General features: G+C 31.1%; 9 protein-coding genes and 5 long non-coding RNA genes across 22 annotated transcripts; 9 read left to right on the top strand and 5 right to left on the bottom strand.

The window, feature by feature from the left end:
* Positions 1-481: 481 nt before the first annotated feature.
* On the bottom strand, positions 482-2,550 carry LOC149493038 (uncharacterized). The gene is made up of 2 exons (XR_016322843.1): positions 2,479-2,550; positions 482-761 (listed from the first exon to the last, which is right to left on the bottom strand). It is a non-coding gene; the product is annotated as an uncharacterized LOC149493038 (long non-coding RNA).
* A 4,030-nt stretch (positions 2,551-6,580) lies between these two features.
* On the bottom strand, positions 6,581-8,490 carry APRR6 (pseudo-response regulator 6). Its single transcript, XM_037641444.1, has 5 exons — positions 8,361-8,490; positions 7,774-8,115; positions 7,603-7,679; positions 7,382-7,517; positions 6,581-7,237 (listed from the first exon to the last, which is right to left on the bottom strand). The coding sequence occupies exons 1-5, from the start codon at positions 8,473-8,475 to the stop codon at positions 6,762-6,764; spliced, it is 1,146 nt and encodes a 381-aa protein (XP_037497372.1). The 5' UTR covers positions 8,476-8,490; the 3' UTR covers positions 6,581-6,761.
* A 2,650-nt stretch (positions 8,491-11,140) lies between these two features.
* On the top strand, positions 11,141-14,448 carry LOC105636919 (Ubiquitin-like superfamily protein). 3 transcript variants are annotated; one of them, XM_012220321.4, is made up of 7 exons: positions 11,141-11,299; positions 11,383-11,458; positions 11,722-11,795; positions 11,895-12,031; positions 12,149-12,344; positions 13,373-13,545; positions 14,031-14,448. In XM_012220321.4, the coding sequence occupies exons 1-6, from the start codon at positions 11,297-11,299 to the stop codon at positions 13,538-13,540; spliced, it is 654 nt and encodes a 217-aa protein (XP_012075711.1). In that variant the 5' UTR covers positions 11,141-11,296; the 3' UTR covers positions 13,541-13,545; positions 14,031-14,448. The 3 variants fall into 3 exon arrangements, with proteins under 3 accessions (XP_012075711.1, XP_012075712.1, XP_020536098.1); XM_012220322.4 differs by having other exon boundaries at positions 14,221-14,448; XM_020680439.3 differs by lacking the exon at positions 14,031-14,448 and adding an exon at positions 13,655-14,024.
* Positions 14,449-15,951: 1,503 nt separating this feature from the next.
* Positions 15,952-21,995, top strand: BBX27 (B-box zinc finger family protein). Of its 2 annotated transcripts, XM_012220319.4 has the most exons (6): positions 15,960-16,410; positions 17,200-17,826; positions 18,131-18,487; positions 18,804-19,025; positions 20,064-20,377; positions 21,679-21,995. In XM_012220319.4, the coding sequence occupies exons 2-6, from the start codon at positions 17,371-17,373 to the stop codon at positions 21,734-21,736; spliced, it is 1,407 nt and encodes a 468-aa protein (XP_012075709.1). In that variant the 5' UTR covers positions 15,960-16,410; positions 17,200-17,370; the 3' UTR covers positions 21,737-21,995. The 2 variants fall into 2 exon arrangements, with proteins under 2 accessions (XP_089571604.1, XP_012075709.1); XM_089715478.1 differs by lacking the exon at positions 21,679-21,995 and having other exon boundaries at positions 15,952-16,410; positions 20,064-20,382.
* A 4,242-nt stretch (positions 21,996-26,237) lies between these two features.
* On the top strand, positions 26,238-29,681 carry LOC105636917 (Zinc finger C-x8-C-x5-C-x3-H type family protein). Of its 3 annotated transcripts, none has more exons than XM_020680376.3 (3): positions 26,238-26,417; positions 26,953-27,569; positions 28,648-29,681. In XM_020680376.3, exons 2-3 carry the CDS (start codon positions 26,979-26,981, stop codon positions 28,972-28,974), a joined length of 918 nt encoding a protein of 305 aa, XP_020536035.1. In that variant the 5' UTR covers positions 26,238-26,417; positions 26,953-26,978; the 3' UTR covers positions 28,975-29,681. The 3 variants fall into 3 exon arrangements, with proteins under 3 accessions (XP_020536035.1, XP_012075708.1, XP_020536036.1); XM_012220318.4 differs by having other exon boundaries at positions 26,958-27,569; XM_020680377.3 differs by having other exon boundaries at positions 26,239-26,417; positions 28,651-29,681.
* A 3,716-nt stretch (positions 29,682-33,397) lies between these two features.
* On the top strand, positions 33,398-35,576 carry LOC110009816 (uncharacterized). The gene is made up of 2 exons (XR_002284694.3): positions 33,398-33,944; positions 35,304-35,576. It is a non-coding gene; the product is annotated as an uncharacterized LOC110009816 (long non-coding RNA).
* Positions 35,577-46,629: 11,053 nt separating this feature from the next.
* On the bottom strand, positions 46,630-49,263 carry LOC105636916 (LEAF RUST 10 DISEASE-RESISTANCE LOCUS RECEPTOR-LIKE PROTEIN KINASE-like 2.7). The gene is made up of 3 exons (XM_012220317.4): positions 48,409-49,263; positions 48,013-48,072; positions 46,630-47,889 (listed from the first exon to the last, which is right to left on the bottom strand). The coding sequence occupies exons 1-3, from the start codon at positions 49,121-49,123 to the stop codon at positions 46,772-46,774; spliced, it is 1,893 nt and encodes a 630-aa protein (XP_012075707.1). The 5' UTR covers positions 49,124-49,263; the 3' UTR covers positions 46,630-46,771.
* A 3,108-nt stretch (positions 49,264-52,371) lies between these two features.
* Positions 52,372-53,351, bottom strand: RHA2A (RING-H2 finger A2A). Its single transcript, XM_012220316.4, has one exon. The coding sequence runs from the start codon at positions 53,205-53,207 to the stop codon at positions 52,701-52,703; it is 507 nt and encodes a 168-aa protein (XP_012075706.1). The 5' UTR covers positions 53,208-53,351; the 3' UTR covers positions 52,372-52,700.
* Positions 53,352-64,865: 11,514 nt separating this feature from the next.
* Positions 64,866-70,371, bottom strand: LOC105636914 (2-oxoglutarate and iron-dependent oxygenase domain-containing protein CP2). Its single transcript, XM_012220315.4, has 9 exons — positions 69,917-70,371; positions 68,858-68,905; positions 67,521-67,697; positions 67,274-67,424; positions 67,091-67,177; positions 66,501-66,625; positions 65,971-66,089; positions 65,285-65,396; positions 64,866-65,189 (listed from the first exon to the last, which is right to left on the bottom strand). The coding sequence occupies exons 1-9, from the start codon at positions 70,181-70,183 to the stop codon at positions 65,154-65,156; spliced, it is 1,122 nt and encodes a 373-aa protein (XP_012075705.1). The 5' UTR covers positions 70,184-70,371; the 3' UTR covers positions 64,866-65,153.
* Positions 66,832-68,281, top strand: LOC119371409 (uncharacterized). Of its 2 annotated transcripts, none has more exons than XR_005179032.2 (2): positions 66,832-66,948; positions 67,052-68,281. It is a non-coding gene; the product is annotated as an uncharacterized LOC119371409 (long non-coding RNA). The 2 variants fall into 2 exon arrangements; XR_005179031.2 differs by having other exon boundaries at positions 66,838-66,948; positions 67,039-68,281.
* A 5,544-nt stretch (positions 70,372-75,915) lies between the features above and the next one.
* On the top strand, positions 75,916-79,470 carry PDE345 (Aldolase superfamily protein). Its single transcript, XM_012220313.3, has 6 exons — positions 75,916-76,273; positions 76,680-76,949; positions 77,063-77,172; positions 77,274-77,364; positions 78,167-78,436; positions 78,894-79,470. The coding sequence occupies exons 1-6, from the start codon at positions 76,109-76,111 to the stop codon at positions 79,170-79,172; spliced, it is 1,185 nt and encodes a 394-aa protein (XP_012075703.1). The 5' UTR covers positions 75,916-76,108; the 3' UTR covers positions 79,173-79,470.
* A 568-nt stretch (positions 79,471-80,038) lies between these two features.
* On the top strand, positions 80,039-96,150 carry LOC105636912 (DEA(D/H)-box RNA helicase family protein). Of its 3 annotated transcripts, none has more exons than XM_012220311.4 (19): positions 80,039-80,649; positions 83,426-83,580; positions 83,662-83,749; positions 84,081-84,326; positions 85,065-85,160; positions 87,793-87,981; positions 88,086-88,245; positions 88,407-88,537; positions 89,393-89,560; positions 89,653-89,925; positions 90,238-90,432; positions 92,017-92,220; positions 92,420-92,489; positions 92,576-92,724; positions 93,865-94,170; positions 94,351-94,410; positions 94,530-94,682; positions 94,772-94,882; positions 95,039-96,150. In XM_012220311.4, exons 1-19 carry the CDS (start codon positions 80,176-80,178, stop codon positions 95,498-95,500), a joined length of 3,690 nt encoding a protein of 1,229 aa, XP_012075701.1. In that variant the 5' UTR covers positions 80,039-80,175; the 3' UTR covers positions 95,501-96,150. The 3 variants fall into 3 exon arrangements, with proteins under 3 accessions (XP_012075701.1, XP_012075702.1, XP_037497389.1); XM_012220312.4 differs by having other exon boundaries at positions 80,512-80,649; positions 83,442-83,580; XM_037641461.2 differs by having other exon boundaries at positions 80,526-80,666.
* An 11,210-nt stretch (positions 96,151-107,360) lies between these two features.
* LOC149493039 (uncharacterized) lies at positions 107,361-109,388 on the top strand. The gene is made up of 3 exons (XR_016318517.1): positions 107,361-107,660; positions 108,330-108,414; positions 109,217-109,388. It is a non-coding gene; the product is annotated as an uncharacterized LOC149493039 (long non-coding RNA).
* A 4,101-nt stretch (positions 109,389-113,489) lies between these two features.
* Positions 113,490-115,558, top strand: LOC149493040 (uncharacterized). Its single transcript, XR_016322891.1, has 3 exons — positions 113,490-113,814; positions 114,500-114,584; positions 115,387-115,558. It is a non-coding gene; the product is annotated as an uncharacterized LOC149493040 (long non-coding RNA).
* The last annotated feature ends 8,905 nt before the right edge of the window (positions 115,559-124,463 follow it).

Here is a 124,463-nt window from a genome sequence, read left to right on the forward strand (position 1 = left end):
AATTAAAGTAATAATTATTGATCACATACAAAGGGTAAACACGAAAAAAAAAAAAAGATTTATTACTCCTTAAAACTACAAATGTGAAAAATATTTTGGAAAAAACTATTTTCTCAAATGTAACAAGTATTTAGAAATAAATATAATAATAAAGTTAAATTAACGAACTTTTATTATAATCTAAAGAAATTAATTATTTTCTTAATCATCATGCAAAAATTTTAAATAACTTATATTTGTAACCAAAAAGAGTATTAATTGACATATGGCATATGAAAGGTATAACACATCAATAGTTGAACTAAATCATTATGTAATAATTATTACCATACATAATTAAAAGCCTTATTGTCACGACCCGATTCCATGGGCCGGACCGGCACTAGGGCCCAGGTAAGCTTAAGGCCCCCGAGGCCCGTAGTCAACCTGAAACACTAGAATCCAATATCTCGGTATAAATTTCAACATTCAGCCCATATGATTATGAACAATAAACCTCAATATTTTATTATTTCTCGGCCCAAGTTTATCTCCTATAGCATTCTAAAGTTCGGGCCCAATTTACAATACATCACATTCTAATATGGACTTACAGGATTAATTTGTCTATGTTAATACACAACTAAATATATGTAAATTTTTACAACTGCGGAGTCACTAACTGTTTGGTATACATGGCTTTTTTATACACATAATTACATAGTAAAATAATTATGGCACTATAAAAATTTCTCTATTGCCCTGCGCCGAAGACACATAGCCTAAATCGGATTAAAGAAAAACTTACTTCCTGAAAATTCAAATAAGACATGTGAGTTTTCTAAGGAGTAATAATTATTGCACAACACACGCAGTCACACAAATATGTAAACATTTCAATCTAGTCATTCGACTAGTTATATGCTCACGCAGCCAGTCACACAAATGGCACATACCAGCACTCACACGTAATGTCACCTTCAAGTAATCAAGCAAGTGGTAATTAGTCAGTGGCACCACCTGAAACCCCAACGAGCCGTCCTCACACATGGCTCGCCCTCTCGTACATGTGCACCAGGGAGCCGATCCCCCATACGGCCAACTGGTCTAATCCTCACTGACCAGTCCTCTCATTGTTTTTCTACTCTCTCGTTTCTTTTCCATATCAACAGGAGGCAACCCGGTGGTCTCCATCCAATCTAGATCATCAAGTGCTCACAATAGGAGGCCACCCTGCGGGCTACAATCAAATCTAGATTATCAGGTGCGCAACAACAAGTAGCCATCCTGTAAATCCCCATATAATCTATATCATCAGGTGCACAAGGGGGCGCCGATCTCCCATTTTCCCGGCCGACGGTCAAGTATCATATCGTATTCAGGATCCATATCACAGACCGTCCTCACAAACCCATGGTGGTCCACTTCATCCCAATTCCACACAAACAAAGCACAGCATTTTCACAACACAATTAATCAAACATTGCAATCAAATGCAGACATATTGATCAGTTGGACATCGTAATGCAATGCACAATTGGACATTCATTCTCAAATGCAATTAAATAGCTAAATAATTACCATTAACAATAAACAACAACAATAAAATCAATGATAAGAATAAACAGTAACAATGAAAATAATTAAATACTTAAATAATTAAATGAATAATAAGGAAAATAAATAAATAATTAGAGCACTCTGTTTATTATGCATTAGGTTATAGAATTAATCTAAATAAACTTTTTAATTATGTTATTAATTAAAACTAGTTCAAGTTCTAACGAAATTTCGGCAGCACCTCCCCTATAATTTGGACTATCCACCTGTTTAGATAACACAGTATTATTATATATTTATCAATCAGTACACACAGCCCATCCATCGGGCAATCAATCAATTTAAGACCCCATCCTCCTCCCAAAACCACGATATCAACGCTCAACCATTAGTTCACAACAATTATGTTTCAATGATAATGACAATCATTATTTACATCATATAATTATAACTAGCTAGTATAGCTAATTACCAAACAAATGAAAGCTTTAATACATATATAATCAAATAAAACTTATATCAGTAAGTTAATTTCAATTACTTTCATTTCTTCGTTCTTGCTTAAAGCTAATACGTCACATTTTTTTTTTTTTTTTATACCTTGGTTAAATTTTATACTAGCCAATAAGAACAAATGCTTCAATTAATTATAATTCAATTAATTTTTATCCAATTAATTATATATATAATTATAATTAATTATAAGTAGCTCGACTCGCCCTTATATATATACTAATATATATATATATCAATTCTTATAACTAGTTTATCTAAATGTTCTCAATTATTCAAATTAGTTGTTGTTCATCAAAATAGGTCATTCTCAACCTAGCTCGTATATGATTTATGAATCAATTCATTCAAATTTTCAATTTAATTGACTAATGATCACTAAGTTTAGAATTTATACCAAAATAGGAAATTGGTCTTAGAGCATACCAATTGAAATTCAAGCGACGATTCCACGATCCTTGCGAAGAGAGGAACATTCTGTCCCTGGTGCCTCGCCGGACCGCCGCCGTCGCCGCCGTCCACGGTGGCCGGAAAAGTTGGGGCCACCCAGAATTGACCCTTCTTCACGCCACCCCACTCAAATTTCATCGAGGAGTCCGTTTTTGATGTCGGTTGTGCGAGGTTGGCCCTCCATTTGGCTGAATTAGTCCGACAGTAGCTTGGTGCCGCCATTAATGGTGATTTCGCCATTTCAAGCTTTGTAGCCGGAATTAATGGAGGAGAAACACTCACAAGGTGGAGGTGACTCGATCGACGCCTGCCTTTCGTGTTGACGTCGCCGGAATTGCTCGATCTCGTCGGAGATCGAAGAAGGAGAACTGTCGATGGAGACAGTCCCGCTTCGCGTCACTGGAGACTCTGCCAGTGTGGAAGGAGGTCGGAAAACGGACCAGGAGCTCTAGCGGAGACGATCGCCATCTCGCTCTCGTCGAGCGGTGGCCGGAAACGGAGGGAGAGGGTGGAGGGAGGCTGTCGCGCGCCTGAAGAAGGAGAGGAGAAAGAAAGAAAGGAAAAAAAAAGGAAGGCGGTTTCTAGCAAACTCTAGGCCATTCCGGTTCGATTCAAACCGGTTTGGTCCGATTTAGTGGTTTGGTCTCATTTCGCTTGATTTTCAAGTTTTTCCCTCGGTTCTCGGATTATTTGGGTGGTTCTCGACAAATTAAACTGATTTTCGGGCCTGATTCAATTTATTTTAACCGTTTAATTCGGTTTCGTAATATTTTCTCCATTTACTCAATAATTATAAAATTATTTATAGTAACAATATTTGATTTTAGGATAATGATTTTATATATATTCATAATAGATTAAATTACGGGGTTTCGTATTATTCTCAAAAATTTTAACCGTTTACGATTCAAAATTTCTTTTCGATATTTTATTTGGGCTTGGGCCTGACTCGTAAAATTTTGGGCTCGAATTGAGATTGTTTGGTATATATATAGCCCATTAGTTGAAAATCGAGATTTTTGATTTATTAAAAATTCGAAAGTTTTCGAAAATAAAAATTCGGGTGTCTCACTTATACTAGTATTTGACAACCAAACTAATAATAATAAAACGATAGTGATAGTTTTAATTTATGAAATAAAAAAAATATAAAAAAACAATTGTGCATTTTGGTAGCATCCATAAAACAATTGTGAATTAAACGGATAATTGTTGGGTAATGATTTATCTGAATTTCAAAACTTTTACGATATTATAAGACAGACACTTGACTGAAAGAAGCACTTGAAGATGATGGATATGAAAATGGAAAAGTCAGGAGTCTGGCATGAGAAAAATACAGAAGGCGGTAGAGCCAAGGATTCTTGCCACGAAAAACTACCTTTTGCTCGTCCAAACAAGAAACAATATTAATGCGCGGCAAGTCATCCTTGGCTCAACCCCGCTCTGTATCTCTTCATGCAAGACAACTAGACAAGAATTGTATACTCTTCTTCTATACATAGCTAGCTTGTGAAACTTGAACAATTTCTCTCCTATTTATAGTGGGAGACTGCCAATTAAGGCAAAAGGGAGTAGTATTGTTTACTTTTTCCTTGTTCCTCTTTTTTCTTTTTTTTTATTTTTTTTTGAGATAAAAAAGTTGGTATTAATATAAGAATTAAAGCAATGCATAAGAATTTATTTTCTATGAGTATTAGTTTTAATAAAAATCATATTAAATTATTGCTACATTCAATATTTTTTTAATAGTCAATCATGGTTGCATTAGAATGTAGTTAGTGATTGAATATTATGCATTTATAGTAACTTTTTAGTAAGAAATACTTTTGCTATGCTAATTTCTTAATTATAAAGTATTAATAAAATTTATGTACTTTATGAAGCACTGCATTTTTTTTCTTAAAAATAGTAAATTTAATAGTATTAGTTTAATATTTATTTTAAAAATATATTTATATGCCACTATATATATCTTTTGTATTGTCCAATACTACTAAATATTTATTATAATTTTAATGAAAAAACTTGGTTATACTTTTTTTATATATATATTTTGATTTGTATTTTAATTAAGCTAAATAGCTCCATATATACTCCTTGAAAAAACCAATTTTAGTCAATGAAAGTTGCTAGAGTGCCACTTAATTATTGAGTTGCTACAATAAGCATTTTGGTAACTAATTGAGTTTCCAAAACTTAAAAATTTCATAGAGACATCAAAGATGCCATCTGCGGATGAGATGCCATTTGTAAGGTGGATTATTTGTCAAGTAGCTGAACAAAAGCTTCCACATTCTACATCATCCATTGCAGCTTTAGGTATGGCATAGAATGGAGGGAAAGTATATAGATATAGATTTGTGTGTCTGTGGTCCTACATTCCATTACATGTCCTTATGGAGTAAAAAAAAGTAAATTATTTGGTCTGAATTTGGAATAATAGAATCAAGAAAATTTTTGGAGTGGTCATTCTTGGAAATGAATTTTGAATGTTGAATATATATATGTCAACCAGAATTTGTTCTTGTAATTTTGCTTTTAAGATTTGTAAGTCATTGTAGACACAGCCACAACGAGAGGCCATAAAAAGAATGTCAAAATGAATTGACGCGTCGAATTGATACCAATTCGCCTATCACATGTTACGATTAGGTTTAATATGAACATAACCCGTTCAATAATCATATTAAATATTTAAACATAAATACAATATGAAAATTAAATGAGTGACATGAACACGATAAGTACAACATGTTTAATGAAATGAGTTATTGATGAATTCAAGAATTCAATCAAATTTAATTAAATGGGTCATATACAGGTCAGAACACAACATGTATAACCTACATAATCCACTTAATATATATATATATATATATATATATATATATATATATATATATATATGAACTTACATTTTTATTCTTAAATAAACAGGTTAGACGGATTAAATAAATCAACTTATCACAAGACTCGTTTAAACTCGTGTCATATACGAGTCATCCGTTTATGACAATTTTTTGATCTTATCATGTGGATATTTGGGGACAATTTTTTGCTCCGTCTGTTTATAATTATAGATTTTTCCCTACTCTTGCTGATGATTTTAGTGTACGTACTTGGATATTGTTGATTGAACATAAGTCTTTGACAAGGGAAATACTTTAATCTTTTTTTTTTTTTTTTAACTTAGTTAAACCGCAATTTGTTGCTAAGATCAAAATCCTTGGAAGTGATAATGAAATTGAATTTAGAGTGCCAGTTTTCTATGTAGCAAAGGGAACTATTCACCAAACTTGTTCTATTAAAACACTTGAACCAAAATGGCCTTCTTGAGAGGAGTAGTATCGTATTCTATTGTCATGATCCATTTTGACACCTCTATTCTCTAAATATATATACACACATTATGCAATGGTCAACCTCGCTGCTTGATTTGATGGTGAGTGTGATATTCTGTTCTACACACTACTTGAAGCAGTTCAAGAATCTGCTCTTTTTTCTTTTCTTTAACTCTTCATTTTCAATGTCTTTCTTTGCTTTGAAGTTTTTCAATACATTCTAAAGATTGAGATTATATATAAATATCAATTTTAAGAATATCCATGGATAATTAATTGTATAATGTTATGCAATCATTCTGATTTTGATCATTTAGATTTTGATTAGGATGTCAATTTAAAAGTTTAAAGATAATCACTGGATAATTAGATTAACTAGCAAGTAACATATCCTGATACACGATGTTTATAATATATTCTGATACATAATAGTAGAAATATTAATGATTATTCACAGTTGGAATCTTGAACAAACCTTCCTAAACTTCTTATTATATTAATTAAACTTCAAAAAGATTTCTTATTTGTATTGAAATTCTCTTGTTTTTAAATTGTAATTCCAATTATATATAGAGAGAATCGTTTACATGATGGAATTACTCAAAAAAGAATTGAAATAACTCATATTTCTTTAATTTTTATATACAAAAATTGTTTTCTGGTTAAACCGTGAAGGCATATTCTGAAAATTAAATAGAAAATGCTTTAGCTTGTTTGGTATTTGTTCTTGTAACTGTACTAAAAAACACAATTTTGAATATATTGATTATTTGATACCATAAAATTATTAGACGGGACCGTAACCCTAAACATATAAAATTCCAATATTTTATCCATAAAACTTTGAAAACGACAAAACTAGACCGGGCATAAGCAAGCGTTTTTCATGCCTTTATTATCATAATTTTTCTCTACCTAGGAAATTAGCCACTCACAGTAGCGATCCACGTCACTTGGATTTGGTTCTCCGGTGGCCGGTTCTTCCTCCATTATATTCAATAGATCATCAGCAAACTTTAGCAGAGAAGGTTGGTCTTCATTCACTGTACTCGCAGGAGGAGATGAAATATTTCTTGGAGCCTCCATATTATTTGAAGCATCATCTGAACTTGTCAAAATCTTGTCTAATTCAGGAACTTCCATCGAAGGATCTAAAATTGGCATCATCTCCAATTCTCGACTCCATTCATCGAAGTTTGGTAGAGAATTATTGGCATAAGGTTGATCAATGGCTGTTTTAGCATTAGAAACTTCTACAGAAGCCAGCTTCTCGATCCCATCCATGGAGACTGCTTTAGGAACTTTGAATTCATTGGTCTCTTTGCCTGAAGGAATGGTCATGCACTGTCCTTTCAAATAATTAAGCTCCGGTGTCTTTCCACTGGGTATCCCTAAAATAAAGATTAATAAAATAAGCAAAAAGAAAAAAAAAAATCCCTAGATGTACTGAAATAATTCAAGTTAAGAGTCGTTCTTCGGAGGCGAAGCCAGGATTTTATATTAAGGGCAGTGGCGGAGCCAGGATTGAAACTTACTGAATCCGCAGTTAGGAGTAGTCTTGTTGTCAAGTTTTTCTAGAATTCTGGCATAGAAATTATTATATGGTTTACTCAATGCTGGTAAATTAGCGGTGCCAGCTTCACAAATACGCTGCACTTGAGATTTATATTTCTGAAAATGAAAATTATTAGTAAATTAATTATGGTTATTAAAATTTAATCAAAACACTAATAGATAAATTAATATAGAACATCACCTGGAGATGGCTGGCAACTTGGCGCTGTGTCAAATTGGGCACTTTCATAATCTCTAATATTGGTTTTGGACGAGCTTCTGCATTAAGCAAACAATTAATCTAAAGATATAGACTTAATTACAATTTAATTAAAAGAAATTTGATGAGAAATTATTAATAATATAAAATTACTCTTATCGCCTAATTCGCTAATAGCTGCTGTAAATTTCATGTGAAGCTCTGGAGTCCAAAGAATTCTTGACTTCTTTTCAGTTGAATTATTATTGTTCTTGTTTTCTTTATTTTCTTTCTCTTCTGTTGCTATCTTTTTATTTTCTTCCATGATTTGTTTATCAGTAGATTTCTGAGCATCACCCTGATCTTGTTGACTGTCTGTTGGAGTTTTTTTCTTCCTATATGCATGTTGCCAAACATATTTCAGATCATCAAAGAAAATTGGTTTCTGGAGATAAAAAGTTGCCCCTTCAGCTATCGACTTTATAACAACACTTATACTTCTTTCGGACGACATTACTGCATCACAAAAACTAAATTAAGCTCGTCGCGATATTAATTTCTTGATAAAAAAGTGATCCAACGCAGGAAACCTCCCATATTTACTGGTTCTAAGGAGGATTGATGTACACAACATCCCTCGATGTTTTACCGACAGGCGGTCTCCATGGCTAAAATCCTTAACCTCCAGGTCAAAAGTTGACTAAAACTAATAAACAATGAATCGAAAAATAATTAAGCGAAAATATAAGTTGAAAGCTTACAAATGACAGGAATATTGTACTCGTTCAGTACATGAAGAAATGCAATAGTGTCCATATCAGGCAGGTTCGTAGCAGCCATGGCAAGTTTGAATCTGGTCTTTTGTTCTTTAACCATTGATAGGGCAATTGATGCTTGTTCAGTGGTGGTGACTGAAAAAGGAAAAAGATGCATATATGGTAATTTAGTTCTTTCCATTAGAAAATGATAAAATGACGTTCAAAAATAAATAAACGAACATGAATAAGTAATTTGTTATATAATTATTAAGAAAAGAATCAACTATAAAACAGAACTACTTCGCCCTCTAATATAATCTTTAAAAAAAATTATGAAATTTCGAATACCACGGTTCTTGTCTCCAATCACCTTAATATATATATATTCAATTTTATGAATTTTTCATTAATTAAATCAAAAATATATGAAATATCAAAATATATATTAATGATATTAGTAGTTGATAAATATCAAAATCTGGTATGTCATGACAGAAGAAATTATGCAAAATATAATAAATCAGTTCTTTTTAAGAAGAAAAAATAGGATTGAAGAGTTGATTAAAAAAAAAAAAAGCTTATTATCATACATGAATCAAGAAAAATTAATAACAAACTGCTAAATTTTCTAGGGGAAAAAGAAAAAAAATGCTAACTTTACCATTATATGTATATTGTTCAAGCAATGAAGCTAGGTACATGAGAGATGGTGTATCATTATCCACCAACAGAATTCTAAGGCCTCGAGCAAAGCTAGGAATGCAAATAATTGGTACTTGCTTTCCAACTTCCATTTTGAAAAACAAAGAAAAAAAAATGATGGAAAAGAAAAAAACACCAAGATAAGTCACTTGGTTGAGTCAAAGAAAGTCAGATCCTGATATTTTTTTTAAAAATCGTTGATGTTTTTAAAAATAAATAATTCCTTATGGATAAGATGCGATGACAGAGATTCATTCTTCCTCTAAATACTTAGAATAGGCAATGCGAATCCAGATAATTAAAAAACAAAACAAATAGACGAAGAAAGATGAAATAAAAGACAAGAGTCAGAGATGAAAAAGAAATAATGAAGTCATTCTAATCCAAAGAGATAGGCACACAAGTATAATGTTGGCAGACATATACTGAGCTATAAATAAAGAGGGAGGATTAGGCGAAGTAAAATAATGGTAACAGTTACATTTATAGTGGGGTTCACTACCTGGACCAATAGCTATATTACACGTGTCCTTCTATATGAAGGCAACGAAGTCCACCATCGGTGACTGTGAGACTGTCAATTGTTGACTACGGTTACCACATCATCTGCTACATGGCATACCATCTTTGAATATTTTTTTTCTCTCTTTCTATTTGTGATTTTTTTTTTTTTTTTACCTTTCCTTCTTTAATAATGTACAATAAAAATTCAGATAAGAAATTCAACTTTATTTTCTATATTTAAACAATCAAAAAAACTGAAAAGGTAATGACTTACAACTCATTTTGTTTATTTTCATAAGGAAAGTAAATGAAACTTTCAAATTTTAAATTAAATTAATACTTTTTTATTTTTAAAAATATTCTCGTTTATTTTACATATGAGACTAATTTTTTTTTTAAAAGTTTATAACTTTGTCTTTGCATATATGTTTTCTAAATATAATTTTTTTTAAGAATTTAAAATTTGGAGTATTATACCATATGTATTCTAATAAAATATGGAGAATTTAGTTACTCTGCAGTATCAGTATCTAAAAGACTTATAATTAAATATGCATAAACTTAATTTTTTTTTATTAAAATAACTAATAGTATGTTATTAATTAATAGTCAAACACTTGTCTCATATAAGGAATAAAGTCCATTTACCTTTCAACTTATTCAATTCGCCCAAAAATTAATTTTTTGCTTTTAAAGTTGAACTGAAACGACAAAATGCCTATTTTTTTTAAAAAAATAGCTTTAATATTTTTAGCTAATAAAAATTGTTTAAAATTAGGAAAGAAAAAGTCATTTATAAATATAATTACAGTGTCTTGTCTTTGATTCAAAAAAATAATTAAATAAAATATTTATTTTAAAAATCATAGAATTAGAAAATATTTAATTGAAAATTGAATTTCTAGTTTGAAAAATATTTATTTTTTTAATTATAATTACAGTGTCTTGTTTTTAATTCAAATATTAATAATTATTTTTTCATTATATTTGCTTATTTCAATATTTATTTTTTAAAAATTGGGTGTTTATTCTTTTGGTATAAATTCAAAAGGTAGATTGTATAAAAAAAATTGATTTTTAATCAAATTGCATATTGTTCATAAGTTCAAGTGGCAAATTTAACCTTATATCATTATAAAATTGAATATCATAAATTGTAACCACTGTTGACGGGGCTCAACTCTAGACTCAGGCCCAGTTTTGACCCATTGGGGCTCCACTTCAACTCTAAATTGGTAATACAAAAGGGGAGGAAGCTGAAGTCGCTGATAGGGCACAACCCACCCAACCAAGGACAAGGAGAAAGAGTTTGTTCATGGTAGAAGCCATTAAGAACACCTTGACGTAACCATTATAGGGTTTTGTAGCCTGACTAGAGATCATACTAACTAATCACAAATTAAAAGCTCCATCCATAACAAGTAATCACAAATTATTTTTTAGTTAGTCGGCCTAAATAGTAGCTAGTGAAGTAATAAACGGGCCTACCCAATTTAGTAGAAAAACAATCTCAACAAGTCAAGCCCGTTAGAAAAAAAGCCCAATTCTAACGAACCCGCCAAACCAAAATGGTTATTCGCTTATAATCGAATCCCTGCAATTCAAACTGCATCTCTTCATCATTCAATCTTTGAAATAAATCAAATCAAATTGCTCAAATATTATTATTGGGTACTTGGGCGGGACATAGGCGAACTCGAATAGGCTCAGATTTTGAAATTCGCTACTCGCTAATGGTAAGCCTCTTCTTCGAAATTTCATCTTTACAAACCTAATAGAGCTTTCCCAGCTGTATTACTATTAGTTGTTGAATTTGCAGGCAGATTCCACCGAAGAACTCGAACCCTTGTTTGATTATAGACGCGTCCAGCCTCATAATTTCGTTTGTATCGATGGTGAGTTTTTGATATTCTTTTTATTTCTATTCTCTGGTGTTTTTTATTTTGCTGATGAATTGAAAGAAAGTTCAGTTTTTCTTTTCCTTTTTTTTCTGGGGAATTTCTTGTTTGGATTCCGAGAAAGATTGATGGGTTCTTTTATGAGATATGGAAAAGTTGGAAGCTTTATAAATGTTTTCTTTGGGGTGTTTTTTTTTCCTTATATAAATTTTTGCGGTTGTAAATCAAATGTGCAACATTGGCTTTGGTTTCTTTGATAGATGATGATGGTTCTGATACTTCCTCGGTTAACTCTCCAAAACGAAGGAAGATTTGTCAGAATCCAAAATCCATCGTACGATTTATTTTTTATCTCTTTAATATTTAGTAGAGGTGATGTTCTTGTCAATTGATTTTTATGCCTTCTTTCTTATTGAATTACTTTGGGGATTAGGTTAAAGAGGTTGATGATGATGTACAAGTGTTAGAAATTGTGAATGGTAAAGAAAAGGATGAGGAGGATTGGCTCCCTCCTCCGCCCAAGGTTCTCCAAAACCAGCTTGGTGAGAACTCCACTATTAAGGAGTTGAGGTACCATCGTGCATTAGATATGTATTGGAGATTTTTCTTTCGTAAAGGGGTTAATGGTGTTCCCATAATATGAATACCTGCTTGTACTTTTCCAAATTGTGTGAGCTGCGAATGCAGGTTGAAAAAACAGGAGCTAGAGTCACTTGCTAAATCAGGTGTGGCTGTGTTGCGAGCTGTGGAAGAGTCTGTGAAAAGAGAACTTAGTAGTTCACTGAATGTCTCTGAGAAACTAGCAAAGCCTCCTTGTGAAAGAGCTAAAATCATAATTACGATTCAAGACAAGAAGGAAGGAAAACAGTTTCGAGTGTATAAGGTATTTTATGAATTTCATTGGTTATTTGCTTGGTATGTTTCACAGGTTTAGCTTTCTTCTGTTTGCAGTTGATTGTTTGAAGAATTTCCAATTCTATACTGCACTAACGTTATCCATGAAATTAAAGTCTGACTAAAATGGAAAATTTTGTATGTTGAATAAATACTATTGTGATTTGTGACCATGAAACTAGGGAATGAGAATAATACAAGTACAGTAATTGGAGATTATTTTGTTCAATAACCCATGATCATTTTTTCATTAAAGCGTGGGCTGTTTCATCCACAGCTTCTATCATATGTTGTGTTTGGATAATGTGACTGTGTTAGTTATACGACACTACAGTTCTTTACAAGTTCACGGTTACTGTCCCTGCATTTTGGCCTTGTTCTTCTTGGATTGGTGCATTTCAAATATCATGATTGATAATTCCCTCAAAATGAATTGCTATGGTAGCCTAGTAAATTTTCTTTTTTACTTTAGCTCTCACTTTTTGCACATTTGAGCATCTCATTGAAAAACAGAAGTAAAACTGGAAATTTTTTAAACCAAAAATAAAATGTAGCTTTTTTTTTTTTCAAAGATACACGTTGGTTATTGTAATTTTTTTAAATGTAAAAAATTATGCATAAAGTTCATCTTACACTTTGATAATATTGTTCACCCTCTCCTTTGTAGCTTGATGACTATTTCAAAAAATTGTTTTTCTTTTCTTCTGAAGAGCAATCTTATGAAAATATCCAATTCAATTGATGGATTCTCTGCATTTTCAAATATTTGGGTCATTCGAATATTTCCACATGGAATTTATTTAATTTAATTAGTTAGCTCCTTTCTGTTTGTTACAGTTTGAAAGATGAAATTTTTATGATGCATGTGCCTATGGATCAAAGAATATCTCACCCTGAATATTTAAATATGTATTTCTTATTATGTACTAATTGACTTCCTCTTGTATATTATACTTCTCATAATAATGTTTTCGACAATTACAATTCTGTGAATTAGAATCCTTCCATTTTTAATAGGATGACAAGTTTGAGCGGCTGTTCAAGATGTATGCGGATAAAGTTAAGCTTAATATTCAAAGCTTAGTGTTTTCCTTTGATGGGGACAAAGTCAGTCCAACAGCAACCCCTGATAGCCTTGGCATGGAGGATGATGACATTATTGAAGTGGATGTAAAGAAAAGCTAAATGAGGTAAGGTATCAATGAACTTTACGACTCTCTCACAAGACATTATGAAATTCGTTAGATAGCCATATATTTTGGCAAGAAGGTTTCATATTGCTTGGCTTGTGTCATGCAGATAAATCTCAATAGAAATATCATTTTCAGGGTACATCTACAAAATGATCAAATTTTAAAGAGGCATTGAAAGCATTGTTCAAGAGTTGTATAACTGTTATAAAACTTTTGTTAATTAAAGCATCAAAGCTATCCTGTCTATATCTAGAATTAAAAAATCAGGGCCACCGGTGCTCTTACCAGTCATTCATGCATTTGCCTCTGTTCTTGCCTTTCTCAAGATCCTGTTCATATCATCATATGGTGCTTGCTACTCTGCTGCATATTCTTATTGCTGGTTGGTTATGTAAGAGCTTCTTACTGCTGGTTGGTTATGTAAGAGCTTCTTATTGCTGGTTGGTTATGTAAGACCGTCTTATTGCTTGTCTTTATTGCAGGTACATCACTTTCTAGCAGTTAAGCTGTTAAAAATTCTACAGCTTTTTTATCAAATTTTTGATTTGACTAAAGTGCTAAAATGTGACTTAATGTTACTTGTGAGAGCTAGACTTGCCTGCATGTTTAACCTCTCAAGAGTTTTTGAGCTTTGACTGATAGCTTTTTCACTTTTGGGCCTTAAATGTACAGTGTATTGCAAAATTTGAAGTTGTTTTCAGGCTCTTGTGCGTCTAAGTAAGCTTAGGAACAGTTTAATCATGGAAATTGTTAATGGAGGACAAGAGGCAAACCCACATGTAGATGTGATTTCTTGTACCTAATTTGGAAAAGGACCATTAGCTAAATGCTTTCTTTGCAATATGGACATTTGCATTAATTATTTTTGGAGATGAGATTATATATTTGCATATTTGAGTCCCCAAGGCTTTGCTTGTTTAAGCATTTCATTTTGAATATTCAATCTTAGGTAAATGGGAAACAGAAATTTCATATTATATATATTTGCCGACTTCTAAATTTGTTAGTTAAATTTGTTGTGATTGAGATGATTTGAGTTCAAAATTATTGTTGAAATGATTCAAATTCGGGCATTTTCACTGGTACAAGTGAAAAGACTAATCATATAGTATAAATTAGTTTTAAAAATGGAGTGTTTATTTTTATATTGTACAAAGCTAGGTACTCAAATTTCACAATTTTTTTTTTTTTAATTTTTTATATTAAAAGTAGAAAAAAACTAATAATAATAATAATAATAATGATTTTATTTAATTTTTTTTATGGGGAAAATGACTATATAGTGGAATGGTGACCGATAAACAGGTGGCTAACTTTGTTAAGTATTGGCCAACGTGGCGGTGAAGATACAATTAACAGTAAAGGAATAAAACAATCTTAATCACTTCATTTTATATAATATAAACCCTAAATAACAATTTTTTAATCAAATAATATAATGAAGTTTTTAGATTTGTTTTGTGAACATTAATGACCCATGTAATCAAATATATTTATGTTTTATTTACCGTTTATGAAATTTAAATTCAATTAAGTGTAATTTGATTAATCTACGGGAGAAGTTTAATTTGAATCCTTTCCATTAAAAAAATATGACTAATTTAGGAAATGTTACTTTAAAAGAGAGCACGACCAAATAAATTTATGGACTAAATTATTTAGTTATTAGGTCTAGATATTACTTTTGGAAACTTAGGTTCCATTTATCTTTGTAGAATAATTTTTCATAATTTTTCGAGGCGGTCAAGTAAATAAGTCAAAGAAAACATTTTCCTAATAAAAAAAAAAATATAAGCCATTTTTAAGGAAAATAACTTCTCACTTGTAATAGAAGAAAATATTTTCCGAACATTAACAAATTTATTGTAGCCTTATTAATGCATATTTTTTTAGTTTATTACTCATTGGTGGCCATTGTCACCAGTAACTATTCATCACTAGCTGCCACCACCAATCATTGGCAATTTTCATAATTTAGTTTTTTTTTTTTTTTTTGCATTTTTATATTTAATAATAAAATTTTTTTAAGTACAAAATTTCCATTATTGTTAATAATTAATATTTTTATAGTTTCATGACTTAAAGATTTTACTCTCTCTTTTCCAAAAAAGATGGTTGATCTTTCATTTTCATTTTTTGTGTTTTCCAAAATATAGTCTACTTTTTTAATCCTTAAATTGTCCATTATATCCTTATTGAATTTTACTTTATTTTCAATAATATTCATTAATTTTTAGTTATTATTTTATATAATAATTACTCATATTTTATTTAAGATGGACGTAATAAAAAAATAATATAAATAAAATTATACTTTAATTATATTTTTTAATATATAAAAATAGAAAATGAAGAATGTAATATTTTTTAAATAATTTTAACTATTACAATCAAATAATGAAAAATAAATCATTTAAAACTATTGTATAAAAGTAAATCTGTGACACGAATTAGCGCAGTTGGGCGGTATGTATATAATGAATAAAGTACCCATCTGAAAAACACGCACAGCGCTGACAACACCGCCGTCAAGAACCATCGTGGCAACCATCCGGTAAACTTTTGGGATACGTGGAAGCCTCCTATTGGGCAGAGCAGGTAAACTTGTGGATCACATGACGACGATAGTAGTAAGTTGGAGTTCACATGCACATGGATAACGTCCATTGGGTCCCACAAAAGAACCACGTATTCACTTCCATGTCAGATAAAGTTCACGCTTTTTACTCGCACGTCAGCCCAAAAAGGCAATGATGGATAGACAGAGAAGCGCACAAGAAGAAGAGCAGTGATATAAAAAGGATTATTCATTGTTATTATTCAATTGCAGAAGAAGAAGAAGAAGAAGAAGAGAAACCAAAGGTACTTATAATTTCTTTTTTATATGTATATATTTTTCATTTTTTGTTAATCTTTGAATTAGATAGATCTTTATTCTAAAGCTTTGATTTAATTGAGCTGGTCTTGTGATTGACGAGTTGCAGATTGATTTTTGGTTACTCTAGATTATGGATTTCAATTGAATTATGGTAATTTATTTATTTAGGTTTTTTGCAATTATCTATGAGAATTTTGTTTGGTTCTTGTAAATTTTTTATGATTAATTTAAGTGTTTGAATGAATTTAGAGCATATCTTTTTGATCCTTCTCTTCAGTTAAGATATTCTCCCATTTAGTTCAGCCTTTTTTTGTTAATGAATTTTGTCCGTTATTATTATTCTTTTTCTGGTAGAAAGCTCTTTTCAATAAATTCTGTTCTTGTTAAAAGGCTCTTTCTTCAACTTTTTTGTTTTTTAAATTTGTTCTCCAAATCTTTAATAATACCAAACCTTTGGCTCTGAAAAAGGCACATCGATAGATGATTGTTTCTGAATTATTTGGAGTCTGATAATAATATTTAATTTAACTTGCTTCATTTTCATGAGTTTTGTCTTCAGAATGCAATTTATATTATACAAGTTCACTGCTTAACATTTTGCTGATATTCATTTAGTTAATTGCCATTTAATGTTTATTATAAGAACAAACTTAATCGTCTTTTAGTTGGTTTTGAACATCTTAAGTTGCAGCAAAGTGTAAGCACGGAAAAGAGCTTCAGCTGTTTGACATATGATGACTAATTTCTTTGCATTTTCCTTCTTTTTTATGCAGAAATCTTGTTTTGGATCTTGAAAATTTGTGCAGCTGCAATTGTGATTTTAGGTTTCTGGTGGTCATGATATGATTGGTGGTGTCAATATTCAAATTTAAATTCAATAATGTGAAAATATAACTCACGAGGGCTGGGAATTGTGGGGCTATTGATGATCTGGAAATAATAAAATGGAGAAAATTTGTGAATTCTGCACAGCATTGAGACCAGTAGTTTACTGTAAAGCTGATGGAGCATATCTTTGCCTTTCCTGTGATGCAAAAGTCCATTCAGCTAATGCAGTCTCCAATAAACATCTCCGTACTCTTTTGTGTGATTCTTGCAGAAATCACCCAGCATATGCTCGGTGTTTGGATCACCAGATGTTCTTGTGTCGTGGCTGTGACCAGAACATTCATGGAGTCTCTTCCCAGCATCAGAAACGGCTTGTTAGTAGCTTCATGGGATGCCCTTCTGCTAAAGATTTTGCAGGGTTGTGGGGTTTTAAATTGGATGAGGTAGATAAAAACGCTTTTCGAGATCAGTTATTTTCCACTCCACGTGCTTCTGTGCAACCTAATGCAGCAACAATTGCCATCCACAAAGAGTCTTGCAGACAAATTGGAAGCTCTTCAAGAACATCTAAGGTAAATTATTCAACTTTGATATCTAGCGCAAAATCTAAAGTGGGATTGAGTAGAAGACAAATTTAGGTTGGCAAAATTTAAAGATTTTCAAGTTCTAGAACGATAAGCGTTACATTATGAATTTGAAATTAATATTCATGTAACTCAATATACGAAAGGTAGTATGCTTCAGTTAAGTTCATAATCACATCCACTAAGCAGGATTAGTTACATGCATTCTACATGTGTTACGAGATTTATTTTGGATCTTGTGATTCAATGAAACTCTTTTTAGCAGTTCTTAATCTTGTGATTCATCCTGCAGATATCATTGAAAGGTCAAGGACAGCAAAACAATGGCTTTATTCTGCTACAGATTCTTGATCTGAAAAAGCTTCAGCTGACTGAGATTGATAACAGTTCACCTCTAACATGTGGTCTTGAAGAAACTGATGTATCTTCTTCAATATTTGAAAGCATGGAGAAATTTAATGACAGTGTTGACCTTTTTCAAAATTCTCAAGATCCAGGTAAGGGTGACTGTCCACTTCAAGAGCTAAATGCGGACGCTTTGCCTTCGTCATTTTCTCAACCAGAGCATTTACCCTTGTCTTCAACTGCTGCAAATCCTTTGCTTGGAGAATCCTTTTGGCAATGCAAAAGCCCTGTTCAAAGTAACCAGGTCTGTTCAAACACTTTGAATGATTAACTTGGATAACCAGTAATAGCTTTTTTGCCCTCAGCATGTGCAAAATTATTCTTACAGTGTATCAAGGAATATCAAATAAATTGTGTCCTATTCTTATTGAGTAGCATGCCCAAATTCTTTAGAAATTCAAAAAAAATGGAAAATGCTTGGAAGAAAAAAGAATATCTGACGTTTCTATGAATATTTATTAGAAAGGGAATTTGAGTCCAGTAGACTTTCACTTCCAATATGTGTAAATATATGCCAAAGCTTATCCTAAACTTGCTCATTGAAATGAACCTGTATGCAGTTATGGTCTCAAAATATGCAAGACCTTGGAGTCTGCGAACACATTGTTTGTCATGATGATATTAACATACCCGATGTTGATTTAACATTTCGGAACTTCGAAGAACTGTTTGGAGGTGAACAAGACCCTGTTAGGGCACCGCTTGATGATAAAGATGCATCGTGCTCCTCTCTGGAGAAGGATATGTCCCTTGATACATTGCATAACAGAAATGCGAGAAAGGTAATGATCCTACCACTTCTTTTATAACAAATATTCTTCAATCAGATCCATTTTCTCACCAAGGTACTCGGAAAAATTGGAAACAGGTTTATGCAATATGTATAAAAGGGTGATCCGTTGCACGAGCAATATGAATATATAAGATATATCTTTGAGTTTCAGAAAATGTTAAGCAAGCATGTAAGTGAATCAGGTAATGTGAAAGGACAAACGATGACATTGTAAATCAAGGATTATCACAAGAAATTTAGGTATTATTTGAAGAAAAAGTCAGTTGCATTTAGAACACAATGTTGTATCTCCAAGAACTTACATCCAAATCATTAGCCTGCAAACTCTGATAGTAGCAGCTGCAATAGTACTTTTCTTTTACTTTTATCATTTCTGCCATTACTCAGCAGGTTATAGTTGTGCTCAGTGGTACTTCAATCTGCATAGTTTCAAGAAAACTCTACACAAAGATATTGTTGACCATTAGCGTCTTTATGTTGATCACGCAAGTCACTATAGGCCAATCTTGTGGTCTAGGAAAGGAAGCTTGTGCCATGTCTGATTGTCCAAATGATCGTCAAAGTGGGGCTTTAGTTCATTTCACGTTTTTAAAAAGCTCTTATGCTATTTGTTGTCTAAATCATAAGCATGCACAGATTGAGCATGTAAATTGGCCTGTTACAACATGGATAAAATGTAAGATAAATAGTAAATGACCTAAATCGTGTACAAATAAACCTGAAAGTGTGTGTGGGAAGCTCTAAATTGGGACATGAAGGGGATTGTATTTAACAGAGCTTTCAATCCTGGATGGAACTTTATGGATAATTTTTAAGGAACTGAATGGTATGCTGCAAAACTGCAAACAGGGGCAGCAGCCCTACTTCAAGCAGGGTTCCCCTTTGATAAATAGTAAATAGACAACAGATTAAAAAGTCTTTTCTTAGACCTTTAGGAAGATTTTAAAACTAACTTACTGATGATGGTTTTTCTTCAGTTTCTTTTGCTTCTACTTCCTTCTTCTGTTCTGAAATTTAGTTTCTGCAGGGGACTTCTATTGCATCATCTGCTTACATTAGTCGGCCTGTTCACATGGACAAAGATAAAGGTCCTTCTACCCAAGTTTACACCTTACCTGGAAGTCTGCATGCTCCTCGGACAATTCAGCCATCTTATTCGGCAATGTCATTCTCTGTTTCAAGGCTTAGTGCTGAAAGCAGTGCCACCGAATATATCGATAGTGGATTTTCGCCATATATCATAGGGGCTGAAGTTTCATGTCGTTCTCCTGAAAAGGGCGCACATTCAGGAGATAAAGAAAATGCAATAATGAGACACAAAGAAAAGAAAATGGCCCGGATGTAAGTATTACCTTTGACTCTTCTGTTGGGTTCTGAAATCAGAATCATGAATTTTATTTGTCATATTTGTCAAAATTGTCATTTGTTGGCATTGAAGACTTAATCAACCTAAGAGCTCAAGTTTGTAGATATGGCCTGAGAATATTAGCATGTTCTCACCGGTGAAAGCTCTGTGGGCTTGAGCGCATGGTCAAGCTATGCCTTCCATAACCTCTTGCTGAATATTGAACCATAAGAAATGACATTGCCGGGGATTTAATACTAGATGTACAGGACCATATTAAATAACCATTTGACCTAAAACTTCAAGATTGCATGAGAGCCAAATAATTTTATTTTTATGCTTAACACTTGCTTCTTATTTTTCTCCAATCAGACACCACTTACTTTCTCAGCAATTATATCATGTGTTTTGACATTAATGTCTGAATTCGCATCTTCTGGAGTTGGAGTTTGAGTATAAATTATTGCTCAACTTAAGTCATATGATTCCTGTAGTGACTCTTCTTTGGTTTCCTACATTGATTATGGGCATGGATGAAATGAAAAGTGCTCAAATCACACCTGTGTATGCTTTATGTTGGTTTATCTTTTAGGCTGCATCTATAAAAAGTTAAAATTTGTTTTCTGTTTTAACTGTGGACATTTTGCATGAATTTCCAATAAAGATGAAGACTTTGTTGTCTATCATCTACACGATTCTCCAAGTGAGCCATCAAGGAGAAAATTTGCTGCATTTGGAACATACCACAAATAAACTAATAAAGGGTTTGAGATAAACACTTTTTAGCCGAATTCTTTCAGAATTCACTTAATGAGTTACCTAGAGGAGTTTGTGCCAATTGCCTCTTCAGCTTCCTATAAAAGTTCCCTGTTTCTAGTGGATGCCAAAAATTTTGTCACATAAATTGCACCGCATATTTATAAGGTATAGTGAGAAAATGCATTATTTGTTTGCATGGCAAATTTTATATGTAGATGTTCATATTTTTTTTAACCCTTATTTGTTTATGCCTGCTGGACTCAAATTTTTTTGTTATGTTTACATGTTTTAAACTCTGTTTGTGAAGTATTTAAAGCCCTATTTGCAGTGGTGCATTGACACATTAAACAGTTAGTTTACATATTGATCTAAATTCCAAGTATTTTAATCTTGTTGGTTCTGTAAAATCAAAATATATTTCTATACCTGCATTCAACATTTTTTTATGACTATGGAAACGCGAGCAAATGCAAAAGCAGCATTTATAAGATCATCACCCGAATGAAAAATATATATCTAACAAATTATCCTTTTGCAGGCAAGAAAATCAAATTCGTTATGGACCTAAGAAGACAAGAAGTGATGTATGGAAGTGAGTAAAAGGTCAAGTAGTAAACACAGAAGACACTATTGATGTAACAAGAAGCTATTGACTGGAATATTTATTACCATGGTTTTGTACATAAAACCAAAGTGGTTCAACTGTATGTTAATGTTATACTTATTTCAATTCAACCAATTCTTTCAGTCCCATAAGTCTGTATATAGCCCTATAGTAGGAGAGATTTGGCTCCCCTTTTTCATGAAATATAGAGGAATCAGGTGATTATGCCCTTGATTGATCCTTTGGAAATATACTTGCTGCAGTAAATTTGGAATAAAGCCAGAACAAGCAACATTGACCATAATTAAGTTTAAGTTTCATTTTCAAGTTGGTTATTGGAGAAGGAATTAGAAGAACATATGTCAAAATCTCGTACCATAAATAGCTTTAGAATGGAATTATAGATGAATATCACAGCTGTCTCGGCTATCGGGCTAAATATAATTTTGTTCACCCTGTGTCAGGCTCATAAGGGGAAAAGTGCTCCCGACGGAGATTTCTATATATTATTACTAGACGGAGATTTTTATATATTATTACTAGATTTTGATAGAATTTAATCAAATTGTTTTTAACAAATAAGCAACGTTTGGTTAAATTTGTCTAAAATGGTGATAATCAGATTACTAGTAATATTGTTGAAACAATTAAAATTTAGTGACTATAATAAAATTTATTATTGAATTTCAATGATATTACAAAAGAGATGCACTTTTGATGATGAAAATGGTGTGATCATTTAGGCTTTAATTAATAATTATTGTTCATTCACCAACCATAATTAGATATATAGCAAACATGAGATTTTGGTGGTGGAACAACTGGACAAAAAATGAGGTAGTTATAGTTGTGAGAAAGAAGCAAACTAACAACAAAAGAAACATGATGAGAGGCTCTTTTTCCAATGTTCATGTAATTGCATAATATGTCTTAATCCATGTTTTTGACTTGAGAATTGAAACCCCTTAAATATCACCAACACCACCAACACCCATTTTCTTTCAATTAACTTCAAAATTAAGCGATTATACAATCAAATGCTTCTCTAACCGCCAAGGTACCTTCCATTTCCATGTGTTTTGTTAGCTGTTTCACCATCCTATGTTTATTGTATTCTAATCAAACTTTTTTCGATTCAATTCTGTTTGATTTTTATTGTATAAAACTAAGTTAAATTTAAGTTTAAAAATAGTCAAATCAAATTGAGGATCTCCGCTAAGCATTTATGGCTAAATGGTTAAACACCATCTCATAATTTGCGAATTCATAAATTCAATTCCTACTAAATACATGTCAACGGAACCATCGAATTGAATTGATTTGATTCATATATTAATTGATTAATTCAATTTTAATTTTTAAAAAATTAGTTTATTTAACTTAAACATTCAATTTGGTTTTCACCCAACTGACCATTTATACACTCTAGCTAAAAGATGTGAAAAAAAAATAGTGAAAACCCTATAAGCAATCTTATTATTAAATGAGCATCATATACTATACCCCATTCCATATTAAGTGTGCGTTTTGAAAGTTACTCTAGTGTTAAGGAAATTATGAAAAACCATTAATGTGGCTAATATTTTACTAAACTGCCCTTTTTAAGAAAAAGATAAAAAATTAATTGCATTGACTTTATAATGATAAAGGTATATTTAGAAATAGTTGTATAATGTTATTTTAGTTTTATCAAAGCAATTTAAATTGGAAAAAAATTTGCTAAATGGATATTTAATATAGAATGGAAAGAAATAATACCTCCGTCCCAAAAAAATAGTCCACTTTCTATTTTCACACAGATTAAGAAATATGATCAAATGACAATTTTATTCATATAACTTTCTATTATACCCATCTTAAATAACACATGAGTATGAATAACAAATAATTAATGAGGGTTATTGAAAATAAAATAAAATAAGGGTATAGTAGACAATTCAAGGATTAATCATATAACTTTCTATTATACCCATCTTAAATAACACATGAGTATGAATAACAAATAATTAATGAGGGTTATTGAAAATAAAATAAAATAAGGGTATAGTAGACAATTCAAGGATTAATTATAATGCACAAAAAGAAAGTAGACAATATTTTAAGACAAACAAAAAAAAAATGGACCATTTTTTTGGTACAGATTAAGTAATTTATATCTCGAAAGTTGACACTTTTTTGAATAAATAAAATACTAAAAGTTAAAGGTGTCTGAAATTTTTTTGAGTGCCATTCACCTTTTTTTACGACCATAAACTTAATAATATTCATCTTCCATAATAGTTGTCACATTTGAAATTTTACATTTTTTAAAAAAACTATTAAATTTGTCAAAGTTATAATAAATTATTGAATAAATTAACTATATTACCCTTAATTTAATACTAATTATCTAAAAAAACCTTTAAATTGAAATAATAATTATTGCTCATATATAAAGGATAAACATGGAGAAAAATATTTATTACTCTTTGAAACCACAAATGTGACAACTATTTTAGAATAAACTATTTTCGCAAGTGTGACAAGTATTATGGAATGGAGGTAGTATATATTTCTTGGAAAAGATATATCTTGAATGTAAATAATAAAAAACTAAGATTTTTTTTTTATTCATCCGCAGGCTCAACATGAATTTTTTTGGGAGTGCCATCCCTTTTTTTTATAATGATAAACCTAATATATACTTTTTGAAAAAGATATATCTTTCATGTAAATAATAAAAAATTAGTATATTCATCGGGAGGCTTAATATGTCAGAATATAATATTATGAACTATACAATAAAGATAATCATCCTCAATTTCACTAATTAGTGAAATTTCTTATAATCAACAAATTAACCAAACTTGATTGGTTTTTTAAATTTAAATATTTATTGTGTTACAACTACTCTAACAATATTTTGTTAACACTTCCTCTTAAAAATTAAAGTAAAAGAAACATTTCCTTAGTCATGATAATTGATGGGTAGTAGCTAAGAGGTAATGGTTAATAATTATACATCTCATGAATGTTAGTTGTTTTATAAAATATAATAACAATTATTATTGAAATGTAAAATAATTATATATATAATATTTCATTTTTAAAAAATGAATATATTAATTATTTTCTACTTTAATGTGTTATATAAATGTAGAATATTAACAAAAAAAAAAAGAATTACATTGATGTTTAACTATTAGTTATTATTTTTAAATAATCATAATATAGTGAGCATATAAAGTCTTAGCTTGAAAAAATAATTTTATTAATATTATTTTTATATAATTAATATAGTATAAATATAACATAAATCTAAATTAGTTATCAAGTATAGAATTTTTAATAACTAGCTGCTAATATTTTTTTAATTTCCCCAAATGAGCTATCATTTAGCACTCATTAACTAAACTAGCTAAACTAAACAACCCATTAAAACTGTTTATTTTACTATTTTGCCAATATGGCCCACTCATTTTTTCCATGCCATTGCCGGCTGATCCTTCATTTACATATCAAATGTTTGAAAACTTGAAATTTATTTCATTTAAAAATAAATTTTATTTAAGATAATATATTATTTACATATAAATCTTACACTTTAATTTACATGAAATATAAAATTTATTTCTAATGTAACTCTTTTACACACGCGTATCTCTATGCTCAAAACGAGATTGGTATTTAAATAAAATTCTTCAAATAATCGCAACTCTAAATTTGAAATGTAAATATAAATTGATATTTATTGATCTATTATTGATAAATAGGACTCAATTTAAATAATAATAAATTATATACAACTAAAAATTTGAAATTTCAAAGGAATTTTCATTTATATGGACAAATCAAATGTGAATTTATAAATATATTTTTAAAATTTCTTAAAATTGATTTATATCAAAGGAGTTCTTAGAAAATATGATGCATTAATGAATTATATCCAACTGACCATATATATATATATATATATATATATATTTCATTTTTTTTTCTATCTTGATTTATAAAAATGAGGAGGAGAAGGAAAAAACTCATCTAGAGTGCAATTTTGTAAATATCCTCCAAATCCGAGGTATGTTAAATATAAAAGATTCCACGTTCTGTTGCTACCTAACTGTATTGATGCATGACTATGAACGAATTTTACACCCAAACAACGTGAGGAGACACTGACTCTCTATCTCTCCCGTTCTCTCCGGTAAATATTCATTGACTAGTAAAAACTTATAAAAATCGCCCATATTACAAAATATGATAATACTGTACCGATGGTTTCTGATCAGAATCGACGTCCCAGATTACTCTAACAGGTAGGGTAGGGCCCAAAAAGATCTTACAATGCTGCACAAGTGAACTTACTTCAGTTGAAATAACTGCAATGCCCTTAAGAGAATGAAAGAAGTTGCTAGTCTGAAGGGCATAATAGTAAAAAAGGAGGACTAAGAACTGGAAATTCTGTTAGAAATGTTTGTTTTTAGTTTTTGAAACAGTTATTAAATACCAGTAGATTTTTTTTTCGTTTCTCAATGTCCCCTGCCACCAAACATGCTTCTTCTCTTTCCCTCCAATTTTCTCTCTCTATAAATCCCTCCTTTTCTCTCATTTTCTGCCCCCCCATAAAACCGCCTTACTCTCTCTGAGCTGAAGTTTCAGAGAGAAGCTTTCTTCTCTGTTCTTTACCGGTTCAGGTATCTTCCTTTTCGATTTTTCATTGTGTAATCTTCGCCGATGATTTTTTACTTGTTTAATCACAGTTCGATGTAACATATCAAGTTCTGCTATTTTATGTGTGTATGTGTGTGTGTGTGTGTGTGTTCTCGTGAATTTTTCTATTATGATGATCATAAGTAACTTTTCAATTCGATGCTTGTTTCAGTGAAGAACTCGTATATATCTGCAAGTAAAATTATCCAAAGATCATGTTTCTTTGTTTGTTTTTAATTTTTGTTCTGTTTAATCTAATTTCTTTCTATACTAATTAATCAAACTTGTTTTGCAAATTACATTGTTATAATTTAAGTATGACTTTATGATTCCTTTCTGCTTTATTTAATCTATATGAAATCTCTGTTTTCAAACTTTAGATCTATGGCGGTTATCTTTTTGTTATCTGTAATTGTAATTTAGAAGGTTTCATTTATGGATTTTATCTTTTATGGAGTGTTCTTGATAGGAAAATAATTCGTTATGTTTTTTACTTTATTTTGGTTCATTTTCCGAAAGAAAAGCATAGTCAAGTATCAGCAGAAATGGAAAGCGACTTCTCCTCCACCGGTAACGATGAGTTCGTCGTCAGTACCAAATCTGAATACTACAGCCCAAACGACGTCGATTTCACCTCCATCTTCCTTCCCAAAGCTTCTCAATCTATAACTCCATCAATGGATTCTCGCTTTGTGATGCAACATCAGGACCTGATTAATCGCATCGCACTTTGCCTAACGCGCCTCCGCGAGGCGGCCAGAGAAGTGGAATCCCTGCGCCTGGAGAACACTGCTCTCCGATCTGTGAACAGCGAGCTCAACAACCACCTGAGTTTACTCATCCAAGCTTCGGTTCAGGAACACTGCCTTCCCTCTGACTACAACACGACTCCATTAGAGGTCTTCAATGATTTTCGCAATTTGCGATTCACAGGCGGTGATGAAGGAGAAGAACTGCGCGAAGACGAGAGTCCTACGAGCGTTATGGAGGTGCAGCCTGCGGACACGTCGGAGAGAACAACGTTGCCTAAGAGTATTTCTGTGAGGTCTAATGGCTACTTGAAGACGATTCAGGCTGGTGCGACTAAGACTCGGGGGGTGACTCGGCCTAAAACCGAAAGTCCGCTCAATGCAACAGTAATTTCTTTACTTTTTCTTGTTTTTTTTTATTATTTTTGTCCCATGTTCTTTATTTTCTCAATTTTATTTCTAACTCGTTTGAGTTTGAGTTTTTTTTTTTTCTTTTCTTTTTTTTTTTTTTTTGGAACACTTTGTTTGAGAATTTAGAGTAAAAATATTGATAGAATCTGGTGTAGAAGGTTTTGGTATGTCTAAACACGTGGCTAGTAGTGTTAAGAACATCACAGTACGGTTTGTTACAAAACTGACTTGATGGGGTTCAATTACCAGTCTATTATGATAGCACTTGTGAGTTGCACGAGTGCTTGCTCTCTCGATGGAGCAATTGAGGCTGACTGACTGACTGCTCTTGGTTTTGTCCATTTTAATACTTTCCTTTTCCATTTTTTTTAAGTTTTAATTTTTAATTTTTAATTTACTGTACGATTCTGCAATTAAATGGAGGAAATTAATCATTGTTAGACATTGGGCCTGTTTGGCTCTGTAAATCCTTAGTGAAGAATGGAATTCATGATCAAATTGGCTGAAGTGGCCCAGGAATTTGGAAGGTCCAGATGAGCAACGGTGAAATAACCATGGTGAGAAGCGATAGAGATTGAGAGCTATACATCTTTATATCACAGCACTATAGAACCTAAGTAGAAATTATACGAGATTGTCTCCTCTCTCTGTTTTTTTTTTTATCTTATTGAATATCCGAGTTGTCTCTTTGTATGTTCTAAGCTGTGTTATGTACAGATCATGGGACTAGAAACCATTAATGATGTAATCAATGTGGGATGTGTTGTGCAATTTAGACAAATAAGAATGCCTAGTAGTGTACATATATGATATATTAGTGCAAACCAAGTGTAGATCATTTATCTTTCATCATTTGCTATTTTTAATGAGAAAAGTGTTAAAGCACTCCTAGTATTTGAGTAAAAGCTTCTATCACTTTGTAGACTTGGCAAGGAAATATCTACTATTTGTTCGGATGTGACGCATTATTTATGCTTAAATGGAACTTGCTACAATTGCACGCTGTTCTTAATTTCTTGGCCGTCTTTTAATTTGAGGATGATGTTAAATGCAGCAGAAGGTTTATGTGCGTGGAGGGAAGAAGGAAGAGGAGCCTCTTGAGCTTGAAGTGTACAACCAAGGAATGTTCAAGACTGAATTGTGCAACAAATGGCAGGAGACTGGTACTTGCCCATACGGTGATCATTGCCAATTTGCTCATGGCCTTGAAGAGCTCCGCCCAGTAATCCGCCACCCTCGCTACAAGACTGAGGTTTGCAGAATGGTCCTTGCTGGTGATATCTGTCCTTATGGCCACCGCTGCCACTTCCGCCATGTCCTTACTGAGCAGGAAAGGTTTATGGGAGACATCAAGTCAAGATCAATCAAGCTCGAGAGGTAAAAATAATGGGGCTAATGTAAAGAAATGTTTATAATTTTCCTCGTGAGAACGGTAAATAGTGATGAATGATACACTTTAATCTAGTAAAATATAAATATATGCGAATGGTGGACATATATAATATATAATCTAAGAAATGATTAGAAAATATGATGACTTAAAGAAAAAAAAAATTGGAACAGAAGGTGGAGATTGGAAAAAGGGCCTTAGACAGATTATTAGATCTTTTGTATTGTTTGGCGTTCCACTTTAATTTCTTTTATTATATATATCACATAGATATGGAGTAAAGTTTGGTAATTTGAAGCCAAGCAACCAAAAAGAAGAAAGAAACTCACTGTAATAATGTTTTTCGATCTGCCAAAGCAAGCAAAGATTTTTTTTTTTTTTTTTTTTTATGTAGTTATCATTTATTGCTGCTCTCATTCTCACTGCTTGTCGTACTCTTCTTCTGTAGTGACAACTTTGGAAATTTTCATCATATTTCTGATTTTAATGATGTTTCTATATCGTTTTACTGTATTATTCATTATATCTGTTTCTGTATTTACATTTTGTTTTTTTTTTTTTTTTGGCTTTTATCTATGCCCTGCAAGATAATTTTTGTGGGAAGAAAAACAGTTCTTTAATAGTTTTATTGTTCTAGGTACTCATGGTAGATTAATGAAATTATTGGTATATTTGAAGTTAATCCAGTTAAAATGATGTTTTATTTTTCCAAAATTTTAACCAGTCCAATAGTTAAAATGGATGACCCATGAAATTAAATTGATTAATATTTTTTAACCAATAAAATTGATTTTTAATTTACTTAAAGGTAAATTTATATTTTTCATTTATTTATCAAATTAATCTCTTGTTTAAGGAATATAAATCTTTTCCACTCAGATCAATTTCCATTGCCATGGGTAATAAGTTCCCGAATAAAATTTTGACTAAGTGGTCATTTGTTAGGGCTAAGTTTTGAATGTTGAATTTGAATTCACTATGTTATTGAGTTAATTTTTTTTTTAAACTATTAGTATCCGGATCCTATTATCAGGAACCGGCTAAATCCGGCTCGGGGCTCTTCGCTCCTCCGTGCAAGTGCGTTTAGTGGGCATCGAACCCAAGAGTTTTTCTCACATGTCCAGCCTGCCTTGCCAATTGAGCCACAACTCGTAGGTATTGAGTCAAATAAGTTGGAGGTGATATTAAAAGTTGATCGTGGAATAATTAAAAATAGTGTATTTTATAATTACATGTACAATTTTATCTTTTCATTCAATAAATTATATAGTTTATTAAATAAGCTCTAAAAAAAATTCATTCATTGAGATAAATTTTGACTTGCAAAATTTAAATTAATTGATATTAAAATGAAATAGCAAAAATAATACTTTGGATTTAAAATATTTTTTTAAAGTGTTGTAACAAATAGCCCAAGTTATAAGGTATATTTGACTTTAGTTAACTATCTCTGTTAGGTTAAGAGGTTGATTCATGGAAAAATAATTATGGGAAGGAACAACAAAATAGAGAGATCAAAGATTAATCAAGTCATAAATTAGGGATTTTATAGTTAGTTTTACCTTAAAATCTTGTATAGGCCAATTTTCACTTTTTCACAATCAATTAACAGTGAAAAGAGGCTATTTTGTACAAAATGACCAAAATAGTAATAGATTAATAATTTAGGGACATCATAAATAGTTTTTAACTTGACTATCAATTAAAAAAACAATTTACAAATTTTCCCATAACAATTTATATTACACAATGTTTTTATTTTTTTAATAAATACACCTAAAATGAAACTCAGAAATCAATTGCACTATATGATTTAAATAGAATGCAATTACAACATAATACAAAGTTTAGAATATTTTTTCACTCTGAAATGATTATATATATTGGTGGATATTGAAATAAAAAAAGCAATAAATACTTATAGATTATATATATGAATAAAAATAAAGGTGATTGTTGATTGATATAGCAATTAGTTTATTGCAAAATCACGAATAATCTAATATAATCAAATTTTAGTTCAAATAACGAAATTATATTGTGGAAATTGAAATATTTAAATCAAATAAATACTTGTGGATGCCATTAAAAATAAAGATAATTATGGGTTGATTTTAGTAATTAGTTTGTTTCAAAATTGAAAATAATCAATAAAAATTCAATGTTTTCCAAGCAAAATATCAGTAATTTTAATCTCTCCAAATAATTATTAACTAAAATTATAAAAATGAAACGAAATTTAATTCCTGAAAATTTATAATATAATAGTTAAAAATAATTATTTTCAAAAATAATAATTTCTAATGAGGTATTTAGGAAAAAATTATGAGTTTATTATTATTTTAGGGAATAAAAATACTTTAAAAACTTTACATATTGTTGCAATTAGTAATTACACTTTATTTTAATCATAAGGCACAATTAAATATTTTAATTATAAAATTACTATGAACTTTAAATGTTGTTGCAATTGTACATTTCTTTTAATAGGGTGTAGTCAATACCTAATTAATCTTTAAAATATAAATAAAAATTGAAATAGGATTATATGCTTGATAAGCACGTGCCAAAAGCTGACAGCTGTTTCTTTTTCTTAACATATACGTAGGTCCCCAGGTCAAGGCTTATCTCCAGAGTAATTGAAGGGGAGAGAGAGAGAGAGAGAGAGAGAGAGAGAAGAGGAAAAGAGATGGAATGGAGGAAGTTTTTGGACATGGGAGGATTTGCAAGAAAGATATTCTAAATCTTATTTCTGTTCTTGCCAATCCCTCCCATGCCAATGATTTCCTCTCTTCTCTATCCCTTTCCCTTCCTTCTCTAATTTATTGTTCATCTGCAATTCCAATCTGGCGTGCTTTCTATTTCTTCATCTTGTTCTTATTCTTTTTTTTTTTTTTTTCTCCTCTTTTCTTTTCTGTTCTTTAATTAGTTTGGGTAATTTTGAGGAAGCTGGCTATGGATTGGAATTTAATTTATAATTTGTGGAGTTTTAATTAGGGTTTGATTTCTAACATGGCCAAATCATAATTTTATTGGTATTTTTCAAACACCAATCTTCAATTCTGAATCTCAGCGGGGGAATAATTACTGGAAGCTGATCTTTGTTGCTTATGTCCAGAATTGTAAGATTGGATGTTCTGGTTCTAACTTAAACTCTTACCCCTTGTTTGGGAATAAATGAATCCGATAAAATTTTGTAGGAATCCATATTTTTTGGTTTGGAATGAAGAAAATTGTATATTTCAATTTCAAGAATTCAATTCTATGGAATTGAATATATCTATATCAAATTCCATGAAAATAGTTAGAATTTTCAAATGAATTTCACAAAAACTAACAATATCAATATGATCTGAGTTTTAATAAATAGACGCTATAGATAATAACAACGTGGCAGGACGTGTATTTTTAGACGTTAGATTTTTAAAAATAATTTTTTTAACAGATACAGAAGAAATCAGTTTCAGCGAAAAAAAATTTAAATTCAAATAAAGGAAAATAAATTTTTTTAAATATAAATAAAAGAAAAGACATAAAGAAAAATAAAAAATAAAAAATAAATGGTAAAAAAGGAATAAAGAGCCGAGTCACGCTGTTTAATAGAGCGTAATAGATAATATTTCTTTTATTTTTTGACATATCAAATTTACAGACTAAATAAATAATAGCGCCGGAGAAAATTTTTATTTTTTACTTTCAAATTTTTAAATTTTGAGACGTAGTAAATAAATTAACACAATTAACAACTGCATAGAAGATGCTCGAAGCACTCCAACTTTTTTGTGAAAATTACCCTTCTCCTTTATAGATAAATAGGGAAGGAACGAGAATTGAAAAGAAAAGGAATGAAGAAAATACGAAAAGGATGAAAATAAATATGAAAAAAATATTTTTATTCAATAAAAAATGGAGAATTTATAATCTTATTTTTTAAAATAATTTGTTTTCTTATTTTCCTCTCAATTATTCGAACATGAAAAAATTTATTTTCTCAAACATAAAAATTATTATTTTTATTTATTTTCTGTCAATTTTTTTTTCTTTGTTCAATCAAACACAAGTTATTATTTAAATACGTTTTATATTAAAAGTCAACAATTTTATTTCTGAAAAAAAAAAAAGATTAAACAATTGAAATGGATTTGAAGCTGTCCCATTCAGTGGTTTTGTTCAATTCAATCAAAATTCCGAATTAATTTTGATTTGAATTTTTTCCAAGCTAATTTTTTTTAATCCAAACCGATGGCTTTACACATTTAGAATATATTTAGGGTTGATATTCAGTTAACCTGATTCAAATCAAATTGAACCGGTACAAATAAAATAAATTGAATTTTTATATAAAAAAACGATTTTTTATAGTAAAAAAAAATAGAAGTTATCTGATTTGATTCAATTTCACAATTTTATATAAAAAAATAAGAATTGAAAATTACTTTTATTCAAATTTTCTATAAAAACGAAAGTTAAACCTAATAATTTTAAAATCAAACCGATCTGAACCGATTGATTTGATTAAACTTGAGTTTGACCCAAATCATATCCAGCCGTATTTATATCATCATGTTATACAGTAGCCCATCCGGTGCCATTGACCGTCAAAAACTGGAAGAGAGAAAGGGAGGGTTAAAGGAAATACATGGAGATGGGTAGATAGGTAAGAAGAAGAAGAAGAAAAAACTTGTGGTCTCTTCTTGCTTACTCTACCTATTCCATCCATTTCCTTCAATTTCTCTCTTTCTCAGGCTTTCAGATCAGATCCACTAGAGAAAGTGAGTGAAAGGGTGAGAGGGAAAGGGAGAATGTTGGTGGGAGTCATGGGTATGGGAGGACTGGGCAAACTTGCTTTGTTTTTAATTAGCAAAGATGATTTTTCCCAAGACCTCCCATACCATTGATTTCCAGCTATTTTCTTCTTTTCCCTTAGCTTGTCCTTCTTTAGCTATGATTCCATCAACTCTGTAAGTATCATCTGCCTTATTTGTTTATTTTCTTTTCTTGTTTTTAGCTTAAATTGTTAAAACTGGGTTCAGAGATTTAAGAAGCTTGGATCTATTCATGTATGTATAGATCTGTAGGTTGTGAAGAAATTATTGGACATGTAAATGAGGGTTTAAGGATAGTTTATATAAATCTATGGAATAAAACTTATTGGGTTGAAGTGGATATAAACAACAAACAAACAACTAAGCCTTGGCTTAATCCCTAACTATAAGGCTTTGCTCCTAATTAGCTGGTGCTAAACCAGACATGTCAAGATATGCACAACTGAAACGTTGAATTCCGACAAAGTATGGTGGAAGATTGTGGTTTATGAAATCTTTTGGGATGGTTCAGGTTTTCTATTAGCAAGGAAGGTCTTCAAATTTTAGAATACATCAGAACCACACAGTAGTTGAGCACTTGCTCTGTTATGGTGAGAGTTTTAATCGAATTAAATTTATCGAACAATTAATTTAAAATAGGGAAAATAATTATTTCCATGTTTTATTAAATTAATCAATTTGAATATTAAGTATTTAGTACTCACTTTTAAAGAAAATATTTCTTTTTTGTCATCTCATTAAGGGTAGTATTGTCATTTTAAAATATTTATCTCTCCTCTCTTTTGCTTTTTACTCTCATATTGATATACCGGAAAAAATATCTTATTTTGTAAGGAATGATTATTTATTAAGATGGAATCCAACCTCAAGAATATAATATCTATTAAAAATGCGGAATAAGTTAATTAATTTTATAAAATGTGAGGATAATTTCATCTAATGCGGAATATAATATCTTCTTATGCACTTTTGAGCTGGGCTTTCAAACTGTTGTAATTGCTTCCAATGCTATATAGTATACAAAATGAAATGTTAAGATATCGGAAATAAAAAATGCTGTGTTTGTCTGACTTTTGTGTCGTGGAAGATCCATTCAAGGAGATTAGGTAAAGCATTAGATGGATGAGGTAGTACTTTCTTCCTACTGGCCAAAGATTGTATATATTAAATTAGACTGACCCAACTTATGAACATAATTTATTAAATTAATGAATTTTTTGGGATATAAAAGAGCTAAACAGCAATAGAAATTCAAACTGCAAGCAATTCGTGTATAATGGCCTTCCATTTCCATTCAGTTCTAGTGTTCTTTGTCATGGTCATTTGCTTATTGCAGCTGCTCTTTGTGGATGCAGGTTGGTTTATATATATATATAGTATTTTCTTTTTGTTCTGAAAGAAGAAAATTCAACTATATATATACATAAGGTCTAGTATTCTTAATTTCTTTTTAGCAGAGTAAAATTTTACATTGAATTGTACGTGATATTGCAGAGAACAATGCAAGGAAGCTTGGAAGCAGATATAACAACATGAAGCCTCCTCCGCCACCGCAACAAGGCAAAATGCGGCACATGTTCCCACCGGAGATCGGGATCGGGCTGCCCCTGGCGCCGCCTCCGCCTTAGATGAATGCCTGAAATGAATTACTTGTATTAAGTAATGATTAAGTTTATAATAATATGTCTCTCTATATATAGATTAGGCAATTGATAAACTTACATGTAATGTTGACTTTCCAAATAAAAACAACATATGTTTCCATCATTTTTTGGAAAAAAAAAAAATTGTATGCGAAGTAGATATAATGCTAAATAAATAATTATAAATTTAAAATGTTTACTTGTTAGAAAAGTTGTGGCTGTTCTTTTAATCATCGGTATCTAAGGTCCATTGATCCAATTAAATTCGATTTGGGTGGTCCATTGATCCAATTAAATTCGATTTGGGTTGGGCAAGTGTAGAAGGATTCTTCTCTGAGTGTTTAAAAAGCATTTTGCTCAAAGCTTCTCTGAGTGTTTAAAAAGCATTTTGCTCAAAGCTCAAATTTGAAACTTCTGGTTAAGGGAGAAGAAATCTCTGTCATTTCATCTCACTCCTCGAGGGATTTGGCTATTCTTTAAACAATTTAATCGTAGATAAAAAATTCTCATTCCGAAAAAAAAAAAAAAAATTAGAGAAGCTAAATTAAAGCGGATTAGCTTGCAAGCTTTACTTCTACTACTGGTTTGGGTATTCATATCTTCAATCTCCCTCCAGATGATGATCTCCTTGACTTGCGCATGAAGACTTCCGAATATAAAGAGTAAGGTTTTCTCTACGACAGCTGATAACTAGACGATGCTACGTATTGAGGTGCTGCAGGGCGAGTACGGAATGGTGCTCCAAGGGGTGTACCCCAAATTCAGGTGACATTTGATTTAGACTATGAGGTGATCACTGTTTCTGCTAAGGACAAATCCACTGGAAACCAACAACAAATCACCATCCGTCCAATTCTGGATTTCACAAAGTACAAGTTGTCTAAACAGGAAGCTCAGGAACATCGTCGAAGCATAGTAAAGGCCAACTTATTTCTTGTTGAATTGTGTACTAAGCCTATTAAGACTATTTTGAATGCTTGTGAGGATAGTTTGATCGAGGTCAAGTATGCAATTGCAGAATTGTGGGCAGAGTTGAGGTGATGAAATGGACAACAAATTAGGTGATATGGATCTTGATGTTGCATTCAAAGTTGTCTTAAAGAGTAGAATGCATGCAAATCGTCCTTTGAGAAGTATTATTGGGACAGTACAATTCAACTTGTCCTATATTAGAGAGGTCATTTCAGAAATAGAGTTCCTTTCTCCTGAGGAAACCGAGGAAGAACGTTTGGAGTTGAAACAACGTGTGCATACTCTAGTAGCTTTTCATTTACTGTTGTTCAGACCCAGACGCCACATCTAGACTCCTGAGGCTTCTCAGGGCAGCCAAACTCATGCAATTCAGGCTTCTCAGGGTAGTGTTTATAATCAACATTCTACTCTCACTATTTTTTGTCTTTACAAACTTTCTGTATATTCAAGAGAAAAAAATGAAAAAAAAAAAAAAAAAAACGGTCATTTAGGTTTGGATATACATTTTTTCTTTTCTGATAGATTTGAATCTACATTTGACTCTCACAATTAAGTGTGCAATCTGTAGATTTGAGTTTGGATGGAATTAAACTAATAAAATTAAAAATCAAATTATATTTTTTTCAAAGTGAACGGAAATCAAACTATTTACAAAATCGAACTGAACAAGTCTGATTCACTTAATTCGATTTAATTTTTAGATGAATTTAACTTATTTTATATATTTGAAATTGAATTACCAATTAAATAAATAATTGAATGAAAAAGTAAACTACGTTTGAATTTTCTATTTTTTGGTTTTTTTTCTATTGTTTTGTGCTGACCTCTACTCACTGAAATTCCGCTGCTTAATATTAAAAGTAAAAATGAATAAATAACGCAAAAGAAAATAACCTGCTGCTATTTCATATGTGCAGATTTGTTTTATTTTATTTCTTTCTAGTATATTATCCTTTTAATTTCAAATTTCAGTATTTTGAATTTGAACCAAAGTGGTAAACTCAAAATCCATTTGCGCAGCGATCCAATTACATATTTGGGCCAGCCCAGAGAAAAATTATGGAACAAAAACATTAATATTTTTATAATTTTCCCATTAAGATTAGAATTTTTTAAATACTTTACATTTAATATTTATGCCATTTTAAATATCAACATTCTGATTGAATTTTAAAAAAAAAATCAATTTCAAAACATTGACCATTGTGAATATTATATTATTAATAAAAATTCAAATTTCTAAATAATTAATATTATAATTAAAATTAATTTTTTTATAAATTAAGAATAAAATAAAATAACTACTAAAATAAATAATTTGTAATAAACACCTGTTAATTTGATCTAATAATCCACTGAAAAGTCTTAGTTAGGTGATAACAGAGAGTTCGAGTCACAAATCTAATTATATAATAGACATCGAGATATTTTATTTTTAAACTTTGTTAATGCAGTAATTGAGCACGAGCTAAATTCCAGCTTGACTCGTTATTTCTTCCAATGAGCCCGAATGTGTTTTTATCTAATTGAGCCTCAAGCAGCTGCTTTTTACATCCCCAAATTTTTAGTTATTTGATTGTAAAGGAATCATGTCCACTCCGGATAAATATAAGCAAGAAAGTCGAAAGCACAGTAAAAAGTTAAAAAAGTAAAAAAAAAAAAAAAAAAAATCCTGAACGGGATCCAATGCTGAATAGTTGTGACGCGTGAGGCATGCGTATTGACTCGGTAATTTCCCTTTTTGTTCATAAAATTTTCTCTTTCGTTTAAAAAACTAAAAATTTTCAAGGCCCTTGAAACGGCTAAAAATGGGACCCTAAGCTACACCGCTGTTGGACGAGACACGCTTTCCGGGCCTCAAGCGCCGCTCTCTGTCCACCAAATACTAGACAGTGAATGTACACGTGGCACATTGAGCTGTTGAGTATGAAATGATTGACCGTCTTTTACTATTTCAGGCCGGTGCTTGATGACGTGTCTTTCTGACTTCAAAATTTGTGCTTCATGATTTAATATTTTTTTTAACCATGCTCTATAATTAGAGTAAAAATGCAATAGTAATCTTAAAATTTCGTAGTTTTTATTAAGGCAGACAGAATCATAACTTGATATGTTATATTAAATTTTTTATTTTTTATTTGTTTAATTATTTAACACCATAACTATTTTTTTAAGAACTAATATAAAATATTTTTAAAAGTGATCGTCTAATTGAAATTCCTTAACATAAAACTTCTATATTACTACTTAAAAATAATATTAATATAACTTATAATTTGAAATAATATTTTAATATTAACTAATTAAAAATGAAAAGAAAAAGAAAAAAATTTATTATCGTATTTATTTGTTTTCAACTCTTTTGTACTGCTTGTTTCACAAGTAAAATGACGCATAAGCAGCATCATGATGACGTAAACACAGTGTTCCCGCATACTAATCAAAATCACAGGAACCATCATTTTAATTGACGGCTAAGATTTACTTCACACAGTATTGGTGAGTTGTGTGATTTCTTCATTATTGTCCCATCATTGAATGTGAAAATTACAAAAAAACATAAGTCAACTTTTAACGTATAAATCTCTTTTCTCCTTAGTGTATGGCAAATAATGGTGTCACGTCATTCTTGCGAACATTTGATCAAAGATAGATCAACGGCTGTACAATATCGCAAGAAGGCCCACCAAGTTATAAAAAGATTGATGTTGCATTTGCATGCACATTATCCGGTAATTATTTAAGGAAAATAAATCTGGTATATGTATATTTTCATTAACATACAATGCGGAGCTAAAAATATTTTTTAATGAGGTCATTTATTTAATTTAAATTTCATTAAATTAAAATTTTTAAATTTGTTTACTCAATACATACTTTTATAATTTTTTAATCAATTTAATCATATTTTATAAATATAAATATTTCTTTAAAAGTTGAGTAGCGGCAATTGACCCCATTATATACGCTATGGTATCACTCATGCTCGCATATCAAAGTATAGTTTAATGGTAAATATACGTATCCAAATCATGGAGGACAAATAGTTAGGGATGACCAATTTTGATTAAAAATCGAACTTAATTAATTCGATTGTTTTTTTCATTTAATCGTATTTTTATGGATTTGCTCGATTTTATACATAATTTAATTTTAGTTCACTATGCCAAAAAAAAAAAAAGTAAATTGAATCAAACTGATCAACCGCGTGAACTTATAAATAGTTAAAGGTAATAAGAAAATCTTAAGTTCAGCTCACATTATTCTTCAATTTAGGTGAACTTATTTATAAATATAGACGCATTGTTTTGTAAATACTTGCTATCGAATGAACAATTTTCAGACATTTCAAAATTTCTATAATTTTTAAAAATAGATTTATTAGCTCAAAAGAAAAGTTGTTTTTGAAAAGAAGTTAAATAGGATAGAAAAGAAAAGAAAATGTTTAAACAGAAACTCTCACCCGCTGACTTATGTTGTAAGCTTTATGGGAGTGGTTTGATCATGTAGAGGACAAATCCATGGTAAAGTGATTTGATTAGCTTCTTCCTCTTTCACACCTAAAAGTGTGTCCCCATTTCACAATTATTTCTTCAAAATCCAATGAATTGCATGCCCCACCCCATTTTGACAAAGTGTTACATTTTTACCTTTTTCTCTTTTTCTTTATTTTGCAATATCTTAACAACAAAAGTCTTTCTCAACCCATCATATATATAATTGAAAATTTGATAATAATAATAATAAATAACAACCACGGTAATAGTAATCATTTTAATTACATTATTATAAATTTTTTAAAATTTTGGGAGAAATCCAACTGGAATGAATCTCGAATATATAATAACGATCATGTTGAGATATATACTTCACACTCGTTATTATATCAATTTAAATTAGACTCATTAATTTTAATTCAATGATATTAGAATCATTTCTTGTTTCCAAAAATCTTATATTTAAATCCTAATTAAATCAATGCTCCGTTTGTTTTCATAAGAGAACTTACAGAAAAATATTTTCTACAATTTTTCATTTTTTGGGGCACTCAGGAAAATAAGTCAATAGAAAATATTTTTCTTGTCAAAGGAAAATAAAGTCATTTTTTAATGAAAACAATTTTTCATTTTCGAGAAAGTAAAATATTTTCTGAATATTGACAAATCTTATAAATCTATATTTTTTAATTTATTAATTATCATACTCACTACCACCAGTCACTATTTACCACCGATCACCACCAGCGGCTTTCATAATTTTTTTTTTTTGCATTCTTTTCATATTTAAAAATAAAATTTTTAAATTATAAAATTTCTATTATTATTAATATTTTTATGGTCTTATAAGATAAAAAATTTAATATTTTAAACTAATTTTCAATATTACAACCAAACAACGGAAATTATGTTATTTGAAAAATATTTTTCAAGAAAAATGTTTTCCATGAAAGTATTTTTCAGCAAGTTATTTTCCTGCAAATTATTTTATGGAAACAAACAGAGTGCAAATAAAAGAAAAAAGATTTCCAATTGAAAATGAAGAAAAATTAAATTGATGCAATAATTCTTGTAGTTATGGAATGCATTGATATAGCTAGGTGAGTAACTAACATATATATTATCAAAACCCTACTCCATAATAATGCTTAATAGTATTTTCTTTTTTTTATTTTTAAGTTTTCAAAATAAAAAAGAGTGAGCACTCAAAAACCAAGAAAAACAAAAGGCAACATACCCAATAAAGAAGATGTAATTAGATATCATACGATCACTTATCTCTCATATCATATTCATATCCCAACAAAAACAGAAACATTTAGCAATTAGTGGGGAACAACTTTTGAAAATTAAACTTAATTACTTGCATATATAGTCTAAAGTTGCATGCAATTGCAATCTAATTTTTTGTTGGGTTATTCATTTTCTATGGGATAAACACATGATAGCCACTTAACATCCATATTCTTTGTGTCCCACCAAAAAGAATAATTGCAAATCAAGCCAAATTAAGCAAGTCGACATTAAACACTCCATCTATATATATAGGTCCATTTTCTCATCAATTGTGTTTATTGAACATATAGCACACATAAGTCCCATCTCATCCTTTTTATCTTTAGCTCAACACTAATAGGATATGCTTTACATATTCTGTTCGGTAAAATTAGTTGTTTTAGTAGTGTTTAACTGTTAGTTGTTTGAGTAATTTTTTATAAAATGCTAAAAATTAAATGTTACATGAGCTTACTTTTATAAAATGTTACATGAGCTTACTTTTATAAAATGTTATCTTAATATCTAAAAACTAATTTAAATGCTATATTACCGAATACTTTAAAAAGTAATGCGTTTTGACTGGAAGCTAATTAAAAAGCTATTGTAGAATCCAGCGTAAATCCTTTTTCTGTATGATCTTAAGTGTGCATTTTCTTACATCCACTTGATGCATTCAAAATTAATTTTTAAATAATTTCAAATTCAAATTGATGACGAGGAGGAGCACTCAGCTTTATCAACTGAACTAATCCTATCAAATAAATTTCTTAAATAGTTGAGATCATATATAGTAATACGGATAAGTTTATATTAAAAATTAGTAACTTTTCTTTAAATGTTTAAAATAATAAATTTGGATAAGTTATTGAGTTTAAAATTAGTAACTTACAATTTAATGGTATTACAAAAGGATTTTGTGCAAGACGGAAAAATATTCAAGAAAGCATGCGTGCATGAGCTTTTCACAAAGGTTGTTTGTCAATGTCACGGTCAAGGTTGATCCTATATAAGCAAAATCCTATTAGCGGCCTTATGACTCCTAAAATTCTAATTAAGCTTTTGACTAATAATAATTAAGTTCAATTTGACATGAATTTGATCAAACATTAATAGGAAAAATCATGGCTCAACCTCAATGACGTAATTACATTTCCAAATAGGTGAATCAAACCAAACAATTTGGAATTGAAACTTGAAAGTCAACAATCAACCTACTTAACACCTAATACCACTCCCATGATTATAGGTTTAAACTTAAGACTTCCTACGTGTGAATATCATGTTAAAAAAAACGAAAAAGAAATAATTATTTTAATTTTTAATTATTTTTATTTATTGGGAGGTCGCAACGCTTAAAAAACATTATGGGTTACACAACAAGGACAATCCTCTCATTTATTCACCAAATTAGTGAAAACTGTTATAATCGAGAGGTCTCAAATTGAAAATCTTTCACTCTCTATAAAATTGAGAAGAATAACATTACCGCACTTGGTTGGCTTAATTATTGTTGTTTAATTAGTAACATCAACAAATTCATAGTCCCTTTGTTCTAAAATATAAGTCATTTTGAGGTGATTGTTTTGTTCTTAAATATAAGCCTTTTTTAGTATTTTAAACAGTAATATTTTTTTTTTCAATATTACCTTTATTTATATTAGATACAATATAATAATGTGAGAGATGATTAATAATGTGAGATAAAAGATAATTTGATGAAATTATTTTTATTTTTGTTATAATATAAGAGAATTATTTTTTTTAAAAATTTATAAGCAAAAAAACTTAAACGACTTATAGTTTGAGACACCAAAAGTATATGTTTACTTGAATAGTTGATTGCCCGTTAATCATATTCATAATTTTCTAGTATATACTACTTCTGTTCTATAATATTTGTCACGTCTCTTAAACAAACTATTAAATTTGTCTAAATTATAATAAATTATTGAGTAAATTGACCATATTATCTTTAATTTCATATTAATTCTCTAAAAAAATTATTAAAAATTAAAGTAATAATTATTGATCATATACAAAAAATAAATATGAAAAAAAATAATTTATTACTCGTTAAAACCAAAAAATAATTAATTTTTGAAAATAAATTATTTTTTAAACATGACGAATATTAAATTAATTTGTTTTTGAGCGAATTGTGTGCTTCAAATATCCGTGCACATCGTTCTAAGCAAAAACTAATTATCTAAAGCTGGCCATGAAAAATAGCCATCCCATCACCACATCTCTCAATAATAAGCTAATTAAAACTAAAAAGTTCAATTTTTTTTTTTCTTTTCTTGAGCTAAGTGATTCTCTTTTGTATAAATTTTGCACTCAACAAAGCCAAAGCCAAAGCCACGTTCACATACACAGACAAATAAACCCCATCAACGCCCACTTTTCCTTCTCCGTTTTTCAGAATAATATGAAAACTCCAACGCCCTTGAAAATCGAGTTAGTGGAGTTTTTTCCATTCCCCACAAACATGCCCTTAACCATCTTAGACCAACAATTTCAACATCACCTTTAATTTCTTTTTCCTTTTATAACATTAAACTAAAGAAAAACATCTAGTGTAAAAATATTACTTATGTGTCTTATAATTATTTTTTAAAAAAATTATAATTATATATTTATTCTCGTATTAAAAATTCAATTCCAACATCGTTTTAATTATTATATAAAAATAATAGAATTATTGAAAAATAAAATTATATTTAATATAAAATAAAATCCCACTTAAATTGAAGAAAAAGCTAATAATCTTGCCTTTATATATTGGCCCATCATGTCCCCTTATGCCCTATAGCTACTACTAACTACTATGAGCTAGTTTTTTCTCTTAGCAATACTTAGCTAAGAGCATTTAGTTTTTGCTTCACTTGGTTTGTATCATTGAAGATGATTAGCAGCCGCCGCCGTGGCTCCGCCAACTATGGCAGTGGTTACAAAGGAAGTGGTGGCACGCCAAAGGAGGGTGGTCTCTTTGTAAATATGGGTGAAAAGTGAAAAAAAAAACCAAAAAAAACAAAGCTTTGCAATTGCACTCTCCTGAGTTTCTTGCCTTGAAGGGTAGAATTGGGAGAGTGATATTATTGCATTGCGGGGAATTGAGGGTAGCGGTCCGATTTACCTTAACGTTAGGTGTTTTAATTTTCTTTTATTCCTTGTTTAACCTCACGTCTTTCTGCTTATTTACAGCTTTGCCCTTAGCTATTGGGTTGGTTTTTTTTTTTATTATTATTATTATCCTGTTCTGGCTTATGTTATAAAACATGGGATGTAAGAGATGCATACGAGGTAGCTTAAAATTAGGGTTAATGGTGAGTTCTTGATAGAAGGTTGAGTTTTGGGTTATGGAAAATGTTAGTTTGTAATGCTACCGGGCATGCATCGCTTACACCTATCCTTTTATTTCCTTTGTTATGATTTGAAGATCAAAGAAAATGACTTCTATTTCTCTTTTTCTTTTTCTTTTTCTATATGTCGAAAATTTTACCTATAGAGTATCAAAGTTCGATCTTTGAATTTATTATTATAAGGCAAATACTCGATTATTAAACTGATAATTCTTCTTCTTTTATGCATGCTTTTTGTTAATTTACATTAGCCAAAGCTAGGTAGAAGTTGATAGGATGCAGATTCCGCTTTGGATATCTCTTTATTTTTTCTCTTTTTTTTTTTTTTTTTTTTTTTTTAATTTTGTTCTCATCACTTTAATTGGTAAAAGATAGTGTATAAAAAGAATATGTGAGAATTGTCCTTTTCAACTTCAAAATTGGTGAGCTCTATGATACTTTAAATTTCAATGATTTTGAAAATTGTGGGTTAAAACTTAAAAGCAGAGAGATTGCATATGGCTAGCTTGGTTAATTAATGTTTTACTTAATTACTTAAACTAACTAATTTCGCAAAAGGTTGTTAAATTGTGAATGGACTCAATTTGATTTCACTTTGGTGCATTGGCATACTCTTAAATAATTAAGGTATGATTTTACAGAGTAATTGCAATATAGAATCTCACTAAGTAAGGTTAATGTGATAAAATAATATTACGAGTTACCTTTCTAGAACATGTACTATGTTTAATAAAATGTACTAAGCTTAATTCACTTCTGCAAATGAAGTTCAAGGAGAGGAAGGTTGCATGATTGCTGGCTGCCATTATCCTCCCTACTGAAACACAAACACACAGAGTCTCCATTTATTATTAGCTCATGATGACCAAATGATAGATGCAGTTAAGCATTGCAAAATTATTCAAGAAAAGTATTATTGCATTGTAATTATCTAAATTCCTTTGATTTAAAAAAATAATGCAATAATTGCTAAAAGAAAGGCATCTCCTTCTGGGAAATATAAATTAGGATTAGAAGGGTTTTCTTTGGATGAGAAAAAGAGAAAGAAAAGGGCTCATCTTTCTGCTATTTGCTAATATTTCTGTGTTTTTCAAATCTGTTTTTCTCTTTCTCTGGTCAGATTTTGCAACTTTGTGAAAGAAATATAGATAATAAATGCTAAAGGGCCCCTGTAAAAAAGTTAAAAAAAATTATAGGACCACAAGAATCTGCAGAATTTTCTACGAATATGCTTAATCTGCAGAAGTATAGACTATGGGTACACAGAATTGGCAACTGTAAATGCTAGTAAATAGTAGTAATTAATTTTAATGTAATGGTAGTTTTGTCATTACAACCTCATATAGATAAGGCTACTAAATTCTTATAATGCCTTGCCTTCTGCTAATCAAGGATCATACATAGTTTTACATGAAGAAAAAAGAACACCCACTAAATCAAGAAATCTAAGATGAATGAAAAACCAAAATCTTCAGAATGACGAGAACTGCCACTTTTGCCTGCAAATGAAGGACATTCTTTATACAGACTTTTATCCTATGATTACCTAAAGTATTTATTTCAAATATATAACTTTATCTTAATATTAATCTGAGTCAAGCTCAAGAATGAAGATTTAAAGCTTGATCAAACTCGAGTTGAATTTTAAGCCTTTGAGTTCCAGTTCTCCAGTGGAGCCAAGAGTACTATAACATTACCGTCTCAGGCTCAAACATAACAAAAAATCTGGCGAATCAATAAAGATTGCCTGGTCTGTGCTGGAGATCAAAATTGCACAGTTCATGGAAGACAACCATTGTGGCAATTCAGGAATACTTGGTAAAAAAGCAATGGGAGTACAATTATAAACACAGGATACTAGACGCAGCATAAAATGGATATGTATATGTAAACAGCCTATTGTATCAGCAAAATAAGGCAATTTGCATTGACATTACAGAATTGAGCAAAAACACAGAAACATTTGTTGCTGATAAGCAACGGACATTTACTTTAACAGTGAATTCTGAAAACTTCACGGACAATACTATTTAAGCAGTAACATACAGGAAATTGCAGGCGGAGCTAAAGGATGTGGACCTTTTCCATTTCAGAAATCTGTAGGAGAAAAGCCCTCATTAAGTCGAATATTATATAACTATTATTTCTCGTTTCCCAACTTTCCTTTTACTTTTCCTTCTCATTATGTTTTCTGTTAAGCATCTGTCATTCTACAAGCTTTGTTCCACTGTCTCAGATATTAGCAGTTCTGTTGAAGAATCGGATTGAGCTTCTTCTGTAGCAATATAATCAGGGTAAGCCAAAGGATTACGAGGCAATTGCAGATCATCGACTCTTCCTTGTAACATTTCCACCACCTTGGTCATTAATGGACGATCTGATGCATTCTTTTGAATGCACCACAACCCAACTATACATAATTTTTTTGCTATTGCAGCCTCAACTTTACTAACATTCTCTAGCTCTAAATCTCCTCCCTCATTTATATGGTCATAAACCCATGAAGGAAAATAGTCTTTGCCTGAACTGTCCGCATCTCCTTTCACATCAATGTTCCTTTTTCCTCGAACCATTTCCAACAATAACATCCCAAAACTATAAACATCTGATTTGCAAGAAACAGCTCTAACGTTCTTGGAAATCAATTCAGGAGCAATATATCCTATAGTTCCTCTTGTAGTACTAACTGACACAAAATCATACTCTTTTGGGTAAAATTTTGCCAGACCAAAATCCGAAACTTTGGGGATGAAATTTTGGTCAAGCAGGACATTATGAGGCTTGATATCAAAATGAAGAATACATACATCACATCCAATATGTAAGTGCTCGATCCCTCGAGCAGTCCCTAAAGCAATTTCAAGGAGTCTCTCCCAACTTAATGGCAGAAGTTCCATTTCTCTTGAAAATATATATTTATCAAGAGATTTATTAGCCATATACTCGAAAAGAAGGATGCGATGAGATCCCTCAGAACAAAATCCCACTAACCGTACTACATTGACATGATGAATTTTACCAATTGTTGAGACTTCATTAATGAAGTCCTCATCACTGAACTTAGAGCTACCAAGGATTTTAACAGCAACTAAACCATTTCGAATTTGTCCTTTGTACACTGTCCCAAAGCAACCTTGGCCTAATTTATCTTTGAAATTACTTGTTATTGCAACAACATCGGAGTAGGAGTACCTTTTGGGCACAAGGGATTGTTGATTGGGTAGAAATTTCTCCTTGTCATCTTCTGTCTTCTTTGTTCTATATTTGTGGATTAGGAATGCCACTATAACTATTGGAGCGAGAATGAATCTTGCAATTAGATTTATTGCTGAAACAGGAAAAAGAAAAAAAAGAGAGAGAGAGAGAGAGAGAGAAATTTATTAATTTTGATACAAAATGCTCAACTGTAACTGTTGAAGCAAGTATGGTAGCTCAAATTTGGAAATTTTACCTAACAGAATGTCCCAAATGACGCCAACGATGAATCCAACCAAAATGGGCACATTAAAGTCTGCACAAGCACAGAAGCAATGAAGAATTAAGCCTAATATGGTACCACTGGAACAATTCAAGAAACGAAAGCAGGAAACTTATTTCAGTTCTTAATTTTTATTGTCCTACACTAAAAATTTTTGCATCTTGGAAGACAGGTTTGCTGAAACAAGGAAAAATAAATTCTTCTGATTTTCCATTGCAATAGAAACCTGTTTAATAATAGGATTCTCTTTGCAACTCAGAAAAACAAAAACCAAAAACCAAATACAACAACCATATCAATCAGCCTAAATCAATAAACGAAATATCCACACCATTAGAGCAGCAAATGAAGAAAGATAAACAAACTAACCTGAAAAATGGCATTCATAGATATTTGAGGTACCCAATGAGCTCAAAGAGCAAGAACCACCAGAAACAATGCAATCCCGGCACTCAACAGACCATTCAAGGTCAAACCCTAAAGCCATCAATTTCAAGATACTTTCATAGGAAGGGTACAAAACATTCTGGTAAATTGTAGGTACCCTTGAAATGAAAGAACAAGATCCTTGAAGATCAGATATTATATATTTATCATAACTAACATAAACATTAGACCCATTTCTACTCGAGCAAGGAACTTCCCTGTAGCCTTGATCATTAATTTCACTAGAACAATTAACAAAACTAGTGAAAGTACTGGACACCAATCCTCTATAACGCCTATCTCCCCTTACTTCATCTACCGAAATTGACATGTAAGGGAGGCTACAGCTACCATTTGCTAAATTAATATCAACTAAGCGAATTCTAAGCCTATCATAAGAAATTTGGTAAACAAGATACTTTCCTAAATGAAACTCCAAAATGGGTTTGTTGTCCTCGCAAGAGATTTCATAATCAGAATCGCCACAGAAGGTTGGATCAGTGGTTAGGCGAAATGGGTAACTGATGTTCTTGAGATACCCACAAGAAGAAGAGCATTTTTCTTGGAGGTTTCTTGATTCAACTTTACATTTGAATAGAAAGATTAATAGAGAAAACAGAAGAAGATGTGAGATTGCTGAAGATTCTTGAGTTTTCATGCTTTTTTATGGATGCAGATAGCTATGGACAAGAAATTTAGAGAAGAAGATTGTACTTCATCAATACAGAAAAGAAGGAATTGGATTCTTGGTGAATTAGCGGATTTAATTAGTGTTTGCGGTCTGGTGTAACAAGTGAACTCGTTAGTCGTAGTATGAACTTTAATAGAAATTTTTAGTATAAATTATTTTATTGTATGAACGGACAAAAGCCCACGCCTAATGACCAAGACCGAGACCAAGACCATGAGTCCATATGCCATGTAATATTTTGGTTAGAGTTGAGCATATTTTAGTTAAATCAACAAACTCAAATCAGTATGATTCAGATTTAATTTTCATTTCATATGATTTGATTTCAGTTTTTATAGAAAAAATTTAAATTTTTGTGTTAGATTTGTCATAAAACCCAAAAGACAAGCTTTGAACCATAAAAAAAAGGCTAAAAACCAATAAAACCGATCAAAATGAACCAATTCGATTCGATTTTTATATACTATTTGGTTTTGGTTGCTTTTGGCATGTCAAACCTGTTGCCATTGTGAATTTTTGCTTGCTAGCTCTCTTTCATCATTCCTCTTCACAAGAAATGGTTTAGATGTTTAGTAGAACTATAAAATTATTGCACTTGCTGTTTTGGTTTATAATTTTATGGAATATTAGTTAAATATTTTTTGTTTTCCGTTGTATTTATTTTTGGTAAGTATTGATATTTTGACCAGAGCCTTAGAGGGGTGGCTTGTAGCTAGAGAAAAGACAAGATTTAGCCACCCAAATTTGCTAGTTTTGGCAAAGATATTTGCAACCATGCCATTTTTAAGCAGACTTCCAAATTACACTCCTAAATCTGAAGCTTTTTAAAGGATCTGCCTTAGCCATTTGACTATGTGTTCAGTCGCATCAACATTCACACGTTCTATTCTATATAACACATCAACTGCAGTTTACATTAGAGATAAATATTTAAAATTCAATGTCTATAAATAAACATTCAATCGCATCAACACTCACACATTCTATTCCATACGACACATCAGTGATAATTCACTATCCCCATTAATATGGGAGATGCTATAATATGACTGCAAGTTTATGGTGGAAATTGTATTTAACAATTTGGACAACTAGGATTGAAAAAGAGAGCAAGACAGGCCTCTTTCTGCTGGGTCCCCAATCACAATCACATTTATTATCATGAAAATCCAAACACAAAACGATTCAATTCAAGTTGGAATCCAGCCCATCAAATTGCCGTACTGCTTCTTCAGATGTTTGGGCCCATTAGCCACCCAATTTATCAATTTGTACCCGAAAATATCCAAAGTACACATTAGAAATTGTATAACTAAAACTAATAATATAATAATAAACTATAATCTTTTCATAATTATCATTTTTAATCAATAATTTATTTCCATATGAATTTGTTTAAACAAAATAAACTAGCTTTTTATCATACTTATGGATTAAGATTTTTCTAAAATACTTTATTTGTATTTATATGTTTATTTTCTCCATCTATTCAAATGTATTGAGAACCATTATTCAGCATTTGGCTTCCAATGACTTATTAATATTATTTAACTTTGCATAATTAAAAATTTTAATTATTAATTAGTAAATAACTTTCTAATATTTGATTATCAATTGACTATGAATAATTATAGTGACTAATTTAACATACGCCTTAAAATATAAACATTGTTGTCTCTAAAATTGATTTAACATTGATTTTGAATATAACAAGGTTTAATAGTATTAGTTATAATAATTTATCATCACACTAAATAGAATATTAATTATAGACATCAATTCATAAGTTATGTTCAATTCAAACAATTTTGGATTTTAATGGATTTTTAACGGTTGAATCCCGTCTTTACCGTTTATATTTTTTAATCAAAATCAAATCAAATCAAATCAAATTAGCGATTGATTTGCAATTTAACGAGTAGAATTCTGAAAACGCACATGGCTATTTAATTGGCTTGAAATAATAGAATTTTTTTTTTCTTTTCTTTATCCACATTTTCTTGGTTCCTTCTGTTTCTTGTTGTTTTCCGGCCTCGAGCGAATCTTTGAAAGAAATGCAATTTATTATCGCGGTCCCCATACGTAAATCATCTCTCTGAAAACGGGAATTTCACTTGCCTAATGTAGTAATTACCGATTAATATTTGGAAAAGTTTCATTTTGCTGCTTGAATTTGAGCCAAAGGTTCAAAATGCCCATTTTTTAATTTTTTTTGGCAAAAAACACCTCAACTTAGTGAAAATGGTTCGGAAGCCCTTGTATCACACTAGAGTTATTCGTGCAGCACACGTGGTCAAAGAAAAAATTTTAATTTTAATTTTTTTGTTAATTCTTAACAGTCATTGAATAAAAATAGAAAAATATCTTAAAAGCTAAAATCCCCAGTTTGTTACTGAAATTACTTTTCTGGGAGAAATATATTTTCCATAAATACATTTACAAAAAATTATTTTTAGAAAGATATAATTTAAATGTATTTAGTATACAAAATAAATTTTTGATAAATAAATTGCTCTTAAATTATGTATTTAGATAAAAGGATAAATTGATAAATTCATTACAATTAAAAAAATGCAATTTTTTTAATTATATCTAAAGAATTTACTTTTTTACATGAGATAAGCATATGATCTACTTTCCTAGTCACTTATCCTAACCGCACATCATCTACAGATCAATAAGTTAAAAAGAAGGGAAAAGTTACTAATTGGTCCTTATAGTTTGTTGAAATCGATTACTTAGTTTATTGCTTTTTTTAAAAATATTATTTAGTCATGTAGTTTGCAACTATTACATTAATAAGTCCTTTCATCTAAACTTTAAACTTTCATCCATTAAATGAGTAACGAAAAAATAAAAGTACCCTTATTTTAAAATCAGCCTTTTTTTTTTTGAATTTTTTTTAATTTTGATGCAATTTTTTTGTGATTATGAATTTTAGAGAGAGATTTGTAATAAGATTTGACCTATATTTATTTTTTATGATTTTCATATAAGATAGGGAAAGAAACAACATATTAAAATTAAGAATATTTTAGTTTTTCAGTAATCATTTAATAGATAATAGAAAAAAGTAGAAATTTTTGGATGAAATGACTTATTCGTCCAGTGATTTCAAAAGATAGGATATATATTCAATTTCAGCAAAACCACATAGACTAAATAGTAATTTTACCCAAGTAATAATCATTTTCAGAATTAATTGTGAGACTATATCCAAAAATCCTGCTAAGCACCAGATCAGATATATTGTAGCTCTAACTCGCAAGTTACTAAAATTTACAGCAGATATATATTATAGCCCTAAAATTTACAGCGGTACAAAAAAAAAAAAAAAAAAGGGGCAAAAGCAAAAAGAACCTGAAGGGCGCTCAAAAGAAAAGAGAAAATAAAGAAATTTAAAAAAAACAAGTGGCAAAAATTTTTAAATGAAAATGAAGAGGAGAAATCCATTTTCAAAAATAATAATAGTAATAAAAAATCCCTCCGCCACCGCCACCACCACCACCGTCCTCAGCAGTCAGCACCGCATCAGGCAAAAGCATCACCTCATAGAGAACCAATCCACTACATCGCCACCAACGCGCCTCCGCGTGAAATCGACGCGCTCATCGGAAACAAGAGGCGATCGGCAAAGAGGGCAGTTGAAATTAAGATGATCAAGCCACCCATCAAAGCAGTCTTTGTGAAACACGTGACAGCAATCAAGTTTTCTGACCTGGTCACCATCTCTTAGCGTGCACAAGCACACTACACAAACCGATCCTCCTTTATTCGTTAAATCATCACCGCCACAACAGTACCTGTAAGAGAAAACGCGATTAAGGTTGACCTGCTCGGAGAAGAGGATGAGACCGGCGAGACCAGAGCCCATTGAGGACAAAAAGCCATCGTCGACGGCGCGAGAAGGGTTGAATCTAGAAAAACCGACAGAGTGAAAGAGACTGAAAAAGAAACAACGAAGATGATCGACGCATTTGGCGATGAGTGCTAACAACAACAAGGGGATGGAATCAGATGAGACGTCGTTTAGATGGTTCTGTAACCCCATCGTCTTTCTTATCCTCCTCCCTTGTATATGGACTACGGTTCTTTATGTATCTTTTCATACAAAGAGATGTTTCTGTGTAAATGTATATTTATAAGGAGACTGGAGAGAGAGAGAGAGAGAGAGAGGGAGGGGCACATCTGGTGTTTTTCGTATTTTGGTATTGAAGAGGGGGCATATATTGGGTCTCATCAAATGCCATGTGTGGTGGGCCCTATAGGAAATTGTCTTTTTTATTCGTCTCAACTATTTTATTTATTGCAAGAATAGGTTAGGGGTTAGGATTAGTTTAATTAAATCGAACCAAATCGAATAAGCTAGATTTCGGCTATTCAAATATATTTTTATAAAATTTGAATGTGCAGAAATCAAAATGATTTGGTTATTTGAAATCAATTAGTTAAGTTGGACTTAAGAATAAATTTAATTAATTACATATGATAATTTAATCAATATCAAAAATTAAATTATTTTCTATATCTAATCTGATTAATATTGAATTTTTAAAACATCTATCTAAATTTAGTCCAAATAAATTGATTTGGTTTAATTTTCTAAAAAACCGAATATTACTTGCACCTAATTATAGGATTGATTTGATAACTCATTGTGAAAGATGTTAGCACTTGGTGATTAGCTATTATCGATATATGTTAATTGGCCAATCTTCGTTGCTTCATAAAATTCAAAATGATTACATATTTATTTTAATTTATTTTTAGTTTTTTTTTAATTGGTTTCAATTGGGAAGCCGACAGCAGCCTCTCTTTTCTGAAATGCTTTTAATGCAACTAAACTTTAACTTATTTATTATTTTTTAAACATATCAAACATTATATTACTAGACTTTATGACATTTGAATATGCAATTTTATATATATATATATATATATATATATATATATATATATATATATATATATATATATATATATATATATATTCCATTCTATCCGAATTTATATCAAGCTTGAATTTACTTTTTAAAATAGCTCCAACTTAGCTTATTTCAACTCAAACATAGAGTTTATTAGCAAAATTAACTGTTTTAGACTGTATTTCGCATCCGCTTCTTAAGTAGTTAGTTAAAATGTTAAATATTATTTTTATATTGTTAGATAATATAGCGTTTGGATTAATTTTTAGAGGTTAAGGTAGCATTTTATGAAAAGTTAACTCATATAACGTTTAGCTTTTAGCGTTTCATGAAAAACTACTAAAACAGCTAATAGCTACTAAACCAGCTAATTTTGCTGAACAGATCTCTTAATAGTTGTTAGAGCGTTTAACTGTTAGCTATTTGAGCAACTTTATATAAAATGCAAAAATTAAAATTAACTTTTATAAAACTTTACCTTAACCTTTAAAATTTAATTCAAACGTTATGTTATCGAACACTATAAAAAAGAATAATTAAGGTTAGTCAAAATTTTAAAATTACTTAAAAAGTTATTGTAAAATGTTAAAGATGACTGTGAGGCTTAAAATTTTTAAATTTTTAATTATAACTTCAAATTAAGTTTAAATAAATTATTTTTAATTAAATTAAAATATTAAGAAAATACATTAATATTTGAGTCAAGCCCCAAGTTTAGAATTTTTCACTAGATTGAATTTAGACAAAAAAAAAAAATCAGATTCATGTAATTAAATCGAATGAAACTATTTAGACAAATTATTGTTTTTTCTGTTTTTTAAGAAGAGGACAAATTACTCGAATTAGAAATGTAAACATCATCCAGACGTGTAAAAAATGTAAATGTGCCAATTTACATTACATGGAAATCAAATCATCATCTTCTTCTTCCTCTAAATGTCACTGCCAAAGAAAAGGAAATGAAAGACAAAAAGACAAAAAGAACAAAAGTATAAAATGAGAGAGAGAGAACAAGATCCACCGTTTGATCAATCTCAATCACCTGCAGCCAACAAATTAATAGTTACTAGTTGTAGAATTTATTGTGTTGGAGCACAATTGGTCAAATACCAATATCAGTATAAAAATAATTAGACGGCACTGGTAATACAGTCGAGATAATGATAGTTATAAAATAAAAAATAATATAAAATCTAACAATTAATTACGTGCAAGTTTGAATATGAGTCATCATTTACTGTTTAATGAGCTCTTAATAATTGATTTGTAGTAGCAATAAACTTGATGATACATAATAAAATTAATTTTTAATTGTTAAAATTATAAATAAATTACTGAAAATTGAGATTTTTCAGTGTTAATTCTTTTTTTTCTTTTTTTTTTTTTGTGTTCGTGGACAACTATTTTTACTCGTACAATTTGAGTTAACGAACACAGAGAATTCACAGCTATTTTACTAAACAATTTGTCGGAAAATCTCAAATATGTTTAAATTAGAAAGATAAAATAAAATAAAATTTAGTACCTTATTTGAAAATAATAAAAAATTTAAAATTTATTATATGCGTGTTATTTACTCATGCCCGTCCATTTCTACGTGTCAGCATACGTAGGTAATCAATTAATTGATACTGATTTCTCCCCTGTCATGTATGCTTATCTTCAACTGATTGTTACTTTTTTGTTGATTAGTAAATTAATTTTGTAATTTCTGCCCAACTTTATCTAGATTAGGGTTTCAAAATATTACTAAATTTTAAAATTGATGATAGAATTAAAAAATGATTTTCTTTTTTGTTTTTTTTTTTTGAAGATAAAATTCACGATTTCTCTTTTTGTATTTGAGCCATAAAAAAATTGATTTTCACTCATGGGGGAGGCCTGGTTGCTAGAATCTCAAGGGAAACTGGATTCAGAAAGTTGAAGAAAATTAAATTTCTGAGAATGTAGCCGTTATTCCTATATATAGTACTTTCCTGAAATTCTATTTTGCTAGAAAAGTAACGTTTCGGAGGAAAATTGGATTCCGGTGATTAAACACCAATTATATATTCAAAGGAAAAAAAACAGTAAAATGTCATTCTTTTAACAATCAATCCTATGATTTGATTAAATAGTTAATTAGCATTGGAGGCTAAAATTGATATAAGGTGTGTTTAGTAAAATTAGTTATTTTGGTGTTGTTAATTATTTTATTAGCGTTTATCTGTTAGCTATTTTAGTAATTTTTTATAAAACGCTAAAAGCTAAACGATACATGAGTTTACTTTTTACAAAATGCTACTTTAATCTCTAAAAGCTAGTTCAAACGCTATGTTATCAATACTATAAAAATTAGCATTTAGCATTTTGACCAGTTAAAATACTAAAAGCTATTTAAAACTGTTGTCAAACATTGCCACTAAGGTTTTTGAGAGATCCATTAGATCTCTGAAATTACAATTTTATTATAAATAAATACATTAAACTATACGATGAGTTTCTAAAAATTATATCCATTAATTTCGAAGTACGAAATTTTTATTAAAAATTATAAACTAATGGACATTGATGAGTCTCTCAAAAATTTTGGAATGCCACGTGAATAAAATTCTAAATTTCAAGAGTAATTTTATATTTATCAAATTCATAATAATTAAATGTTAAGTAATGAAACATTTTAATCATGCACTATATATCTTGTTTTAATAAAAGAAGAAATAAGGGAATTAAAAGGGACCACAACCATGTGGTGAGAAGTAGTAAGAGGGTGATGTTAAAGAAGAAGAATCCATTTTCTTCTTGTTAGAGCAACTCTCAATGTCATTAGGGACCACAACCTTCTTAGTCCTCTTTTCTTTGGTTCAATGCTTAGGGCATATCCCATTTAGGGCATTCTTTTTTTTTTTTTTTTTTTAATTTTTAGGGCGAGATAATAATAATCGATAAGACCGACTAAATCAAGTTAAATGGATTTATTTGCATCATTTTAGATTTTATTCAACTTTTCTTTGATTTTTGAGATTTTTAAATCAAATTGATTTAATAAAAAATAAGTTATAATTGAAAAATTGAATGGAATTGAAGTGATTTAATTTTCTAATTTTAATTATATCCGTCATATTAAAATTCAAATAAGATTGTAGCATTTCAATGTGTGCACTTCGAAATTAAAAATAAGTTGTAATTTTTAAAAATAACAACACATATACTCATAAAAATTCAAATTTTGAATGATATTTTTGTATTACAATAATACAAAGTTTTGTTAAGATGACGTATCATTTCAAACATACATCTTACTATTACCACCAAGCCAAAATTAAAAAAAAAAAAAAGTTATTGAGACATAGGCTTGAGTACTTCTTACTTATGTGAAGAGTAAGAGGTTTCAGATTTGATACTTTTCGGCTATAATACTTTCAGTCCGTTGCTACTTTCAATAAATAAAAAAAAATATAAAAAATATTGTTTTTTTTTATTTAAACATATCTATATTTATTGTCCATTTAATTTCAAAAGAAACCAAACATACTACCATAAACACATATATAATTGAATTCTTATAATATAATCACATGATGCTCACTGAAATTAATTGGAGAACTGAATAAAAATAATTGGAGAACACACATAGAATATAGATTGAACCTTTTAGAAAAGGCATATATATATATATATATATATATATATATATATATATATATATAATGCTGACAATTTTATTAATATATTCCGTGACAATTAACTTCCAAATTTTTTGTAAACCCACTTGGTATTTTTATTATTAAACTTATAAAAAGCCCATGTTTCTTCTCTCTTGGAGATGCTACATTGTAGGTGGTAATGAATATAAAATCCCCAGGGCTCATGCTACACACAATATAGAAAACTAAAAAGCAAAAAATGAAGAAAAAAAAACCATAACTTTAATTATTATTTCTTTTCCTGATTTTGATATGGGCCTACTTATCTTCTCTTTTTTTTTTTTTAATGCTTGCATGAGATATTCAGTTTAATGTCTGTTTTGACGATCCACAAATCTAATTAATTTCCGCTCGCTTACGAATGCAAAGGAGCTTGTTTGGGAGGGGTTTGCATTGCAAAGAATTAAATTCATGACCTAAGTCATGATGATCAATCCCACATATGTTTTTTGCCACTAAACTACCCTATTTGAGTTCTTATCCATCCTCTTTATTTAGACTTTATCCAAAAAAAAAAAATAAAAAATCATAAGGTCTGTTTAATTGGAATATTAAGTTTGCCCTTATTATTCGGTTTAATTAAAATTCTTGAATAGTGTGTAGTGTGGGCTTAAACACTATTAATGTATAATAAGTTGTTTTTAAAGTTTTATTTATTATTGTATTAGCCATAATTTAAAGTAAAAAATTTTACACCATAGTAATTAATTATTGATAACTCACCTATCAGATAGTAATGTGAAAGAAGCTTAATTAAAAAGCAAAACAACAAGATCTAATGATCGATATTGGAGATAATATTAATTAATTAATTAAAATACAGTTTGGTTCTCTTAATCAGTTTGGAGTTAATAAATAATTGTCATCGTAATGTTCAACAAGCAGATGCGATTTAGGTAAAAGAAGGTTTGGGCGGTGGGGATTAAGACACGGGCAAACTCTGACCGAGAGAGATTTTGCTTGATCTCCGTTCACTAATTATTATTATTTAATTATAATTATTAATATTTGTATTACTAGCATTTAGCAAGTGGCTAAACACAATAATAAGACTTGCAGGAATCGATCTCCACCGTCCACTAAGATATCCGTATCCACCGTCCACACTTGAAATGGTTAATTAGTCTTATTATTATTATTATAAAAATCGAACGTACCCAACTGGTGATTGAGGTAATTAATAGTACATGCAGCAGCTAACTTTTAAGATATTATATATTTGCTTCGTTCTATAATATTTATTACATTTGAAAAATAATTTATTTTAAAATATTTATTATATTTGTGATTTCAATTAGTAATAAATATTTTTTATATGTTTATCATTTTTATATGATCAATAATTATTATTTTAATTTAATAATTTTTTCAAATAATTAGTATTAAATTAAAAATAATATAGTCATTTACTTAATAATTTATTGTGACTTAGACAAATTTAATGATTTTTTTAAGAGACGTGAAATTTCAAATGTGGCAAATATTTAGAAACGGAAGTAGTATAAATCTCAATCAACTTTCATCAGATGTATTTTTTAGCTTTTTATTACAAGCTGGGCTAGTTTATTCGTATTAATAATATATTTAGACTCTCTTAATCGTATAAAAATAATACTCTCTCCGCTCCACTTTAATAGTAACAAATGTGCATTTTATTTTGTTCCAATATAAGTATTTATTTTGGATTTTGAGGGTGTGTATTAATTTTTTTTCCAATTTTATCATATTTATTAGGTGTTTTGTAGCAAAATTAATAGGGAGTTTTTAATTTTAAGAATGACAATTTAGACATTCTATACTGTATTTGTAGAAAATCAATGTATTTTAATCATTTTTTTATTTTTTGTAAAAAAATAAATGTTGCTACTAAAGTGCAACGGAGTGAGTAATTAATAAAATTATTTTTTTAAATTAATATTTTTATATAATCATTTTATTTATAATTATTAAGTACTATTATGAAATTTTAATTATATTTTTTTATTCATATAATAAAATTTAAAATAAAAATATATATATATATATATATAACATAATTATACGTTAACAATCATTTTAGATTTCAACAGCAACAATATTGGAATTTTACTAAACAACCAATAATCAGTAGTTACCATATGCTACTACCTACCAATTATACTCTAAGAGATAGATAAATATCAACTTGGAAGGAAATAATTTTATTAGTTATTATTTTTATAAAATTTATATCGTTTAAATTTAATATAAATACAAATCAGATTGCAACCAATAAAAAAAAAAAAATTCAATCATCCATGATATAAATACACCTATATAACAATTGATTTTGACTTCTATCAATTTTACTAAACTCATTAGGCTATCTGCCGAGAGTTAGTTGCATGAGATGGTTAAACCAAATGTTCCCATGAAAGCTTCAACTTTTAAAATTTTAAATATTTAAATTAATCTTTTTTATTTAAGATTTTTGCATTTTTATTTTTTAATAATACAATTTTGAAGCAAAGCCAATCCATATATGTACCAAAGTTGAAATAAAGAGAAACTTCAATGGCGTTCTTTTTGTTCAGTATTCTATTTTTCTTTTTTTAGAAAATTTTAAATTTTTTTAATTGGCCAATTTAACTTATTTTTAATTAATGATACCTTTTGAATCTAATATATAGATAACTATATATAGATAATTATAGATTTACAAATATTCAATTTTTTTCTTATCCATATCTATAAACCTATATATATATATATATATTCAAACGTACAACTAGATTTTCACGAGTTCTTCATATTTTGATTTGACGACGAGATACTTACTCTGTTTTATATTTTGCTTTTGCAACTCAATATTTTATTATCTTCTGCTTTTGCATTTTAATATTTTTATTTTCATGAGTTCTTTATTTTATTATCTTCTGCTTTTACAATTTAATATTTTTAATTTATTATTATTTGTTGCTTTTTCGATTTTGATTTCATTCATTGATCATAAATCTTGGTCCTCATAATTTGGTTATCTCGAGACATCAAGACAAGAAGAAAGGAGACAATTAAAGTTGCTCAAGATAAAGTCATGTATAGTATAAAAACTTACAGTAAACAATCAACAAACATTAAGGCAATGAGGAAAACGAAGATAAAGAAGACAATAAACTTAGTAGTTGCATCTTTACGCAATTTATTTTAATATATATTCCTGCACTGTATAATCATTTTTTATATCAAATATATATATATATATATATATATATATATATGTTAATTAAAATTTAATTCTCCATTTATTTATTTTTTTAATTGATAAATGCAAGTGAACAGTACAGGAGAATCTCTATTATTTAAAATCAATTTTGAGTATCTAAATATCTTTAATAAGGAAATTTACCAAGTCTTTCTCAAATCATCTTTGGCAAATTTCAATATATGGTACTTCTTTCACTATGGGGTTATTTTTATAAAGAAATTAGATTACAATATTATAGATTTATGATATTATATTATTACTGGTGAACCCCAGGGGAGTTACTTAAAAGGGGTGAACAAACTATGTCATCCTTTTATTATAAATCATTTTGAATCATTATTAATTATTTCAAGTACAGATTTTTAATTATTCTGCCTAATAATTTGATAATGCATAATAGTTTATCAAAAATAATAATATCATCAATTATAATAATTACTCAAATAGTATTTAAATACCACGCATGGAGCGCGGGTTTCGACTACTTAAGTAATAATGCAAAAACTAATTTTTTACTCCTACTCCAAAAGCAAATTACAAATATATCAAAGATACTAAGAGTTTCTTCGGAAAAAAAAAAAAAAAAGTTAATTTGGCTGGCAAGAAATTTTATTGTCTATATTTTTGTATTGTACTGACAAGTGAATTTACTTTTTTTTTTATTTCTAATTACTACCTCTGTCTTAAAAAAACTATTAAATTTGTTTAAGTTACAATAAATTATTGAGTAAATTAAATATATTACTCTTTATTTAATGCTAATTCTCTAAAAAAATCATTAAATTGAAATAATAATTATTGGTTACATATAAAAGTTAAACATGGAAAAAACGCATTTATTACTCCTTGAAACCATAATTGTGATAAGTATTTTAGAACAAACTATTTTTTCAAATGTCATACGTATTAGATCTAAAAATTTTATTTTTAATTATGAATCACTCAATTTTAATTTGAATAATTTTTTTAATTAATCAATAAATGAATTTTACATAATATAAAGTTCAATTCATAACACCACTAGTCAAAATCAAGAACAAATGAGAGTGAGGTAGACATTAATATTAAGAAGTTTCTTGAAGAATAAGCAAGTGTCCATGCAGTTAATTAACCTCTGCTTGGATTTAAGTCCGTCAATGCTCCTGATCATAATTTCTATATAAATTGAAGATTTGCCCGATCTATATAGAAGGGCATTTTTATAGATTCGAAGTGAAAAGCAGGAACTATATATGTCCGCTAATCAGTCCTAAACCTATACACCACTCCACTATAAAAAAAAAAAAAAAAGATAAAAAAAAGGAAGTCTAAAAGGAAAAGCTAACTCTCAATGTAGAAAGGAAAAAGATAATGCAATGAACAAATAATTAAATTAAAGAGTGGTCCAATTCCTTTCTCTCTCACATGGCATTTGTCACAATCTTTAATTGTGTTGGATGTGAAGAAACCAATAATACAAGGTAACAAATTGTCTATAAGTTCTTAGAAGAGTCCAGATAGATTTTGACTGATTAAAATGGGTAATAGTGAAACTGATAATGACATAAAGGTCTTTTTTTTTTATATTATCATTATTGTTAATTATTGGGCTCAAAGAAAAATTAATTGATTAATTAATAAATTATGAGGATAACCACAAGTTTAAATCATTTAAAATTTTTTTGATTTAGTCTAGAAGATTCTTAGATAATTAGGTATTTGAGACATAGACATAACCAAAATTAAATTTTAAATTGAAATTGAATCAAACTAATCGAAGATAAAATCAAACCGTAATTAATTATAATTAAAAGACATGTTCGGTAAAATTAATTATTTGAGTAGCTTTTTATGCAAAGCTAAACATTAAACGTTACTTGTTTTAACCTTTATAAAATACTAGATTAACTTTTAACTAGTTTAAATGCTATGTTATTGAACACTATAAAAATAATGTTTAACGTCTAGCTAAGAAAAGCCATTTTAAAAGCTGTTGTCGAAACCTACCCATATGTTTATTAAATGGTTTTAATTTCTCATATATTTAATTAAATGGTGTATTATTTATTAAATAAACTCATTTAGTTCTTCTAATATCATTACTTGATTATTATTTTATTATTTTTTATTATACAATAAAATAAAATAAAATAAAAAAATCTAATTTCAACATTAAACTGAAACCGAATTAAAATCGGTAATTCAGGAACAAATAGTGATATCTATTAAAATACTTAATCGGTATTTTATACAATAAAATAAAAATACCGTTCACTGTACCTCCTGTGAGAACTATTATTATTTTTTCTTTAAAAAACACTCATTAGTTAGTACCTAAAAGGTGAGTTTTAAAATTAATGTCGTTCGTTTGGATATTAGAAAGGAAATAAAAAAGAATTACTTTTACTATTTCTCAAAAAAAAAAAAAAGAATTATTTTTACTGTACAATTGATTTGATATTTTTGAGTACACAAAATAAAAGAAACAAAGTTAACAAGTAAAATTGAAAATAATAATAATAATAATAACAACAACGTTGATGATTAATAACTTATAATGGAGTAATTAGATTTTGTTAGTTGTTGTGTTAATATATTAAACGGGTAATTTATTTATTTATTTTTTATATCATGAATATTAGAATTTATAACTGAATTTTATATCTCAAATTAATTCATACATAACAAGAAATCAAACATACTGATGCTTCCATATGTTATTCTTCTTTTTCTTATTTGGATACATTACACATGCAATACATTTTTTTTATTAGAAATGAGCTAATTATTGATAAGTTTTAATGAGAATTTGAAAGCATGGAGTCATAATATTGATTGCTTCAATAATTTCTGTGTGTTTGGTTTATCTGTGAGTATTGCTTTGTGTTGTGATGTTTGAGTATGAAAAGTACAGAGATGTAATTGACAGGTTCATGCATTTAGACATTAGAGTCTCAATTCTAAACCCGTGGGACAAGCCTCTTCGTATTATGTAAGTTAGGGATTTGTTGATTATGCCTTTCTTAGGATATTTTCCTTCTAATTTCCCTTTTTTTTTTTTTTTCAAAAATGATTAAAGTATTGTTGTTAAATCGAATCTGAGCCGATCCAATACTGTTCAATATTAAGTTAATTGAATCTTTTGCAAAATCTTATAGCTAAATATGGGACGCACAAAAAAAAAAGGTATTGGTGTTCTTACAGACAGACATGACATCCTTTAAATCTGTTCACCTATTAATTTTATGTAGAACCTAATTTTCTATACGAAGTATAGACAAGAGTTTTCCTCAAATGTTAGGGCAAAAACACTAATGACAAGCAAAAGTAGGATTGTAAGATTCTAAGCACATAGACAATTTCTTTCATGTTTAAGAACAAGCCAAATACACAAAAAAACAGGCTCCTACCCATTAAATAATACAAGAACTGATCAATTTTGCTCAGCAACTATTATGGACCCTGTTCGACAATTTTAACGGTTCTAGAAGTGCTAGTTGTAGTAGCTGTCAGCTATTTTACTAGCTTTTAGTGATTAAATATTAAGTTATATTAGGCTGTTAGTGGTTAATTGTTTATATAGCTATTCAAAATAGAAGTATTCGATAAAAATAAGTGTTTGATTAGCTATTTAATATAAAAAGACAAAAAAAATATAAATAGAAAACAAGGCAAAGACGAAGCGATGCGCATATGTGTCATAAAAAATTTATAAAATGATAAACGTTAATAAAAATTTATAAAATGATAAACGTTAATGAGGATAACGTTTCATGAAACACTACCTCAAACTCTAAACTCTAAATCTTAGGATAAGTGTGACATTATCAAACACAATAATTAATTAAAATAATGTTTTAACTCACTCAAAACACTAAACACTACTCCAAACACTCTTGTCAAACAGAGCCTATATTAACCATTAGCTAAAATTACATTATAGCTAAAATTACATTCTCATCCTCATCAAGTTGGACTACATATAGAACATTGCACTTGAAAGAGGTGCATATACAAACAAATGAAGTGATGCACAAATATTGACAGATCTACACCGAGCACCCTAGAGATATATTTCCACTCAAAGCCCAGGAAAAATGTATTACAAATTAACATTGCCTGTGTGGATGAGGATGAGAATTCTCCTTATATTGCAGTTACCCAAAGCTTCTGGTGGAAACAAATCAAGATGCAGATATTCCATCCCTTTTTAGCAATTCCTAGAAAAAGAAGACGTCAAAGAGTTTAGTTCCTAACCATCATTGCATATTACTGCAATTTTTTTTTCACATCTTCACTTTGAAATATAACGTACCAGTTTAGTTGCAGTAATTGACAGGCGCTGCCTGTCTTTTTTCTCATGCAAGCACTCTCCGCACCAGTTCGAAAAATCCTTCTGATATTTTTTCAGCTCGCGGAAGACTGAACTGAAATCGGGAAATTCTTGTAATCAATAATATTTATTTATAACTATGAAAATAGAAGTGAACTGAAATAGGGAAATTCTTGCAATCAATAATATTTATTGATAACGATGAAAATAGAAGTGACCAAACTCATCGAACACTTGTTGCCTATTAACAAGCAAGCATTAGAAAGAAAAGAATCCAAATTACTTGACGCCTTCTGCATTTTATGGAGCAGCCATGATAAGTAATATGTTCTTCCTTCATTTGCTACTTGTCTAGAAGACAAACAAATTGTCAACACCCAAAATCCCAATCAGTAGATTGTCAACTTCTATAGTATCTATTAATTATCAGAATCCTGGGAACTTAAAAATAAGTTAGTATTACAACTTCAGTCGGTCCAGAAACATCATTAGGAGAAAAAAAAAAAAAAAGAAGTCACCATAGTTAAACCCCCAATATAATCTGAGTGATTAACTAGATTAAATTTCCACACTAACATTAAAACCCAACATGTTGGCTCAAAGTAGATTCCTTCCGAGAAAAGGTAGGATGTCAAATCTCATTTACAGGGGAGCAGAGAGAAAGATACCTTCTGCACCACAAAATTAAGTTGCACCGATGCCCAGAAGTTGTAGCTCTAGCACCATGCCGATGGCGACCACGATGAAATACAGCCCGCCCGGGGACATGGACATAATCAAAAATTTCCTATAGACATCATCAATAAACACCAAGCAGACAAGTCTTTAGTTGCTTCAAATAACAGTTTCCTTATCACAAAAACTAACGCCAAAAATAGTTTACATTATAGTTCACCCTATCATTTCATTAAGTTTGCATTTAGAAACCTCAGCCTTTCCGATAGCAATCATAGTTATATCTTAGCCTTTTTGTTTGAATGGAAAAGCATCATTGACCATCTTGATGCACTTTTATAGTTTGAGAGGTTTTAAAAGAATTTCAGTATAATATGTAACACAATTCACTTAAGAACCAAGCAATTATAAAAAGTTTTAAGTTATTCAATATACGACTTCACCAGCATGAATAAACTATAATAAACTCATGGCATCAGTCAACCTGCAGCATTCTGAGAATTAATCTTCAAATTTAGCATACCTCAGGTTGGGTTTCAGTATTCACATGTTTATCACACCGTACACCACGAAAGAACAATTCTCCACCATAAAATTGCTTACCCAAGCAAACATTCAAGGTGACTTCTGAGTCATCCACATGGAAACCTATAAAGAAAAGTCTACTAAGATATTGCAAAAGCTTATGAAGAGAAAGATGTAAAAGCTGGGGTGGAAGGTGGACAAACAGACAAGGAAGAAATTACACTTTACACTGTCAATAAAAAGGGAAACATAAAAAAAAAAAAAAAAGCAGTTTGCAATTCTAAATCTACAAAATGAAATTTGTCATCAGCAAATAAATAACAGCACCATCCATTCGAAAAACCAAGAGCCATTTGATTCTTGATATAAAACCTAGACGTCTAATATAGTCATAGAAAGATCTGATTTCATGCAGTACTTTCAGAATAGAAAAGCTGAAATTATTAGTAAGTTAATTGAGAAACTTCAGCAACTTCTTTAAGTTTCCACTCATTGGGATATGATTAAAAATTGATCATACATAATACTATGTGAAGTTATAATTTGCAGATAAATGGCATTAGAAAGAAGATTCAAGGAAGCACCTACCAAGCTCAACATCTCTATCTACTCCATATTCAACAACAAAACCATGATGTGAATCTAGAGTTGATCCGCCAACCTCAGGGAAGAAAACTACAAGGAAAATCCACTGTAAGCAATGAGTTCTTTTACATAATATGAAAATCATTTTGTTCTTTTCTTATTTCTAACTGAATAGAGATATATTACTTCTAGACATTGGGCGTATATATTCATCCATCAACTTCTGAAGCATTGTTTGTAGGCCAAAGTCATCAAGAACAGCACCATACTTGTTCATTGTGTTTGGGCGCATTATTCTGAATTTTGTGTCATGAACCCATCTTTCAAAGTTTTCTACCTAAGCAATCAGAACTTGATAAGAAAGTTTGCAAACTAAAATACAAGCAAAATGGTACTATTGACATAATAAATGACAAGAAGAACAAGACGATACCTCAGACATCAACATTTCGCAGAAATGTGGCTGAAGCATTTCAAATACATATATTCCTGGTCTGGGTTCAGCCAATATATTTCTAAAACTCTGTTCTGTATTTTCGTTGACTGCTTTGAGAAATGAGGGCACAAAGAAGTTTTCAGCATGCATTGAATACAACTCCCTATGTAGAGGCTGCAAAAAGGAGGAAACAATCACAAAAGAAAACAGCATAAAGAAACAAAGGAATTTAAGGGCTGTACCCAAGCTGCTGGGCTCGGTTTGAAGTTGAGCTCAACTCATTTACAATTCATAGTTAAAAGTAAAAAACCATAGCTCTTTTACAAGCTCAAGCTCGGCTCATCTATTAAACAAGCTCAAAAAGTATACTCTGAGATCGGCTTTTTAAGCTTATCAAACGAGCTTTTTCCAAACCGAGTCTCAAGTAGCTCACAAGTGGCTTAGCTCATTTACAGCCCAATGCTATGACTTATAAGCATAATATGAATATCCAAATATTTTATATACCGCAATTCATGATTTAGTCTCATATTAACAGAATGTAATTCTCACTTTTCACCATTTTAGCTATAATAATATACATCCATTAAAGGAAATGACAGTCATTGGGAATATCAACAATATGAGTTCAATCAAGACTTTCAAAGTATAGAGGTAAAAATATGTATAAACAGTAAGCTGATAAGCAGAAAGAAGAGGTATATCTAAAAATTTGTCCTAGTGGGAGCAATAAATAGAAAAACAAAAACTTTAAATGATATTGATGCTTTAATATTTTATATTTTTTTTATAATTTTCTCATATGTTATCATCAGATAACGGCCACGCAACCTTCATTTCCCATATAAAATTGATCATTTAAGTCCATAATACAGAGAGTTCTTTTTGTTGATGTGATTGAGAGGGAGGAGTATGAGACTTGAAGAAGTATAATTAAAAGAATAAATGGGCCAAATCTTTTTTTATTATTATTATTATTATTATTATATTCTGTAGTAGCATCCCAATTACCGAAACACAGAACTGTATTTTAGCCCAAGTTAGCGGATTGTGTGTGCAATGTGTTAAAACTTGGACATTTTGGGGAGGGAAAAATTGAAAATGGACTAATAATACAAAGAATTCCTAAGAGTGCAGTGGGGCCACTTATGCCACACTCGAGTCTTCCTAACAGCAAAATACCTACGCAACCAATAGAAAACAAGTCTTTCTGAGCCATGTATGACAAACATCAGAAAACTAGTCTGATTTTCAAACTACAATCATGAGAAAAATCTAAAAGACTAATTCTGAGCGTGAGACATCCTATATCAAACATTCACCATTGTATTTACCTGATAGTTTGATATAATCTTCTGCCTGTATTCTTTATGTTTTAGTACCTGCCAGTTTAAAACGGTGAAAAACAATGAGCAACGCAATTGACCAATTAGAAAAGGGAGCAAGAAAAGCAACACATAGAATTGATAGATAACATAATTGTAACATAAAAAGTTGAGTAAAAACTTAAGGATAACTTATTGATCCCCAAAACAAATTAGGAATGCAGAGATGTCATTAGGAAACCGTTATTAGCATTTAATATTAGAAGATACACTAGAACTAGTTGAGAAGAAGCCAAAACTTTCATATCAATGAATAAAATATTGGGGCAATTTTGTGTTTCAAGTGAAAAATCATAAAAAAAATCAACATAATGTCAAATTCAAATAGTCAATCATTCCAAATGGCTATTTATCAAAATGGACCCAAAAGGAAATCACCAGGAATTACAACAAAATATGACTCAGGGTACAGACAACAAATGTCAAACAAAATGGGTCAAATGTAGCAAATATTCAAGCCACTTTAACAAAATTCACATTGATAGCACTATATAAGTTCTCTTATTATCAGAAAAGGGAACTGATAATAACAAGTTCTTCGAAACTTATTTCAGAAAAGAAAATAACAAGTTAAAGCCTGAGGTCTAAAAGAAGAGTATATGCATGCCTGAATTTGAATCCACATTTGAAAAAGAGTATCTTGAAGGGGTGAATTTCGCTGTTCCCATAAACAAAGAGCAGTAATAATCCAATATCCTCTAAACAACAGAAGATAGCCAAAACAGAGTTTGGGAGGGAGCCGGAATTTCATAAAATTCCTACTCAAACCCGTCTGAGGTGTATATATATGAAATTGAATCTCTCCCAATTACCAAATTCTCAGAAATTTGCATTTCTCTTCCATCCAATCGCTCTCAATTATGCAAATTATAGTACAGCATAAACACAAGGAAAGCATACATAACTATACGCAATACTATATTACATGCATACATATTATGCGTCCTAGATGATGTATGTGCATACGTATAGAAATACTTGTGCAAAGATATTAAAGCCAATGCATACACGAGCACGTTCACCCTCAGGTGAATAGCGAACGAGAATGTCCTTCAGGAACTGGATTTTAGCGTCGCGTGACAAATTGAGCATGGAAGGAGGCAAGTACCGCTCCAGCGAGCTGAAGAGGAGAGGACTGAAGTCTGATTGAAGATCTTCATAGCTGTCCGGCTTGTGATCGGTGCTAGGGTTCAACCTCAGCCTGTGCGTCGGTAATACGACTCCGTTTCCATTTCCATTGGATTTCTTATGCGCATCGACTGACATTGGCAGCATATATCTTATAGCTTGAGTTTGACAATTATCATAGAGATTTCTATGTGTCCGTTAGTTTTGTAATTGCAATTGGTGGAAGAATATGGAATTAGGGTTTGTAGAAAGAAGAAGAAGAAGATGGTGAGTTTGTTTGTGTTGCAGGTTAGGGTTTGTTGTTTGTGGGTTGATTGGAGTCGGACTGGTTCGGGCGGGACCCACAGGTACCTGCCAGTGAGCCAAAGCCAGGTGGAGTTAATGCGTGCGTTTGGTACATGCAACGCAAGTTTTTGTTGGTTATAGTTTATTGTTAATTAATGTTTTTAGGAATGATTGAATCATTTTAATTCTGGAAAAAGGAAGAATAATTAATTAAAATATTTTTTAATTAATACTTATTTAATTAGATTAAATTTTACAAATATTTTGATAGAGGTAAAGTCGAATAAAATACTCCTTACCTTCCAAAAAAATAGTTTATCTTTCCTTTTTGGTTTATCTCAAAATATAGTCTACTTTTCCTTTTTGCATTCTAGTTAATCATTAATGTTCTATTATACCCTTATTAAATTATATCTTATTTTCAATAATCCTCATTAAATTATTACTTATTATTCAAATATAATAATTTTTTAGCTCATGTGTTATTTTAGATGAGCATAATATGAAATATATATGAGCATAATATGAAATATATATGAATAAAAATTATCTTTTTACTATATTTATTAATCTGTGTGAAAATAGAAAGTAGACTATCTTTTTTAATAACGTTTTGGGCTATGACGTGATTCTAGCTTAGGAACAAATCCGTGGAATAAATTCATACAAGGCTATGAGGTGGCTCTAGCCGAGGAACAACTTGTGCAAGGCTACATGACATGGTTCTAACCTAGGAACAAATCTGTACAGGGCAGTATGACGAGGTTCCAACCCATAAACAAATTCGTGCAGGCTGGTCAGATGTTACAAATTTTGTATCAGAGCCAAGTCTTGACCCTCTAACTGGTGGTGGGGCAAATCTCAGCGAGGGCTGAACTCCGAAGAGGCTGGGTCCCCAAGGAGATGGGTGTGAGGACAAGCTTACATTGGCAGTTTTATCCCAGGAACAAATCTGTGGAGGCTGGGCCCAAAGCAGGCAATATCTTATTAGGCTTGAGATATTACACAGCCCACATGGATTTGTTCCTGAGCTTGAACCACCTTATAGCCCAAAACGTGTCTTTCTGGTCTAAGGACTGCCCTTCTTTATATACATTACTTCCACCTTGTGCTTAGCCCGTGTGGGATTCGCCTAGGGTGTCACAAAATTTATAAAATATGCAACAACTCAATAATAAAAGTAAATTTATAAAATATGTTTTGGACCAGCTTTTTAAAGGATTAGGATAGGATGTTGATTCTGTTAACCCTTTTTGTGTCCAACGGAGAGATGAATGAATTTGGTCAATAAAGAAGAGTGGGTGTTATTCCGTTCGAAGTGCTTATTGACTTTTAACTGTGAATTTTGCTTCGTCAACGCCTCCTAATGTGAAGCCATTTTGGTCAAAGCTATGGTCTTCAAACTCCCCCCAAATGTAAAGAACTTGTTTTGGAGAATTTATGTTGAGTGTCTCTCGGTTAAAACATTGCTTGTCCATCGTGGTGTGGACCTTCAAGTATCATGTCTTGTATGTGGTCAGGGACCTAAATCCCTTCTCCACTTGTTTATTGACTGTGAGTTGCGAGACAGTATTGGATACAAGTTTTGAATGGAGTGCCTAGTATATATGACCTACAATGGGTGTTTGAGATTAAAAATTGGTTTTTTCACGTTGTCATAGTGCATGATCAATCTAATTCTCAACAAACATATATGATGCTCTCTGTCATTTGGAATAACTAGAATGTTATAGTGTGGAATGATGTTATTAAGCCTATAGACTTGCAACTCAGGTACCCTATGGCTTGGTTAGCAGCTTGGCGGGTAGCTTAATAGCAGCAGGTGGCCCATCTCTATGTTGTCAATCATGGATCTGTTGTGTGGGTAATATGGATTTTTGAAATGCGACCAGATGCATCTCTTCACGCATCTTCTCTTATTATTATGCAGTTGGGTATTGCGAAATAACTTGGATAATGTTCAAAACCCTTGTCAAGTTGCTCTGACAGAAGCCATCTCCTTCTAAGAAGCTCTGAGTTGGTTAAGGGCAAACATATCTCTAAATTTATTTTTGAGATTGATTCACCTCCCTTTAAAGCTTTCAATCGCAGACAATTAATTCCTTTTACTCTCGAGGATTGTGTGTGATTGTAAAACCATCCTAAATGAACTTGTTAATTGTTCTATTTCTTTTGTTCGTAGCTCAACGAATAACACTGTAGATCTACTCGCAACACATACTTATTTCATGTCTAATCTTTGGGAGTACATACTTATTCATGTCTAATCTTTGGGAGTGGGATAATGTCCCTTCTAGAATTATTTCTCATGTTGTTTTGTTGATTTGGATTAATGCATAGTTGATATTTTTTACTTTCTAAAAAATTGCTAAAAAATTGATATTTGGATTAATGATATGAGGAAAATTTTCAGTATCCCATTAAGCCTTTATACCCATCATGACAAATTAATATGACATATTGATCGGAAAGGCTTTTGTATGGTCAAAACTGCTTATCATGTAGCTTACAGTTTGGTTTGAAATGGTGGTGGTGGTGAATATACGATATGAAAGCAGATATGGAAGCTTGATGTTCCCCCCAAAGTTCGGGATTTTATTTGGCGTATGGATCGTAATGTGCTCCCCACTAAAGATAATTTATCACAGAGGGGTTAATACTTCACTTCAATGTTTATTTTGCTAAGAATATGAGAATGGGGATCATGTTGCTGGTCAAGTGTTCTATTGCGAAAGAGGTGTGGAGGCAAGCTGGTTTTATTTTTGCAAATATAAATTTGTCTTTTCAGGAATTGTTCCTTCATATCATCTCTTCAAAGGAAAAGTAACGTGCCGAGCTGATGGCTACAGTTGCATGGAGTTTATGGGCTGCTCGGAACGCTATGTTGTGGTCCAATGCCTAGTCAAATCCTTGGCAAATTTCTCATGCGGCTCAACTGCTTCTAGATGATTATTGGGCTGCATCAGCTTCATCACAAGCAGCAACGGCGGCAATGGCGGCAATACACGCTGCATTTGCTCCTGCTCAACCAGTCCATATTGAGCATCAAGCTACTTGGCTCGCCTATGTTGATGGTGCAGTGTTTCGGGCAATGGATTTTGTGGGTTTTGGCTTGGGTATTGAGGATGCTGAAGGTCATTTTTCGTTAGCTATTTCGGATTTTGAGAAAGGTGGTGATGATCCGTTGATTGCAGAAGCTCTTGCTTTGAGGCAGTGTTTGTATTATGTCTTTGTTTCTTTACTTGATCCTCATTGCATTTTTACTCAATGCCAATCTTTATATTTGTCTTTGAAGTCAATGAGTGAGAATAATTCTGATTTTGGGTTGATTGTGTCTAATTGTAAGGCCTTGCTTCTTGATAGGCCAGATATTAAAGTTTTTTGGATTAGACGACAAGAGAATGAGTGTGCCCATCTGCTGGTACGTAACTCTATTCGCCATAATAGGTTTCAACTATGGATTGATATGTCGGATGTACTGATTGAGTTCTATTCTCAAAGATAATATATGAGTTCTCTTGTTTTCCAAAATAAATTGCTACTGAATAATGGAATTGAGAATAGAAAATCTATTCCCATTCCTATTCCATGTATTAAACATAACCTTAGAATTTTATCTTACACTTGAGATTTTTTGAAAGATCATTAATTTAAATCAATCAAAAGAATAATTTCAAATCGTTATTTAATTAATTTACAATTTTTATAATTTAACATATATAAAATTTATTTAAAAAAATAACAATTTTAAATAATTTTTTTTCCAAACCTTAACAGCCAGAGAATATTTATGCATGTGGCTAATTCAATTATATTATTAAATAATTGTCTGGCTGCTGCATTTTGAATAATGGAAGTATCAAGTGGGCTCTGCCATCGAATGTAGTTGCCGTTTTGGACCAAGTCAAATACACGTATGGTAAGGGTTAAGGAGTGACAGGGAAGAATAATAAAACTCTTTTTGGCCATTTTTTTTTTAGTTCTTTTGCATTTTCTTTTCCTTTTGGGTATGTATTTCAATGTTTTTTTTTTTTTTTTTTCTTATAGAATGTGTTTTAGATTTTGTATCCTAATTGCAAGTCCCCCAAAGGGTATGTCAATTCCGTCTCCATTTTTCCACTTTTGTTTAAAAAAATATAAGATTAAATCGATTGAAAATTACTAGTTGAATCACCACGATATCAAAATTTTGTGAAAAAATGATAAAAATGGTATAATTCTGATCCAACTTAAAATTATCTCACTTTAAATATTTTTCAATCAAATATTGATTCGAACAAAATGATGATCAAGTTTATTTTAGTATAGTTTAATATACAATTTAATAGTTATTTTGGAGATGAAAATTGTGGGAGTTGACATTTCACCTTTTTTTTTAGGCAATAATAATTAGTATTTTCAAAATCCAACTAGATCGATTAATCCGCGAATCAAATATTTATTGAATCTCACGTGTGATCCATTTTTTATCTTAGTCAATTATACTTTAAAATAAAAAATAGTAAATTTATAATTATTTAAATTGAGTGGAGCAAATGTTAAGTAACAAGGGAAACTTTAAAAAAACTCATTAGTTCAGATCTTAGAACTCTGAAGTAATTTTTTTTTTTTATTTTCAAAAAATTCATAATTAGTAAAATATAAATTGAAAAATTACCAATAAAAGTTTAATTTTTTCTGAAAAATTTAGTTTAATATGGTACACTCAATTTTAAAAATAATTATTCTATAAATACCAATTAATTATTTAATCATTTAATTAAATAAAATGATATAAATATTATAATTTAATTACAAAAAAATATCAAAGCACATTGTGATCCCTAAATATTTTTATATTTGGTATTCATGATGAATGATTTGAAAATTTTTTTATAGCATTTAAATTATTATACTATATATTTAGATTGTTTCATTAAAATGTTGAATGCATAATAATATAATTGTGTTATGATTTTTTAAACTAATTATTTATAACTCTATTTTTTAATTTTTTATAAATAATTAAAAAAAATAAAGCAATTGAAGTGAGTTGATTTGATTCAACAGCGATTTAATTACTTCGATTCGATATTAAAAACAGGGGTATTGATTCAATTAACAAGCTTTTTCGAATTTGTTCTTTGAATTTGGATTTGGCTATTTTATTTATTTATTTATTTTAATCCTTTGACCCTTTAGCAGGACAGACGGAACTTTTGGCCTTTGAGGGCAGAGCGGATCTCCACGTTGGAATGCACGTCATTGTGGTTAGGTGAGACAGATGTCCAACTCCTTCACTACTCATAATATCAACTATTCGTATATTCCAATGCCCTTCACCTTTATGTTTTTCGTCCAATTTTATTTTATTTAATGTAATAATTATTTACTTATTATACTCCTTATTCCATTTAATGTTATGTACCAAACATAGCCTTAGTGACGCCCAAAAGGACTTGCATTAATGCAGGTGGTCAAAAAGGTTAAAGACGGTCAATGGAAAGAGACACAGAACCAAATCAGGAGGTAATCTGGTAATTTCATAAATATCCAACTAAGGGCTGTTTGGTATCGCCGCATGCATATTGTCATTTTCGTCCACCAAAAACTCCAAGCGGACTGTCCGAGAAAAACAAAACGCTTTCACTTCACTTTCTCTCTCGCTTTTATAAGCCCACACCTAACTGAAAATCACGGAAAAAGAAAGCCAGAACGTGAGAAAGCTATTTCCCGTCAATAACAAAAACACCTCTCTCCCTCTCTCTCTCTCTCTCTCGATCTCGATCTAATCATTAGTCTTGAGCGATGGCCTGTGCAAGCTTCGCAAAGCTAAACGCAGCGTCGTCTTCTTGGATCGGTCAACAGTCCTTTGGTCAGCGAACTGGTTCTTCCTCAACTCGCCTCGCAACTCGCCGAATCTCCCTCCCGATCTGTGCCAGTTCTTATAAGGACGAGCTTGTTCAAACCGCTGTTAGTTTCTCTTTTGATCTCTTGTGCCATTTTTACTACTGCTATATGTATGGTCTTGTTCTCAATTTACATATCGTGTTGTTTGTTGATTTTATTATTATTATATTTTGTTGGTTAATTGAATCGAATTTTAATTTTTGTTAGATTATTACGTTAATTGTTTGTTAAATTCAATTACCAACAGATATGTTTCTGATTAATTGAAAATAAACAATTATTTGATTTTGAAATTAAGAAAAAAAGCCTTTGGAGCTGCAATACCTTTTTTGCTAGACATAGTTGATGCAATGGAGACTGCAAAGCGTTTTCTTAGCCGAGGAGTAAAAATAAAATAATTTATCATAGCTTCTGGTTTTGTTATTAGTTTATTATGCTTATTGTATTTGGGTTGTTCTTGATTGTGTAGAAATCTGTTGCGTCACCTGGTCGTGGCATTCTCGCCATTGATGAATCAAATGCAACTTGTGGGAAGAGGTTGGCATCTATTGGGTTAGACAATACTGAGGCCAACAGACAAGCATACAGACAACTCTTGCTGACCACTCCTGGCCTTGGTGAATATATCTCTGGTGCTATTCTTTTTGAGGAAACACTTTACCAGTCCACTACCGATGGAAAGAAATTTGTTGATTGCTTGCGTGATGAGAATATTGTGCCTGGGATCAAAGTTGACAAGGTATATTTTTCTTAAGATTATGAAAATTTGGACTCCTGGACAGTTGTTTTAATTAGTTGCTGCTTAACAAAAGGTTTTTCTATGTTATAATTGAGCTTGTTTGTGTGTCATAGGGTTTGGTACCTCTTCCAGGATCAAACAATGAGTCTTGGTGCCAAGGCTTGGATGGATTGGCTTCAAGGTCTGCTGAATACTACAAGCAAGGAGCTCGTTTTGCCAAGTGGTAAGTTTGATTTATGTTCTGTTGATCATTTTTTCCTCCTTACCATAGCTTGCTTAATTACTTATGTTTTGCTATCTTCCATGTTCATATGGAATATTCAGGAGGACAGTTGTCAGCATTCCCTCTGGCCCATCTGCTCTTGCTGTTAAGGAAGCTGCATGGGGACTTGCTCGTTATGCTGCCATTTCTCAGGTGTTGTTTCACTTACAAAATCTATTATCATCCATATTAGCTAAGGCTCTTTTAGCAAAGCTAGAAGTGCATGCCTATATCATTTTCCCACTTGTATTCTTCTAGCCAGGGGTGGCCAAAATCCGGTTTTTGGAACTGGAACTGTCGGTTCCGAACCGGTTCCGGTTCCGGTTCCCACCAGTTTTGGAACCTTGAACCGGCAGTTGCCAAAACCAACCGGTTCGCTTCTGGTTCCACCAGTTTTGGAACCTTGAAACGGCGGTTGCCAAAACCAGTTGGAACCAACGGTTCCAGTTAGGGTTGGAACTGTTCGGAACTGTCCGGAACTGGTCCAAACAAGTCGGAGAACCGGTCGGAACCGTCGGTTTTGAAACCGTTAAGGAACCGGAACCGTTTGGTTCCAAACCGTAACCGGAACTGTTAATTTTCGGTTCGGTTCCGGTTCTAAAAATTTGGAACTGGAACCGTGGCCACGTCTACTTCTAGCCCCAGCCCCAATCCTCCTCATCCTTCCTTTTATTTATTTATTTTTTTTTTTTTTTATGTGTGAAGCCTATGATTCATTCAGTCAAGTAACTAGAAAGTCAAAATATTAGTGAATTGGTTTAAAATTGAGACTCATATGGTTCTCTGTTGGGATAATTGGGGTTCTTTTGAATTCTTGATGTTATTTCATTTTTCTCAAGTGATAGAGATTGTCTTCCAATTATTTGCCCTTTTCCAATGATCACTGGATCAGTGCTAAGCATGCATTTGCCTATAATTACAGTCTCTTTTTTAACACTAATTTTTTTATGTGCAGGACAATGGTCTTGTGCCCATAGTTGAACCTGAGATTCTTCTCGATGGAGACCATGGAATTGAGAGAACACTTGAAGTTGCAGAGAAGGTCTGGGCAGAAGTCTTTTTCTACTTGGCAGAAAACAATGTCATATTTGAGGGTATCCTGCTTAAGCCCAGCATGGTAACACCAGGAGCTGAGCACAAAGAGAAGGCTTCTCCAGAGACAATTGCCAAATACACACTCACCATGCTTAAAAGAAGAGTACCACCTGCAGTTCCCGGAATCATGGTATGAAAGCCTGAATTCCTATTTTGACGTGAATCTAAAGTGACAAAAAGTTGTTCGTAATCAGTGTGTCCTCTTCTTGCAGTAGTGAATTATAAAATCTTTAATATCTCTTAATTTCTAATTTAGATCTTGAATTTACTTAATCCAATTTCTTTTTTCTGTAGACTGGTCAAATCTTAATTACTTTCTTTGTTGAAATGAGATGAAAAATATACTGTTAATCACTTTTAGTTGGAAATTGGATCGATAGAAAACTGGAAAACTTGAAACATGGGGCCATATCTATTGCAGTAAACAAGTTTTATTGTGAGATAAAGATCTTAAGCATCTTGACTTCGCTGCTGTTTCATATGATTGTTCTCAGGGCAAATGCATGCTCATTTATTTTAAGTTGAACATTATTGAATCTCTTTTTGATGAATAAAGTTCAACAAAAGCAACTTCTGTTCCTTTGCAGTTTTTGTCAGGAGGACAATCTGAAGTGCAAGCAACCCTTAACCTCAACGCAATGAACCAAAGTCCCAACCCATGGCATGTGTCCTTCTCATATGCTCGTGCGCTTCAAAACACTGTGCTTAAGACATGGCAAGGACGTCCAGAGAATGTGGAAGCCGCACAGAAGGCACTTTTGGTGCGTGCCAAGGCAAATTCCCTGGCGCAGCTTGGAAGGTATTCTGCTGAGGGTGAAAGCGATGAAGCTAAGAAGGGAATGTTCGTCAAGGGCTATACCTATTAAGCAGCATTTCAAGGATTACCTTGCGTCTTGGTTTCTATTCTATCGAATTGTACTTCATAATTTCCGTTGGTTTCTCTTTTATCTTAGTTGGGCTTGCTGAGGAAATGTAGCATTAGACAAGTTAATTTTTCTTTCCTCGTTTGTCCAAAAGACTAGAGTCTTGAATAATACCTGTTTGTGGAAAGAAAAGTTTTCCAAACTATCTAGGAAGAGTTGGCTTAGTGAAAGAAAGAATATAATGTATTCTTCATATAAATTATCGTTCTTCAATTCAAATTCTGTGAATTTTGCTTCTGTACCTCTTTAAGCTACAACAATTGCATGCTTGGGGACTGTTGTGCTTGTATCCCAGATTGAGCGACTCTTGTACCATTGTTGGTGTATGCCAAGGGATGGATGGTAGAAAAAGGGGTATTTTATGTAATGGAATATTAATTTAGGGAAAAATATAAATTTATCTCTAAATTATAGTCAAATTAATGCATGAAGGCTTCTAATTTCAAAAACTAATGTTTCTAAAATATGATTCCGTTAATAGCCTCTTTTGCTATACTGAGAAAAGATAAGATTGACATTATGTCATTCTCTTTTGCTATTAACACTGTCCTTCTCTTTTGCTATACTGAGAAAAGATAAGATGAGAAGGAGCCTCTGTTAATTTTTCAACATTAAAATTTTTGTTAATTTGAGTATAATTTAGGTATCAATTTGATAATACTTCAAGGACTAAATAGTAGTTTACCCTTTATTTTTCCCAAACTAAATATCTCACGTGCTTACTTGTCCCACACTAAATATCTCACGTGCAAATAGGCGCGTGAATATAAAGCTTTATTTTTAGCGTATTATTACTAAGCACTAGCGTAGCAAGACTAAACTCTCTTCCGCCATTTCTGTCTGACTATCAGTTTATGATAACTCAAAGCCAGTAGTAACCACCGCAGTTAGAATCTAACAGAATTTCAGTCATCACCACCAAAAACGACACGGTCGTTCACCCCGCATGCTCTCTTCCCTTCTCTTTAATCTACCATTTCAGCAAATTCCCTTGAACTCACACCGGAAAACCCTAAAACCCTCACTTTCCCCTTCCTCCTCCACTGCAATGAAGGACCGGTCGCCTTCTTCGTACGGCGCCGTTTATGTCCCTCCTCACCAGCGTCTCCGTTCCATCATCACCGTGCAGAATTATAGCTCCGCCTCTTCTGCTTCTCCAATCGAGTGTAAAGTTCCTGATAATCAGACCGCTGCTGCTTTAAACCCTATAAAGAGCTCTCCTGCACCTCACTTTCAACAACAGCAGCAACAGCAGCAGCAGCGGAGGAATGGCTTTGGTGATAGTAATCATTTTAACAACAACAATGATAATGTTAATAACAACAGCAACAATAATAACCATAAGTTCATTTCTGCCTACGACGATGGAGTCTCTGAGGAAGGATCCGATCGTGAGATAGAGTCCTTGATGGTTCCACCTGTGAGTGATTCATAAATGTATATATTTTTATCGTTGTTTCCCTTTTGTTTTTGGATTTGTTGCTCTATGATTTTTGCTGGTTTTCAAATTATGCTTGAATTACTGCTTTTTATAATTCTTAGTTTCTTTTAAGTTGTGCATTTAACTGATTTCTAATGAACTGGCGTTCTTAAGTAATTTAATTAATAAAAATCAGTGTATATGAAGTCTTCCCCAATTGGCGGATGGTAAATTTTCCAGGATAACTGTTCTGGAATTATGGATTAATATTCTTCAAACGATATGTGGAGCTCAAATGGTTGTTACCTTTTGCATAGAGTTAAGCACTTGATTATTGGGTTTGATGATGACCAGATGGTTGCTTGCTTATGTCAAATATTGGCCAGAGGTTTGTCTTTATTGTGTATTACTGGGAGTTCTGAGAATTAGTGCCTCTATTATCAGAAAAGGTTGTAATCCTTTATTGGAGGTTTTGTCAGTTAGTTTGAGCAATTCATTCATTGTCTATTATTTCTTTTGTCGTGATGATTGTAGTTGCAAGTCCAAATTTACATCATGAAGCAGAATTAAATATTATCATGTGTTTTACAGATAGCCATGCACTTTTTACAGTAGAGAAATTGATAGCATCTGCTACAACTATGTTGCAATCCTTGAGCCCAATTTGCAAACAATGAGAATGTTGTTTTCTCTTGTCAATGGTTTAAAAGATTGAAAAGGCAATGGTGTCTTTGATTTTATAAAACCCTAAATTGGTAACAACATGTCGACGTCCTTTTGCTTAGCGATTGAACAATCCTGAGCTAGGTTTGCTTTAATGTCCAAAAAGGATGGCCTTCTGGCTACTACCATCTTTTATTTTTTTGGGAAATATGCAATGCTTTGTTCATTCCTTGCTTTTTTTTTTTTTTTTCTTTTCTTGTTGCCCAAAATTAATATCGTACATTGAAACAAAGGTAGAATCAGGATGCATGTGGTTGAGATTGAAATGTGAGGGGCTAACACAATTATATAGGTTTGAGTCCATCAACAGGAATTTAGACCATTAGCATTTTGCAAGAAATTTGGAAAGTGATTACCAAGGTTTTGGCATTGGGATTAAAAATGTTGATCAGCAAGATGTTAGGGCTATATTAAAATCCTTTTCTGGAAGAGGAGCCAGCCAAATTCTCAACCGTGCATTAGTGTCTGTATTTTTAATGATGATGGAACTGAGGAATGCTGGAAGGAAATGAATTGTGAAACCTATCTTGACACTGATATTTCAATATTTATTAATTGGTTCTTGATTTGTTGCGATTATCCAGGGATCTTCAACAAGGAGATCCCTTGTTTCCACTTTCATTCATTTTGGTACAATAGGTTTTAGGATACTCTTTGAACACTATGGAGAATACCTTTGAATTGTGGTTGCAGTCTCATGGGTCATGGGTCCATGGAAAAGAGATATTATCCACATTATGTAACTTTCGTGGCCAGTGTGGACGTGATTTTCTTTCATGCACCAGAAAATTACATTTAATGCACGAATTTGATAGAAACTATATTAAATGACACAATACCAATGCTTCCAATGAATTTTGGTTTGAATAAGAACTTATTTTGGTTTGACTTATTATGAAGTACTTCAATTAAACAATATCTGCCTGTTATGTTTAGAATATAGCTGTTCACAAGTAAAGGTATCTCACTCAAAAAAATTAGTCAATGAATTAATGGTATCACACAAGACTGGCACTGACAAGTTATTGTTACATGGGAAAAATCTAAAAATGTAAAATAATTTTTTTGGGGATTGGGGGGAGAATGTGTTGGTGTGCTGATGTGGAAAGTTTTATCATGCCATGACTGATGCTTATAATGTAGTAATCGCTGACTGTTTTTAAGCCCATGGATGGGCTTTTGAGAGGGGTGTAAGGTGGAAAGAAGATATGAAATTGTGTTATGTTACCACACCTTTTAGCCAAGGATACAATAAATTTTATGGTTTGAAGGCACAATTGATACTCTATTTCAGGTGCATCATCTGTTTTCAGGCCACTTTTGGGCTGAAGGTTAAAATGCAGAAAGTTAGTTTAATTCCTGTGGGAGAAGTTATGGATGCCAGTCTACTGTCTAGCATTTTAGAGAGCACGGTGAAGTGTCCTACTGTTTCCTCGTTGGGGTTTATCTTTTGGGAAGTCAGTTTCAGACGCGCACGTGTTTGGAATACTGTAGTGAGAAGCAAATGCGTATCGATATCATTGTTTCTGACCTTGTTTTTTACTTTATGTCTTACTTTCCTATCTCTTAGTTTTTGGAGTATTCAGATTTGGGGCAATGTTAAGGAGTTTAGATCCTACTCATTGAGTATTACATCTTTCACGCTATTCAATGAGGTTCTTTTTGGAAAAAGAATTTGGATTTTTGTGGTGGTAAGAAATGAGCTTTGGTAAATGATTATTGTAGCCAAAGTGTGGTGTGGAGAGAACCACCAAGGCATGTACTAGATGCATGCAACATGGATGATCATATCTCTTTTACCTCTATTCAAATTTGGATACATTTAAGACATTCCGGAGATACATCAAAAGATATCCAAAATGAAACTTGTTCATTTTATTTGTCACTGATATGTTTCTCTCTCTCTCCTTATTCTTATTTTACACATAATTTTGGTCATTGTACTGATATTCTCTTGGATAGTTTTTATTGCTGGAATAACGTGCGTTTTAATTTTCTGAAATACTCATACTTGTTTACGGTTATTGTGTACTGTTTAATTTGTGTTTGTCAGGGTGCTTCCTTTTCAGATAACATTGAGGAGTGGAAACGGAAGTTAACCATGCTTTTGCGAGACAAGGAGAAGCAAGAGTTGGTCTCAAGGGAAAAGAAAGACAGACATGATTTTGAACAAATAGCAGCTTTGGCAAGTAGAATGGGTTTGTATAGGTATCATTTGTTTCATCAGAGTAGATGCTTCAATCTGTTGTTGTCTTAGTAGTGTTCTCAACTGAAGTTATCTTTTTGCAGCCATCTGTATGTGAAAGTTGTTGTATTTAGTAAGGTCCCCTTGCCAAACTACAGATTTGATTTGGATGATAAGCGTCCACAGAGGGAGGTATTTCTTGTAGTTCTGGTCTCTAAATTTTTACCTTCTCTCTAATAAAATTTGGTTCGTACACCAAATATTTACATAGGCACACATGCATTTTGTAGTGCTACGGCTTTCAAAATTGATAACGTACTTCAATTGATTGCTAGCACTCAAATTTCATTTAAGTCTAGTACTAGAATTCAATATTAACCGCTGCTTGCTAAATGGCCTTATATTGTCTTCTGTTTGTTTTTTTTAAGCACGAGTTGAAAATCTTTTGTTCTCTGTGTTGAGTATCCAAATTTAACTTTCTTGTACGGTCAGTTATTTTATCAAATATTTAAAAAATTGGCAGGTGAGCTTACCTCTTGGTTTGCTAAGAAGAGTTGATGCTTATCTTGGAGAACACCTCTTTCAGAAGTCCAAGACGAAGGAAAGCTTTCCAGACTTTTCCATTTCTAGATCAAGCAGCAGTAGTAGTCTAGCTACTGATGAAGGGCTTTTTGAGCAGCCGGAACCATTGGCTTCCAGTAAGGCTGTCATGGAGAAAATTCTATTTCGGAGAAGTTTGCAACTGCGCGATCAGCTACAGGCGTGGCAGGTTCATCTTATACTGAAACATTTGAAGCTAGAGTATTTCTATTATTTTCTGAACACATCCTTTCTGTTTAACATTTTACTAATCAAAAATTGAGCACTATATTGGGCAATCGTATCTGGCAGGTTACTCTGTACAGTATATTGCTTACAATTAGTGGAAGGCTGCTTTGTTTTGTTCCTTCATTGTTTAGAAACCAGACTGGATGGGTAGTCCTACCAGGAACTGGTTTGATCGTTGGTCTGGTCCCACAGTAAATGCTTTACAGTTTTCTAAAATTACAGTAATGCTAATGATTTAGTATTTGATATAATTTTGTGAATTTTAGAAGAAAATGCCACGATAACATTAGCTGTTTCAAAATTTTTAGTATTTGATATAATTTTACAAATTTTGGAAGAAAATACTACTTTAAAATTAGATTTTGTCAAGTATAAAAGGGAAGCTTAATATTGGATTTTTTTAATTTACTTGTTTGGTATCCTACAATGTCCATTTTCAATTATTTTCTGTTAGTACTGGTCCTCTAATGTTTACTTGCACATTTGTGCATGTCCTTTTCAAATAACTTCCTTGTTCATGCAAAAGACTGATTTGTATGTAAAATATTAAACAATGCAATCTTTGGATGTTAAAATATGTTTTTGGTTTTAAATCATTCAATCCTTTCTAGCATATTTTTGATTGCATGAAGTAGGGTTGAATAGTTATAGTTATTTTTTAATTTTTTTTTTTTTTTAGGATTCTCTAGAAGGCAGAAAAATGCTGGAATTTCGGAAAAGTTTACCTGCTTATAGAGAGAAGGATGCAATATTGACAACTGTTTCACAAAATCAGGTTCGAAAGCTTTTATTATTGGTCTTGTTATCAGTTGCTCATGCCACCTTGTGGAAATATTCCGTTAGGAAGTTTTAGGTTAAATTCAGGTTCTCATGAGAAATGGAAGTATTAGGCATGAGTGAGGAGCTCAAACTTGGTTCTATTTTAAACTATTTGACCTTCTCTGAACGTGTCATGCTTCACTATTGTGTCTGGATGATCATTTTGGTATTACATGGTTTTGTACTTTTATTCTTTCTTTGTCCATTATATTTTGCCTTGGGGATGTCAATGAGCTGATTTGCTTATGCTCTACCTGAATCTCAACTTGATAAAGTTTGTACAAGTTTTTTCATAATCAATTTGATACATAAGTGAATGTGAGTTAGGAAAAGCTCAACCCATTTCATGAGCAGGATTATTTATACATTCTAAGTAAGTCAGATTGTCCATAAATTTACTGGTTATTGATTTTGACCTTAAGTTTTGTGTTTATATCTATAATATGTAGACAATTACCTATTTAAAAACTGCTTAATAAGAGAAAACATTTTGGAAAAAAAAATTCTCCTTTTGAATTTCATGACCTGTATAGTACGTTGGAAGTTTCACATTTTACCATACAAGTTACTAAAATGAACAAAGGTTGTTAGATGTATTAATTTTGTTTTACAAATAAATATTAAAGTTTTTTGAATGACCTTATTTACGACTTAAGTCTATTTAGGAAGAATTTGGCTCAACTTCAGCTTAGTTAAAGAGATAAAAGAAGTAGGTTGCTATTTGCTCAGCTCAACTTTTTTAACAAATGGGCTAAGCAAGGGCCTAAATTTAATGCTTATTAAATGAGGCAAGCTTGTTTTCGCTAATATTGGCTCAGGTTATTTGCTGCTAATCTTTTAACATCATCCTTCTATTCTCTTGTGCATTAATGGGCTGTGGACTGGGCAATTTATAATGATTCCATACTTTCCTGTACCTATTCCATTCTGTTATTTCCTCTATTATAAACACAGTTAGGAAAGTTCTGTATCATCACCTTACCTCTCAATTCTGTAATATTTTAATGTTGGAATATATGAAACCTTCTATTAGGTTGTCCATGTTAACAGAAATATCCAGCCCGTCCAATTAACTTGCCTATTAACAAACTGAAGATATTTGTATTTGCGTAATACATAATTGGCTGTAGTTTAGATTTTGAAGAATCTGAAAGGTCAGTATAATGCAGTCAGAACTGATTATATCTAACCCAAACGTTGTGTTATCTCATGGAAGACTTTTAGTGCTCTCCAAAGTACAGATTCCATATTTGGCTATTTCAATTGAAAACCCCACTTCTAACTCTTCTTTATTTTCTTTTACATTTTTGTCTTTTCAATTTTTGTTTCCATAGTTCGTCTAGTGTAACTGTTGTTTTTGGGCTGTGAAAAGAAGTTGAAATTAGAAAGAAAAAGAATAAATTAGGCCCATCATTTTCTGTTGCTGTAAAGAAAAATATCCTTGGAAGTTTAGTTAGAAATAAACAACAAGGTTAGTCACTTTTCACTTGCTTGATGTGGAAACAAAAAGAAAAAAGTTCTTGTTTTTCTCTCCAACTGTAGATCTCATTTGTATTTTTCTTTTAAATCAAAAAATATCAGGAACTACAGATTAATTGGAGTTAAAATCTGAAAGTTCTCCTTGATTTGGATTTTTTTGATTACCAAAATATATAGTTTAAAAAAAGAAGAAATGTTATTTGTGTTTGTTACTGGAAGGCGAAGTTCAGGGGACAACAAAAGGCTGTTAAAACTTCATTTAACCCTGCACTACCTGCTGTTACAGGTGATCTGTGCTAACTGACTTGCTCAGACTCATAAATTTGTTCAATCCAGGGCAGTTTGGTTTTTCTTCCCCTGGTGAGCTCAGATCAGTGGAAAAATTAAACATGCACCAGCAGCCTACCTTCTTATCAGTTATTCTCTAACCAGCATATTTCCAAAGAGAGTTTTAATAAGTATTCGTTGTGACTATCCCCTCCCTCTCTTCTGCTGCTTTTTCTCTTTTCTCTGTCTCTCTCTTACCCTCCTAAAAAAAAAAAAAAAAAAGAAAAGAAAATACATGCATGCCCTATGCATCCAAATGCATGACACTTGAACACGTCAGAAACCCAAGAAATAACCATGTTGCTCACTGTGGAAATTGTTGAAAGATGTGATAAATACTTTCTGTCCACCCCTTCTTTCCCAAGAATCAGGGGTTGGAAGGGGGAAGGACGATATGTTGTCGTGTCACTGATGCAGTCACTCGTAAATATAAGCTGCTTTGTATTAATCTTTGTCTTGATTGCGCAGCTGCATCAATAGTTTGATTTTGTTTCCTTCTCATTTTCTTTTTTCATTTTAATATAAATTGGTAAACACGGTGCCCACTGAATTGTGCAACAGTTCTTATGCTTTTTGTTGTTTGCATCTAAAGTAGGTATGAAATGTTGAAACTTCGCTGTGATGTATTTAATTTAGCCGCTGGTCCATCTTAGATTAATTTATTTATATGGGCAGATAGTTATAAAATTTGTTATGGTGCCCATGAATTGATATGTTCCTTTAATAGTCAATATTATGCAAGTATCAGTTCTTAATGATGCCTTGCGTTTTGTGTTTTATAGGTGGTTATTATCTCAGGTGAAACAGGCTGTGGCAAGACCACACAAATTCCCCAGTTCATATTAGAATCTGAGATAGAATCTGGCCGAGGAGCTGTTTGTAATATAATATGTACTCAGCCAAGACGAATATCTGCCATGTCTGTTTCTGAAAGAGTTGCTTCAGAAAGGGGAGAGAAATTAGGCGAATGTGTGAGTTCTGTATCAAACACAGTCTGAAAATATTTTCCCAAGTCACCACCTGCTCTGAATTTAAACAAAATTGAAAGTGACTATTTGTGTTTCTTATCTTAAAGGTTGGATATAAGGTTCGGCTTGAAGGTATAAAAGGAAGAGATACTCACCTTCTCTTTTGCACCACGGGCATCTTATTGAGAAGATTGCTTTGTGATAGAAATTTAAAGGGCATAACTCATGTTATTGTGGATGAGATTCACGAACGTGGAATGAATGAGGGTAAATTGATAGTTGTTTCATTTTTATTTTGTGAAGGGGGATAGGTTTTCCTCCAATTTATATTTTCTCTTCTTCATTCACTTGTAAAATTTTGATCTTTTAACTGTTAAAAAGATTTTGGATGATGCATTCTGACTCTTTCCATTAACGTTTGATGCCAGACTTTCTGCTCATTGTCCTTAAAGATCTCCTTCCTCGTAGACCAGAACTTAGGCTGATTCTGATGAGTGCGACCCTTGATGCAGAACTTTTCTCATCCTACTTTGATGGAGCTCCTATACTTCGCATTCCAGTAAGTGTAAAAATGAAGATGTCTTCAATCGTGGTTTTCTGAGGGGAAAAGGGAGTGTTCTGGTGCATACTTGTGATGATTTTGGAGACCAATTTGAAGTGACCTCCTCCATCTGCTTTTGTTTTGTTTACTATCTTTTTCTTAACATATATTTTTCTGGTAGCTGATTCTACAAAAATAATTACTGAACATAATTATATCCTGTGTTTGAACATGAATGTCTTGCTGCTTACTCTTTATCCTCATTCAGTCATTTACGTTTTTTATTTAACAAATAATGGTATTGGCTTTGGCTGTATTCTATATTCTACTTGCTGTTTGTTTTTCTTACATCCTTTCAGCAAATGTTATGAGTTGTGCTTTAATGTCAGTATGCTAGTTGGTGTGATGCCTGGAGGAGTCCGATCCTTGACTGATATGAAGGGATTCCAAGTATTCATTACTCCTCCATTTGTTCATATGACAACTTTCTATTGGATTTTTTGTTTTTGTACCTTAATTTACCTGTATAGGAGCTCTAATGAATTCAAGCTTACAAAAGTGCAAAATAAATTAAGCAAGAAGTGTGATTTTAAAACACTCAGATGGTTCCCTATCTGATAAAAGGTTCGGTTATGTAATGATATTATCATTTCTCCTAGCATTTTTTGGGCTTTACATATTTTCATATCTTTGTGGTTCAGTTGTGTTCTTACCATGGTTGGGTGAAGCTTATTTATTTAAGGCATCCATAAATCTCAGCATGTGAACCTTTTTGTGGATATCCAGTTTTGTTTAATTTCTGGCATAAGTTATATTAGAATCTAGATATTAAAAACCTTCTAATCAAGAACACTATTTTTATGGATTGATTAGGGTTTTGCATACCCAGTGCAAACTCATTTTCTGGAAAATATCCTGGAAATGACTGGTTACAGATTAACCTTATACAATCAAATTGACGATTATGGCCAAGAAAAGATGTGGAGAACAAGTAAACAAGCTCCAAGAAAGAGGAAGAGCCAAATTGCTTCTGCTGTAGAGGTATATGAAGTTCTTATGTTATTGCTGCTTCTGCAATGTTAAACTGTTTCCTGATTTTTTGTTCTCATTTTGGCAACAAAACACCCAATCAGGATGCACTAAGAGCTGCCGATTTCAAGGAGTATAGTCCCCAGACTCGGGAATCTTTGTCATGTTGGAATCCTGATTGCATTGGGTTCAATCTCATTGAATACCTTTTGTGTTATATATGTGAAAATGAGAAGCCTGGTGCTGTTCTAGTTTTTATGACTGGCTGGGATGACATAAGCTCTCTGAAGGATAAGCTCTCGTCTCATCCTATTTTAGGAGATCCAAGCCGAGTTTTGTTGCTTGCTTGCCACGGTTCTATGGCTAGCTCGGAGCAGGTGACATTTATTGTTTTAATTTAATCATCTAATTTGTTAGTTTTGTTGATTGCATGGTTGTTTTTTTAAAAAAAAAAAAAAAAAAAAATTGGTATTGACAATTGATCAACTTATGCTGGCATGATTATATTCGTCAGCAGCAAAAGATCGAACAGCATATTGGTTCTACATATTTTAGCTGCTTTTTGTCCTGATGTTTTTATAATTTTATTATTATGTACTTGAGAGGTTGCAGTTAAAAAAAATTCATCTTGTTTCTTCTGTTTTCTTTTTGAAAGAATTTCTAAGAAGATTTATCTGGGCTTCTTGCAGAAATTAATATTTGATGATCCCAAAGAAGGAGTGAGGAAAATAGTGCTAGCTACCAATATTGCTGAGACAAGTATCACAATCAATGATGTTGTTTTTGTACTCGATTGTGGAAAGGCAAAGGAGACCTCGTATGATGCACTGAATAACACTCCTTGTCTGCTTCCTTCCTGGATTTCTAAGGTTTCTGCTCAACAAGTAAGGTCTTCCTTGGTTTGACCTTTTGATTTCCAAATTCCAGTATTGATTTGTGATATCATATACAAGTTACAATATTGATCTAATCCACTTGAAGCAATTTTTAACTAGTGTGAACTTAGATGTATGGTCCTTTCACTTCCACTCATCTCAAAGTAGGTGTCTAATTTGTATGCCTTGTTATTTTAGCAGAATGTGATGTGTCCAAATTGCTGAAAAATGCAGTATTTTATCTTGCACCAGTCAATTATGTTCATTATTTAGTGAGAAAAGAAAAATGGGAGATAGGAAGGTGCTATACGAGTCATGACTGTAAACAAATAGGAAGACTATCCAACTCTGAAGACTTGTTCATGTATCAAGTGATTTTGTCTTAGAAGGCTAACACAATTAATGTGGTTAGTTTAGTTGAGCTTACTTGAAACTCTTTTGCTTCTTTAATTTACTCTTACATTAGTAGAACATTCAGAGTCTTCATCTAATTTATTTGCTGGTCCTTAATAATTGTTGTTTCCTGCAGCCACCAACAATCAAAGAAACAAACAAAAATTAGGATGTATGTCCAAAGCAAGACTATGTAAATGGTTATTCTAATTGTAGATTTTAGATGAGCTAGGAGTTAAATTAAACTGTTAAAATACTTAGGGAGCTTTGTGCTCATTCAACCTTAGCATGATCTTCAGCTTTTGTCATATAGTTCCGGATGTACTTATATAGCCATGCAGTTTCACCTGAGTTTGGCCATATTTTTAAGAATGTGGCTCAAGGATTTCGTAGTTTGAAAACTTTCCTCTTCAAGCCGATTGTTGGGAGTCCCATAATAAATTGATTGGAAATTCAAAATGGCTTGATAATTGGTATTAAATTTTGAATGCAGTTGTATTTTATCCATTAGAGGGTATATCAAATATGAAGTTGTATGTGTAAGAATGGTTCCAAATTTTTTCTATTTCTTTTTTTGTTTTTATTTTTCAAAAAGGAAGAGAGAAGATATCTTCAGTTGTACAATATATAAAAGACTTAGTCACATAAATACCCAAACTTTTGTCAATTTTGTCAGCACCTTCTTATCATCTATGTAATCCAACTTTTACATTTGAATCCATTTTAGCTTTCCTAGGATCCCCTGGTACTTTGCCAGTATCCATCTGATGCTGGTGCTGGTGTGATGTTGATACTGGATTGGTCCATTCCCAGTTGCACTATTGTCATACACACACACAAATCTTGGTATGTATATATATATATATATATATATATATATATATATATATATATATATATATTGAAATAAAAGCAGTGGCCAAAATTGGATGTTGTCTAGAGTTTTGGATATTTTGGTTAGTGACCAAGAAAAGGGAAGTGAAAGAACCATTGTAGAGGAATGATTCAACTCTCTTTCTTGACCTTTAAAAATTCTTGTTCCAAGGAAAGAATGAGATTGTTCGCCTCATGGTAGAATATCTATTATGCTTTATGCGTTTGACCAATTAGTAGGGGATGCCTTTTTAAATGCTGGGTCTTTTGGACCATCTACTTGTTAATTGACTTTTTTTTTTCTTTTCTTGCTTACTGATAATGTAGAGAAGAGGAAGGGCTGGCCGTGTTCAACCAGGACAATGTTACCATCTCTATCCTAGATGCGTATATGAAGCCTTTGCAGAGTATCAATTGCCAGAAATTTTGAGGACACCATTGCAGTCTCTTTGTCTGCAAATCAAGAGTTTGAAACTTGGAAGTATCTCTGAGTTTCTCTCCAGGGCTTTGCAGTCACCTGAATTCTTGGCGGTAATGTCAATTGAGTTAACATCTTTGAACTAATTTTCATATCCATATCGCTCTTTTTTTTTTTTTTTTTTTTTTTTTAAAAAAAAATTCCTTTTCTCAAATATCGTCCTTCAAATTTATTCTTCAGTTCCAATTTATGCAAGTAGTTTTCCAATGCAGCCTTACTCATGATTTTTCTTCCTGAATTTATGTTTCATAGGTTCAAAATGCCATTGAATACTTAAAAATCATAGGGGCCTTGGATGAGAAGGAAAATTTGACTGTTCTAGGTATGTTTAAATTTTTTTTTTTTTTTAAACAATGCTTGTAACTTATTTTCCTGCAGAATATCAATTTCATTCTATTACTTGAACAGGAAGGTATTTGACCGTGCTTCCCGTGGAGCCTAAACTTGGCAAGATGCTCATATTAGGTTCTATCTTCAATTGCCTGGATCCAATATTAACTATTGTGGCTGGCCTTAGTGTTAGGGATCCTTTCTTGACGCCGCTGGATAAGAAGGATGTAAGCTGGCTTCTTATGAATTTTGTTATAAGTGAGCCCTGATAATTATTTTCCTAATCCTCTTTCTCTTAGCAAGATTTAACCCATGGTTATTTCCCTTAGTTCATCTGTGATAGAAGAAATGGTTCCAATTTTATGTGCAAATCCAACCATCCACATCCCATTTAAGTCCCTTAAGGCTTATAGATGCCTCTAGATATCTAGAGTTTAAAGTTGAGCTTAGCTGCCTTGTCTTTGTATACCTTGATGAATTTAGATTTTCTATTTATATTTTTATTTGTGGCTTTATTTCATTAATGCCTATTTCCTGAGCATTTATTTCTTGCAAAGTGACACTTGTTGATGAATGTTATTTAGGAAGTTGCAACTTTTGGTGTTTGGGTCGTAAACTATTTCCTAGAAGCATCATTTTCTTTAGTGAATAATGTGTCTCCACGTCCACCTATGAGAGATTATAACCTTTGTTGGACCATTTATGGTCCCAAGCTTGGATGAAGGAGCTGCATAAAATTCAAGTTGCCCCAATGGAAGTAGAATGGAGACAAATATCTTTATGGCTGGTTCCAACTAGATTAGGTTCAAAACTTAGTTGTGGTTCAGTCAAACTTCCTGGAAAATATGTTGTAAAAGTTAATAATATTCAGCTCCCTGGAGGAATTTGTGTTTTTAACTTTTACAAATTAATTTTCCTCACTTGTTCTTATATCCATTCAAAAAGTTGATTTTAGGTTATTTATTAAGAATTAAGATAGTCCAATAAGTTTACTTTCTACTTCTAGTATGAGCGCTGAGCTACTTCCTTGGCTTTAATATTTTACTTTTTCTGCCATTCTTGTATTTCTGCATCGACTAAGGCTCCAACATCATGTAAGGCAATACTGTTGGTATTGGAGCAAGTTAATCAAGGTACCACCAGTGGTCATAGAGTATTTTGTAACAAGTAACAACCCTTGTCATTCACTGAAGTTTTTTTATTTAAGTGGTACCACTTGCTCCTCTGGACGTGTGTTTGAAATCAAGTTAGTTCTCTAATTGCTCAGTGAAGAGTTCAGGTGTATGTATATTTTGGCACTTATTACTTGACTTGTTTGTGATGTTTGGAATACTAGGATCAATTATGTATCTATTCCTACTGTGCAGCTTGCAGAGGCTGCTAAATCTCAATTTTCCCGTGACTATAGTGACCATCTTGCCCTTGTCCAGGCCTATGAGGGCTGGAAAGATGCCGAAAGAGATTTTGCAGGGTATGACTATTGCTGGAAAAATTTTATTTCAGTACAATCTATGAAAGCTATTGATTCTCTTCGGAAAGAGTTCTTCTCCTTGCTCAAGGATGCTGGACTGGTTGATAGCAACACAACCACTTACAACTCATGGAGCTATGAAGAGCGCCTCATCCGAGCGGTTATTTGCTATGGACTCTATCCAGGAATTGCCTCTGTCGTGGTGGGTCATTTGTTGTTTTTGTGTAGAATGTGCTAATACTGTTCATTTGGCGATATTTATTCCTCATATATTTTATATAAAGATGTTGGACCTTCTCAAAAAATAAATAAATAAATAAAAGAGCGTAAAGTATGCTTTTCTGTATGATTTTGATGGATACTGACATAATTGCATACACAGCATAACGAAAAGTCATTCTCTCTCAAAACTATGGAGGATGGGCAAGTGCTTCTATATTCTGTGAGTCTTGTCTTTCTAATTATAATATTCATTTCTAAGTTCTCTTTTCCAAAGGAAGAACCAGGCTTTCTAAATCTTTCTTATTTTATTTTGTTTTAATTGTATGGTTTTTCCCCTAGAACTCGGTGAATGCTCGTGAATCTAAAATTCCTTATCCATGGCTGGTTTTCAATGAGAAGATAAAGGTTAATGCTGTTTTCCTTCGGGATTCAACAGCTGTTTCTGATTCAGTATTGCTTCTGTTTGGTGGGAGCATTTCCAAGGGGGACACTGTAAGTCTCCCTCTTTTCTTTTTCTACTTCTTGTTTTCTGGAGCATATAATTAAAGTGAAATAATTCATCACACGTGATGCTATGATAGGATGGACATTTGAAGATGCTGGGAGGATATTTGGAATTCTTCATGAAACCTGATGTAGCTGAAATTTATCAAAGTTTGAGGAGAGAACTAGACGAGTTTATTCAGACCAAAGTAAGTGGAACTTTGAGTGAGAACTAGTTCAACTGATATTTATCTTCTTTTTTTCTTTAAAAAAAAATTCTTGAGGATTTAAAATGCACATTATATTTTTGTTACTGTTATTTCATTTTTAAGTAATCTTCAATTGTCCATGGTGAATATGAGCAGCTTCTGAATCCCAGGATGGCCATACATACATATCATGAGCTTCTGTCTGCCATACGCTTACTGGTCTCAGAGGATCAATGTGATGGCAAATTTGTATTTGGTCATCAAGTTCTCAAGCCCTCAAAGGTATCTGTTATGGCAACGCAACCAAACTTAGTGTCAAGGACTGAAAGTGGACCTGGAGGTGACAATTCTAAGAGTCAGCTACAAACATTGCTAACCAGAGCAGGGTATGCTGCACCGTTGTACAAGACGAAACAGTTAAAGAACAACCAATTTCGAGCTACTGTGGAGTTCAATGGAATGCAAATTATGGGGCAGCCATGCAACAACAAGAAGAGTGCAGAGAAAGATGCAGCAGCTGAGGCCCTGCAGTATCTGATGGCTGGGACCCAGACAGGCCAAGAATACATCAATCACGTGTCAATGTTGCTAAAGAAAAGCAAGAAGGATCATTACTGACCTAGCATCATCAAGCTTCCCATAGGCAGCTTTTTTTGAATGCAACAAGCGCGTGTGCAGAGCCATGCCTGAGAATGCTAAAATATGGTCTCACTGATATGCAGGTCTGGATCTCCTCACTCGTTAAAGCGGAAACAGACAGTGGAATTGCAGTGTTGCTTTATGAAGCTTAACATTAGCTTGATATTTGGACATGGCCGTTGAGAAATATAGCAACCTGGCGCCAGACTCACATGCGCATGCTGGTAACTTGAAAACCAATTTGGATAGTTAGATGGGTTTTAGACAAGGAATTTAGCCAATTGGAAGAGTTACCGTTGAAAGGATTGGTTGTCATTTTGTGGTTGCATGATTGATGTTTTTGGGCAATGTGTTTATCTCAAGTAGATTAACTGAGTGGCTGAATATTATTGGTGGAAGTATATAGGCTGATTTTAGAGAGGAACATGACTAAGTTTAACCCTTCTGAGTTTAATAGAGCTATTCTTTTTCTTTTTTATTTTTTCTAAAGTTGATTCTTGTATATTATTATGATACTTTAAAGACCGCAGAGGCTTGTATATTGTAATGGTTGAACTCCGAATGCAGCACAGCATGTAGCTTTTTTCTTCTTATTATCAGAAGCTCCAGTGCAGTTTCTTTTTTCGTTAGTCAGGTTTTTTCCCATGAAATCAGCTTCTTTTTCTTCTATTATTTTCTTGACAGGATTCTTTTAGCACAACGTACTCAGTTTGGAAGCAAATTGATGTAAACCGCTGGTTACTTGATGAAAGCTTGCAAAATGTGAACTATCAATATGAGCACAATTGTTTTTTAGGTATCTTATTCTGATATTGTTAGAGAATGAGAAACCATTGTTGTATAAATTGCGAACTATATAATGTAAAAATTAATGTGATCATTGGAATCCCAATAATTCTAATTTGTTTTTATTGATTTAAATAGAACATTTTAATATTAACGTTTAATTCATGCTAACACGATTTCAAAAGAAGAAATTGAGTTTCAGGTTTTATATATATTTATATAAATAGAATATTAAATAATAGTATTTAATAATTTTAGATAAAACATTTTAACATTTCAAAAATTGAAAAAAAATGAAAAATTTTAATTTTAATTTTTTTTTCAAAGATATCAAATAGGACTTTCTCTCTAGATTGCTCCAATTCTCCCTAATCCCTTGTTGGCCTAACCTCTTTAAAATTAAACCTAATCTTCCCACCCATTGACTCATAATTTTTATTCATTTATTTACTAATAATAATTGAGTGCAATCTATTAATTTTATTTTCCTTTTGAAAATTCAATAAATAATATTAGGACATTACTAGACTAATTTTAATTCAAATTCATTTTTTTTAATAATATCAGTGTATAAAGTTAAGAATTCAAAATTTTGTAAAAAAAAAAAAATTCTGCCTACCCAAAAAAATTATTTAACTCATCATTTTTTTTAATTCGTTAAAGGCTTTTATGACCGAAATAACAATAACACTGCAGGTTACTCACAACACCTATGATCAAAAGGATTTAAATTCGAAACCTCTCGCTCCTCACATAAGTAAGAAGACTAACTAGACCACTATCTGATTGGTTTATTTAACTCATCATTAAATACTAGTATAATTTTATAATATATTTGGCTTAATTACGTACAAAAATACTTTAATTTAATTTAATGTTTTTTCTAATTTTTATCACTAAGTTTTTAGTTTTAAAAACTTGATATAAAAATTTTAATTTTTTATAATTCTAGCATCTATCAAATTTTAAGCCGAATTAAACCTAAATTTGTAACCATTAGATCATGAATTTCTCATTTCTCTATTAATTTATGTGAATATCCCAAAATTTTGCACCATTAATATGAAAATTTTACTATAATATTTTCATAGGAAGGTTCCAAAAAAGAAAATTCAGATATTTTATATTAAAAAAATCATAGCTTACTTTGACTTGAAATTATTTTAGTGATAGAATTGTAAAAATTTTAAAAAGTGTTAAAAAAAAATACCAAAATTACAAAACTATTCGTATACGCTCATTCTACAATTTAACAAGGCCCAATCTTTGACCGACCGAATTAAGTTAGGCCCAAACAACTAATCTTCGAAATACCCATTAAGGATTTTTTCTTCTTTCTTTTCTTTTTCCACCCTTTTCACTTGAGTGCCATTGGAGATAAAAATAAAAAATAAAAAATCTACAAGGATGACATTCGAATATATGCCACCAACTCTTATACCTTTATCACTAGGCTACGTCAACAATTTTTACTGTGACACATCCAATAAATTTATTGTATTTTTTTAATGTGATCGTCATTTAATTATATCATCATTAGTAAAAAGGGAAAATTTTGAAAAATAATAAAAAGAAAATAAAAATAAACATTTTTTCATCAGCTTTTTTTTTTTGTTTTTAAATGATAGATCATACCTCAAGAACGAGGATTTGTTTAAAATAAATGTGGACTTTACATATGATGTTGCATATGTAATAACTCCTGTATCAGAGAAATCCACTTCAACTGAAAATAATTTTAAAATATCAAGACGTGTCGAACGTTGTATCTATGTTTTTTTTAATAATCTTTTTTCACTATTATATATATATATATATATATATATATATATATATATATATATATATATATATTTCAGGAATGTAATTCAAAAATTTGAGACTATGTTTAATAAGTCATAATAAAATATAATATAGTACAATCAATTATATTACTTATGCAACATTTATATTAGAAATATTTTTAATTATATCATATTACGTTATTGTACTAGAAATGTTTTTTGTTATATTAGATTACGGCTCAGTAAACATAGTCTTCTTAACATGATGAATGGTAACATCTAAACATTAAATCAAGACTTGGAGTTGCTATGTTATTTTTTAATGTGGTATATAAATATATATATATATATATATATATATATATATATATATATTTAACTTCTAACATGAATAAATAAAAAGAGACTCTAAAGTTCATGCATGTGATCCAAATTATTCTATAGGGAAATGAAAACCGCTGAGCAAGGGATATTTTGATCATTTGATAAGCAATCACAACCAATAAAATAAACCTTTCCAAATCTAAGCCCAAAAACAATAAAATTTTTCTAAAAATCACCTTGAAAAACAGAAGCCTTCTTCTAATTTTTCTATTTCTTTTAATATTAAAAAAGAAAAAATTAAAACTGAATTTATTACCAAACATTTGTGTACTTATTACCGGACTATGTTTTCTTCTTAGATCCCTTATACGAGTCTTCTCCATCTCACCTTTGTGAAATTATGGTACAAGAATCAAGTCACAACAATGGGATCTATCCTTTTTTTTAATTAATTAATTAACATTTCTATTTTCAACAGTGCTTTCGTTTTTTTAAATAATTAATTATTAAATAAATAAATAAACATAAAAAATTTCGTGGCCATCCTCGAAATGCGACATTGATTTTGCTGTCGGCTAAGTAGGCCAAGTTTTGATTAGGTAAAATAATTTTGAAAGAAATGGCATTTGACCATATGACTGTGAGACAGCCTGGGTAAGGTCCTGGTCTTTCATGTCAAAGATTCCTCTCAATGAAAATTAAATAATTATTTCCCTTTTTTTTAATTTCAATTATTCTTTTAAATTAAATATTTACTGTTTGTTAAGACAGAAAATTCAAGTCAGGCAACACTATGTGTTATTGTCTGGAATTTATATGATCCTCAAATTTGTACTTCGTTAAAAAAAAACCCAATTGAAGTGCAACACATATTCAATGCCTGAACCCACCATTGTGATCGATCCGTCCTCGTCGTGATGCTGTGTGGTTGCTGGGGATACGTGGGTCGGTTCGATATGATTCGACAATAAAATTGAATTGACAAAAGTAAAATTGCTACCATATGAATTGGAATTGACATTAGGGTTTTTGGGGACCCTTGATGTTCAAAATTGAGTTTTCGTTATGTGGATCAATTTCAATTGGGCCATGTTTTGTTTTAGTATTTAAATTAAAAATGAGTTCTCCAATCCCGTGACAATTAAATAGGCCAAGAAAATGTTGGGTTCATGTTTCTTGTAAATTTTTAAAAAATGAGGGCAAGTGGAGGGATTTATTTATTTATTTTTATTTAATTTAATATATTCCATGGGTTGGTCTGTTCATGGAAAAGATTTGATGTTGTTGCTTGCAAAAAGTCTACCCATTGGTGAAATTTTTGTCTCATGTTTTTGGTTGTATGAGCAGGCTTTTGTTGGTTGAGATTTCAACCCTTCACTTTGGTCATAAATTCATAATTGGTACTTACTATTTATTAAGTATAACAAAATTAAATATTAGAATATTCATAAATATGTTTAGAGATTTGAATTTGACTGAAAACCCTAAGATTTGACTTTAATTTGTAATTATTTGAAATGAAAATATTTGAATTTGATTGATAAGTTTTTAAATATTTTATTTTATTGAGAAGATTCCTTGAACATGAATCAAATTTATAGATGTAGAATATTAGTTGTTTAAGTGTGCATGAATCTAAAACACACTCTTACATGTATGATCTAGTAGCCTCATTGACCTTTCTAATTGTGTAGAAAGTAAGACGTTTTAGATTTAAATCTTCTCGACCGTAAGATTTTTCACCACTTCGGTGGGTAAATATGAAAGTTATTCCTATTATGTAATGTACAATGTTATGAGTAGAAGTTTTTAGATTTGAATTCTCTTGACTATAAAAGTTATTACTGATATATAATCTATAATATTATTATTTTTTTGTTAATTTAACTTTAATTAAAATTTGAATTGGAAATTTCGCAATCAAATTCTAAGTATAGGATTATAATTGATGAGAAACATTGTAAGATATCACCAAAAGAGGGCCTAGTAGTACTAAACACTAGAAGGAGTTGATAGCCACTAAATATTGGGACAAATAGAATAGTGGAGGACAAAGCATTACCAATTAAGAGGTTACAACAACCATTTGAGTTGCTTTAAGAGCAAAGGAAGGTCATGTGCTTCTGCTTGAGTTTGAGGAACCTCCTTTATATCTCATCTTATTGTAAGGTACTATGCATTATTATTTTTCTTTATTACACTTCACTTCATAATAAATATTTAAAGGGCTTCAAAGATACCATGTTCTGAATAAGTGTTTTCAAACCTATAAAGGATCAAAATTGACCCCAAATAGTCAATTGCTTACTAAAATAATTTAATACCTACTTCTATTTTAAAAATATTTATTAAAATTTTTTTTAAAGAAATCAAACTAGAAATTTCATTAAGAGGAAACTATGCAGATATGAGATACAAATCAATATATTTTTATATTCTTGTATAGGATGTTTAATAATAAACCACTTATATAAAGAATAAAAATACACAATCTTGATTTGAAGTATCTAATTGAGTTGACAGAGCATAATATTTGTGTCATAAGCGATCGCTTGTTCAACTTGGTGGCTATTCATGGCCATTGTTTGACTTTAAAGTATTTCTTTACAAGTTCGATTTGATTACCTTCAAATATCTTCCTTTTATTTGAGAGGGGATTTGCACTTCTTTCTGCATTACTATCCAAATAACAGAAGATGCTAGACAAAATCACCATAATAGTGATAATAATAACTCAGAACTAAATCTGAGAACAAAATTTCAAGATATAAGTAACAATAAATCTTAATATTTGGCGACAATAACTCAAATCTGTATTATTTGCTAAAAAAAACCAAAAAGGAGAAATGATTGACCACTGATGAGAGCTCACTAGTGGCCACCATGGAAGAGAAAAAAAGAGCTTCTAAGATTTTAGGCTTTAGTAGAAAGAGATTACTTGATTTGCAATGTGAATATTTATTAAAATATTTATTTTATGTGTTATGTAGTAAACTCTTGTGCATATATTTTTTGATTGGCCATCAAGACAAGGTTATTTTTGTCATGGACAATTAATAATTTTCTTTCTTACTCTAATAAACAACCACTCAAATATAAGATTTAAGATTTGTCCATAATTGGTTATTATTACTAATACTATCAATCGCTAATAGTTGCGTCATATGCTCGCCAGTTGCAGAAAGTATATAAAACTATTATAATTTTTGATAATTCAAATAACATCTTTCAGCGAATAAGAGAACAAAAATCTAAAGGAAGAAAATCAAAATAGAAAAAAGATAGAGATATAAAGAAATAATTTTTTTAAAAAAAAAAATCATGATTAAATACTTATATGCAAATGTGTTAAAAAAAAAGCAATCACATGTTGTTGTAAAGTGAAAGAGATGGAAAGTATAATTGAATTTACCAAATGATAAAAGCAATGTCAGAAAAAAAAAAAAAAAAAAGAAACTAACAAGTTTGTTATTTTAGAATGAGAATAGTCATATCAACGGTACTATTAATTTTATTTTAATTCCAAAATTCCAAAAATTTATACTAATTTAGAATGAAATAATATTCATATTAATAATATTAAGAGTTTTATTTTAATTTCAGCACCACCATTTTCTAAAATAATTAATAATATTTGTTCGAATAAAAAAATAATTAATAATATTACATTAATATCCCTACAAGCTACAGCTATGAGCTATACTTAATTTGCTGTTTGGTAATCCTAGACGTGAAATGAAGCTGTATCTGCAGGGTGTTGGGCTGTTAGCTAGTTAGGATAGCGTCACTAAAATCCGCATCAAATCTGTGACAGTTGAAGAAACTTCAAGCGAAGGATATTTCTGCCCATTAAAAAAAAAAGAAAAAAAAAGTATAAATAATTTTTTAAAATTTTATTTTAATTAATTTAATTTATAGATGAGATGATGTATCCGATTTTAATAAGTATTTTCTCTAATGAAATATCAATCTTCGCTCGAGTGCCTTATTTGAATTGTACTCTGGCAAGATTATAGAGATGCACATGCAAACTTGGAAAAAAGAAAACGTTTCTGCATATTTTTTTTCTGAAACTCAATCTTTTCTTTAATCATTTTGAAGTACAAGTACAAACTTATGTAGTTTTCTCGTACTTATTCCTTTTTCCTTTTTAGTTCTGCAAATTATATCAACTCAAGCATTTTTATATGTAAATTAATTTTCTATTTCAATTGTGTGTGTGTATATTACAAGTCAACCATCGTTGGTCGTTATAAAGTATCAAAGTAAAGTATTACTAATACTATGTTCTTTTTCATTTTATGTATTTATATGTTGTGTATGCGATCATGTGAAAAATTAAATAGAGAAACCAACAAGTTGTTAGTAGAGGTGATAAACGATCTTAACCCTGTAAGGGTGAGAATACAAATTCAATCACCGGAAAGCGCACTTTATTAGGAGGGCAAAAAATCTTTACACTCTACGCTCTAAGGGGATTATACCTTCTGATTATTCCAAAAAAATTATATGGAGAAATATGAGAATTTTACTTGAAAAATCCTTTAATTTTAATGAAAGAAATTTGTTTCCATAAAATAACTTATAAAAAAATATTTTTCATAATTTTTTGTTGTTTGGAGCGTTTAGGAAAATAAGTAAACAGAAAATATTTTTCTGGTCAAAGGAAAATTAAATTATTTTTTTAAGGAAAATAACTTCCCATTTTCGAGAGAGTATAATATTTTCTGGACATTAACAAACTTTATAAATTCATATATATTTTTAAATTTATTAATCACCGTAGTCACTACTACCAGTCACCATTTGCCGCCAACCATCATCATCGGCCACCACCGGTGGCTTTCATAATTTATTTATTTTTCATTCTCCTCATATTTAACAATAAAATTTTTAAATTATAAAATTTCTATTATTATTAATATTTTCTATGGTCTTATGGGATAAAGACTTTAATATTTTTAACTAATTTTCAATATTACCATCAAACAATGGAAAATAAATCATGTGAAAAATATTTTTCAAGGAAAATGTTTTCCATTGAAAAATATTTTTCAGCAAATTATTTTTCTATAGGTTATTTTACAGAAACAAATAGAACATAAGTCCAAAAAAAATTTTACTATAAAATAATCTTAGGATTTTCTTCAACTTGAGCCCCATGATCATTAGAGTAATTAAGTATGAGGGAAAAATTGCTTCACAAAGTAATTAACTATAATTCTCCACTAATCATAGTTTTTGCTCCTCTAATCTTGTACTTCAAATTCTTGCATTCTTTCTAGCTAATCAAGACAGGGATTTTATGTAAGGAAAATTCACCAAAAACTAAATAATGAGTCATATGCCAACAATTAAGGAAAACACTTATCTACTACTCTTCATGTGTAAACCTACAAAAAACGGAAATGAGAGTTTGTTGTCCTTTGGATTCCTTTCTCCTTTTCTCTTTCCTTAGAGGACCTCAACAACTTTGCCAAAAGACTTCTTTAAAATTCTCTCTTTTCCTAGCTAGAGATTTGGATAAAGCTCAGTTAAATCAAAATAGTTGAAACTTATTGGACCCATTCTCCTGATCACAGGATCGATTTGTAAAATCGACGTATTGTAAATGATCAAACATACACTCATTTGAATTAAACTTCTCTTTTATTTATAGTGATCAAAAACTTATTTATCAAGTCAAAAACCTAACTAATAGGAATTTGAGATTTATTATTGCCCATATTAAATACAATTATTTTCACCTTCTAAATATTGAGATTTATTGTTGCCCATATTTTGAGATTTGTTCCCAAATCTAGTTCTGAGTTATTGTTATCACCATTATATGAAAAAATTTGAAGATAATCAAATTAGACTTATAGAAAGACCATGGAGTCGAACAGTGACCGTAAACAATGACCATAAATAGCCATCAAGTGGAGCAAGTAATCGCATATAGCATAAATATTATGCTCTGTCAACTTGATCAGATATTTCAAATTAAGAATGTGTTTTTTTTTATTCTTTGTATAAATAATTTATTATTAGACTTCATATACAAAAATATAGAAATATATTGATCTGTATCTCATATCAGTATATGGTTTCCTCTTAATGTAATTTTTAATTTGATTTCTTCTAAAAAAAAATTATTTTCAACTAGTGATTTTGAGTTTATCTAATTAATTACTTGAAAAATATAACTCTTATACTAAGTACATTCGATAAGCCAATCTAATAAAAAAATTTATACAAATTTACACTAAAAATATCTTTTTACATAATATTACATTCCATTACCGCATTACTAAACGTTTAAAAACGTTATGAAAAGTGGAAAAAGAAAGGTGATAGTGAAATCCTTACCTTCAAGTACTAAACAAGCATAAATTTCCAAAAACATGTCTCTATGATATTCATCATCTTCCAGGAAACAAGATGAAAAATAATATTCCATTGTCACTCAAATCCAAAAGTGATTTGCAAATGGCAAGCCTATCTTTTGTTGATTAAACAGAAAGCAACAATGGACAGACACATTATCATAAAATGGAAATACAATCAAATAGTTGTTGCAATTTCATTTTCTAAAGGCAAAAGAATATATAATAATGCCAACATCAACCCTAATTAATGACTTATGTTTTTTTTTTCTTATTATTTTCTTAAAAACCAAACAAGAAAAAGAAAATTTTATGTACAAAGAACCTTACCTAATTGGAGACACCCACCAAAAGTTTTATGGGTGGAGCCCCATTTTCATAATTAGAGGTAAGGATTTAATGCAAAACAACTCAAAATTTCATTAAAACAGCTGGATTATTCTTTTCATTTAAAAAATTTTTCCTATGATTTTGAACAATTATTCATGTTAGGGATTTAGGAACCTGCACATAAGCACTGAACAGAACTCAGTATAGTACTGTTCCACTGGACAGAGAAACTGAAGCATGCATCTAAAATTAATAGGAACATGAGTAGGACCAATCATAATATTATATACCTTACAATAATAATAATACAATTTTTTTTACAGGTTACATTAATTGCGGTGGAAGAAGATTATTGGGTTGACCATTATTGTCTGTTTGTGTGTGTCTTTGTTTGGCATCTATTTATTTCTCTCTTTTGGCCACTTAATAGAGTGGCAGTTTGTTGTCTGTCTCTATTAAGTTTTAACTTGCCCTTCTTTGACAACTACTATATAGGAGTATCATTTTCATTTATTTTCTTTGTTCTTAAGTTTTGTTTAATTTGAATTTTGTAATTTTAAAGTTTTCTTTTTCTAATTATCATGTTCGATTGGTAAATCAAATTTAGGAATTAGTTTATTGACCTAAACTAATAACAGGGTTAAGATGATATTTGTAATGGTGAGAATGAGAATAGAAATTCGATATTTGAAAAAATGTATCTAATGAAAACACAAAAAATCTTTACTAATACACACCAAAAAAGGTGGAAAGGTACCTCCTAATTCTAGTAAAATAAACTCTTAATATAGTCTGAGTCATTTCAAGATTATAAATCATGAGAAAAATCTTTAAACAATTAATTAAAGAAGATTAAGGGTATAATTTACAAAACTTCAAAACACTAAGGCCATATTTGGTATGATGTAATCAACCATGTAATGGAATGAGGATTACATTACATGACTGATTACATTGTTTGGTTAGACTTTTTATGGACAATGTAATGTAATTGAAATTACATATGTAATTTTAATTATTTAATTTGATGTAATATTCATTACATAAAAAACACACATGTATTTTCTATTACATCAATCACATGTAATACCAATTATATTAAGTTACCCATAAAAACTTTACCATTCAAAGTTATTGAACACTACCGGCTTACCACCATGACCACCAGCGTTGCTCCACCCCCACTGCTTCACCACCACTACCACCTCAACCACTTTATCCCCACCATAGCGCCACCAATAACACCACCGCTTAACCACTACACCACTCCTACCACCAGCTCCACTACCACCATTACCACCACTCGCCACAACTACCACCACCTTATCACCACCATCACCATTGTTCTACCACTCCCACCACCACCACCGTGCCACTACCACTACCACCATTGTGCCACCATTACCACCATCGCTCCACTACCCCCATCCCACCTGCACCACCACCACCATTGCTCTACCATCACAGTCACTGCACCACCACCACTCCCACTACTCTACCCCCTCAACCACCATCGCTCCTCCACCTCAACCACCACCACTCCCACCACCACCGTTGCTCCACCATCATCACCACCTCCTTACCATCGTTCCACCACCATCACCACTACTCCACCGCCTCCGTCTCAACTACCACCACCACCTCAATCACCAACTACACCACCATCACCACTCCACAACACCTCAATCACCAACTACACCACCATCACCACTCCACAACCACCACCACTGCTCTATCACCTCAATCACCATCGCTCCTCCACCTCAACCACCACCATTGCTTCACCACATCATCACTTCCTTAATCACCACTACCACCACCATTACCACCACCTCAACTAACCCCAACATCGCTCCACCACCATTACCACTACTCCACTGCCTCCACCTCAACCACCATCACCACCTCAAGCACCATCATCGCCACAATCACACCACCATAACCATCACTTTGCATAGCTGTCACCACCACCTCAATCACTCTACTATGGTGAAATACCCCGAATTTTTATTTTCAAAACATTTTCCAATTTAATTTAACGAACCGACAGCCTGGAAATTGCTATTAATATTTTAGTGCGAATACTATGAGAAATCGAATCGAAAACCGATTGAAAAAGCCGAAACCGGTTGAAAATCGAAGATTTGGGCCGAATCGAACCGAATCGAACCGGTTCGACCCAAACCATCTAGAAACATCCTTTTCCCTTTATCTTCAACGCCTATCTCCTTCACTCTCACCATTTCTACGCCACCTCCAGCCCACCACCGCACCACCACACCTCCCTCTCTTCTTCTTTTTCTTCTTCTTTTTCTTCTTCTTTCTTTCTTTCCTTTTTCTTTCTTTCTTTCCCTTTTTTTCTTCCCTGCAACTGGGTCTGCGTCACTGCCAGCGACTGCAGCAGCTCCAGCAAGCCTCTGACCACCGGATTGCGCCTCTGCCGCCGCTCCAGCGTGCCTCCGACCACCGACAGCCACTGCTCTCCGATCCGGCACACGTGGCAATTTCCGATCTAGCAGAAATTCAACAAAAAAAAATTATATTGGGGTATAAATTAATTTAAATATATTTTAGTTAATGAATTTAATTTTATTATTTGAAATTAATTAATTTAGTAATATTAGTTAATGAAATTAATTTTATTACTTGTAGTCAATTAGTTTAGTTAAGTTAATGTTAGTAACGCTAGTTAATTAAATTAATTTTATTATTTGTAGTTAATTAATTTGGTTAATTTAATTTGATAATTGTGAGTAGTTAACAGTGTTATAATTTTAGTGTTGATTTAATTAATGTTATTGTAATGTATAATTTGGATTGTGTGGTGATGTTGAGATTAAAGGAGGATGGGAAAATGTTGTTTGATTAATTGCCCGATGGATGGGCCGTATGGATTGAATAATTGTGAAATTGTTGATATTTTAACAGGTAGATAGTCTAAATTTTAGGGGAGATGCTGCCGAAATTTCGGTAGAAAATAAATTAATTATAGAAATTAAATTACTTAATAGAGATTAAATTATTTATAGAAATTAAAAATATAGAATAAGATTATTAGAGTGATAAATAAATAAGGAAACCCAATATCTGTATCTATAAATATATATATAGTTTAAATTAATAAATGAATTAAATGACTGCCAAAACTAGTAAATGAATATAAAATAGAATCTTCAAATTTAAATTTCTTACTTAGAATTCTATTGTTTATTATAGAGGTTTATAAAATTCCGAAATGCGAGGACGAAAGCTGGAAGCATGGAGTGATAAAGACAGTCCTTTTAAAGGACAATAAAGAAATGTGAGTAGTGTTAGATAATTCGCTTCATCCGCCTGCATGCATGCATTCACAGCTAATGTTATCATGCATTATTTTATTGAAGTGTCATATTATGATGCACTATTTGTTGATAGTAAAAATTGTTTGATTACTTGTGCTATGAATATACTGTGCCTTGTTTGTGTGGAATTGGGATGAAGTGGACCACCATGGGTTTGTGAGGACGGTCTGTGATATGGATCCTGAATATGATATGATATTGACCGTCGGCCGGGAAAATGGGAGATCGGCGCCCCCGTGTGCACCTGATGATATGGATTGTATGGAAAACCACAGGATGGCTTCTTGTTGTTGCGCACCTGATAATCTAGATTTGATTGTAGCCCGCAGGGTGGCCTCCTGTTGTGAGCACTTGATGATCTAGATTGGATGGAGACCACCGGGTTGCCTCCTGTGGGTATGGAAAAGAAAAGAGAGAATGGAAAAACAATGAGAGGACTGGTCAGTGAGGATTAGACCAGTTGGCCGTATGGGGGATCGGCTCCCCGGTGCACATGTATGAGAGGGCGAGCCATGTGTGAGGACGGCTCGTTGGGGTTTCAGGTGGTGCCACTGACTAATTTCCACGTGATGTGATTATATAAAGGTGATGATACTTGTGATTGCTGCTGTATTGCCATTTGTGTGACAAATTGCATGATCATATAATTAAACGGTAACTAGATAAAAATATTTAGCATCTGTGTGATTGTGTGGGGTGAGAGGGTTATCTAACCCTACTCATTGAGTTTGGCGCTCACCCCTGCCTACTATTTTTTTTCAGGTAATAGAAAGAAATAAAAGCCTTGTGGAGTTGAGACACTTATTGTAGAAGACTTTTAATGATAGAAATAACGATGTAAATATAAAGGTAGAGTTCCGCAATTGTATTCCAGTTGGATTGTAAATAAATAGTAAAAGTCCATATTAAATATATGAACTGCATTTTGAGTTAATGGGCCTGAATCTATAATTATGAATAGAAGGTGAGATTTAAATAAGTTAGGCTTACTACGGGCTTCGGGGGCCTTAAGCCCACCCAGATCCTAGTGCCGGTCCGGTCCATGGAAATGGGTCGTGACAAAGGTGGTATCAGAGCATAAGTTGGGCCGTAGGAATCAATTGCGGAACATAGGAAATTAAATAGAGAACTCCTATGTTGGGATCGGCCGTAACCAACAAAGGAGCTGTAGTCGGGATTGAATTCCATTTTAGTGCCGGTGGACGCATCGTGCACGAGGATGGAAGGAAATCTGTATGAAACTTAGGACGAGAATTAAAAGTACAGAAATAATATGGAAAAGATTGACTAATAGTTAATAGAAATAATTACAAGCCATGAAATAATTATGAATCTATTATAATAAAATGAGCAATTAGATTGAATCGATAATAGACTTATGGAACTAATGTGTAACTAAGGGATAGTTGGTATAATCTAAAAAAATTAGTAAGGTGAAAGTTTAGTTTGTAATAAATTTATTAGACATTATATAATTAAGATCCTAGCACATGTAGGATACTTAAAGGGCTAGACTAAGTTCATAAATCTATTATAATAAAATGAATGTAGAAGATGGTGAATAACTTTAAATCACAAATGGGGAATGAATGGGGAAAGGAACGTGGATGCTGTAGGAAAGCTTAATAAATTAAGGAAATTAGATCGAGGTGCTAAATAAAATAAAATAAAAGTTAATAAATTTGGAAGAGAATAAAGGTCAAAGATAACTCATAATAATGAAATAGAGATTGAAAAATTAGAATAAAGAAATCTGAGAAGCAATGACCTTAGGATGGAATTAAATTTTGTGTAAAATAATGGTTTTACGCCTTAGATTCATGTACCCATCCTTAAAACTCTTTTACGGATAAGACTTAAATGAGGTTGGGTACACTAAGGAGATATGAAGGATAGAAGAAAGATTAAAATGAATCAAAAGGCTAAAGAATTTGGATAAGACTAGGGGATGTTAAATCGTAGAAAAGCCGATGATGATAATATGGTCAATTAATTTATCTACTGTGGAATACTAGAATAAATAATTAAAAACAAATTGGGAAAGAAGAAAAATTCAGATGTAAGAAATATACATATAAAAAAAAAAATAATGATGATGATGAAATAAATAACTAAATAAATAAAGATAAAATAATAATATAAATATAAATCACTACTGAAAATAACTTTTGGGAAAATTTAAGGTGTGGACCAATCTACTTGAGAGGTTAGTAATAGCGAAAGGAATAGTAATGATGGAGATTAGAATATTCTTGGTTTAAGAGGATCATTTAGGGATGAAATATGTAACATTAGACTGGAACTAGATGATTTCAGGATTGTCCTCGTGGAGATAGACAATTCATTTTTGTTAAATACCAAAAGGTTGTAGAAAATACAATGAGTATTGATTTTCAAACTTCATGAAAATATTTTTATACCACGATTGAGATTGGTTTAAAATAAAAGTAAATGCAAACTTCTATTAAAAGAATTTCAAGGTTTTGTGTGAGTGACATGCCGATGTTTTTTTAAAAGTGGAAAAGGAAAATTATTTTAAAAGTTTTTAAATAGTCAGTTACCCATAGGATGGTCCACCTAGGCTGTAGTTGTTAACTCATTCGTCGAATTTTTGAATAAACGATTAATCTACCAATTTATATCAGTGAATATTAGTAAATAAAGACTTAAATTGCTCAAAAATCCTTAGTAGACACATTTGATGAAAGGTTTGATATGAGATAACTAGTGTTGTAGACCATTATTATAAATGAACCCACTGAAATAAATTCTTTCTTAAGAAAAAGAGATATGACATCAATAAAAGAAATGAATTTATTAAGGTAGAAATTAACTTGGTATAAGAGATACAAATTAGTGAAACTTTGAAAGAGGTATATTAAGAATTGAAATTTTAATACTATGCCTTTTAGACTACAAGGAATTGTGACAAATCAGAACTAGAGGAAAATTACTATTTAAATCTGAACCTTCGGATAGTTTACTTGATCAAAAGAGAATTATTTAAATTTTAAGAAATCCTTTGGAGTTAATAATAAGGTAAGACTTAACTTGTGACTTGAATTGAAAAATTGGAACTAATGAATTCCTTGTATCTGGTATGACTAATTGGTATTGTGATTATGTATAACTGATGAAAGGAAAATTTCATGAAGAAATTTCCAAGGAAAACTGAACCTATGTGGCTATGGTGATGATTGTTTTGCATTGAATAATATAAATATAATTAGATTCGATTGTGGGATTGGAATATAATTGTGATTTGAGGGGGCTACTGGATTAAGATATGATCTTTGGTTGGAATTGGTTTTAATGATGTCATAATGTGTAATCGCATGAATTTGATAAAGAGAAGAATAAATCTAATGAAAAGAAACTAGTGAAATGAACCGTGAGGTGATTGATAAGAATTTTGACATGTCAGCGGAAGGAGGAAAGACCTGAACTAAGTCAAATCTAGACAATCACATCATGTGGCCTTGTGCTAACCTGAGAAACTAGAGTTGATAAGGTTAAAGAAATAAATTAAAGGAAGTTATAAATACCTTGCTAGACTTAAATAAGAGAGATTAACGAACTAAAGACAGGTGAGATAGATAAGTTGATATTATATTTTAAAACTTTGATGAAAAGCGAAATAATTTGTTTATGTATTATAGATACTAATTAGAGATTTGTTATTAATTCATAATTAAGGCATGAACTGAAGTCTCATATAGAAATGAATAAATTATTTAGTTGACATAGAATTTGACGCCTATTTATTTGATGTACCATTTGGATGGTAAGGTAACATAAAGTTGGGACATAAGAAATTTCATTTAAGACTTTTATATATTGATAGGTATTAGGTAAAATGTAAATAGTTGGGGTAAGTAATAAATGTTAGGATGAAATATTGTTAATGAGATAAATTACTATTAATGATTAATAGTAGATGGAATAATTGAAAAGTATGCTTCAATATTCTTGGGAAGAATTGGTAAGCAACATACGTGAAATAGAGGATTGAAAAGCAAAAGATGCAGTATAGAAGGCAACTTTTAATGATACATGTTAAGATAATTTAAGGAATAAGTGGTAGATGTAAGTAAGGCGATTAAATAGAAAATGTGGGAATCCATATAGAGTAAGAAAACTAATAGTGCAGGGATGTCCTTAGTAAATGAGCTATTTAAATAATTGCGCTAGTGTACCATAAAAATATTATAAGAATAGAATTTGTATAAAAAGAACCGATAGAGTGAGTTCGAATAACCCTGCGATATTATAGACAACGAAAATTACAAGAGAATTTTTCTGAAAATTTTGGATTAAAATAACAGTTTTGCAACCTTGATTAGTAAACGATTTAGTCGTAACATATATAAATTAAATGAATCAATTCTTATTATACATAAATTGAATTTTACATTGTTTTGCTTTTGTAAATATTATTACTATTACGCATTTATTGCACAACTCAGTTAATTAAAAGATATTGAATTAAAGACCGATTTTCTAACGATTTCAGTAACTGTTCGATGATAGTATTGGAGATTTCGGAAATAAAGTTTCTTATAAGCTTCAACTAGGTGGTACTATATAAATTGAATGAAATTTTATTCTAAATATAATAATTGGCGGTAGAAGTACAATCAGAATACCCCACTCGCTGCCTTTCTTCGATCTGTATTTTCGCTTTTGAGCTGTCTCCTTGGTATTGGAAGCCATTTCTTGTAACTTTAAACTTTCCCGTGCGTCCTTTCATATTCTTTCCCACTAGATTCAATTCGAGGACGAATTGTCTTAAGGGGGGGAGATTGAAATACCCCGAATTTTTATTTTCAAAACATTTTCCAATTTAATTTAACGAACCGACAGCCTGGAAATTGCTATTAATATTTTAGTGCGAATACTATGAGAAATCGAATCGAAAACCGATTGAAAAAGCCGAAACCGGTTGAAAATCGAAGATTTGGGCCGAATCGAACCGAATCGAACCGGTTCGACCCAAACCATCTAGAAACATCCTTTTCCCTTTATCTTCAACGCCTATCTCCTTCACTCTCACCATTTCTACGCCACCTCCAGCCCACCACCGCACCACCACACCTCCCTCTCTTCTTCTTTTTCTTCTTCTTTTTCTTCTTCTTTCTTTCTTTCCTTTTTCTTTCTTTCTTTCCCTTTTCTTCTTCCCTGCAACTGGGTCTGCGTCACTGCCAGCGACTGCAGCAGCTCCAGCAAGCCTCTGACCACCGGATTGCGCCTCTGCCGCCGCTCCAGCGTGCCTCCGACCACCGACAGCCACTGCTCTCCGATCCGGCACACGTGGCAATTTCCGATCTAGCAGAAATTCAACAAAAAAAAATTATATTGGGGTATAAATTAATTTAAATATATTTTAGTTAATGAATTTAATTTTATTATTTGAAATTAATTAATTTAGTAATATTAGTTAATGAAATTAATTTTATTACTTGTAGTCAATTAGTTTAGTTAAGTTAATGTTAGTAACGCTAGTTAATTAAATTAATTTTATTATTTGTAGTTAATTAATTTGGTTAATTTAATTTGATAATTGTGAGTAGTTAACAGTGTTATAATTTTAGTGTTGATTTAATTAAGGTAGTTTAAATATAATGTTATTGTAATGTATAATTTGGATTGTGTGGTGATGTTGAGATTAAAGGAGGATGGGAAAATGTTGTTTGATTAATTGCCCGATGGATGGGCCGTATGGATTGAATAATTGTGAAATTGTTGATATTTTAACAGGTAGATAGTCTAAATTTTAGGGGAGATGCTGCCGAAATTTCGGTAGAAAATAAATTAATTATAGAAATTAAATTACTTAATAGAGATTAAATTATTTATAGAAATTAAAAATATAGAATAAGATTATTAGAGTGATAAATAAATAAGGAAACCCAATATCTGTATCTATAAATATATATATAGTTTAAATTAATAAATGAATTAAATGACTGCCAAAACTAGTAAATGAATATAAAATAGAATCTTCAAATTTAAATTTCTTACTTAGAATTCTATTGTTTATTATAGAGGTTTATAAAATTCCGAAATGCGAGGACGAAAGCTGGAAGCATGGAGTGATAAAGACAGTCCTTTTAAAGGACAATAAAGAAATGTGAGTAGTGTTAGATAATTCGCTTCATCCGCCTGCATGCATGCATTCACAGCTAATGTTATCATGCATTATTTTATTGAAGTGTCATATTATGATGCACTATTTGTTGATAGTAAAAATTGTTTGATTACTTGTGCTATGAATATACTGTGCCTTGTTTGTGTGGAATTGGGATGAAGTGGACCACCATGGGTTTGTGAGGACGGTCTGTGATATGGATCCTGAATATGATATGATATTGACCGTCGGCCGGGAAAATGGGAGATCGGCGCCCCCGTGTGCACCTGATGATATGGATTGTATGGAAAACCACAGGATGGCTTCTTGTTGTTGCGCACCTGATAATCTAGATTTGATTGTAGCCCGCAGGGTGGCCTCCTGTTGTGAGCACTTGATGATCTAGATTGGATGGAGACCACCGGGTTGCCTCCTGTGGGTATGGAAAAGAAAAGAGAGAATGGAAAAACAATGAGAGGACTGGTCAGTGAGGATTAGACCAGTTGGCCGTATGGGGGATCGGCTCCCCGGTGCACATGTATGAGAGGGCGAGCCATGTGTGAGGACGGCTCGTTGGGGTTTCAGGTGGTGCCACTGACTAATTTCCACGTGATGTGATTATATAAAGGTGATGATACTTGTGATTGCTGCTGTATTGCCATTTGTGTGACAAATTGCATGATCATATAATTAAACGGTAACTAGATAAAAATATTTAGCATCTGTGTGATTGTGTGGGGTGAGAGGGTTATCTAACCCTACTCATTGAGTTTGGCGCTCACCCCTGCCTACTATTTTTTTTCAGGTAATAGAAAGAAATAAAAGCCTTGTGGAGTTGAGACACTTATTGTAGAAGACTTTTAATGATAGAAATAACGATGTAAATATAAAGGTAGAGTTCCGCAATTGTATTCCAGTTGGATTGTAAATAAATAGTAAAAGTCCATATTAAATATATGAACTGCATTTTGAGTTAATGGGCCTGAATCTATAATTATGAATAGAAGGTGAGATTTAAATAAGTTAGGCTTACTACGGGCTTCGGGGGCCTTAAGCCCACCCAGATCCTAGTGCCGGTCCGGTCCATGGAAATGGGTCGTGACATATGGTCACTGCAACTACCACTCTACCACCACCACCATATAAAAAAAATTATATTTTGGTGTTTAATATGCAACACGGAACAAAAAATAATATTTTATTATTTTATTTTATTATAGAAATGGGAAGAATAGAATGAAAAATCACTAAAAAGTTCAAAATATCTATAATTTTGTATTGTAATTTAATTTATTCAATGAAAATATATAAAAAAAGTTAACTTCTAATGACTTAATTAACTTTTATTTTGTTATATTACATTAGGGGTGAGCATTCGGTTTGGCCAATTCGGTTAATTTGATTAATTCGACCAATTTGGTTCGGTGAATAAATGTTCGATTAAAAGTTCAATTAAAGAAAATTAAAATTTCAGTGATTGGTTAAAAGTTAATTTAACCAAATTAATCAAATCAATCGACTCTCAAAACTACGTCGTTTTGATTAAGTAGATAATAAAATTAAAAATTAAAAATATTTCAATTTTTATTTTGATTAAGTAGTACTTAATAGCTTCAATTAATTTTTATTTCAGTTAAAGTCGGTTAATCATAAATTTCAATTAAAATTGATCCGTTAATTAAGTTTTTATTTTCATCGACTTCGGTTCGGTTAAGAATCAAAATTATTTCGGCCAAAACAGTTCGGTTAAAAAATTAATTCAGCTAAATTCGGTTAAGTAAAAAAAATTCGATTAATTTATTTCAGTTAAAAATTTTACTCAAATTGACCAAATTGGTGAATGATCATCCCTAAATTATATTATTTTTGGCTTATCTTCTTTTAATTTTTTTAGTTCATATAGATATATAAATCTAAATGATCTTTAATAGTTTAATATAATGAATTATGTTTAGTTCAAATATTTCTTTTGTATTAATAATGATGTGCTGGTGGTGGTGATGGAGTGGTGTTTGAAGTGGTGGTGGTTGTGATGGTGGTTATGATGGTGGTGGTGGTGTGATTGGTGGTTGTGATGGTGGTTGTGATGGCAGTGTGATTGGTGTTGGTGGAGGAGTAGTGGTGGTGGTAATGTTTTAATTACATTACATTACATATTTACAAACAAACATAAAAATGAAATGATAATTACATTCCATAATTTTATTAATTATATTACCAAACACAGTAATAGAATCTTAATTACATTCCATTCCATTACATTTTTTATTGCATCACATCTTTTACTACTATATTGCATTACATCCAACCAAATATAGCCTAAGGTCATGTTTGGCATGGTGTAATCAACCATGTAATGGAATGTAATTGAGATTACATATATAATCTTCATTACTTAGATTGATGTAATATTCATTACATAAAAAAACACATGTATTATCTATTACATCAAGCACATGTAATAACAATTACATCAAGTCACCGATTAAAATTCTACCATTACCACAACCGCTCGACCACCACTACCACCATTGTTCGACCACCACTCCACTATCCCCACTACCACTGTCACCATTCCTCCAACACCACCACTCCACCACCACCATCACTCCACCACTACTCCATTACCACCATCGCTCCACCACTCCACCACCATATAATAAAAACTATATTTTAGTATTTAATATGCAATATTCAATAACAATTATATTTTATTCTTTTATTTTATTATAGGAATGGGAAGACTAGAATGAAAAAACAGTAAAAATATCAAAATGGTCATAATTTTATATTGCAATTTAATTTATTCAATAAAAATATATAAAAAAATTAATTTCTAATGACTAACTTTTATTTTTTTATATTATATTTTTTTCGGGTTATCTTCTTTTAATTTTTTAGTTCAAATAAATTTATAAATCTAAATAGTCTTTAATAGCTTAATATGGAGAATAACTTTTAGTTCGAATATTTATTTTGTATTAATAATGATGTGGTGGTAGTGGAGTCGTGTTCGAGGTAGTGGTGGTGGTGGTATGCTAATTACATTATATATTTTCAAACAAATATAAAAAAGGAATGATGATTACATTCTATAAATTTTCTCAATTACGTTACCAAAAATATTAATGGAATTTTGATTATATTTCATTATATTACATTTTTCATTGCATTACATCAAACCAAACATAGCCTAAACGTCTGTTCGGCAAAATTAGTTGTTTTGGTAGTTGTTAATTATTTTAATAGTGGTTAGATATTAACTGTTTGAGTAGCGGTTCATAAAATGTAAAAGCTAAACGTTATATGAGTGTACTTTTCATGAAATGCTATTTTAACCTCTAAAAGTTAATTCAAATACTACGGTGTCGAATACTATAAAAAATAATATTTAACAAAAGTTATTTAAAAAGCTATTGCCGAACACCGCTAAAGTTAAAAGGATAGACGGTTAAAAGGAGAGGAAATAATATTTGTAGGTCTTGAATTTAAAACATTGAATACAGTAAATACAAGTATCAAAGTTCAAATTTATTAGTAACTCATTTTTATATTATGGTAATTGAAAAACTTAATATGATTGAAAATAGTATTTTGTTTATAAAATAAACAAGTGGGTGTAATTATCATCCTAAAATAAGAACAAGTGTGTGTAATTTTTTATTGTTAATATGGAAAAATAATATGATTGGTCTAAATTTCACTTTTTAAAATAAAATATACTTTAATTTAATATATATTATAGAGCTAGCTATGCTTGGATGATTTTTGTTGAGTCAAGCTGAATTAAACCCTGTTAGATTCAAACATCAAACCCGAGTTTGACTTGTTTATTAAATGAACTCCAAACAAATTTGACCTCAGTAACGAGACAAATCTCAAATAATTTATAAGCATCATATCTCATTTACAATCTAATATATAAATAGTGTGAAAGATTAATTAAAATTAATCCTTATAGATCAAAGGGTGGTTTTTTTTTTTCTCCCTTCAAATCCAAAGAACAAAAAAAAAAAAAATGGTAATTGACTTCCTGTTTGTGGTCCCTTCTTCCCTTCATTCTCATTATTTATTACTCATTAATTTTTCCTGTTCTATTTTAAAAATAAAAATTGAAAAAAATTCTCCAAAAACATGTTATTCTCTTCTGTCCCTCACTATCCCTTTCGAGTTGTCCCTTTAACACTTAGTTTTTGTTACTGCTAAAATCCAAATCCAGACTCATCTGTGGCTCTAAAACAGCATTTTGACCCTGTTTCTACCCATTTAGTTCTCGGCACCAAAACATATAATGAGCCCACCAATTTTCATTTTGTTCCCATTTTTAATTTATGTTCATATACACAAATATAAATAAATCTGTGCATTACATAATAATTATAAAATAGGTGATTAATATTTTATTAGTTTGATATTTTCATTTCAATCTTTTGATTTCAAAGTGTTGAATTAATAGACTTTTTTCAATTTGTTGTATTTGTATATAAATTTCTTGCTAAATATTGAAACGAATTGTTTTATTTATCCATTCATTTATTTTAGTTTTTCTCATGTTTTATTATATTTTTTTCTCATTTTTGTTGAAATCTTCATAAAAAATATAAGAAAATTAGAGGAAAACTTTAGAAGGTCTTAAAGAAACATAGAAGCAAACACACTAAATAGAAATTAAAAAAGAAATGGAAATTGAGTACATATGTAAATATGTTATGATTTATTGAGTAAAATGATTATTTTTAACTTTTCAGTATAAATTTTCAATCAAATGCACTTAATTGGAAAAAGAAATTAAAATATTAAGTGAATAAAATCATGAAGTTAAAGAAACTTAAATAGAAAATATTAGAGAGTTGTTATACTTATTTATCGTATACTGAATATATATTCATTTTCCATGCATATAATAAATGATTTAATATCATTTAAAAAATTGTCAATATATTTTTTTTTTTTTGAAAAATCACTATCTATTGTTATTTTATTTATTTTATTAATGAAAAAATTATATTTTATTTGTCGTTACTAAAATTATTGATTGTATATATTTGGTGTATATAAGTCTTTTTTATAATTAATATTTAATGAATCTCATAAAATTTTATAAAATTTACTTATACCAGATAATATAATATTTGAATTTTATTGATGTAAAATCTCCTTTATTAAAAAAAAAAAAGGGAACGTTCTTTGATTTATTTATGGAAAAAATTATCATTTTTTAAGATACTCAAAAACATTAGAATGTCAAACTATTTTTCAGACTAAAATCAAATAACAATAGACAAACTTATTTTTTCTAATTTAACAAATAAAAATTATTAACTATTTTTTAAAAACAATAGGATGAAAATTATTTCCCATTAGCTTCTAAATTTAGAACACAAAAGGATTGCACTCGCTTGTCCTACTTCCTCTGGGAGGATCAATGTTTTAAAAAATGAATGAAAAGGTCATTTCATTTTGATGTTGTTCAACAAAATAATTATTCAATTAATTTATTAAGCAATTACATATTAATTTTATCCTTGATTTTTAATTTTTTCAGGAAAAATATAAAAATTATTAAAAGAAAAAGGTTAAATCAGTCTGTACAAGATAGTCCATAGAGGGAGGTACTTCCTCTATCACAATCAACTCTTCTAAAAAACTCAATAAGAGCAAGAATCTATGATTTTTCTAAGCTTTAACCCAACTCAGAAAAAGAAACATAAGAGCTTTGTAACAAATTAATTAAAGTCAAACCAAGGCCGGAGCTCTTTGGGGGTTGAAGGAGCTGAAAAATTACTTTTTGGTCCTTAAAATATATAAAAAATTATATTTAGCCCCTAAAAAGTTAAAAAAATATGTTTGACCGCCTAAAATAATTGTCCTACCTCTAGTTTTGAGTCAAACAATCTGCTTCAAGAATTATATTATGAAAAACCAACTTCCTTGATTTCTTCATAACAAAGATTGTTGCTTTAAACTTGGTCCCTCCGGTGGCAAATTGTAGAAAATATTTTAAGATCCCATTGCCATTATCGGACCTTTAAAGTTTCTGATCATCATTCCCAATCCACAAACATATGCAAAGCTAATGCAACGACAACATATTTTGACACAATGGATTTTATGATCTCTTTGAGTTTTTCATAGCATGCCTGAAAGAATTTCTATACAGATTAGAAACAAATGGAGCGATAATGAGTAGCTTTATTTCGGAACATACTACGGTTGATAATATTATTATCACTCATGAGCTTCTTCTTTCTTTCTGAAGATCTAAGTCTAAAATGGGTCATTTTGCTTTGAAAGTTGATCTAGAAATAGCCTATGATAGAGTGAATTGGGATTTTCTGCAGTTTGTTCTGGTTTCTTTTGGCTTTTCTGACTTATGGGTTTCTTTGATTATGTGTGCTCTTCCCCAGTCTTCTTTGGCAGTGCTTTGGAATGGAAGTCCTTTTGGTTATTTTGTGCCTTCTCGAGGTCTACATTAGGGTGACCCTTTATCCCCGTATCTATTTGTCCTTTTGTATGGAGGGGCTATCTTTACTAATTCAGCGTCAAGTGGTTAGGACAATGTGTCACAGCCTGTGCTTCGAGGGGTGGTCCTCCTATTAGTCCTTTGCCATTTGCCGACGACTTGATTCTTTTCGGGAAAGCTTTTGTGCGGCAAGCTAAAGTAGTTCATGATGTTTTGACGGACTTTTGTAGAAGTAATGGGCAGAAGGCTAATTTGGCCAAATCTCGCATTTTCTTCTCCAGGACGGTCTCTCGTCCTATGAGACATAGGCTTCAGTAGTTACTGGGTATGGCGATTATCTCAAATTTAGGCAAGTATCTGGGAGTTCCTTTACTTCATGAGCGACCTTCTATGGCACTATATCAGGACGTTATTCAAAAGGTGGAGATTCGTTTGGCGAATTGGAGGCCCTGTTTGCTTAGTCCTGCCAGTAAGAAAGTTCTTATTAAATCTTCTGTTTCTTCTTTACCTGTTTATACTACGCAAATTGTGTGGTTATCTTATTCTATTTGTAGGACTATTGATAAGTTGTCTCGTAATTTTTATTGGGGATCTACGGTGTAGCGTTGTAAGATGCATTTGGTTGGGTGAAAAATTGGCTTATTAAGCTAAGAAGTTTGGGGATTTGGGTTTCCGGAGTGCCCGATTGTTTAATGTTGCTATGTTGGGTAAGTGGGTTGGAAGGTTTTTATGCATGACTCAGCTCTTTGGGTCTAGGTTTTGACTCATAAATATTGTCATGGTCGCTCTTTTCCTCCGGTCTTGCGGGGTTGTGATTCTTGTACTTGGAAGGGTATTATTCGTAGTTTCCAGCATCTTCAGTCTCATGTTTCTTGGCGAGTAGGGTATGATCGACTAATCAGTTTATGGTATGATTCTTGGTTGCCTGTGGGTCCTTTGGTGGATTTGGTAGGGTCTATTTTTGGGGATGAGGAGAATCTTCAGGTGGGCGATCTTGTTCATAATGGTTTTTAGGATCTTTCTGTGTTACGTACCTGTCTTTCTAATGATATTAAGTGCTTAATTTATGCGGTTCCTCTTCCTTTGGTTGCTTCTGTTCAGGATTCCATTTTGTGAAATTTTTCTTCTAATGGTGAGTTTCTGTTAAAGAGCCTATTTATCTTTATTATTGGAGGGGGGGGTTATGTTAGTATTGATTTTATTTCTTTCTCATGGATTTGTTATGTTGATGGTTTGCCTAAATTGAGACATTTCCTTTGGCTGATTCTGCATAGCCGTTTGCTGACTAATTCTTTTGGTTTCAGAGAGGTATGATCACTCTATCTAGTCTATGTAGTTTATGTTCTATGGAGGACGAGTCTCTGTTGCATCTTTCTCGTGATTGTGTTGTGGTGCGGGCATGGTGGCAGCAATGGAGTTTGCCTCCTAATTTTTTTGGGGTGGATGATGCTGTGTGGTTGCATTTAAATTTATCCTTCCAAATGTCTGGTCCCTTTAGTATCTCCCGACATTAATGGTTTTTAGCTGTTATTTAGTGGGTTTGGAAAGCGAGGAACTTGAATGTTTTTCAGAATGAACTTGTTGCTGTTTCTGCTTTAAATTATTGTGTTTTTAAAGTAGCTTTGGATATTGTGAATTCTTCTACTTCTATTGTTGCTTCGACTAGAGTTAGTAGGCAGTTTTGTGTAGCTTGGGTTAAGCCTCAGGAGGGTTGGGTGAAGTTAAATTGTGATGGTAGTAGTCTTCCTAATCCGGGGTTGACTAGTGGTGGTGGTGTATTCCGTGATTGCTGGGGGAGGCGGCTTAGAGACTATTCTCTTAATATTTGTCACTCTACTATTTTAGTTGGTAAGTTGTCCTCTATTCGGACAAGGCTTATTCTTGCTTGGACCGTAGTTTCCGTAAAGTTGCCGTTAAGTCTGATTGTTTGAAGATTATTAGGCTGGTGAGCTCAGGGTTATATATTACTCATCCTTTGATTGTTCTTATTCTGGATATTCAGAGTTTGATGACTCATGATTGGGAGTGTTCTATCCATCATGTGTTTCGTGAAGCTAATTCTGCGGTTGATCGTGAAGCTAATTCATTTAGGAAGCTAGTCCTAATTCCTTGTCTTTGTTTCTTTGGGCTGATGTTTATAACATTGGCTTTTTGAGATATGTTTCTACTTTTTATTTTACTCTTCTTTTGCCACAAAAAAAATAAAAAATAAAAAACACATTAAATAAATGAATGGGGCATAATTTTTAAATCATAATGTGTGGACCATGTATCAATGTGGCTTGATAAGATTAATTATGAAACAAACTTTTTTTTGCATGGTGGAGATTTTATAAATAAAAGAAAGCTCTAATCTTTTTTTTAACGTGTGCATTATACCTATAATCATAGAAGCATTATTTGCCTACCCCTCTTTTTGATTGTCAAGATGATGACTTTATTATTAAAAAAAAAAATGCACTCATCCTTGAATGTAATAATGCAAAGCACCTTTCAATTTCAAAGTGGATTTACATTGGTGGCTATGACTTATAAATAAATAAATTATAGTAATAATCAATAAGCCATCTATTGGTCAAATAGAATCTAGTCCCATCATTAGCATGATCTTAACTATCACTAAATGATAAGGTATTGCTTACTTTTGAATTCAATTAAATCATTACTTTTCTTTTCACGGTGATTGCATAAAGTTACATCTATCAAATACAATAGTAAAAAGTAAAAAAGATCTTACACTTTATATTTATACAAATCATATTCAAATAGAAAATTATAATTGTCTGTAATTATATTTCTTATGAGATTATTATAATGTAAATATATTATGCTTGTCAATGAATTTTCATAAAAAAGATTGAAAAAATACGTATTAAAACTCTCAAACCGTTCATATGTCATGTATTTTTATTTATTAAAAAAATACATAAGCAAATTTTTTTAATTAAGAGAGTAAGAATATTCATTTTATTATTTTATATATAAGAATATTCATTTTATTATTTTGTATAATTAAAAATTATTATTATTATTACATTTACATATCTATAATTTAATATTTAAAACTCTACAATATTTTCATATTTAAAGATATGATGAACATAATAAAACTACACATTTTAAATGAAGACGGGATGGAGAATAGGACGGGAGACTGCAAACCCGTTACATTGGTTGCCATCTCCATCATAAACAATGAACAACAATAATCTTTCAACAGTAAAAATGATACCCGCATATTCAATTCATAAAGGATTACTAGGTGGGGATATTCCTACTTTGGTTTGATTTAAAATATTTCAATGAACCAAATCAATAATGAAGATTTATAAAAATTTAAATCAAATCAACGAAATATGATGGTTAATTTTAATACCAATCATTATGATATTGAAAGAACCACACCTTAGAAGCTAACA

This window comes from Jatropha curcas, chromosome 10 (assembly GCF_041381405.1).
Source record: "Jatropha curcas cultivar XTBG-Jc1 chromosome 10, XTBG_Jcur_1.0, whole genome shotgun sequence".
In the NCBI taxonomy this organism is placed as follows: domain Eukaryota; kingdom Viridiplantae; phylum Streptophyta; class Magnoliopsida; order Malpighiales; family Euphorbiaceae; genus Jatropha; species Jatropha curcas.

What these genes read in the sequence shown, in the direction of transcription:
- APRR6 (XM_037641444.1), bottom strand. Translation starts at nt 8,475, where the DNA reads ATGGTTAAAGAACAAAAGACCAGATTCAAACTTGCCATGGCTGCTACG. An exon ending in GTACAATATTCCTGTCATTT is followed by an intron (nt 8,116 to 8,360) that starts GTAAGCTTTCAA and finishes TTTGTGATGCAG; the next exon opens with TAATGTCGTCCGAAAGAAGT. An exon ending in TACTCCTAACTGCGGATTCA is followed by an intron (nt 7,238 to 7,381) that starts GTAAGTTTCAAT and finishes TCTTTATTTTAG; the next exon opens with GGATACCCAGTGGAAAGACA.
- LOC105636919 (XM_012220321.4), top strand. An exon ending in GTCAGAATCCAAAATCCATC is followed by an intron (nt 11,796 to 11,894) that starts GTACGATTTATT and finishes TTTGGGGATTAG; the next exon opens with GTTAAAGAGGTTGATGATGA. An exon ending in AACAGTTTCGAGTGTATAAG is followed by an intron (nt 12,345 to 13,372) that starts GTATTTTATGAA and finishes CATTTTTAATAG; the next exon opens with GATGACAAGTTTGAGCGGCT.
- BBX27 (XM_012220319.4), top strand. Translation starts at nt 17,371, where the DNA reads ATGGAGAAAATTTGTGAATTCTGCACAGCATTGAGACCAGTAGTTTAC. An exon ending in ATAACAGAAATGCGAGAAAG is followed by an intron (nt 19,026 to 20,063) that starts GTAATGATCCTA and finishes TAGTTTCTGCAG; the next exon opens with GGGACTTCTATTGCATCATC. An exon ending in GAAAAGAAAATGGCCCGGAT is followed by an intron (nt 20,378 to 21,678) that starts GTAAGTATTACC and finishes ATCCTTTTGCAG; the next exon opens with GCAAGAAAATCAAATTCGTT.
- LOC105636917 (XM_020680376.3), top strand. Translation starts at nt 26,979, where the DNA reads ATGGAAAGCGACTTCTCCTCCACCGGTAACGATGAGTTCGTCGTCAGT. An exon ending in AAAGTCCGCTCAATGCAACA is followed by an intron (nt 27,570 to 28,647) that starts GTAATTTCTTTA and finishes TGTTAAATGCAG; the next exon opens with CAGAAGGTTTATGTGCGTGG.
- LOC105636916 (XM_012220317.4), bottom strand. Translation starts at nt 49,123, where the DNA reads ATGAAAACTCAAGAATCTTCAGCAATCTCACATCTTCTTCTGTTTTCT. An exon ending in CTATGAATGCCATTTTTCAG is followed by an intron (nt 48,073 to 48,408) that starts GTTAGTTTGTTT and finishes GTGCTTGTGCAG; the next exon opens with ACTTTAATGTGCCCATTTTG. An exon ending in CATTTGGGACATTCTGTTAG is followed by an intron (nt 47,890 to 48,012) that starts GTAAAATTTCCA and finishes TTCCTGTTTCAG; the next exon opens with CAATAAATCTAATTGCAAGA.
- RHA2A (XM_012220316.4), bottom strand. Translation starts at nt 53,207, where the DNA reads ATGGGGTTACAGAACCATCTAAACGACGTCTCATCTGATTCCATCCCC.
- LOC105636914 (XM_012220315.4), bottom strand. Translation starts at nt 70,183, where the DNA reads ATGCTGCCAATGTCAGTCGATGCGCATAAGAAATCCAATGGAAATGGA. An exon ending in AGATTATATCAAACTATCAG is followed by an intron (nt 67,698 to 68,857) that starts GTAAATACAATG and finishes TCCTTTTTGCAG; the next exon opens with CCTCTACATAGGGAGTTGTA. An exon ending in CAATTACTGCAACTAAACTG is followed by an intron (nt 65,190 to 65,284) that starts GTACGTTATATT and finishes TTCTTTTTCTAG; the next exon opens with GAATTGCTAAAAAGGGATGG.
- PDE345 (XM_012220313.3), top strand. Translation starts at nt 76,109, where the DNA reads ATGGCCTGTGCAAGCTTCGCAAAGCTAAACGCAGCGTCGTCTTCTTGG. An exon ending in ACGAGCTTGTTCAAACCGCT is followed by an intron (nt 76,274 to 76,679) that starts GTTAGTTTCTCT and finishes TTGATTGTGTAG; the next exon opens with AAATCTGTTGCGTCACCTGG. An exon ending in CTGGGATCAAAGTTGACAAG is followed by an intron (nt 76,950 to 77,062) that starts GTATATTTTTCT and finishes TGTGTGTCATAG; the next exon opens with GGTTTGGTACCTCTTCCAGG.
- LOC105636912 (XM_012220311.4), top strand. Translation starts at nt 80,176, where the DNA reads ATGCTCTCTTCCCTTCTCTTTAATCTACCATTTCAGCAAATTCCCTTG. An exon ending in AGTCCTTGATGGTTCCACCT is followed by an intron (nt 80,650 to 83,425) that starts GTGAGTGATTCA and finishes TGTGTTTGTCAG; the next exon opens with GGTGCTTCCTTTTCAGATAA. An exon ending in CTCCTATACTTCGCATTCCA is followed by an intron (nt 88,538 to 89,392) that starts GTAAGTGTAAAA and finishes TGGATTGATTAG; the next exon opens with GGTTTTGCATACCCAGTGCA.